Here is a 101,235-nt window from a genome sequence, read left to right on the forward strand (position 1 = left end):
CAGAGACCCGTCCCTGACCTTCGGAAGGGCTGCAAGGTCAGCGCAGGGGCAGCCCTGCCAGTGGAGAGACACCCTGTGTTTCCTGCCCAGGGTTCGGCTTCAGCACCGCAACAGTCTCTGGAACATCTGGAAATGCAGGACAGGTATCAAGACTCCTTCGTTTGTCCCCCAGCCCCCCCTCTTCTCTGCGCGCTTGGAGATCTCGGGAGCATCAGGAGAACGCAGGTAGGCGCCTTCACACGGACACCACTGCGCCGAGAGGGTAAACAGGAGCAGCACAGGCACGTGGAGAGCTGCGGCACGGCTGTGGCTGCGGTGTGGTGGTTGTGGCGTGGCAGTGGCTGTGGCTGCGGTGTGGCCATGGCTGCAGTGTTCTGGTTGTGGCATGGCGATGCCTGCGGTGTTGCGGTGGCTGTGGTGTTGTGGTGGTTCTGGCATGGTTGTGGCCATACCTGCAGTGTTGTGGCTGCAGCGTGGCAGTGGCTGTGGTGTTGTGGTGGCTATGGCTTGGCCATGGCAGTGGCTGTGGCTGCGGAGTGGCCATGGCTGCAGTGTTGTGGTTGTGGCATGGCAATGGCTGTGGCATGGCGGTAGCTGTGGCACGGTGGCTGCAGCGTGGTGGTGGCTGCAGTGTTGCGGTGGCTGTGGCGTGGTACCTGCAGCATGACGGTGGTGGTCGTGGCGCCGGCACAGCCGTGGCAGTGGTGTGGGGGTGGCTGCAGCGTGGCTCTGGCGAGTTGGTCACAGCCTGCCCACCCCAGGCAGGGTCCAGCAGGCAGCAGCAGGGTGGGCGAGCCCAGGGGTCGGGGCAGCTCCCCATCAGCTCTCCTCGCCCCGGGAGGGTCCTCAAAGGGCTTTTGGGCACAAACGTGCGATTTGCTCGTCCTGAGACTCTGCACTTGAACTGTGGAACCCAAACGTATTTCCCTCCCTGGTTTCGGTGCTGTCCGGGCTGTTGGGTGCTGTCCAGGCTGAGAGTCACTCGCAGCGTTTCAAGCAGTGAGTCTGTCTGTGGCTTGTCTGGGTGATGCAGGTCTTGCCTCTGACAGCTCGTATCACACGACTGTCTCCAGCACAGAGCAGGGAACGCATCAGCTGTGCTGCTACCTGTGACTGTTGGATTCCTGCTGTGGGAAGACAAACAGACCCCCTGCATTTGGCATCAGGGAGCCAAAACCAACGACGAGCCAGGGGCAGCAGCACATCCCAACTCCAAAGCATCCGCTGCATAGGGCCGCTCACCTTGGGTGCCTTCCTGCTGCCCGGAGGAGTGGCTGCCCCTGTGCTGCCCTGCACCTCACATCTGGCAGAGAAGCAGGAGTCAGACCTGGAGCCTGGGCAGCAGCAGGCTGGGTGTTCCTGGGGGAGCAGTGGGGCTGCAGGAGCAGGCACAGCCGAGGCCGTGGGAGGGAACAGAACGGTAGCCCTGCCCTGCCATCCTCCCCTGCCCCAATGTCCCCAGGGACAGGCGCGTGCTGGAGGCCCCCTCCCTCCCGTTGTCAGGGCCTTCTGTCTGCAGGTCACTTTTGGGTGCCTTTGCAAAGCCACCAACACTCATGGATGTTCTGCTGTGGTTTTGGTGCTGCACTGAGGGCTGGCAAATGTCCTGAGCTTGATATTTGAGTGAAACAGCTGCTTTTGGGCAGGACAATGAAACTTCATCCAGCACATGTGCCAAAACGTCCCTGTCTATGAGAGAGACGTTCTGGTCTTGGCAGGTAGCACAGGGACAGCAGCATGGGGATCCCTGGCACTGTGTAACTCATTTACTGCCCGTGTTTCTGTCAGGGTGGTGGGTTTTTCACCTGACAGACCCTTGTTGCTTTCTTCTAGTGTCCTCCTGTGCTTGGCCTCTCTGCTTTCCCACCTGCAGTGTGTCGAAGGGTTCCCTGCAGCTCCCTCCTTCAGACTCCCCCAGGCTGTCCTCTGCAGTCCTTGCTCCGTGCCTGGACGGAGGTAAGCCACCCATCCCACAGACCTGTGAGCTGAGGCTTCCCCACATGTTGGGGCCTCCCCAACAGAGCACAGTTTACCCACCTCTGAGCTAACGTTACCCGTTGTCAGAATTCCCACCAAGAAGAGTTCCCACTTCCAACACGGAGCCCTCGTTTTACAGCACCCATCACCTCTGCCACCTTCCATTCCTAAGTGCCAGTGCTGGTGTAAGCAGTGGGTACAGCAATAGGCGACCACAGGTCCTCCAGCTGCCTCCTCCCTGTCCTGGGTAAGGTGTGTGACGCAGGCAGTGCTGGCCTGGGTTGATGGATGCTCCTGATCTTCCACTCCTGCCAGTGTTGCGCCCCGGGACAGCGTGAGCTGCTGATGCCCATGTAGTAGCCCAGGCTCTGAGCTGCCTGCTTGCTCCCACCTTTCTCAGCTGGGCACACAAAGAGCCAGGCACAGGCTGAGGTCTGAGCTGTGATCTGGTAACCGGTCTGTGAAGGCCCCGCGCTGCCGGCATCGTGCCACCAGCCCTGGCACACCCGGGGAAGGGCCTGGCATTAGGAGCGGCTTCTCTGCACAGGGCTTATTGCCTGATGGTTGTAGATAACAACAGTTGTAAGCAAAGTGTGTGAAATCTTTAAATCTTTAACAAATCTCTCATTAAGCCCAGCTAAGTAGATTAAAGCTGACTGCAGCCTTTAAAAGGAAGCAAGCTGATCACTTGCAGGACAGAGAAAACACATGCAATGGAGAGCGGTCAGACAGACTGGCTGCAGCCAGCACTCCCTCTGTTCCTGGTCTAGTTAAGCCAGGATGCAGCCAGACCACTGGACCTGGGTTCAAATGGAGCCAGAGATTCAATGAGATGAGATGGTGCAGCATGATTTTGTACAGCATGACTCAGAAGTATCAGAGATGCTGTGGGCAGACCTTGTCTGTGCGCTGCGGGCTGGGGGGACACAGCAGTTCTGTGTGAATGGCATCTCCAGGAAAACAGGACGGGATGCTGGAGTCACGGGGAGAATCAGGGTCCTTCTCGAGGTTCAGCCTGCTGCCAAGGGCCTGAGCATCCGAGGGGCTGCTCGTGGCCTCTGGGGCTCTCTGCACAGTGGTGCTGGAACTGCTCTGTGCTTGCAGACCTAACTCCAGTTGGCAATGACATGGTTAAATAGTGTGGGAAGTTCAGCTGGATGGTTACATTTTGCTTCAGTAGCTGAGGCAGTTTTTGGAGGATTTTGTAGGACCAGACTCTCAGCTGCAGAGATTGGTGTCTCTGCAGGGATTGGGTGTCTCTGCCTGGGAAGGATGTGTTCCTTCCCAAACTTCTGCTCTCAGGTACAGAGTGTGCAGCCTTTGCTGGCTTCTGTCGCAGGTGCAGGCAGAGCTCCTCAGCACAGCCCAGAGACACCTCTGGAACCCATCCCTGTTGTGATGCAGGCGATGGCTCTCAGCTGGTGCTCTCCCTCTCTGCCCAGGCTGCTCATACAGCCGTCTGTGGCTCCTGCACACCCAGGGCCACGCACTGTCTGTCTTGTGCTTTGCTTGTCCCAGTCCCTGTGTCAGTGGCACCCACTTTCTTTGCCGGTACAGTGATTGACTCATGTCATGGTGCTGTCCCCAGACCGCCAAGGACTGGGACTTTCTGCTCTGCCATCTAAACACACGTGTTTCAAGGGCAGCACCATGTTGACGGGCTAAAAATTGCAGCAGTACCTCCTGCTTCTGTGGCCTGAGTGGAAACACCAATGTTATGTTAGTTCCTGAAGACTGAGGGTGACGATCAAGTTTTGCTCTTTCAAGAGCAGCTTAAATTTGAGGGTGCTCTGTGAGCAGGGCAGGTGATCATGTCCCCCTGCTCTGCCTCATCCTGCACGATGGGCAGAGCAGCAGACCCAGTGCAGGTGATCCAGCCGCATCCTCCACTGTGCACCCAGATCTCTCATGGTAGGAGGACGAAGCTGGCTGGAGGTTTCAGAGCTGCTGCAGCAATTAAGTCTCCTAAAACAGCAGCACTTCTTTCATAAAGTTATGCTGTGACTGATCAGGTGAGGAGCTGGCTGAAAATCCAGGACACGAGGATGCCCTGTGCCTCCCCCATCTCCAACTGCACGGGAGGAATTCCTGTTGTGGTTCTCCTTGCTCTCACCTTGCTTCCCCAACAGCTTCCTCACCCTTCAAACCGCCCAAGGGCGCAGTAAGTAGGTTAATGCTTGCTGTAGGGTTAGCCTGAGGGGGAGAGCTCCCCACAGGAGCAGAGATGTGTTTGCTCTGCGCAGGGAAGCCTTCAAGGTGAAGGAATGCCTGCTGCTCCCCTTCCTTTGTGCCCCCTCCTCGCGCCTGCCCCAGCAGCGGAACCGCCATAGCCTTGCGGCTGGTGACCTGTGGCCCCTCTGCACAGCAGACCTGCTGCCTGCCCCGACTCCCTGAGCCTTGATGCCCTCAGTGCTGCACCCCCCTGCTGTGGGAGCAAGTGCAAAGAGCCCAAGGGTGGAGATGACATCTCCAAGCATGGTTTGCACGCTGCAAACAGGAATGCATTACAGCATGGAGAAACGGCTATTGCTGCGTCTCCTGTTCCCAAGACACAGCCTGCGGGCTGCGTGCCCTTGCGGTCCTCTGCTCGCAGAATCTGGAGCACGTCACAGGCAGCCAGAAGGGCTTTAAAGCCAGGTAGCTCAGGTCAAAGCAGACAGCAGTACTGTAGCTCCCAGAAAATCTGGTTTCAGCTCCTTTGTCATCATCTACCTCCCATCTGGGGAATCCCTCTGCAGTGCTGAGGAACGGCCCCTGTGCCCCGTGTGTGCCACAGCCAGCGCTGGGGCTGGGAAGAGCCGCAGGGAAGGCAGACTGAGCTGCACAGCTCAGAGCCTGCTTGGCCTGGGTGCTTCTTGGAGAGAAGGGCTGCCAGACTAGGCACAGTGAGGCAGGCAGAACTAAGATCTTCCCTGGGACAGGGGACTGGGTGTTTTGAACAGGTTTGGTCAAGAGGGACTTGTGAGTGTCCGGGAGCAGGCGGTTTGCTGAAGATCAGACTGTTCTACTGCAGGGAAGGAGCGGGACCAGGGGCTTATGTCTGTGTAGTGTCACTTGAGTCTTCTGCATAACCCACCTTGCACAGAGCTGACACCTTGCTGCAGTGCCTCTCACACACTTGTCAGCTCGAGTCCCAGCTCAGCCACCAAAGCCACATCTCAGGTTTCCATTGTACTTTTCCAGTAGTGGTTTGGTTTCTATTTTGTTTCAGCCTCACTTTATGAAGGCAAATGATAGAGCAACAAGAACCAAGGTTTCAGGTGGTTTTTAAATAGCAGCTTATTTGTTGGTCACCTGCACAAAGACCCAGCCAAGCACAGCAGACACAACCAGACCAAGGCTTCGGCGTGTTGTCCCACAAAATGATGGGTTACCCAGTGCATTGTCCTGAGTTTCGAGACTTTACAGTAAAGCAAAGCAGGATGCTCAGCATGCTGAGTGAACACCGAAGCACAGGGTGTGAGTGTCCCCTTGGGCACACAAACACCCCAATATCAACACATTCAGCAGGCACAGGGATGTGGGCTGCAAACACAGGGGCTGCCCAGACCCCCTCCCCGCAGAGCAGCAGTCTGACTCTTCAGAAAAGATCCAGAGAAATCCTGTGGATTTCTCAGTGGTTTAGTGAGAGATTTTCTGTTTATATTTGTGTAACTAAAATATTTCTATTTGCTCTTTGGCTTGCTTGTCTGTGATGCTGCTTTGAAGCATCATCCATATTAAAACTTGGATTAGCTTTAAAAATTAATTACTTAACTGGTGTTAAATCCTCTCTAAACATTCTTATCTTCATTTAAAAGAGGAATGCATTGATTAATTACCAAATTAGGCTGCTCTGAACCCAAACTAAGAGTTTGCACCAGATGTTTTGCGTTAAATCTTTTAAAACTGATTTTTAAGTGATACTGTTTTTACCTTAAACAAGGCTTCAATTTCAGTTCTGCCAGGCTTTTATGCTTTTCCTCACATTCTTTTTTCATTTCTCATTCATTCTTCCAGTTCTCTTCCTCATAGCCCTCTGTTCTCACCCCTCAGTGTGGTGGATTTCTCATTCTTCCTTCCTAGCTTCTCCCTTTCTCTGCATCGTCACTGGCAGCTCACTCCTCCTGCTCTCCCCTTTCCCAGCTATCGGTCACATCCCTGTTCCCCAAAACCTGCAGCATCTGTCTCTCTCCCCTGTGGAGTGCACAGAGGTTATCAGAGTTACCAGGCGGGGAGGGTGTAAGGGGCAACAACAAAAATACAAGAGCCAGTGCTGGGCATCTTTCTGCAGCAGCATCTCAGCTCTGCCAGGCATGAGACCCACTGCAGCAGAGCTGCTGGAGCAGAAGCTGGGTGCCCACTGGGCACTGTGAGCAGGGGTGTGGGGCTGAATGGGGCAGGGAGTGGGGGGCCAGGCTGAGTGGGGAGACTTCGGGTCTCCCCCTTCGCTCCCACTGCCAGGCACATTCCAAAAAGGAAAACAAACCAAAATACGTGGATGCTTTTGAATTGCAAATCTGGCTGTTCAAGAGCCATGAAATGAGAAATTTAAGCTGCTTACTGCAACATGAATCCACCCATGTTGGACACGAGCAGCATCTCCTATTTCTGCTCAGAGTCCCAGACACGTATCTCAGCTGGAACAGATGTCCAGGCAGCCCCGGCCAGCAAAACCTGGGCTGGGGGTGGAAGACAGGGAGGGGGTTGCTATGTTTGTCATCCCAGACATTGGCTGTGGCAGGGGGAGGTTAAAAGTGTGCCTAGAACTATTCAGAGCTGATTTGCTACTTATATTTTAATGTTTGAAGTTGCTGTGTTTAATTTCCCTGTGAATACTAACGTGTGTTGTCACACAAAGGTGGTGCTGACGTTTTCCATAGAGCTGTTCTCTTTTGGGTCGCTCGCCACTCCTTTGCCCACTTCAAACCTGACATTTTCCACACTGGTTTTTGCCTTGGCATGATTTTTCCTTAATGTTTCTGGGAAAAGCCCCATTTTGCCAGAACTCGTTTTAAGAGGCGAAGGCGCAGGGCTGGCTCCAGGCCTGGGGGTGGAACTTGCAGGGGTTTCCTTGAGAAATGCGAACGCCTCCTCGCTGCAAAGATGTCGGCGATATGTGACGTGCTGTGCCAGGCCTCATGCTCAGCCCTGACGCTGACATTTCAGACCCTGGGGCCAGGGGACCCTTCCCACCCCATCTCTGTCCCTGTGTGGGTGCCGGGCTGCGCTCCCAGCTGCGCTCCCAGCACACAGGGCCCGGCGTGACGGCGCAGCCGCGGGCCGGCCCTGCCTGCCCCTCACACCTCTGCTCTTCGGCGACGCGACGCGTGCGTGGCTGCGGCTCTGTGAACACAGGGTGTGGGGGTCAGGGGGACGCTGCCACTCGTGGGACCTCTGCGGCAACCCGGAGGTGCTGCAGGAATGGCAATCAGTGGCCTGGGAGGTGTCCAGGGGGGAAACTGCTCAGAGACAGGTACGGCCGCGGGTTTGCCGGGTGGCTGCAGGCAGTGGGCAGGCCGGGCCCCTCACAGGCTCTGACTGTCCTTATCTTCAGCCCTTCAGCGTGGGTGTTTCTCTGTGGAGCTGCCCGGCGCTTGTGGCTTGGCTTGAGACGCTACAAAGTGTGAGGCGCTTCAAATCGGAACCAGACCCCGTGTGTCAAGCGCCTGTCATCAGAGGGCACGTCTAGAGCTTGAATCGCTCTCTGACCCATCCTGCCTTTGTAGAGTGCAGACTGTGAGGCTTTTTGCTCACAGGGGTGCTGAGATTAGGTAATGCTCCTGAAGGATTTAGGGAACAGCAGAAATTCCCGTGGCAGAAATTCCCGGGAGGGAAATGACAATGTTCTGTTCCAGGGTTGGAAACCGGGCAGGAAATGTGAGCTGGAGCCACACAGTAAGCTGAGGGAGGAAAGGAAGCTCTGGCTGATGACCTGTTCTGTGCACGTTACCCACCCGGCGAACAAGTGTGTTCAGGACAGGGTAGCAGCACTTATTTGGGACAGCATCTTATGCTTGTACAGGAGGGTCCTGGGAACCTTCAGTCTGTCATATCCAGTGCTTGAATAGTGCCTTGTAATTGCTGTTTTTCTAACATAGCTCTACTGCAGTCACTTCTTACAGTGAAGAAACGGCATCTGTTCTCCCCACGTCCCCGTACTTAGTCCAGCTAATGAAAACTGCCAGGGCGAGGCGTTCCTTGAAAGCGTTCCTCAGTAGTAAATGTTAACGGAGACACCAGAGCATCGTCCTGGCTATTAATCTGCAGATAATAGAGGGTCCATTTCTTAAGTACACACAGAAAAGGAGAAGAAGAAATACTGGCTATGACACAAAATGAATTGTCTTCCTCCATGCCCTTGTAACCTAGGGCATGTAGTGCAGGCTGCCAGCCATTGCGTTACAGATTTTAAAGTGCTGGGATCTCTCAGTCCTTTAGCAGGTTGCCTGATGGATTGGTGAGTAATGTACTTGAAGAGTGCATTACTAAGCCCCAGACTAATGGCTAGCTCTTGCCCATGGCTTTCGCTATAGATCATTCATCGTGCTATTCATAAGCTCTCTGCCAGTCTGTGTCTGGCACTGGTGCTGCTGCTGAGAACACCATTTGCCTGATGAATTCTGCACGAACATCCCCTGTGCTTTCAGCAGGCAAGTGGTAAGTGAGAAGAACAGAGTGAGCCATGGTTCTCCAGCAGTTCCCCTCACGCTCTTTTGCAGGACATGGAAGGGTGATGGCCGTGGTACTCACTCACCCAGTATGACTAGCACAGGAGCCTGTAAAGAGCACCTGGGCTCCTGCACACCACAGGGCACCTTCCCTGGTGTCCCTTCCCACTCAAACCAGTCAGGGGTTATACAATCCTGTATGAACAGCACCCCAGGATAACTGCTCCCTGGTGTGGTGGGACTAGCTGGACCCCTCTGCTCCTTTCACTCAGACCACTGCACAGTCAGGAGGAGAGAGCAATCCAGTCAGCCATTGATACAAACCGGTGACCCATCCCACCTCCAGCTGTTGTGAGTCCTCCAGGACCCCTTCCGATTCCCAAGTCCAGGCTGGTAGCTTTGCCAAAAGAGAAGATTTAGGCCTTGCCCTGGTATTCTGTGCTCTTTGGCTGTTACAAGGAGTTACTTTAAATTGAACTTCTGCACTTCTTTATTAACGTATTCCTGATGACCTTATGGAAAGGATAAAGCCTTCATCCTAACAAAGCTCTTCTTCAGTAGTCATAGTAAAGTTTGCTGCTAAAACTAGACAGCAGAACCAAAACTGTAACCAAAAAAATGCAGATGAGGAAAGTTGAGTTCCAGTAGCCCTGTGGAATGAGAAATACCCCAGACTGAGCAGCAGACACTTCACATTCTGTAACTTCCTCTGTGGTTAGGAATGCTGCACCTCCTGCAGGGGTAGAGGTAATGACACCAGTGCACTTGGGCTGGGAGATGTTTTGTTCTTTTAGAGAAAGAAATCTTTCTACCATGACTGTTGTTCTCTCTGTGCTTCAGACACACCTTGGACTCGTTTTCACTCCCCAAGCAGGAAGCCAGTTCCAGTTCTTCGCCACCACCTCTACAGCCCAGAGTCTGTGGGTGTTTTGCGTGCAGGAGGATGCTGAGGGCTGCAGACAAAGGCAGAGCTGCTAGAAAGGAGCATGCTGCCCAGCCAGGCATTCCCAGTGAGTGTTGTCAGTCTGTTTATTTACCTTTCTGGTACTAAAGTGTCACCAGTCTATCTGTCTGTCTGACCTGCCTATGCAACACCCTGTAGTGGCCTGTGTTTAACTGGGAATACCCTCTGCTTGTTTCCTATCTTCTAGCTGGAGTTTTCCTTCTTTAACAAGCACAACAGCACGCTGCTCTGTCTTCAAAGAGGAAATTAATTCCATCCGCAGAAGGGTCAAGTGCTGGAAAGTGCATAGCAATGCAGTTTGCATGGCAGGATCCAGGAGATATGATGCTAATAAGATTCTAAGATGAGAACAGCAGACTGGCTCTGGGGACTCAGATGAAGGGTTCTGTAAATTTTAAAAGAAATGGTCTCCAAAAACTAATGATGTCTGCTTTCCAATTCATTAATAATGTGGAGCAGGGAGATGGGGGTGCGAAGCCGGCCAGGCTTTGAAATATCAAAATGTAACCAGGAGAAAGACGGTGCGAGCTCATCTCATCGGGGTCATAAAGCTGGGGAAGCAGCAGGCTGCAGGGGAGCAGCACCGGTGCCTTGAGGGAAGGAAACTGCTCTGCACGTTCTGCCACCTGTAATTTATGCACAGACCCTCTGCCAGCCCTCATGTGGAATTTCTGTGCTGGGAACGATGCTGCTGTATTGACAGAGCTTCGTCAGGGCTCCTGTTTAAGGTGACTGATGGCACGAGAGGCCCACTGGAGTTTAGAAACGTGTCTGAATCCTCTTAGCATATTTACAAATGACTCTTGGTTAAAAACCAAACCCTCCCCTTTCTGCATTGCATGCAGAGTGATGAGAGCTGAGCCTTGTTTGTAGTTAATAGTGGAAGAAAGCCCCCCAGGCAAAGCCTAATGAACCAGCAGCAATTCTGTGCTTCCCTCTCTAACATCTGGGCAGACCGTGCTGGACACACCGCCTGACCTCGCTGCCCTGCACCCTGACAGGCTCCCATCAGGGCAGGGTGTCTGCGGAGGGGCCGTGGTGCAGACACTGCACTCGGGTGTCTGCGGAGGGGCCGTGGTGCAGACACTGCACTCAGGCTCTCCCTCACGCCCGCAGAGTCTGCAGCTCAGAGATGTCTGTGCTTGGGCGCTTCCCTGAGCGGGAAGGTGTGATGGGAGGATCGAGATCTCACTCTTATTTTGACAAAGCTGTTATGATTTGCAGAGTGAGGGTAAGGTTTTTCCTCCTATCTTCTCCTTTTATCTGTGAGATATTTTCTCATCTGGCCTCGAAATCTCCCATCAGCAGTGACTGGAGAGGTTCTGGGGAGCAGCCCGTGCCGCAGAACTCTTCGGGGCCAGCCCCGGGCTGCTGGCTGGGCAGAGTCAGCCGCAGAGAGCCTGGCTCAGGCTGCAGGGTTGGGGCTCCACTGCCAGCCCAGAGCCATGGGGCTGGAACCCGCTGCTGGCCCTTCCCTGGGACTCGGGGCCTGCACACTCCTGGCATGGTGAGGGTCCCCTGCCACGGCCACTGTGCTGGCCCTGGCACTCTGCTTGGCCAGGGGAGACGGCAGCATTTCCTAACCCCAGCACTGGTGTCTTGTCTTTGCTGCATTGTGCTGCCCTGAAGCTCTTCTCTTGTGGTCTGCAGGTCCCATCTGTTTTCTGTAGCCTGAGTCACGTTATCTGAGCAACGTTATGCCTTCCCTTGGGTACAGGAGCAGGGGCTCAGAGGGGTGTTTAGTAAGTGGAAGCATGTGCTGGGGACACCCTGTCCTCTCAGAGAGTTGTTGTCATGAGGGCTTCTGCTCCACTGCAGCATCAGGTAGCTCAGATGAGGGTCTGGGATGTGATTTTGGGGCGATATTTGGGGTCAGCTAGCGCAGGAGTTGTGTTTTTATGCTAAAGCTGCAGTCATAGAGGTGGGTGAAGTGGGGCTCAGCATAGTCTCTGCAACAGGGCTCTCAGTGTTTCTAAATGCTGTGTGTTTCTTCATCGGGTACCGGGGTCCTCAGTGCTGACAGGGCTGCCTCAGGTGTCCCCACAGCAAAGCATGGGGGGACAGCCATCTCTTGGGACAGAGCCACAGCCATCACTTGGGACAGAGCCACAGCCATCACTTGGGATGGTGCCACAGCCATCACTTGTGGTTTCTTCTGCTGTTCCTGGTCTCTGTGCACCAGCCTGACTTCAGGCGGTCCCACGAGCTGCGGGGTGGCACAGCCACATGTGTCAGATCCTCCTCTGCCCTCAGATCTGCGTCTCAAACACTTGTTTCCCTGGAGGAGAGCTGGGGAATTTGTTTCCTCAGGAAATCTCAAGACAGATTGATAAGAATCTGCTTGAAGGTTTTCCAGAGCAGTTCCTGGTTGTTGCTGGGTTTCTCAGCACAAGGCTGCGGAATGACTTGCCTGCTGTCACGTAGTCGGTCCGTGGAGCAGACCGGAGTCCACAGCCACCTCAGTGGAGTCAGTTATGTGCATCAGGCCTCTTACAGCATCGGGAAGAACATGAGACAAGGGCTGCTGTGTGGAGGCCGTTTTCACCGATGTTCCTTCCCTGAGCCACTGGCAAACGAGTCGACTTCTGTGCCGATGATCTTCCAGCAGAAACCATTCGTGCTTGGAGCCTGGCAGTACCACTGCTGTTGCCAGTACAGTTATATTCTTAAGGTCTTTGCTGAAGCTGAAGGGGAAATGAGGCAGCATTCCAGTGTACAATATAGGGATTTCAAAACCCCACATTTCCTGTGCTCTGTGCCCCAGGTACAGCGACTGATGTGTGATGACCACCTGAAAAGCAGTTATGCATTCCTTTCTGATTTGCATCAGTTCACTGCTGACTGCTTTTCCCAAACTTTTATCTACAAGATGACAAAACACCTAGGTTTTGCTGGAGGAGGGGAAAGGAAAAAAAAAGCAAAAAAGAGAAGTTTTCTCTGCTCAAAACCTCAAGCTTCTGCTCTAACTCAGGAGCATACTGCTGGCCACGTTTCCCAGTCTGCCCATGAGACAAACATCATCAAGTGCATGCTTGCCACTTTTGATTTCCCTTGCTGTTGTGGCTTCCTGTTTTTCCCTCTGCTTACTCCTGCTTTCATACTTGTCCCTCGACATCTGACCGCTTCCCATCTCTGGAGCCCCGTGGAGCTCATGCTGCAGCCGAGTTGGTTTCACTCTGCACTGGGAGCGCTTCCTCTGCACAGCTGGTGCAGTTAACAGCATTCTTCTGAGGAACTGTCCCCTGGTGGGTTCATACTGCAGTGACATGAGGCATTATACCGAGTCTTCGTTAATCCCCTTTGATTGTATCTAGTACGAATTAAGAGTTAGAATCAGAAAACCACCCAAAACTAGAGGCTGAAAGGACTTCAGGAGACCTGCAGTCCAACCTCCTGGGGGGGGGAATGTCAGGTTCTGCGACAGAAAACACAGTGTCCTCCAGGAGAGGATCCAGCCATTGTACAAGGCTACACCACGTCCCACTGAGGCTTTCCTCAAGTCACCGACACCTTTCTGGACCTCAGTTCCAGCTCTGCAGCTCCCCATTCCCTGGGTCCTCCACCTCAGCACCGCTGTCTGGGCTGCTGCTGCTCCTAAGGCCTCTGCACCACATGTTGTGCCATGACCCGCTTCAGGCACCCCACAGACATGTACCAGCCACTGGGCACCATGGTGAGACCAGGCGACAGCAGCATCAGAAGCAGCGGGGTGATGCAGCCCCAGAACTGGCTGGGTTACAGATCCCTGGCAGGCCAGGGACTCCACAGCAGGACTGCTCCGTGACAGATACCCAAAGGCAGATTTCCCTTTAATTAAATATGAAAATCTATAATGCAGTCAGCATGATACCTCTTGGTATGTTTATTTTTATACCCCATTTATTTGCTTTTCTTCTCAACATATGCTTTCATTATGAGGGAGATTGTTACACTGACCATCTGTGCATTTCAGATAGAACCGCAGGACCTGGGGAGCAGGAGAGAGGTCGGAGGAGTTTTTAATAGCTGAGCCCCAACGGCCGTCCTCTAAGACTGTGGGATAAACTCACCAACTAGTCTTTGTTGTGGAATAATATTGAAATTGAGAAGCTGACATTTTCAAGCTTTCTTTAGGTCTCAGGGTTACTAGGATTTTTACTTTAGTGGAGCATTTCTTACCTCTCTCACAGTTCTGTTTCACTCACTGTCTTTCTGGACCCCACAGGCTCACTGGCATCACTCTGCCTTGAGGCACTGGAGAAGAAACCCATCCCAGGTGGATCTGAAGCCCCATCTCCCACTCTGCAGCCACATTCCCGAAGTGCCACGGTGAGCTGAAGGACGGAGCTGTCGCGGGCGCTGCTCTGCTGGGCAGCTGTCCTTGGAGCTCAGCGAGGGACACAGGCTGGGGCAGGGATGCATGGTCCTGTTGCAAGAACTGCACTACACTCCCTTTCAACAACGAGGTATCAAAGAGCCTTTCCCTCCCTTTTCCCACCCCGGGCACACAGGCATTACCAGTACCGAGGGACTTCTCCTTCCCACAGCCAGCATGGTGGGTGCCACATCTTCAGGCCGGTGCCAGACCACCTCAGGCTGATGCCCTCTCACCTGGCCGCTGCTGCCCAGCACCCAGAGAGCTCACCCCTTGCAGTGCTCAGGTGTGACCAGGACGTGCTCCGTCCCTGGAGGTGCCTCGAAGGACACGTGCTGCCAGGGGCTGCCGGAGGCCGCTGCACTGCTGGCCCTCAGGCACGGGCCTGCTGCCCCTGGTGCGGGCTGGGGTGTGCAGCGTGGGGCTGCGGCAGCCTGTGCTCGGCTCAGGGCCTCGGTCGTTTGCGTGCAGCAGGCCCAGCAGCGCCTGCGCTCCCCGACATGCCTCTGCTGTGATCATCCACAGTGCCCCACGGCAGGAGCCCTGCCCAGAGCCCTGCTCAGAGCCCTGCTCAGAGCCCTGCTCGGAGCCCTGCCCGGAGCCCTGCTCAGAGCCCTGCTCGGAGCCCTGCCCGGAGCCCTGCCCGGAGCCCTGCTCGGAGCCCTGCTCGGAGCCCTGCTCGGAGCCCTGCCCGGAGCCCTGCCCGGAGCCCTGCTCACAGCCCTGCTCACAGCCCTGCTCGGAGCCCTGCTCGGAGCCCTGCTCAGAGCCCTGCTCGGAGCCCTGCCCGGAGCCCTGCCCGGAGCCCTGCTCGGAGCCCTGCCCGGAGCCCTGCTCACAGCCCTGCTCACAGCCCTGCTCGGAGCCCTGCTCAGAGCCCTGCTCGGAGCCCTGCCCGGAGCCCTGCCCGGAGCCCTGCTCGGAGCCCTGCCCGGAGCCCTGCTCACAGCCCTGCTCACAGCCCTGCTCAGAGCCCTGCTCAGAGCCCTGCTCGGAGCCCTGCCCGGAGCCCTGCTCGGAGCCCGGCCTGCGCTGCTGCAGGGGAGACACAGGGTGAGCTTTGTGCTCCCGCTGCCGCATCGCCGCATCCGTGCCTGGTGCTGGGCCTTTGCCGCTGACACCGAGCGAGGCAGAGACAATGCGCTGCAGCTTTCTGTCTGAGGGGAGTTTGGGGAGGGGGAGAGGGAAAACGGCTGTTAGATCTATCGCCGGCAATTTAGATTCAGAGACATTTCATCTGCAGTTCCCTCAAGTGTTGAATTGAATAAAACCAGCAGCAGCAGTGGAAGCAGAGTGGGGGAAGGGCTCTGAGCACTCTCAGCTAAACAAAAAGAGACAGGCAGCTCATAAAAAAAAAAGAATTGCATCCTTGGGCTGAAAGCACAGATCCAGGGAAGGGAGGCGAGCGCGGCACAGCCCGCCCGGCAGGCACTGCCCAAGGCTCCTGGTGCTCCCGCAGCCGGAGCAGATCACAGGATTTACTTCTGGGTTTCATGACTTTCTGTGGGTTTTTTGAAGCTCCTGTTGTAGAATCAAGCAGGAAGAAGAGAGTCCCAGGCTTTGTTTGCAGTTTAAAACAATTCTCCTTCACTTGCCGGTGCTTCAGGAGAACAGTGCAAAGCAAAACCCTGCAGGGTCAGTAATGCAGAAGAAAAAGTAACTTAGCAGTTGTAATTTTTTTAACATCTGCTGACTCGTGGCTCCCAAATGCAGTGATGGGATGGCAGAACTGTCATTGTTAGGTGTTTCTGTTCATCTGCTTTGGAGGGATCTGCTGCTGGTTTTGTCCTGGCCGTGCTTTGGACGTTTGTTTTGCTGTGGGTGCATCTTTCATTGCCCAGGCATGTGGTGAGAGGAGCTCTCACAGAGAGCCAGCTGGGCCCAAAGGAACGTGGCCACCTCCAGAGTTAGATTAGAGCAGAGAATAAATTCCTGGGATTTATTCCTCATGCGAGTGTGGTGCCACCACTGCCATGGAGCTTGTGGAAGCTTACTGAGACACAGAGACACACGAGGCGCTCTCCCCACCTCTCCGAGAGGAGCCACTGGAAGGAGCATCTGCCAAGTCAGCACCCCACTGCTGCAGTCAGGCATCCCCGAGCCACTCAGCAGTGCCAGTGGTGCAGCTTGGGCTGCTCCCTGAGACTGTGATGGCTGCGGCTTGGGTGAGCTCGATGTGGACGTTAGCCTGTCCCTGACTTTGCTGTACTCATGTGGAAAGCACACGTGAAATGCAAAGGCAAGGAGAGGGTGAGGAGCCAGGACTTCTCGGGGCAGGCACCGATACCTTTCTCTCAAGCTGTTCCAGCTGTAAAACAGGGGTCACAATGCTGGTCTGTGTCACAAGATTTGGGAGCCTGATTAGCTCCTGCCTGCAAAAGACTGAAGAAGCCTTGCTGTGAATCTCAAACCCGAGTAGAGAATGAGAGAGGCTGTCTTATGGGCATGCATTATGCTGCCCTCATTTTCTCCCCGTGCTATCGATCCAGCGGCTTGCTAAGACACAGCCCTGCCTGCTGTAGTGGTTTAATTCATTTTTAAACATCCCTGTTTTTCATGTTGTGGTCTTCCCCTGCTCGGGGTGCTTCTCACTGCCCATCCCCTGAACCCTGCGTTCCCGTCTGTGTTTCCTGGCGTGCACTGCTCCCACATGTGTGTGTGTGTGTGTGTGTGTGTGTGTGCACACCAGGGAGATGGAGAGGCAGCTTCAGCTACACTAAGCAATTAAACTCTGGTAGCTCAGGGATGAGCAGGAGGCCGTGATTTTCTTTTCCTTTGCAGTAATTGCCTCTGCAATCAGCTTTGATCACCCGAGAGCAGAGGAGATGAGTGCTGCAAGTTGACATCAGTGGTTTTAATATATCCATTTACATATACAGGAGCAGTGCAGCATACAGCTTTCCATAGCGCCTCTGACCTGAAACCATCGCCGCTCCATAGACACCTCATTTAATTTAATACTTCACCGCCACTGCGGAAGCCACAGGATGGGGATGGGAGGGGGGATAATCAAGCCCTCACTCTCTTGCTCTCTGTGAATGTCTGTAGAAATGACATGAAAGTAATTGCTTTTGAAAAGCAAAGCAGAAATGGCACAATTGATTCCACTTAAATGAGAAGAGAAGGGTGGGGGTGGGGGATGTTCACCCTAAACATGCCACCTTCTCTCCTGCTGCAAGCAAAGCGCCTCGTGGGTCTGTGTGGGGACGAAGGAAAGATGGGCTTGTCTCCGAACAGCACGCAGGGGAAGGAGGCAAGCTCAGACAGGCAGTGCCGTTCTGAGCAAGGTGCATCCTCCCAGCGCTGCCTCGTGCAGCCGTATGGCATCCCCCACTGCCACGGCCATTTCTGTTGCTGGGGAGCTGATAGGGATCCTCTGCACAGCCTAGAATCCTTCTGCCTCCACAACCCTCTCGCCTGCCTTGCAGCTGGGGGAGGGATGCTTATCCCCCATGCTGAGGAGACATCAGTCTCATCCATCCAGGATTACAGCCATGGGTAGAGCTCTGAGAGCCCGAGGCTTGGGAAGGAGTCCAGCCTGGTGCCTGCAGGCTGATGCCCGTTCTCCTGGCCTGTGCCCCTGTGAGCTGACCAGCTGCACCTCTGGCTAGTGGGAATTGGGACCCGGAGGGTGGGAGGTGCAGCCCCATCACTGCCGTGCCAGCCCCCTGCAGCCCCCTGCAGCCCCACAACTTGTGGTGATGGGGGTGCTGCAGCCCTGTGCTGCTGTGTCACAGGGCTGCAGGAAAGGGAAGGGGAAGAGGGGAAGGGGAAGGGAAGAGCCATCCTGCACCCATCAGCCCTCTCTGCCAGCCCTGTGCTGCTGGCACAGTTTGCCCAGCCGGCTCTCTCGGGGTCTTGCCGTGTCCTTGGCCAGAGCAGGGGCTTCCTGGGACAGCTGTGCAGAGCTAAGTCCTCACATGGATTGCAAGTATGTGGCTGCTCCTTGTCCTCTCAGGGAGAACAAGCACCCCCTGGATGCTTCACTATGTGCTCTTTGTTCCTCATCATCTTTGTGTGGCAGCCAGAGGGTCTGTGGCCCTGACTCCAGCTTTGTGTTTTTTTCAGCTGCCAGGACTTTCCCTGGCTGTTCATCCAGTCTCTGTAGATGGGCAGAGGAGGTGAAGGACTGCTGGGGTTGAGAGGGATGTGGCACCTCAGCCAAGGTGCCACAGCTTGAGGCTCGCAGGCAGTGAATGGTGCAGAGCTCGTTGGACAGCCTGGCTGTGGAGAGTGTTTTGTCTGTCTGCGCCAGGCTGAGTGAGGTGCCATGTGAGAAGTCCTGATGCTTGTTGTGTTCTCTGGAAGAAACCACAACAGAAGAGCCTTGGGGAATCTCCCCAGACTGGGAAGAGTCCAGCATGTTTGTAGCAAGGCAAAGCTGAGTATTTGCACGGTGTCTCACACTCGGGTTGGCCCGTGCTCACATCGTGATAGCAGCTGAGGGTCAGCAGAGCAGCAGCGACCTAGAGCCTGTCCCCTGCCCAGCACTGGAGCACGTCCCTGCTCTCCAGAGCACACAGCATCCAGGCTGGGGCCTGTACTGGGCACAGAGGGGTCTCAGTGAGGGCAGTGAGCAGGGGTGTGAGCACACTGTGCACGCTCAGCTCCACACAGAACACAGACATTCCCTTCCCTCCTTGCCCTGCGTGTCGTGCTGGACAGCAGTGACCTTTCCACTGCGGCCTGAGCGGCTGCAGGCACACACAATGGTGCTGGGAGGCACACCGGCTGCTGGGCCAGCACAATGCCTCACATGTAATGTAGACATTAATGTCACCTTATGTTAATCGCATGCAAATTGATTATTAATGTATTTATTGAATGTTGACAGCTAGGTGACAGTCTCCAGTAAATATGTTTTGCTAATCAGTTAGCATTTAATTAATATCAAAACTCTCTCTAGGTTTAGTAAGACAGTTAGTGAACATTAATTAGGCCCCTCGGTTGCTGTGTGTGTCGCAGGACATCACAGTTCTGCTGACAGGGCTCAGCGGGGCATGGGCAGGCCCCGAGGGGCTGGGGCAGCGGCACAGACCGATGGACACGGGCCCGGAGGGAGAAGTCACTGGGAGATGCTGCTCCTGGGAGACCCACACACCCACGGCAGAGCTCTGCACGAGCGGTGGTGGCCGGGCAGGTCGCACGCTCCCGCATGGCGGAGCTGAGGCCGTGCCCGCTCGGTGCAGTGTCATGGGCCATGCAGTGCTGGCCAAGCTGTCCACGAGCTCCTGGGACACTGCCTGGCTCCCAGTATCCGGCCAGTTGTGTCCTTCTAGAACGATGCACCTTGTCTGCGTCCTGCAGCCAGTCTGTGCTGGCGCTGGGAGGGAACAGTCGTAAGACAGGGCAGGGCAGGCAGAGACCCTGGCAGTTCCCTGGCTGCCAGCCCTCGGGACCTCCCTCCTTCTTTCTAGGAAGAGACACTTGACCTTATGGGCCCTGTTGACAGGGATGATGGTGCCCTGCAGCCCTGCTAGAAACTGTCCCTTGTACGTCCTGCCTCGTCCCTGCGGCTCTGCGCAGCGGCACAGGCACTGCGCTCAGCCAGTCTCACTGGACAGCCGCAGTGTCTGTCCCCGTCACCTCACCTCCTTGGCGTGACCGGGAGGCTCTGGAGAGCCTATCCCCTGGAACATGGCTGCTTCCAGCCACTGAGGGGTCCACACACCCCTACTGCCCGCAGGACCCTTGGCCATGGTGAAGCACTGCACAGCCCTGGCCAGCAGCACAGGGGATTTCTTGATGCTGAATTGAAAGCACCAAACAGACCAGTTCTTGGCCAGCGTTTAACCTTGGCTCCCTGTCATGAGCAGGGTGGGCACCCTTGCCCCTGCCCCTGCGTTTGTACCCACCAGCCGTGGCTCCTCTCGCCCGTTGGAAGCGGCGAGCAGCATCGCTGGGCTGTGCAGTGCAAAGGCACCGGGGTCAGTGCCAGGGGAGCCGCTGCACCGCAGGGCTGCTGCAGCACTCTTAGCTCTACCCAATCGATACTTTAGTCCTATCATGCTAATTGCTTTTTGGTTGACATTCATGATCCTTTCTGCTCCCTCCCTGTGTAAACTCTCCACAGCTGGGATGGCAAGGAGTGAAAATGCCAAGCCCTCAAAGCACGCTGCTGTTCAGGCAGGACGAGAGGGGGGGGTGACCGAGCTGCAGGGCACCAGAGTTCCCCTTCGCTCCATGGACAGTGGGCACAGGGGAGATGCCTGGAGGGGTCCTGAGCGCAGGGTAGATGAGCACAGAGTGCTAACGTCAGCCAGACCAGGAGCTGGTTATTTACCAGTTAAAATGACTTTGGTCTCTTTGCCTCCCTCACCCAGTGCCTGACACCCCCTGTGCGAGGCGGCGGGTGCCCCGGTGCAGCAGACTCCCTGCCCTCCCCGAGCTGGACAGATCTCTGCTGCCGTGGGCGTGCGTGTCAGATCACACCTACCATATTGGCTTCCTGTCCCCAGAACATCAGGTTTTTGCAGCTAATGTGAGCGGGGGGTGTCTCCTCCTGCCAATCCCCACCCCCAGCAGCATCAGGCCTGTGCTGCTCGGGGTTTTGTTAAGCCGTTTAGTATTAATTGATTTTTTTTTTCCATTTTTTCTTTCTTTCCCTGGGCGGGTCAATAGCTGGATGCTCAAGAGCAGAGGATCTATCAACTGCAGACCAAGCGGAGGGAGAGGCAGGCAGAACTGGAGCAGAAATGCAGCCGGATCCCGCAGCTCAGCCAGGACCCGGAGGCCAGCCACCCGCTGCAGGAGGCAGCTCAGATGCAGGTAGGAGGAGATGCTGGTCCAGTCCCACCTGGCAGCCCAGGCTGGGAAGGGAACTTTATTTGATGCATTCACAGCAAGAGAGACAATCTACTGTTCTCACTTACATGGCAGCGTAGGGAAGGGCTACGGAAGCAAAAGTAGAGTCTGTCACCCCCCCAGCCAGGAGGGGAGAGTCCAGGGCACCAGGAGGACAGCACCGGCTCTGCTGACTGGAAATAGGTGCTGGGAATGCCCGTGGTTTGGGGGTGTGACTGCTGTAATGCACAGACATCCTGGATGCTGCTCCTGCTGCTGACCTCTGCAGACAGTGGGACCGGGGTGGTGGGCAGAGACGCCTCCCAGTTCAGCCCTGTCCTCACTGGTGGCTGCAGCGGCGTGTGGGGAGCCAGGAGACAGGTTCAAGTGTGCTCAGCTATGCTGCTGCGGGTGAGCTGCTCAGCGTGCTCCAGGACAGAGCAGGCAGGGTGTGAGTGCCGTCCTCACCCTGCAGAGCTGGCAGGAGGCCTGATGGCAGCACCTCTGCCTGCCCCACCACAGCTCCTCTCTCCCCTCTCTGTGCTTCAGAAGCTGCCAGGACACAGACTGTTCGCTCAGACAGCATCTTCCTCCTGTGTGTGTCTGGCTTGGAGAGCGTGCTGCTCCCCTCTGCCCTGCCTGATACCCGCCTGGGCAGCGCAGCGGTGGGGGGACTGTGACCACAAGCCCTCATTCCGATCTGTGGGGCAAACAGAAACGAAGAGCCCATCCCGAAAAATCTGTGCAGCCACTGCTGCTGCACACAGCAGGATTACTTGTCTAACCTGCATCTGCCCTCCCTGCACTTCTAATCTCTTTCAGCATCCCATAAGCCAGACTCATTCTGTCTATTTTAGCAGATAGTTGAGTATTCTTGGAGCTCTGGAACCTAAAGCAGGTGCTGTCAATGCTGGAGCATCAGGTACCAGCACGCCAGGTCACAGCAATGAGCTGAGCACAGCAGGTTTCTGCAGCTCAGAGCACAGCACTGTAGAGTCGGGGGTGGGAGGGTCCCTTATTATTTAGAGTGGGAACATTGTGTTTCACTTAATTTGGTGATGACCAATATGGGCACATGAATATGGACATGTATGAACAATCCATATATATATATGTCATCATATATGTGTATGATACAATTATAATGTTCATTGTGTTTGAATGAAAATGCTTCCTGCCAAGTCATTCATTGGGGGGTGTCTGTGTGTCTGTCTGTGTCCCTGTGTGTGTCTGTGTGTGAGGCCAGCCTGTGGGCTGCACAGCACGCTGCCACCCTTCAGCCGGGTGTGGGCAGTTCACGCGCCTTTGTCTGTGAGTGTGTCAGCAGCTGCCTGTGTTCTGTTCTGTGTGTGTGTCTGACCACGGGCTGATTTGTGCAAGGACAGCACGGCAGGGTGGGAATCTGCCTGTTCCTGCAGTTACCCTGTCCTACACCCCACCCCTCCATCTGCTGACACTGGCTCCCTGGAGCCTGGGCACCTGGTTTTGGTGAGAAAGTGGCAGATAAAACCACCCAGCTCTAAACTTTCTCTTCAAAACACCCAATTCAAGTGCTGAACATAAAGCCCCATGACATAAAAGTCTAACACTGTTCCTGGCCAGAACACCTCTCCACCCAGCTCTGGGTCCAGCAGCAGCTGATGCCCATGCCTGGAAATGGGCTCCTTTCTCCTGGGAAGCTGGTGATGCTGCCCCAAAATCCTCACCCACCTTCTGCAGTGAAGGGTCTTCCCGAGCCCAAGCAGGAGCCTTTTGTTTAGCAGCCACTGGCAATTTTTATCCATAGTTGTCCAAGCTGTTTTTGTAACTCAGATGTTACCCAGCTTCTGCAACACCCTGTAGCAGCCAGTTCCACCGCTGAACCACCCGTGGGATCCAGAGCCACCCCTTCACTTTGACCCTGTCCCCTGACAATTTCTGGCTTTTTCCTTGGTCACCTTTCCTGTGCCACTTCTGAGTTTAGAGACCTCTGTCATGCTTCCTTTCTTTCAGACAAAAGGACCCCAACCTCTCCTTGCTGGGTTTTTGGGTCAGGCATGGTTTCTGATCAATCTCCTGGCTTGGGGACTTTGGGCACCCACAGCTGGCAGTCCCAGGACACCTGCAGCAGGCTGCACATACCAGAAGCCCTCTGCAAGGAGTGTTGGGTGTAATTTAGCACTGGGAGCCTGAGTTATGGTCCTGCCCTTCAAGGAAAGGCTTGCAGCACCGCCCTGCCTGTCAGCGGAGTCCCCCACTGGATCATGAGCTCTCCTGGTGAATGAATCAGGCTGTGGCACATGGAGGTTTAATGCAGCCCCCATGCTAATGTCTTTGTGAAATGAAACCAAGAAAGCTGTTAACCTCAGTTAGCCAGCTGTCCCCAGCGTGACCCGGATAAATCACCGCAGCTCCCAGGAACTCCGCTCTCCCCCCTTCGGGAGACGGCGCTGGGAGGGGAGGGCAGGGCTGTGCCTCTGGTTCGTGCTGCAGAGCCTCTGCCCCGGGGCTGCACAGGGAAAGGGCCGCGTCTCCTCATGCCCAGGACGGGGCTGGTGCCCGGGCTGGTGTCTGTGGCGCGGCCGGACTGTGCAGCAGGACGCTGCCGCTGCCGGGGCAGCCGGGCCTTGTGCTGCGGGTGGGGTCCCACGAGGAGCCCAAGGGCTGGTCCTGCCACGCAGACTCCAGGCACGTCTCACGCCCAGCCCCGGCCCCTGACAGGCTCCTTCTCGTGTTCCCTCCTGCGGGAGGCTGGGTGTTCCCCTGGGCCATCTCCTTCGCCCGGTCTGCAGGCAGCTAGCTGTGAGCTGCCTGCCTCTGCGGAGGGCAGGATATAAAGAGGACAGGCCGGTGGCTACCACAGGAGATCGGGCTCTGCTGCAGCCAGAGGTTTCTCTCAGCAAAGCTGTTTTGACTCTGGGAGCTGTCAGCTTACGAAGGCCGTGTTACTTCATCTGCTCTCACAGGACACGGAGCTGCTCTCTGTGGCAGTGAGCTCCCCAGACAGGTTTTCTTTTGTTGTTTCCAATCTGGCTGTTTTGTTGGATTTGGGGTTTTTCTCTCCTGCACGGCTGAGAAAAATCACAGCACCAGCTGCATGTAAGGGACTCCTGGAAAAAAGAACAGAGCAACCTGTTCTCTGTGTCCATGAAAACACACACAGGAACTAATGGGCAAATCAAGGAAGATTCAGGTGAGGAAGTTTTCTGGTGGGGAGGAGAACAAGGCACATGAGCAGACTGCTGGGGCCTGAGGATGCTGCATCACAGGACATCTTTAAGGACAGATAGACAAAGGACAGGGCACTTCTACGTTCCCCTGTCTTGGAACTGGAAGATGGGCTGTCAGCCTCTTCAGGTTCATGCCAGCCTTGCTCGTTTCCTAAATCTGTGCTTGCTCACACCCTGAGCCCCAGCTCTGCTGTCCCCAGAGCTCACAGGATCTCCACAGTCCGGTCTTTGTGCTTCAGGTGGTGTCACAGGACTTGTCCTCCTGCTGGGTCACAGTGCTGGTTTGTGGGAGCAGCCCTCCTGTGCTGCAGGCTTGTGCACAGGAGACTTGCTGGGGAGCTCACATGAGCGTTTTCCCACATGAACCCACCCTGATGTGTCTTTCCTACTAGTGATGTCCCTCCACTCCCTTCTCAGGGAACAGGGGTCTCTGTTCCAAGTGCTGGGGGCTGCTCAGACACTCTCCCCATCCAGCCCTCTGAAGACCACACAAGCAGACCTGCCTGATCTCTGATACTGGAGCCTTGGTGCTCACCTGAACATGCTGGGCTGATGGCGTGGTGTCCCTGTCCCAGGAGTGTGCTCTCAGGGACACACACACGCCATCGGCTGAGCAGGGTGCTGGGCTGAGCACTGCTGCAGGGCCTGACTGAAGCAGACAGGGACGGGGCGGCAGCGCTGCAGGGAGGGAGAGGAGCCTTCAGCTGGCAGTAACAGCCAGAAATCGGCGCTGCTGCAGCTGGAACCAGCAGGTGCCTTGTGTGCTGAGCTGCACCCAGGAGCTGCCGTGGAAGGGAAGCTGGAGGTTTCCCTCCTTCGTGCCTCCTCGGCTGGGTACAGGTTCCCCAGTAGCCAGAACGTGCTTCAGCATATGCTGAGAGAGCAAGCAGAGCCTGGAGGACCTCAGAGGGTGATGAAGGCTCTGATAGCACCATCTGCGTGACATGTGCTGCTGCGCCTCAGGCTTTGGCCAGAGCACCGCAGCTCCACCCTTGGTGGGAAGCAGGAGAGTAGATGAGGCAGTGATGGGAGCACAGATCTGCTATCAGAACATCTGGAGTCGATTTCCATTCTCAGCAGAAGAGCTGTGTGCAGTTATCTGCTGCTGGACACGGCCATCAGCAGAGACCACCTGGAGAGCACGGCCAGCTCCAGGCCAGGCAGTCTTGCTGTGCAGGGCCCGGCCCAGGCCACGCAGCGCTCCAGGTCTGGCTGACAGAAAGGTCTCTCCTCTGCTCCTTGAAGATGGAGGAGTCTGCTGCCCTTGGCCAGCCTCCCGCTGCGTGCAGTCCTGGAGCTCCAGCAGCTGGAGAGGCAGAATTGCCTGGGTACCCATGGGTGATCCACCTTTCTTCTCAGTACCCAGCGGGTGGGCAGGGCCTCGCAAGCCGCCCGCTGCCCCCCCGTGCAGCCCAGGAGCTGCCCTGTCATTACAGAGCAGCACCCACTTGGACTTTGGGTCCAGTGGGAGGGGGGACGGTCACAGAGCAGCTCACAGGCATCCCAGCACCACCAGCAGACAGACTGGGCTGGAAGCACACAGGCATGGCCTGTGGGACCTGCCCGTGAAGGGGGGGGTGTTATTTGTGTGGGCACCATCGAGGAACCCACCGGGCACCTGGGGCTGAGGCAGCTCACAACACAAGGGGAATAAAGAAAATAACACAGCACTGACTGAAAGGGGCTGCAAGGCTGGTGCCCCTCCATGCAGCCTCTGAAGGAGCAGGCTGCGGGGCTGTGGGGAGACAGGCAGCCTCCAGGCTGTGAGGCTAATGCAGAGCCACGGCTGTTTGTATAGCTGCAGAGCCTTTAAGAGAGACTTGGGAAAACTATCTTGGATTCCAATGAATATTTACAATTACACTGCTCCAAAGCTGAATCCAATCACGGCACTGCAGTGTGCAGGCTTTGTGCATCAAAAGAAAATGAGAGGAAAGCAGGAAAGATGGAGTTGCCTTTGGAGAGACTTATAAACACAGATCTCTCTGCTTGTGGCAGAACTAAAATGCTTTATTTCTGATAGGAGCAATTTATTCTTCAGGCATTTTGCTTGATATTAGAAAGTGCCTGGCTGGTTTTTGAAGTGAGAGTCTTCAGTAGCTGGGCTTTAATGTGAGGGAAAGGAATGGGCAGTGCTGCAGCCTGTAATTTTGATATTGTGCTAACAAACTCCAGAAATAGGGGAGCATCTCCAAACTGGAGCTGGGGCCCCTTTAGCTCACCAACACAACCCAGCAACATGCACTTGGATCCCAGAAAGGCCCCCGTGTCCTGGGCTGCACCCCCAGCACTGTGATCAGCAGGGTGAGGGATTCTGCCCCTCAGCTCTGCTCTGGGACACAGACCCCCCTGGCAGCGCTGCCTCCAGCTCGGGGGGCCCCCAGGACAAGGGGGATACTGAGCTGTGGGAGCCCCAGGAGCCCTGGAGATGATGGGAGGGCTGGAGCCCCTCTGCTCTGGAGCCAGGCTGGGAGAGCTGGGCTGGCTCAGCCCAGGCTGCTTGTGGGGAGAGCTCTGAGCCCCTTCCTGTCCCTTGAGGGGCTCCAGGAGAGCTGGAGAGGGGCTGGTACCCAGGGCAGGGAGGGCCAGGCCCAGGGGAACGGCCTTCAGCTGCAGGAGGGGAATGGAGAGGGGCTGGGGGGCAGAAATCCTTCCTGGGGAGGGGGGAAGCCCTGGCACAGGGTGCCCAGAGAAGCTGGGGCTGCCCCTGGATCCCTGGCAGGGTTCAGGGGTGGGTTGGATGGGGCTGGGGGCACCCTGGGCTGGTGGGGGTGTCCCTACCCGAGGCAGGGGGGCACTGGGGGGGCTCCACAGTCCCTTCCCACCCAAACCTTTCCATGATTTTATGTGGAAGTGGGCTGGGCAGGGCTACCCGTGTTAAAACCGTGTTTCTAACAGGGTATTTGGCTGATCACCACGCTCTGCCACTCATAGGATGCTCTAACAGAGACAGGAAAGGGAAATCGTGCCTGAATATTCATTGCAGCTCAGCACTGGCCTCTTCTTTATATAAAGATATATTAAAAAGTGGTGTAGAGGAACTGCTGTGTGCTAAAAGGAGGAGGATAATTTGACTGTGGGATCAGCACAGGGAGCTGCATGCAGCAGAATAGGAAGTCAGGGACAAGCAGAGGCACAGCTTGAAGTGACAGAGCAGCACCAAGCAGCTCAGCCCAGGAGCTGTTCTGGTGGTGTCATGGGATGACCTGGCCAGCAGCTAAAAAAAGCCCATGCTCACCCCCCCCACACCCTGGGATGGGGAGAATCAGGGGGAAAAAAAGTAACACGTTTGGGTGGAGGTGAAGACAGTTTAGTGAGACAGGAGAGGAAGATGACAACAACAACGATGATGATGATGGTGATGATGATAATACACAAAACAAGCGACGCACAGCGCAGTTACTCACCCCCCAAAGCCAACCCTCAGGTAGTTCTCAGCTGCCCACCCCTCAGTTACACACAGAGCGCGAGGCCGTGTGGTTCGGAACATCCCTGTGGCCAGGCTGGGCAGCTGCCCTGGCTGGGTCCCCTCACAGCCTCTTGGTCGGTCCCCCCCTTCTCGCCAGCAGCCAGTATGAGAAGCTGAAAGGTCCCTGACTGCCTGGCAGCAACTAAAACTATCGGTGTGTTATCAACATCATTCTCATCCTAAATCCCAAACACAGCACTGCAACAGCTGCTGGGAAGAAAATTAACTCTATTCCAGACAACACCAGGACAGGTCCTGACACTGACGCTGCACACAGCAGGTCAGGCAGCCGTGCTGAACGCTGCCTGCTGCTCCAGCACACAAGGGCTGCACTGAGCTGTGTCCCCAGTGTGGTTCTGCAGCAACAGAACACCACTGCTCTGAATCAGTGAGAAATGTTTGAGGTCCATCCCTGCATCCCACCATGCAGACATCCCCTAGCCCTGTGCCAGCAGATGCTCAGAGAGGTCGGGTTAGGGTTTGTGCTGCAAGAATGTGCAATCCCTCTGACAGATGTTCACTGACAAGCACACCTGACCCAGGAAAGGGCTATCTGAAGGGCCAGTCTCCTCCATCCCCAGGCCCCAGCAGGCAACACGTCGCCACCCTGAACGCAGGGCAGTGTTGCTGTTCTCAGCCTGTGCTAATCCCTGTGTGTGTTGTGAAGCTGCTGCTGTTCCCTAGTGCCTTTCACCCCGTGCTGCACAGATCCCTGCTGCTGGATGGCAATCTTCAAGGCTGCTGAGGGGAATCCCGGGACGCTGGTCTCTGATCTGAGTCACGCTGCTGGTGCGGGGCAGCGCTGCCACAGGCAGGCATGGCACCGGGTGCTCCCTGCAGCTCGGCACAGACTGAAGTCGATAGCCCTCAGCAGGGACTTGCATTCACTATTACACTAAGAGGCTTAAAATCGACTGTGAAGTTTCAGTACAGCTACAGAAAAAACCCCACATGGTTTTAGTTTCTCCACTTGCTCCAGAAGGAGATGGTGCAATTCAGAGACACCTTCCCATCTCAGGATCTGGCTACTGCATTTGGAATCATACTGTGTGACATGGAAAACATTAATTTCATTCCTCTGAAGCTGTACTGCAGGAATGGCAGCTGCTCACACAAATGCCACATGAAGATGAGAACTGTGACCCAGAGCCCAGGACAGCGTGCAGCAGGAATCACAGTGCAGCTCTGCACCCTCCAGGAAGCCACTGTGATCCATCCTCTCTGCAGCTTATTGTAGGTTCTTATGTCAGCTCCTGGCAGATACTGGTTGCTGTGGCCAAAACCAGCGCTCCAGTTGATGACAAGAGGCACAGCATCCTGGCACTGACCTGGCAAACCCACAGCCCGACGGAGAGTGACCAAACAGCTGCTAGTGTTAGAGGCAGGTGAAAGCTCAAAGCAGCGACTGCTGATGGAGCAGGAGAGTCTACTGGAGCCACCAGCCATGGGGTGAGCTCCTTTCACTGGCAGAGTTAGCTGGAATGTGAGAGCTTCCTGAGCCCGAGGGGCTGGAGGGGCTGGAGGGCAGACTCAGAAATGAGCACGATGATAACGACAACTGGAATCACAGCTGAGCCACCCCTCATCCTGCTGACGGCAGGCAAAGCTCTACAGGCACCCCAGGACTCCAAGTGAGCAATCCAGATGTGCAGGGGCATGTATCAGTGTGGCTGTACAGCTCTGCCCAGCTCGTCCAGCACTCCATCTCCTCACCACTAGCCCCACATGCTGTGTGGGATATATGGCTGAGTGCTCTCTAGGACAGGTCTGTGTTTCCTCTTTCGTTTCCACGGCGTGGTGTGACTCACACTGGCTGGGGCTCCTCCCTACTCCCTAGTCAGAGCACACAGCCCTGAGAAGGGGAAAGGGCTGACAGAGATGTCTATTACCTGTGGAGCCCAGAGGGGAGTGCCAGCAGTGCTCCTCTGATGGAGAAAGCCCTGCTCTCATGCCAAGCAGTCTCTGCAGGGCTGGGGGATTCTGTGCTGAGGTGAGTGCCTCTCCTGCACCCACCCTGGCAAGCACTTGTGGTTCTGTTGGACAATCAGAGGTGGCTGCAAGCTGGTTTGAGCACTCTGGGGAAAGAGAAAATGATTTTTAAAAGAAAAGGAAAAGACTTTCACCAAACATTAACAGTCAAACACTTCCCAGAAATCTGCTCACACGCTGTAACTGATCCCAGCACGTGCAGAGCTGTCGTGGGAACAGCCCTGGGAGCTGCTGCAGTTCCTCTGACGGCATCTCCTGCGCTCTGTCCCTCCTCACTCGGCTCGCCTGGCTCCCCAGCCTGCTCCAGAGGTCACCAAACGCCTCGCAGCTCCATTGGCCCTGCCAAACCACGGTGCACAGGGACCCCCCGTTCCCTCTGGGATGCAGCAACACACCAGCCCCGTCTCTCCTGCTCTGTGTCCTCTGGAGACATAGTGAGTGAGACCCCACCAGCACGGTCAAGTCCCTTTTGGAGGTCACTGGGCAGCCCCTAGTGCCCCAGGGAGACCTCACACCCCACCAGCCATGTGCAGCTGGCTCCCTGGGCCTGTGGAGGACACCCGGCTCCCTGGGGCTGTGGAGGACACCCGGCTCCCTGGGCCTGTGGAGGACACCCGGCACCCTGGGGCTCTGGAGGACACCCGGCTCCCTGGGCCTGTGGAGGACACCCGGCTCCCTGGGGCTCTGGAGGACACCCGGCTCCCTGGGGCTCTGGAGGACACCCGGCTCCCTGGGGCTGTGGAGGACACCCGGCTCCCTGGGGCTGTGGAGGACACCCGGCTCCCTGGGGCTCTGGAGGACACCCGGCTCCCGGCCTCGCAGTGCAAGTGCCACCAGCCCAGCTGGAGGGCTCCTCGCGAGGCCCCGCGCGGGTTTTCACCCTGGGCTTGGCCAGCTGGCACCACTGCCAGACACGCTGGCTGCTGGCCACAGAGTGACGGCACAGAGGCGGCTGCTGTCACCGCCCAAGGGGTGTTTCAAGGTGAACCAGTCTGCAGGGCCTCGGCCGTGCCTGACACAGCAGCACAAACACGGGGTCACCACCCCACCACTGCAAGTATTTCAGCTTCTCCACACACCTTCAAGAACAGGCTGAGACGGGGGCAGGGCAGGGTGCATCAGGATCGGTCCTTGCATGGGAGCAGTGAAGGAAAGGGAGGGTCTGCCATCAGCTGAAGTCTGCCTAGCCCACTGCCTCATCTGTGCCACTGCCTCATCTCCAGTGGAACCCAAGGACTGCTCTGGTCAGTGCAAGAGGAGGGCACAGATGCCACAGTACTGCCCACAGTATTCTGCCAGCCCCTGGCAACCAGAGGCTTCAGACACAGCAGTGAGGTTGTGCATTTCATCAATACAAGTGGATTTTTTCTCCCATTAAAACATTTAGTTTCTTTCTGAATGCACATGACCTTTCAGAGCCCACTGTATCCTGCATGGAGCACTCACACAGCAGATGACACTTAAAAAAAGAACTGGTTTTTGTTTTGTAGTTGTTACCTGCTAATTTATGGGGTGCTGCCAGTTCTTACATGGAAGGGACAATGAGAAATGATAGTGCAGACCACCTCTCTATGCCACACTTGATTTTGTAGCCCTCTTCAGACATTTCTTTTCCAGGCTGAAGAGACTATCTGCTTCTTTCCTCATATGGAAAATATTATTTGTATTTGATTACCCTTGTTGCTCTTCCCTGAAACCCTTCCAACTCTACTTCTCTGGAGAGAGGCAGACCAGAGCTGCATATGGTAATCACAACGTGGCTTCCACTACAGATCTGTTCAGTGGCATAACTGTGATCTGCTCTTCATTACTTTCCTAATAATTCTTAACAGTCAGTTTGCCTTTTGGGCTGCTTCTGGGCACTGAGCACACATTTCCATAGAACCATCTCTCCATCTCTATCTGGGTTTATCTAGTGCAGCCCCAGCCCCTCAGTCCCGAGGAGGGAGCAGAGCTCCAGCAGCTGGGACTGCGAGTGAAGTCTTGTGAGAAGGGAAGAGCAAACGCCCCAGAACTTCAGCAGGGTTGAGATCACCTGGCTGTGTCATGTACCTTTGTACAAGACTGGAGACAGCTGCTAAGCACCTCTAAAACATGAAGTGATGAGTTAAGATCAGTATCACAACGCTGCAGCCCTGTCCTCTTCCAGGCACAGCTACCCAAGAGTACCAGCCCCATCCGAGAGGCTGCAGGAGTCGGTGGGAAAAGCTCAGGGACCTGCTCTTTGCTGGAGCAAAATGCAGGGCCAGGTCAGGCAGCATCACCTATGGACAGCCCACATCTGCCCTGCAGCTGGACATGGAGCCTCCTTACACACACCTGCACACCTCTCAAACCCTCTCGCCCTTGTGCAAGTATTCCATCTGAGCTGCCACCCTCACACCCCACACCAAGCAGGGGGGACTGCTGACAGCCCCACACACCAGCCGAGGCAGCCTGCACAGCTCAGCGCCCAAGAGCAGCCGGCTGCACTGCCCAGGAGCTCTGCTGGGTGGCTCCCACCGACCTTCTCCACTCAGCACAAGCACTCCTCAGCAGAGGATGCAGTTGGAGCCCCTGCAGATAAGGCTGAAGTCACTGTCAACACAAATAGCAGCGTGTCCCCCCCATCCTGCAGATCCACAGAGCAAGCAGGAGGGATCACACTCACAGTCTGACCTCCTCTACCTGCAGCCAAGAGCATTTTGCCATGTTAACTGCTGAATTCAGTAAGTTGTTTGGCAAAGGCAGCTTCAGAAGGGTGTTCAGGTGCCTTGAAGACATCCAGAGGTGGCAAATGCAGTACCTCCTGCCTTGGCAGTCAACCCCTTCTCATCTCTCCTACTGATTTCTCTCTGATTATTGCTGTGCCAGTGGGGCTAATGAAACTTTCTGTGCTTGCTGCAGCATGGTCTCAACTTTGTTTCTCCTGGGGTTTATGCTTCACCTTCCCTGGCTCTTAGAACTCTCATTTCTTTTTGGCCAGAGACTCAAGGTTAACCATAAGGAAAGGAAAGGTGTGCGGATCCTCCTTCCTGCCTCTGCTCCAGTCCCGAGCCCAGCCACCCTGTGCAAGTTCTACCCCTGGTCCCCTCAAGTCTTTTTTCCACTTACCCTGTTCCCTCTGGTTTCTGTCTCCCCTCAAGCTCCTTGTTTTCCCCCTTATGTCTTCTCAGCTGCTGTTGCCATTGCTGCTGGGTGGGGAGGAGGCCCCCAGGGCCGACGCCGATGTGGCTGTCCAAGTGCCCCATCCATCTCCTGGCAGTCAGTGGCTGTAACAGTAAGAACCACAGAGGCATCAATGTTCTGTGACCAGACCTGAGCAGCGCTGCTCTTCCTTGGCTCACTGCTCTGCTCTTCCAGCAGGATCTGTGGTTCCTGCTGATTTTTAGTTCACAGCTCCTTACGGAAACACACGGCAGCTCCTATGCAGCTTCTATACAGGCTTAACCCCCAGACTAAGGAACCAGATGCAGCTCGCAGTGGAAATGGTTGCCATGGTGGAGCAAATACCAGACAGCAGCGAGGCACTGTCAGCACACGGGACTGGGCAGGAGGCAGCCCGGCAGACCCTGCAGGGTCACTCCCACAGCTGCTTGTGCCTTTCTCCACGCCGGGTGGAGGTGTACAGACCTGGCTGGACACAGCCCCGGGCAGCCCGCTCCACCTGGCCCTACCTGGGCAGGGGGACTGGATGAGGGGATCTCAAGAGCCCCCTGCTCTGCGCTTGTGACACGAGGCCTGTCCCCCACAAGGAGCTGAAAAGGCACTGGAGGCTGCGACCTCTGCGCCCTAGAGCAGCCCCCAGGCTTCCTCCAGCACCAACATCCACAGAGCATCAGGGATGAGCTGCGATACCCACTGGAGCAACGGGGACACTGAAGGTCTGAGTGACTGAGCTGGGTGGGCCCCCTCCTCCCCACCAGTCGCCTCAGCATCCCTCCTGCCCCCAAGATGTCAGGGGACCAAGGGGAGGGCCGCAGGGACAGCAGAGGCACAGAGCCCTTGGCGAGGGCTCTGCCCTTGCGCAGGAAATGCCGTCGGACAGGTTCCCAGCTGTTTCTGCCGCTGGAGCCGTTTCCTCCTCCTCTGTTTTTACACATCCAGCTCTTCCTTCCTCCCCTCTCTGGAGGGGACCCTCTCCAAGAGCTGCCTCGGATTTTTAACGAGTATTTTCCGGGTATCTGGCCGAGGCCCTGGGCAGGACCGCGAGGTCATGGTCACGGCAGCGTGCAGGCCCCCCCCGCGCGGCTTCCCCCCCGCAGCCTGGCCGTGCCGCCCCCCTCCCCAGCCCGACGCGCAGCGGGTGCCCCAGGCAGCGCCCGGCCGGGATCAGACCCGCGGCACCGGGTTCCCCCCGGCGCAGAGGACGGGGGATGATCACACAACGGCAGAGGAAGACCCCCCGCGGCTCGCTGGGATGTCCCCTGGCCCGGGCAGCGCCGCGGCGCCTCCGGGACAGCGCCCGAGGGGAAACCGGCGCGGCCCCGGAGAGGGACCCCGGGCGGGGGAGCGGCTGCGGCACCCGGGTCCGCGCCGCGCTCCCTCGGAGCGGCCCCGGAGCGGCGGGAGGGGCCGGCCCCGGCCGCTCGGACCCGCCCCAGCCCGGCGCGGCGGCGGCTCCGGGAGAACAAAGGTGCCCGGGGCCGCCCCCGGCTGCGCGGCCGCTGGGAGGAGCCGCCGCCATCGCGCCGGGCGCCGCAGCGCGGACCGAGGGCGACCCCTGCTGGGCGGCGGCTGCGGGGCGGGGCGCGGCCGGGGCCGGCTCCGGGCGGCCCGTCCTGCTGCCCGGGGCCGCGCCCGCCCCTCGCACCGCCGGCCCCGAGCTGCCTCCGGCCACGTCTGCTGCCGGCCCGGGGTGGGAGCCCGCCGGGACAGCCGTGGCGGCTGGGCCCTGGCTGGGGGCCGCTGTGTCGCTGCGCTCCCCGGCTGGGCAGGGGAGATCAATCCTGAGGGGTGAGGGGTGGGCGGGGGCAGGGAGCGGTGGTTCTGCAGTCAGCGCGACGGGCAGAACAGACTCAGCGTGGAATGAAGGGCAGGAACCGCCTGCTGGCCCTGCCCTGCACCCCAGTGACACCAGAGCCGGGGATGAGAAGTGTGACCAGCGCTTAAAGCAGCTCCCCCCCCGCCCCCATCCCTGCGCTCCAGTCAGGGTTTCGCTCCCCTCTGCCCCCCACCGCGGCACAACCAGCCTGAGACACCCTGCTGGGTGGGGCACCGTCTCCTCGTGGACCACCCTCCACCAGCACAGCCCCATGGTCATCTCCATGGCCTCTGGTCCACGCACCCTGGTCCCTTTGGCCCCGGATGCGTCTGCCGGTGGGTGCCCTGGCTGCCCCCCACGCTGGGACAGAACCTGTGTTGGGCTGTGTGTGCAGCGGGCGGCAGGGCAGGCGGCTCCGGGGGTGTCTGGCGGCTCCGGGGGTGTCTGGCGGCTCCTGGGGGTGTCTGGCGGCTCCTGGGGGGTCTGGCGGCTCCTGGGGGTGTCTGGCCGCTCCTGGGGTGTCTGGCGGCTCCCTCAGCTCTCAGGAGCCCGCGGGCACATGAAGCTGAGCAGCAGAAGAGCACAAAGCCCCTGAACCGGGGTGCGGGGCGCTGCCAACACTCACTTTCTCCCTTGCCAGGCCTCACACGTGTGCTTGGTTTCTGTGGTGCATATGGGGGGTGGTTATTTTAAGGTTTCATTTTAACTTCTGCTGTACAAATGCCACCTGCAGATCGCTCCATGGTCAAGCTGAGAGCCACAGTGGGATTAGACTCCTTTTTTCTATACCCCCTTTTCCCCTTCCCCCTCCCCCAGGCTGAGCATGTCCCAGCTGAGCATGTGCAAAAGCATTTTTGCTGTATTTGCAAGGGTTTGTTGCTCAGGAAGGAGTTAGGCCACATGAGGATGAAGTCTGGTTAAGCTGAAAAATGCAGCTTATTTTTCCTGTGGTTAGAATTATTTTTAACACTAGTAGTTTTTTACATGCAAGTATTTTTCCACTCATTCCATCACTCAGAAATGTTTGAAAGGAGGTTAATCAAACATTCTAATTAAATGCATCTCCACACAGAGGCTCAGCGTGGAAAATTTTAGCTGCAAAACAAGAGTTTCAGGAGTTCGGCCTGAGTGTGAGGTGATGGTGCCTGTGGTGCCCTCAGCCTGCAGCACTGACGGGCACAGACCCTCAGCTCACCTGCCACACAAGAATAGCCCCTCTAAGCAGGACTAACAACCCGAATAAAGCTTTCAGGCCAGTAACCTCCTGCTTCTGCAACAACTTCCCCAGAGCTGAGATCGACCCTCTAGGCACAAGTCCAGCAGCGTGTCCCCAGACCAGCCAAGAGGTGAGTGTGTTTGGTTCGGGGCACCAAAGGGGACAGGGAAGGACCATCACGGTATCTCCCACCCTGCCACGGGACCACCAGAATTAATGTGGGCGTTGGGGTTGGGAACTGGTCAGCAGTATGGAAACAAGCTGTCCAGGCTGTGTTTTAAGTGTTCCCTGATGGCACATCTCCTGCAGCATTGTTTACTCTGCCAGGAGCCAACTATTAAAGCACAGGCTTTATTTCCAGTTTAGGTTTGGCTTGTTTCATCTCACAGTCCTCAGATTGAGATGTACTTTCGCCTGCTAGATCTAAGAGCCTTCTGTTATTGACTGTTCTCCACAAAACCACTTCATACCGATGTGTGAGCAAATTACCCCTCACTTTCCTCTCCACTGAACCCGCACACTGCACCACTTGAGTCTCACGGGCTGAGGCAGCGCCTGTTTCCCTTCCCACAGCTCAAACAGCCCCCTGCACCAGGAGCACACGAGCCCCAGCACCTGCCAGAGACCACAGCTCCTCGCTGAGCTGTGCCTGTCGCTAACGCAGCGATCATGTTGACTCGTGAGCCCACAGCTTCCAGCAAGCACACGTCAGGCATTGATTGAGCTCCAACACTGCCACGACTTCCCCCAAGCCCGTGTCCCAGGACAGGTCTCTGCACTGCTGGGGCAGTGGCTGTGCCTGGCTCCTGAAAGCAGGAGGTTACATTTTTATAGAGGGGTGTTACAGAATTGGACCTCAGGGTGTGAGCATCATATAACCTGGGATAGGAGAGCGAAGAACATCAGGAATTAAAGTCTGCCCCGTACAGGGGACTTCCCTGCTTCCCATGTACAAAAATGCATGATCCATCTGGGATGGCTGCTAGGACATGACACCCAGACAAGGAGGAGGCCAGCAGCCATGGAGCCTGAGAGCAGCACATCTGGTGCCACACCACACGCAGCCCCTCAGCCAGCACAGAGCTGCCCACTGGCTCCCTGGGTCCACGTGAGGGGGAAGAGGCAGCATTTGCTCCAGGGCCAATTGCTGGGTCACTCCAGACCTGTCCTGTTGTACAGCTGATCACGGGCAGGACTCCTTGACCCATGTTTCTGTCAGTTGTCTGTGTGGGTGTTCACAAACTGCCCCTTGTGTGCACCAGGGCTGGTCCTGCTGCTGCTGTGGCTGGACATTCGGCTGCACAAAGCCGTTGGTGTGTCCCACACACTGCTGGGGTGTGCACAGCCCGTGCTGCTGGGGTGTGCATGTCCTGTGCTGCTGGGGTGTGCATGTCCTGTGCTGCTGGGGTGTGCATGTCCCACACACTGCTGGGGTGTGCACAGCCCGTGCTGCTGCTGCACAAGCTCTTTGTGCATTCACACAGTTACAAGCAAGACCTTAACTTGTCTCTGCCTCGGCCTCCCTGGCAAGGGGGGGTACTGGCGCTGGTTTGGCAGAAGGGCTCTGCAGGTCGGTTCATGAATATGAAGTGGTTTGAGATGCTGGGAGGGAAGGTGCTAGAGATGGACAAGGGGCCACTAACGGCACAAAGGCGGCTCAGGCCCGAGCACTGGTCACTCCCAGCTGTACTGTGCCTGCTAACCCGAGTGTGCAATCAGAGTACACATCAGTGACATGTTGTTTCGGGCTGTGTAACACGCAGCGACTTCAAAGCTCCCTGTGAGCTCCCGAAAGGGGCCAGCAGCGTCCCTGCCCACAGCCACCAAGGGCTGGCGATGCGCAGATGGGAACGGAGTGAAGGGCACGATGGGTGACACCAGAGACAGACACGGTGCCACTCCTTGAAACAGAAAGCAGCTAAACCTCCCTCCTGCCTCCACGCCGCTGCCTCTCATCTCCTCCAGCTGAAGCCCCAGCTTTGTTTTCCCCATTTCCATTTTGTATCCAAAAATACGCGCTCCCAGTTCCGCCTGACAGACACCCCTAATCTAATCTCCATGTCTGCTTTCTAATTTTCACAGTCAGGATAAAACAAATTGGCTGGCGTTAATTGCCTGCGCAGCGGCCTGGAGCTTCGAGCGTGATTTACGAGCTCAGAGCAGGCGCTCTGCAACACATTTTTCTTAATTTATTTTTAATGAGTCTCTCAATTAATTTTCTTGGAAACATCTTAATGATGTTGGAGGCGGGTGTTAATGAGGTTTGTACCAGCACCTCATTTTGCATATTTTAAAGTACTGAATGGCATCACAAGCAAGCTCCTAGGCCTAAAACAGAGAAGAGCTTCAAGCTGGAGATGCCCACCTCAGCCAGTGTAATGCTGCTGCCTGGGGTTGGGCTCGGGCTGTGTGGCCTGGTTGGTCAGTCTGAAGCCGGCCGAGCCTGCGGGGACGGGATGACCCCGGTGGCACGGGAGGGATGAGGAGCGGCACCGGGGTGTAGCTGCTGGTCGAGCAGTGCTTAACAGAAGGGATCAAAGCCTAGACACAGCATCTGGGCACACTGCAGCTCTCCCCAACACTCCTGTGCCAGCATCCCCTGCCACGTGGGTGTCCTGTCCCCCCAGCCAGACCCTTTGGGCAGGAGCACCCTGGGACATGGGGCCCAGGCTGCGTGGGGTGCTCCGGGGCATCTCCCAACGCCAGCTCACGGGGTGCCCGGTAATTGCTGGTGCACGTGCGGGCAAGAGGCAGCAGCTGGATCGCCTTTGTTTTCCCTCAGCACGTCAGTCTTCATTACAATGGAAGGGAATGAAAAAGGATTCACTTTTGTCCCAGCCAGAACGTGGCAGCTCTTTAATTTCAATTAACGTGGCACTGAAAAGAATAACATTGCGGCAGTAATTAAAGGGAGACAACTCCCACCCCAGCACCACGCAGAGCCCACCAGCCCCAGTTTAGCCCCCTCCGTCCTCCCACCACCAGGAGAGGATGGGTGGGCAGCTGTGGGCCAGGGCTGAGGGGCTACCCACAGGCTCACAGGGAGCTGGAGCAGGGTGGGCCCTGCCTAGGCAGGTGCTGTCCACAGCTCCACAGCCGTCAGCTGGAGGTGAGGACACGTGTGGCAGCACACTGGACGTGTCTGGGCACAGGCAGCCAGCAGGTGCCTGCGGAAACAGCGGCCCAACACCCAGCACAGTCCCAGCACAGCTCCCCTGCCCCAGGGGAGGGAAACTGCCCTTAATTAGGGTGGTGACAAGGCTGTGATGGAGCACCGGGCCCCAGGACAGCAGCCCTGGAGGCCCCGCGCCGTGTGTGGGCTCTGTGCCTGGACAGGAGCGAGATCTGCAGGGACACTGTGTCCCCTGGCCCTGGCAGACAGGGGCTGGGCAGCGTTGTGCACAGCGGGGCTGAGCGGCCCTGCCCGCAGGGCGCAGTGCTGCGCCCGCTCCCAGCGCCTGGGACGCGCTGGTGGAGCACGTCGTCATGGCAACCCATGATTTCTGTTATGGTCCATCTGCGCTCACCTTCTGGGCCCGGCCCGGCCTGGGAAATTTCCAGTTGAAAGACTTACCTGCGGAAGGCACCAGTGTGGGTGTGCAACTGGGTTTACCAGCTGACCAGCGCCGGGAGGAGCTCCCTGGGGGCACCGGGTTCTGGTCCCGGGCCTTGTCCCCGGAACCGGGCAGGGCACAGGCAGGACAGGGAGCCATGGTGTGCCAGGGCCAGCGTGCGGCCGAGGAGGAGCATGGCACATGAAGGCTGCGGTGAGGAGCGCTGCGGGCAGTAGTGGGGGTTGTGCTCTGCAGAGGGGGGGCCATGGCCCTGTGCAGCTCTGCTCCAGGCTCGGCCTCTCCCACGGGCACCAGGCGCTCCTGCGATGGCAGCTGCAGTGCCAGTGCCATGGGATGGTGGGGCTGCCCTGGGCTGGGCTGGGTGACATCCCTGGCTGCCCTGTCACTGAGACAAGGGTTTGTCTGGGGCCAGTGGGAAAGGCCTGTCCCATGTTCTGGTCCCTCCAGCTGCGAGAGAGTGGCCAAAATGCGGCACATCCAGGGAGGATCCTGCACCTCTGGTCCAGCCTGAGGGCCCCTGTGGACAGCTGCCAGGAGTGGAGGTGGCAACATCAGCGCTGAGCAGCTCCATCCAGCAGCTTCAACAGGAGACAGAAATGGAGACGGACACCCAGCAGCCCCTGGTAAGCAGTGCCCCCCCCCATTCCCACCCAAGTGCTGGCCATGTACCCACAGGCTGGTGCCTGGGTGGCATAAAAGACCCTGGCCAGCCCTCACCCAAGCTACCAGACAGCTCATCCCCCAGGGCAAGGGACAGAACAAGGGCTCAGGGGGGCCTCGAGTCCTCCTGCAGCTGCACTGGTCCCACTGCCACTACCTCCCACAGCTCATACTGACATCACTGCCATGCCAAGTGCCAGCAGCGTTGGGGGCTCAGCTCTTCGTGAGCCATGGGGAGATGTCAGAACACACACAGGATGGTGCTGCCTGGGGGGGCAGTGAGGAGCTCTGCACCCACTGCTGCTCTGCCTGGACTGACGGCACTGCTGTCCAGCCCCGGTGCCTGGCAAGTGCTGCAAGACGGGCTGGCTGCAGCAGCAGGCTGGACAGTTACTGCTCATGCCGTGTCCTAGGGCCAAAGGGAAGCGTCAGTGCTGGAGCCAGGGCCAGCGGAGCCCCAAGCATGCCAGGACCCACAGCAGCAGGAGCTGGAGCCTGCGCACGTGCTGACCTCCCTGCAGGCGCTGCAGCTGGACCTGGACCTCTGCAGGGGCACCAACCGCCAGCGGCTGCTCCAGCTGCAGCAGCAGGAGTGTGCGGTGGAGCAGCAGCACCAGGACTTGGTCCTTCTGATGCAGCAGTACCAGGCGGTGATGGGCAAGGTACTGCTGCTGGGCACAGCGGGTGCAGGAGTCCCATGCCCTTGGCCACACACCCCGACAGCCACATCACAGGCTGGGCACTGTGCCTGCCCAACAGCCCTGCCTGTGCACACAGCTTGTGAGCAGCCCTGGCTCGGGGTGGGGGGGCATCTCCTGCCAGCCACACGTGGGACAAGGATTTAGCACCCTGTATGGAGCAGCACAGCCAGCCCAGACACTGGGCTCAGCCCACACAGCTGAGCAGAACTGGAAGACCAGCCCCAATGGCCCCACTGACACCCTGGGCACCCTGCCAGGGCTGGGGGCACTGCTGCAGCCTCACCAGCAAGCCGGGCTCATGCTCTCCTCACGTGCCTGAGCCCTCTCACCAGTCAGGGACCACAGGGATGCCTTTCCAGGGCTGCTGGGTGTCCAGCAGACACGACCACAACAGGGAGCTGCACAGGGATGAGGGCTGGCAGTCACTGCGCCCTGCACCCACCCGGGCAGGCCACAGCCTTCTACCACATACCCTCACCAACCCCCCATTGCCCGTGGGCTGTCCCAGACTAGCTGCTTCTCCAGACCCAGCCCTTCCACAGCAGGGGCACAGGGCAGTCAGGGTTCTGCACCCTACTGGGTACCCACAGGCCAGTGATGCCCCTCTCCACAGGACCAGAAGGACGAGGCACTGCAAGCAGGAGGCACTTGCTATGTGGCCACCCACAGCCATTCTGACACCAGCTACAACACCCTGAAGGAACACACAGAGCTACCCGAGGTCAGTGCTGGCAGCCCAGCAGACACTGCACTGCTGTGTGGGGCCATGAGAATAGACATCCCAAAACCACACTGTAGGGCTGAGCCCTGCTCTGCTTCCCAGAGAAGCCCTGGGACAGTGTGAGGAGGCAATGCCAGCCCAACCCCCTGTCTCAGGCCCTGTCACAGCAGCCACCAGCCCCAGAAGCCCCGCAGCCCACAGAGCAGCAGCCACGGCAGTGCCTGCAGCACGGGGCCAGCGCAGGCGCTGAGGCACCAGCACCGCAGCAGGAAGCGGCCAGCGGCTCAGCAGAGCAGAGCAGGTAGGTGGGCCCTGGGCTGGGCTGTCCCTGGCACAGCCAGAGCCCACCCAGCAAGGGGCTGCTGCAGCTCAGAGGGCGCCCTTGCCCCCAGGGAGCTGGCAGCCAGGCTGCAGGCAGAGCTGAGCCAGTGGCAGTGGAAGCAGCAGGTGACGCTGGAGCAGGCGCTGCAACACATGCACGCTGCAGCCCACGCCAGAGAGCAGCTGCAGAGGAGCCAGGAAGAGCTCCAAACCCTCGGGGCACAGGTAGGCACCAGGCAAGACCCGCTGTGGGGTCCCCTCCATCAACATGGCCCCCCACCCTGGGATCTGCAAGGGGAGCTGTGCCCTCAGCAGGATGGGAAGGAAAAGTCGTAGCAAGAGCTGGAGCAGGCAGGGGGGTGGATGAGACCTTCAAGAGAGAGAGAATAAAGCCCTGCAGCAAGGCCTGTGCTGCAGCAACAGGCAGTGGGCTCAGACTGGCGGCAGGAGAGGGGCACAGACCACACTGGGGGAGGGAGCAGCACCCCTCACTAAGGCTTTGCCTCCTCTGCAGCTGGGGGCCCAGGAGGAGCAGAGCCAGGGGCTGAGGCACAGCCTGGCTGGGCTGCAGGAGGAGCTGGCAGCCACTCGGGACAGGGAGCAGCGAAGTCTGCAGCAGCTCAGCGAGGCCAGGGAGGCCATCCAAAACCTGCAGCAAGAGCTGGCCTCGAGCAGACAGCACCTGACAGCGCTGCTGCAGCAGGTGAGGGCAGCCAGACACCCTTCAGCCCGTTCCTGCTTCTGGGCAGCACCAACCCTGCGGGGAGCCCCAGCCCGGCCTGCAGCTTGGCCAGCCACCCTCCCTGCCCCACGACTCTGTGTGCAGGTGCAGGACACAGCCACCCTGCGGGCAGAGCGAGCCAAGCAGGAGGAGAGGCTCACAGCCTGCGAGGGAGAGAGGCAGCAGCTCTGCTGGGAGCTGGAGAGGCTGCAGCTGTCCCAGCAGCAGAGCACGCAGGAGGTGAGCAGGTCCCGAGCGGCCTCGGGGCACTGGGAACCCTCTCAGCCTGTGTCTCTCTTATGGCCTCTCTGTGCCACTGGCAGGTCTGCTCCCTCCAGGAGAGGCTGCAGGAGCTGAGCAGCCAAGTCCAACACTGGCAGCATCTGCACCACGACAGCGAGAGAATTCTGGCTCTGAGAGAAGAGGAGCTGGTTGTTTGCAAGGTGGAGCTGGCTTTCCTCAGGGAGGAGCTCTGCAGAGCCATGCAACAGGTGGGGGAGAGAAACACGCAGCCCCACAGCCCACAGGCAGGATCACAGGCCAGGCCCCTCACACCAGGGAGTGACAAGTCCTGGCCCAGGGGCAGGGAGGAGGTGGGGGGACAGGAGAGAGGACAGCATCCTGCAGATCCCAGAGTGCCAAGGGATGGGGCCCAGACCACCCTGGGTCTGGCAGCAGCAGGGCTGAACATCTTGTGCTCCTTAAACTAGCCCTCTTTGCTCCCTTGCTAGAAAGAAGCTGCTGGGCACAGAACCACCACATTGTGACACATTCACCGGTGCTCTAGAGCAGCTCTCCCACACGCCAGCACCTCCAGCCCCTTTGCTCAGCCCCAAGGCCACCTCCCCAGCACAGCCTGGTTCCTCCAACTGCCTTCAGTCCTGTGCTCAGAGGCTGGGAAGAGCAGCCACAGGCTCAGTGACACATGGCACAGGGGTGTCATTCTTTACAGGCAGAAACTACATTCCTCCCACCCTCTGGCACGCTCCAACAGCAGCCAGTTAGCGAAGGAACAGGTCAGAGCAGAGAGGGACAGGCAGCTGCCTTCTCCTCGCACCAACACACTCGGCTCACACCCTGTTTTCAGGCAGATGAGAAACTAGGGCACAACATCCAGCAGCAAATCAACCAGACCACACAGCTGAGAGGTGACAAGGAGCAAGTGGTGAACACGGGGAGTGGGGCTGAGCTCCCTGCACACAATAGATACTGCTGCCAGACAGCATGTATGGGACAGACAGACAACTGCTGGCCTGACTGAGCTCCTGCAAGGGCAGGAGATGAGTTTTCTCTGCAGCACTGCATCACCTCATCTCCCCTGCCTTGCCTCCAGGCACCTTCAAGACATACTGGACAGGAGGCAAGAGGAAAACATGCACCTGGCAGTCAGAATCCTGCAGCACCACACGTGTGAGCAGGTGAAGGTGAGCAGAATTCCTGGCACAGCCTGGCCTGGAACAGGACTGTGTGCACAGGGACCAGGTACGTGCCCAGGGCACGGGTTTCAGAACTGCCTTGGCCGTGGTGTGGGCCAGGGCTGGCTCAGTCAGTGTAACTCTGCCTTCCCCCAGGCTCTACAGGGCAACAACCTGGCAGGACCAGCCCTGTGCAATCTGGTAGGGCTGCCTCCCCCCAGCACTCGCCTCCAGGACCAGCAGCAGCGCAAAACAAAGCAAGGATCAGACTGACAACCTTTAAACAAATAAATGTGTTCCTGTTCTGTAGCAAAATCAGTGCCAAGCACCACAGCCTGCCTGGGCCAGGAGCTGCAGCGAGCCTCACAGAGCACAGTGATCAGAGGAGCTGGGCACTCTCCCAAGACTCAGCTGCTCCTGGAAGTGTTTAAGCCTCAAAGCAACGGGCACTGCCACCTCAGAGGCCAAAGCGGGCTGGGGTGCGTCGTGGTGTCAGGGGCTCCCCCTGTTCCTTCCGCCCAGGGGTGTAGATTTTAGTAGATCTGCCAGGAGAGGACGAGGGTGATTAGTGGAATACACACCTTCTCCCTGCACCAGCACAGCCGTGGGGAACCGGGATCCTCCGCACAGCTCACTGCTGTGCTCCTGGGCAGGCTGCGGGGCCAGCGCCCACCTTGCACTGCCCATGGGGTTGCGGCGCTCCTGCTCCTCCCGGCGGGCACGCAGCTGCTCCTCAGCCAAAGCCATCTCTTCCTCCATGGCAGACACTTCCTCCTTGGCACGGCGGCGGTTCTCCTGGGGCAGGGCAGCAGCAGGTCAGGCACAGGCAGAGGGCTGTCCAGCAACAGACTCTGCCGGCCCACAAGCCTGTTCCATCCATGTCAAAACACAGACACTGCAGGAGAGGCATGTGGTGGGCCTGCTGCCTGCCAGCTTGTCTTGGACAGGAGACTCACCTGGCGTGACTTCCCGGCATGTTTGATACTGTAGAACATGGGCCCCAGCTCTGCCAGCCACTCTCCATCCACAGCAGTGACACACTGCATGTACTCCTGCAGGGACAGGAGAGAAACCAGGGTAGCACATGGTGCTCTCAGCTCTGGAGACAGTGCCCAGGCCCTACAGCACCTCCCTCCCCCCACTTGCTGATGCTGTTTCTTCAGGTTAGGTCTGTACTCCTTACAGACAACTCCTCCTGGCCTCAGAACCTGCTACGGGCTGGACTTGGCAAAACCACAAAGAGGTTCAAACACATCCACACAGGCCAGGAACACGTACTGGGCAAAGGAGAACACAGTCATGCCTCGTTGGTATCGATGAGACAGGCTGAGCCCAGCCCTCCTGACAGGTCTCAGTACTGTGGCACAGCCCTCCCACCTCCCCCAGAACACTCCTCGCCGTCCCTGCTAGCCCTCAGCTCCAGCTCACCTTGGTGGTCATGACCAGCTCATGGTACACGATGTAGTCTGGGGTGTAGCCCATGCCAAACAGGGAGCTGGTGGGGTGCAGGTGGCAGGGCATGCCCGTGCGGATGTTCACGTACTCCCCGATGCCCTGCAGAGAGAGGAGCGGTCAGTGTGTCAGTCACACAGCCCCCTCGGCCCCAGATGAGCACAGACACCTCTCACCTTCAGCTTTGCAGCCTGATGGAAATAGGCAGCACAGATGCACTTCCTGACCACGTCCCAGTCGGTGCCGCAGGACGCCAGGCTCATGCGCTGCTGCACCATGATGTCCTTGAGCTGCGCGCGCACCTCCCGCACCTGCGGAGACGGGTGGCAGCTGGGAGCCTGTCCCTCCCAGGGCTCCCTGCCCCAGCCCCGCCGCCACAGCCTCACCTTCCGCATGGCCTTGGCGTGGATGAAGTGCTGGTTGCACCACAGTGTGGAATAGCTGTTGTTCTTCCACTGCAGGTAAACGTTCAGGTAGGTCAGGTGGTCGCTCTCTGGAACAGCGAATTTCTCCCGCACTTGGTCACTCTCCTCCTCCCGGCCCTGGGCGAAGGACACAGGTTATCCCAGGGACAGGGGGGCCCCCAGCCCCCGGCAGCGCAGGCAGGTACCTTAGGCCGGTAAAAGATGGCAGGCACAGACAGCATGGAGACTATGAGCAAGATCTCAGAGCTGCAACCCATGTCGCAGGAGACAATGAGCATTTTGGAAAGTGCTGGATCCAGTGGGAACTCCACCATGAGGCGTCCTGTTGAGGTCAGACCACCTGCAGAAACACCACAGGGGTCAGAAGCTGGGCAGGCGTCAGTCCCACGGGCTGACAGCTTGCCCCAGCAGCCAGTACCTGTGTTATCCAGGGCCCCCAGGATCCACAGCTGGTACATGGAGTTCAGCATGTTGTCCTCAGGGGGCGGATCCATGAAGTGGAACTGCAGCAGGTCCTGCACTCCCAGGGACTTGAGCAAAAGCACGACATTGGCAAGGTTGGTGCGCTGGATCTCGGGCACCGTGGTTGTCAGCAGCTCATTCTTGTAGGCACTCTGGGTGTAGAGCCTGAGGAACAGATGCCAAGAGCATACTCCTCCCATTCGGGCCACTGTGCTCCCTCCTGACACGCCAGCTGGGCATGGCACAGGGCAGCAGCTCTGTGCTCACCCAGCAGCACCGCAGGGCAGCGCCTCTACGCTGGCCGAAGCCTGGCCTCCCCAGCACGTAAGGGGGCCTGGCTGCAGTAGGGCACACACCCCTCTCTAGCACAGCCCTTCCCTGGGTGCAGGCCAGTCTCAAAGCTGCCTTTGGCCTGGCTGTTTTCCTGACAGCATCACAGGCCGACAGCCCCACGCGAAGATGGGCAAAGGAAGAAACTGGAGTATGTCCTTCCCTCTGCCAGGCCACGCGGTCCAGAAGGGAAGGCCTCACAGCCTGCCTCTGCCCTCAGCCCCCCAGGAGCTCAAGAACAGCTCCAGTTAGAACAAACACACACACAACCTGATGCCAAGCTGTGGAAACAAGAACACCACCAGTGACCTGCCTACCTGAAGCAGTGTCCTGGGCCTGTGCGGCCAGCTCGGCCTGCCCTCTGGTTGGCATTGGCCTGGCTGATGGGGTAGATCTGCAGGGCATCCATGCCAATACGAGGGTTGAAAACCTGCAGGGCCCAAGAGGAACGGACCAAAGGAAGAGGAAGGCTGGGTCACTGCCACAGAATGCCCTCAACCCTACCCCAGAGACCAGGTGTAAACAGGAGAGGAAACCTTGGCTTACCTTCAGCTTGCAGTAGCCAGAGTCAATCACAAACATGATGCCGTCCACTGTCAGTGAGGTCTCTGCAATGTTCGTGGCAACGATGCACTTCCTGACGCCGTCCGGAGCCTGCAAGGATGTCACACACCAGTCAGCCCCTGGGCAGGGGCCTCCGCGCCACAGGGAGAGTGCAAAGCCAGATACACAACCCAGAAGGACAAGGGTGATGCCTGGCAAGCTGCTTTCCCTCACCCTCCACAGGCAACACAAAAGGCATGTCTGCACCTCCCACTCACGCTCAGTAGTCTCCCCTGCACTAGTTTTCCCCATCCCCACTCCCATCAGGACACACGTCAGCACCTTCTGGAAGATCTTGGCCTGCAAGTCTGACGGTAGCTGAGAATAGATGGGCAGCACAGCAAGAGCAGGAGCCTTCTCCAGTTCCTCAAGGTGCTCCACAATTTGCTCTGAGGTCACCTAGACACAGAGAGAGGTGTAAATAGAAGATTGAAGCAACAAGGGGGTAGGAGAATCCTAGCCCCTCCAGCTCACCTCGATGTCCTCCTGGCCAGGCATGAAGACGAGGATGTCTCCAGGAGCACCAGACAAATGGACCTGCAGGGCTTGTTTCACTGCAGCCTCCACATAATCCTCCTGTGGGGTCTGAAAGGCACAGCCCAGTTACAGACACCAACCACCTCCTCTGCCCTGTCCGGTGTGCAAGGCTGCATCACAGCTACTCCTGCTCTATCCCTTCTGTCCACCACAGACTACAGCACAGCCACATCACAACCCCCTCCTGGCACAACAGGACTCCCCAACATTGACCCTACCTTGCTGAAGAGAATATCAACAGGGAAAGTACGCCCAGGAATGTGGAAAATAGGAACATTCCCAAAGAAGGAGGCAAACTTGTCGGCATCCATGGTGGCCGAGGTGACAACCAGCTTCAGATCTGAGCGTCGGGCCACCACCTGGAAAGCAGAGGAGAGGGCTGATAACAAAGGGTGTTTGCCCATGGCTGCAGGCTGCTTCCAATACTGCTAAGACAACAGGACAGAGCCTCTGCTCTGCTCCAGAGGCACTGGACACTGGTGCCCAGTCACACAGGTTTCACACGATCCGTGCAGCTAAAAAGACCCGCCAACCTCGGTGCAGGAAGCCTGAAGCCAGCAAAGATCTCAGCGCTCCAGGTTTCTCTCAGTTCACAGCCTCGATCGCAGCTCGGGCACTGGGGGAGATTTAACCCCCAGGACCAGGATGCCAGAGCAGAAGTGGCAGCTCTGCTGCTGTCCCCCCGACGCTGGGCAGCCCGGCACGCACCTCCCGCAGCAGCCCGAAGAGCACGTCGGTGTTGAGCGAGCGCTCGTGCGCCTCGTCCATGATGATGGCGCTGTAGTTGTCCAGGTCGGCCTCGCGCAGGGACTCGCGCAGCAGGATCCCGTCCGTCATGTACTTGATCACCGTGTTCTCGGACGTGCAGTCCTCAAAGCGGATGGCGTAGCCCACCTGGGAGGGAGGGGGGGATACCGTCAGGTCCTGCCCAGCCCCAGGCACGCCCCGCGCCGCGCGGCCCCGCTGCCGCACTCACCTCCTCCCCCAGCCGCACGCCCATCTCCTCGCTGACCCGCTTGGCCACCGACATGGCCGCCACCCTGCGGGGCTGAGTGCAGCCGATCATCCCGTAGTCGGTGTAGCCGTCCTCGTGCAGGTACTGTGTCAGCTGCGTCGTCTTCCCGCTCCCCGTCTCCCCCACCACGATCACAATGCTGTTGTCTCTGAAGGACGGGAAAGAGCCTCTCGGTGTCTCTTCACACACCGCAGAGAAGGGCTGTTGTGCTCCCAGCCCTGTCTGAACAGCCCAGCACCACCCTGCTTGGGCGGGAGAGCTGCTTCCTGAGGGTACGCTGGGGAAGGCAGCAGGGCTGCTGGTGGCCTGGCTCCCTTCACCCAAGATCTGGGTCCTGACAACATCCTCCTGTTCCCATGAGGCGGGAAAAGTTCCTCATGCTGAGAGGATCTTAATAATCACATTCTCAAAACACAGCAGCCCTGCTGACAGGGGTACAGGCTGCCCTCAACCCAGGAGCTGTTAGGGGAAGAACTTGGGAGTAACAGGGCATGTGGAGAACCACCCACAATAAGACGCTCACGGCAGCCGGTGTGCGGATGCTTTTAGGCCTCACAGGTAAGCTAAGGATGTTTAGCTATGAGATATGTTCATCAGAGCTCCTTCTAATCACTGACCAGTCAGCAGGGTGTGAACAGTGTGTGTAACCAGTTAGCATGTTCTAGCGTGCCAGGTCTGCAGTAACAAGTGTCTATAATCTGTGCGACTCCACCCAATAAACAGCTTCACCTACCCCCGTACCGAGTTGCGTGTTGCTCATGGCACCACAGGGCACAGCTGCCCAACAGGCCGCCTGCCTGGACTCCCCTCAGGTTCCCGAGACGCAGCCCAAAGCCCTGAGGATGCTCTGTGACCAGCAGCCATACCTGAGGATGGAGAGCAGCTCCTGCTGCACAGCAAAGATGGGCAGGTATTGTCTCTGCTCCAGGATTGATTTCTTCTTGGCAAACTCACTGCTGGCTTCGCTTTTTTCCTTCATGTGTTCAGCAAACTTCTGCTCAGTCCTGAAGAGACACCAGAAGTTCTGAACTTGCCTCTCCACACACTTTGCTATGCCTACAGCCTGGCTGTCACAGCTAAGCAGGAGTAATGCAAAGCAAGCTCCTACCTGTAATCCACTTTGCCATCTTCTGTCACCATCTCATCCTTCTCCTCCTCCTTCTTGATTCCCATAATGTCTCCCAGTTTGGTGCCTGCCAGCTCCCAGTGTTTATGTTGAGCCTGGAAGGACCGAGAGCAGCATAACTTTGCCACAGCAAGCACTGACAAATCATTCCTCTCCAGCCCTACTCAGGATGCCTGGGAGACCAGGAAAACAGCCCCACAGTTCCCCAATGCTACAGTGCAGAAAGCACATCCCATTGTTCTGTGGAGTTGCCCTCTTCCAAATGAACTGGAGCACAGCTCCTAGACCCTGGTCTGGAGACAGAGGCTGCAGGTGCAGGACGACCAACTGCCTCCAAAGAAAGTGGCTCCAGCTACTGACCCTCCCATTAACTGTGCACTTAAACCTATGCAAATCTGGACCAGATATAATCTTCCTGCTCCTGACAGGTGCTCACAGATCTTCCTGTTTGCTCTCACCTCTGGAATCAGCTTAGCTTCCACCTCCGTTCTGCTCATAGTATAGATAGCTCAAGCCTAGCCCAGTTTCAACACTTCAGGAATATCCCCCTGCTTTCCCCACAGCTATCACACAAGCATTAGAGAAAGCCCCTGGGAAGAACCCCCCAAAACTGTGTTACCTTGCTGCATAATCCCCTCACAATGCTCTGCTGCGACATGGCAAGCTACATCCTGCCACCATACGAGCCCTGACTGTCCCTAACCTACCTTGCATCCTCCTGCCTGCTCTCTTCTCCCACGATCCAAACGCCCTTTGGATTGGACTCCTCTGCACAAGGACAGAGAGATTCAAGTCCCAGGCAGTACCTGAGGAAACCGCATCACAGCTGCTTATGAGGCAGTGCAATGAGCTGGGCTGCCAGGATATGCAGGCCATACAAATACAGATCCCTTATCCTCCCTGACACCAAACCCTGTCCTCTGCAGAGCCTGAGCAAGGGCTCTAGGGCACTAGGTAACACACTGTAGGACGCTGGAAGGTCACAGCATACCCTCTTACGCTCCTTCTGCTCCCGGTGCTTGCGCACCAACTGGCTGCCCTTCCGGGCGATGATGGCCAAATCCGAGGTGGCATCCTTGACAGGGATCACTGGCTCTGGCTGCAGGAAAGAGGCACAGCTTCAGGACAGAGGCCTCGCACTTGGGGGGCTCCCTGCCTTCGGCCACAGTCCCTACCTGCTTGGTGAAGACAATCCTTCCATCCAGGAAAGGAGGCACCAGGTTGTGAACCAGGAGATGCACCTTGGCCGAGTTATCCTCCTCGAAATCTTCGTCCACCTCGATGCGATGCACCACGCCGCTCGTCAGCATGCGGTTTGTCTCCCAGCGCTCGTTATCCTGCGGGACACAGCGCAGCAGGAGAGGCACAGGAACCCCACAGGAAGCACAAAAGATCACATTGGAACCCTGAGCCCAGCTCTGGGCCCTGCACTGACAGCAGGATGAAACCCATGGTTCCAGCCCAGGGGGCCTGACAGCTCCTACAGTGCTACAGGAGAAACAGTCACTGCAAACAGCCGGTCTGGGGAGGACAGACTGGCTGCCTGTAGCACTGTCACAGCCCGTCTGCAAAGGCAGGCAGGACAGATGTCATCCACCACAAGAGTCCCTGCCAGACTCAGAACACACCAGGAAGCCTGGACACAATCCTGCTTGTGTGCTGAAAACTGCAGCCCAGACAGCCCTAATGATGTGACTCACACCCCAGAGCAGCAGGAGCATGGCCCACACGGCCCTCTGGATTCCTGCTGCCCTGGACGTGGTGACCCATCAGTCACTCTGCCCACACCAGAGACACCAGGCTGCTCTTTCCAGGGGAACCTGACATTGGTTTCCCCTGTGATCCCTCTGAACGAGGTCTGGGCCAGGACACCGTGTCCTTCTCTACATGAGAGCAAGGGCTCAGCCTCTGCTGCCAGCGAGCGGGTCTCTCGAGGGGCAGCAAAACAAGCTGAGCCCACAGGCTCAGAGCAGCCGACCCCCACCTGCCCCCTACCTCGTTGATCTGCCGGCGCTGCGCAGAGATGCGCTTCTGCCTCTGCTTGTGCAAGTGCTGCTCCCGCTTCTTCACGTACTCCTCGGAGGAGTAGGCCAAGGGGTTGTGGAACTCGTCGTAGCCCTCATCCATCATGTACCAGTCCCGGTCGGCTTGCTGGGAGGGGAGAGGTGCGGCGCTGAGCCTCACAGGCACCCCCAGCAGCACACACCTGCACAGCCGCCGCCGGGGCCGGGCTCTCCCCGCCGCTCCCCGTCTGGCCGCCGGAGGGAGCCCGTTCCCCGGCCCGCCGCTCCCCCGGGGCCCGCCAGCCCCCCGCCGCCCCCGCCCCGCCCGCTGTGCACCCGCTGCTCAGCCGCTCTCACCCGCTGGTCGTCCTCCCACTGCTGCCGCTCCTCCTCGGTCTCGAAGGCGATGCCCTCCTCCCCATCCGCACGCCGCCCTGGACAGGGGGAGCCGGTCAGCCCGGGCACCGGCCCCAGTGCTGCTCGGCAGGGAGTCCCCAGCACAGCTCAGGGCAGAGCTCTGGAGGGAACCCCTCGGCCCAGGCTCCTCACCTCTCCCTCGGGACAGGCGCGGCGTGGCCCCCAGGTGCCTCCGGTCATCAGCCCACTCGTTGTATTTGTAGGAGGGGGTGGGCAGGGGCGTCTTGTCAGAGTACCTGCTCCTCACAGACCTGGAAGCGCAGCAGGAGGGAGGCACTGCCGCCCACGGCCAGGCGCTCCCCCCACGCCCCTCTCCCTGCCGCAGCCCCAGGTGCCGGTACCTGTCGCGGTCTCTGCGGTCGGTGTCGCGCCGGTGGCTGCGCTCCGCGTCCCGGTGGGAGGGCGTGGGGGAGGGGGACTCCCACTGCGAGCGGCGGGCGCTGCTGAAGCCACTGTCATCCTCCTCCCAGCTGGAGCGAGACGGCGTGGCCGCATCTAGCAGAGATGGGGTCACACGCTGGATACTCAGTGACCCTGGGCACCCGGACCCACCACGCAGCTGCTAGCCAGGAGCACGGAGAGAGGGCACCCAGCTGCTGGCCCCGAGATTCCACGGAGAACCACCTCATTTCTCTCTCACAGACACAGAACAGACCCCACTGTGCAGAGAGCAGCCAGATTTTCACAAACACATCGAGGAGATTGCTCCCAGACCCAGGCTGAACTAGTTTTACGCTTGCCCTAAAGGCAAAGACTCAGGCTTCTCTACCCACACTTGTCCTGACAACAGCAGCAGGAAGTAAACAAAAGAAAACAAACAGAAAAAGAGAACAAGCCCCTTCCTGTGAGATCCACACAAGAACTCTGCTGGGTTGCAATCCCACCTTTGGGTCGATGTCTGGGACTCTCTGGTTCACCCCTCCTGCTGCTCCGCTCTGATGAGCCATCTCTCTCTGATCTGCTGCTGTGACGACCTCTGTCCCGCTCCTCTGCAAGCAGAAAGTGAGATCAGGTGCCTGGTGAGCACAGAAGCTTCCCCAGCCTGCTGCAGAAACACCATTCACATCAGCTCAGGGCTGCAAAGGAGGCTGAGGGACGAGCCCAGCCCCTGAGCAGGAGGAGTCGCACGAGGTCTCTGAGCAGTTACCACGGTCCCGTTTGCGATCGTGGTCCCGGTGCTCCCTCTTCCGCTCCTTCTCCTCCTTGGAGGAGGCAAAGACACCATGTTCCCGCCGGTCCCTCTCCCGCTGCCGGCTGCGCTCCCAGAACTCCTCACTGACGCCCCCAGTGTAGGACGGTGTTTCCACATGGACAGAACGGTAATGCCTGGGAGACAGAGCAGAAAGCAGCAGAGCTGAAAGGTGCTGAGGGGTAGCTGCCCTCTGACGTGTCTCATATGACTCCAGCTCTAACCTCTGCTAGAACAGAAACCTACAGGCAAAAGCGCTCTGTCCATCCTTTGCCAACAGCCCAGCCAGTCTGCTGGTGCGCTCAGACATGCGCTGCTGAGGACGCCGCTGCCTCCGGGCATCTGCAGGCTGGGGACACTGGCGCTTGCGGGCCTGACAGCGCGGGGAACACCCCGCGCCCGCCCGTGCCGCCTGCTCCCTGTGCCCGCCCGTGCCGCCTGCACCCTGTGCCCACCCGTGCCGCCTGCTCCCTGTGCCCACCCGTGCCGCCTGCACCCTGTGCCCACCCGTGCCGCCTGCTCCCTGTGCCCACCCGTGCCGCCTGCTCCCTGTGCCCGCCCGTGCCGCCTGCTCCCCGCCCATGCCGCCTGCTCCCCGTGCCCGCCCGTGCCGCCCGCTCCCCGCCCCGCCCGTGCCGCCCCCAGCAGCACACAGGGCAAAAGGCCTTTCCCAGCCTGCTCAGGCCGGCAGCGGCCGGTGCGCCGCAGCCCCCGCCCAGACTGCCAGCCATGCAACAGAATCACAGAGCTGCAGGGGCTGGAAGGGCCCTCCAGAGCCCATGGGGTCCAACCCCCTGCCCAAGCAGGGTCCCTGGGACAGGTCACACAGGTCGGTGTCCAGCTGGGGCTGGAATGTCTCCAGAGAAGGAGACTCCACACCCCCTGGGCAGCCTGTCCCAGGGCTCCCTCACCCTCACGGGGATAAAGTTCTTCCCCATGTTAGTGCAGAGCTCCCTGTGCTCCGACCTGAGCCCATCACCCCTTGTCCTGTCCCCACAGACACTGAGCAGGGGCTGCCCATGGCCCCTGCATCCCCTGCTTCAGGTAATTATAAACTTTAATGAGGTTCCCCCTTCGTCTTCCCCAGGCTGAGCAGCCCCAGCTCGCTCAGCCTCTCCTCACCGGGGAGATGCTCCAGGCCCTTCAGCATCTTCGCAGCCCTTCGGCCCCGCGCCCGCCCGCGCCCCGAGCGAGCAGCCCCCGGCAGAGCCCACCTGTCCCTGCGGGCGCTCCGGCTCCTCCGACCGGGCTCCTCCTCCTCCTCCTCCTCGTCCTCGTCGTCCTCCTCGGCGCTGCCCGCCTCGTCGCGGCCCTCCTCCCAGTCCCTGTAGGACGAGACCCGGGAGCGCTTCCCGCCGCCCGGCTGCTCGCGGCGCTCGCGGCGCTTGCGGGCCGCCAGCGCGTCCAGGCCCAGCAGCGAGGCGCGCGGCGCGGGCGCCTTGAAGACGTGCAGCTCCTCGGCCGCGCCGCGCTGCCGCGGCACCAGCCCGCCGCCCGCGGCGCCCGGGCTCGTCCCCGCCAGCCGGTGCAGCGACTCCTCGCCCGCCTCGGCCATCGCGGGGCTGCGCGGGCGGCCGCGGGACAACGGGCGGGCGCCGGAGCGCGGCCGGGCGCGGCGCCCGCCGCGGCTGCCTCAGCGGCTGGGACCCAGCGCCCCGAGCGCCGCCATGGCCGCCCCACAGTGCTCCGCGCGAGGAGCCGCTCTAGCCCGCTCCCGCTAGCGGCCGGAGCCCGCGGGCGCGGCGACCACCATAGAATCCAAACGCCGCTGGGCAAGACGGGCCGCCGGCCCCTTGGCGGACTTCCGGCGCGGGGACAGCGTCGAGGGTCACGTGGAGGGCGCGCCGGAAGTGTGGCGACGGCGGGCGGAACCACGGCCGCCTCGAGGGGGGCGGGAGGGGCAGCCCCGCGCGGCGGCGCGAGGACAGGCCGCGGACCCCCCCGGCCGCGGGCGGCGCGGCCGGGACGCGGCGCTTCGGGCCCCACAGCCGCCTCCAGGCGGGGCCGGGCGCCCCGAGGCCTCCCGGGCGCTGCAGAGCGCAGCCCGGGCCGCGTCCCCCCGCGGGCAGCTCGGCCCGCCGGGGGCACAGCCCGCGCACAGGGCTGCGGGAGCGGCCGGGCGGCGGCCCTGCCGCGGGCCCCGCGCCGGGAGCTGGGTCGCCGTTCCTGCTCCTCCGGTAGCCGGGCCCGGGGCCGCGCTCCTGCGAGGAAGGGACTGAGCGGCGCCGCGCAGGGAACGCTGCGGCCGCGCTGGCTGTTTGCTGCTCAGGGCCTGAGACAGCTGCAGCGAGTCCCGGGCGCAGCCGCACTCAGCACTGGAGGCGCCGGAGACAAACCAGCACCCTCCAGGAACACGGACACGCAGGGCCTGTCCCTAGCGGGCCGCGGGGTGCAGCCACAGCTGTCTCCAAACATCCCTCTACTGGCAGGCAAAGGAAGAAGGAGCGCCAGCCCCTCCCGAGGGCCCTGGCTCAGGCAGAGCTCTGCAAGGGCAGTTCTGGGTGAGCTTTGTGTGGACCCATCCCAGAGCTGTTACCCCTGTGGCTGCTACCACCAGGAGCAGCTGGGAACACCATAAAGGGAGCTGATCCCACTCACCAGAGGGCTGCATTCCTCCCACCCCAGGGCAGCGCACAGGACCAGGGGAGCCAAACATTTATTGATGTTCAGGCAGGACACAGGGTTTGTTACAGGACAGTGTGCAGAGAGGGGAGGGGGACAGACACTCCCACAGCAGCTGCAGTGCAGGAGGACCAAGCACCAGCCTCAGCAGGGCTGTGGGCTGCTTCGCAGGAGGGACATCCAGGACACTGCCTGGCACACAGCTCTGCGCACTAACAGCAGGGAGGATGTGTCCTCCACAGCCAAGAGCCCTCGCTGGGGGCAGGGCTGCCTACAGCCTGCCTCCCTCAGCGCCCAGCAGCATTACCCAGCACTGCTTTCTGCCGAGGAGTCCAAGCCACAGGGAAGCCGAAAATACAGCGTGGAGACCCCTCCCCTGCTCCCCACCTTCACCTGCTGCTGACCCTTCCCAGAGGCTGGGACGGGAAACCTCAGCCCGTTCCCAGCACTGGAAGCATCAGGCCTGTCCCTGCTCGGCAGGTTCCTCCAACTAGACTTCAGTTCTGCCACGCCTCAGCTGCGGTGATCCGCTCCAACCGCCTCCATGACGTTCTGGAAGCCCTGCTCCCTGTCCAGGGCAGCAAGTGATGGCTCAGCCCTGCAGCACCACCGCTGCTGCGGCTGCTCAGAGCCCCCCGGGGCTCCCTGGGGAGGTGCCAGGCCCCTCGCTTACCTCAGCAGCTCCTCGAGCTCCCTCTTGACTGCCCCCACCACCGGCGGCCCGTGGTACACGAGCGCCGTGTACATCTGCACCAGCGAGGCTCCAGCTCGGATCTTCTCCAGGGCATCGCGCCCACTGCTCACCCCGCCCACCCCGATGATGGGCACCCGGCCTGGGGGCAGCACAGGGTCAGGACAGCACCGGCCACGCCAGCACGTGCCCCAGGCCCCGCTCCTACCTTGGGTGAGGGAGTACATCTCCCTGACGGCCTGTGTGGAGAGCTCCCGCAGGGGCTTCCCGCTGAGGCCGCCCGGCTCGGCGCGCTGCGGGCTCCGGAGGCTGCCGGGCCGGCTCACCGTGGTGTTGCTGACAATCAGCCCGTCCACACCCAGCTGAGGGGGAAGCAGCGCGAGGACGCAGCTGCCACGAGCAGCCCCCCCGCTCCCCTCTCCGGGCTGCCAGGACAGGACCCCCCACGGCAAAGTGCCAGCGACGCCACCAGGGCCAAAACAGCCGCCCTCACCCCCTGGACCATCCCCAAGGTCCAAGTGATGCTCAGGGACCCGGCCCTCAGCCACAGAGCTGCTCAGGACACTGTCCCTCTGGCAGCCGGAGTGCTGCAGCTCTGCCTGTCCCTTCAGAGAGGGGACTTGCCAGGAGCACTGCAGCCCTGCCGCTGCGCTGCCAGGCCAGGCAGGCAGCCCGCCAGCCCAGCTGCCTGCGCTGCCTCCTCACCTCGCAGACCACGCTAGCGATGTCCTGCTTGTCCTGCGGGGTGAGGTCCGGCGCGATCTTCACCAGCACGGCTGGTCTGCGCTCGCAGGGCAGCGTGTCCCTCTCTGCCAGCACCTGCAGCGGGATGCGGGGGGCACAGGGCAGCGCTGAGGGGAAGCCCTCAGGACCGAGGAGACGCCTGTGCCCAGCAGCACAGGACGGGCCCCGCTCTCCGTGTGTGGCAGGACAGGCGCCCTGCGGTGCAGGGCCTGGGGCTCAGGACCCACACAGGACCGCGGCAACCCCTGACGCCGTGGGGTGGGCGGCTTGTTGCACCCTCGCAGGAGCGGAGCAGAGGGCGATGCCTCGCTGCTCACATGCCCCTTGCTGGGATAGGGTGCTGTGGTGAACTCCCTGCCAGCAGCTGATCAGGGGGCATCTTGGTGGCTCTGCCCGCCAGGCCCCGACTTGCGCTGGGGCTGGAGCGGAGCCGGCGCTGCCAAGGGACTGGACGCACCCAGTGCTGCAGCTGAGGTCCAGACTGGCTTCCAGAGGCACCCACCTTGGTCAGCAGGTCCCGCAGCTCAGCCTTGCCCTGCAGGTCCCGCAGCCCGGGCGTGTTTGGGCTGGACACGTTCACAACCAAGTAGTCAGCCAGAGGGCCCAGCGTGCGGACCCCGGCCACGTAGTCAGCCGCAGCATCGGCAGAGCTCTTGTTCTTGCCCAGGTTGACGCCGAGGGGCATCCCCGCTGGAACACAGACACAGCTGAACAGGACAGCGGGACCAACCGCCACCCGAGGGCCACAGCACCCAACAGGGAGGCCCCAGGACGAGCTAAAATCTGGACAGGGCTATGCAGCCCACGTGCTGCGCAGCAGCGGGCCTGGGGCTGTCCTGCAGCCACAGCAGCACCACCAGCCCTGCCCCAGAAAGCATCTCTTGACACTGCAGCCTCCGGCCTGGCCACCCAGCAGAGGTTGCCATGGGGCCATGTTGGCTTTGACCAGTCCTGGCAGACACGTCCTGCCCAGAGCAGCAAGCGGAGCCAGTCAGAGAGGAGACGGGGGGAGAAAGGCACCTGGTCCCAAGGGGGTTCACGCTGTCCAAACGCGCCCTGCTCTGGTCAGGGCCCTCTTGCACCTGGATGCTGGCATTACACACCTTTTGTGGCCCCCAGGAGACCCCCAAACCCACCCCACGGAGCCCCAGGGCCAGACAGAAGCTTGTCTCACCACCAGTGAGCCTGAGCTGTGTCTCCTGGCGCGCCCGCAGCCTGCGCTCCACCACAGCGTGGCCGTGGCTGTTGAATCCGAACCTGCGCGGGGCAGACGAGGCTCAGGGCTGGGCTGCTGTCCCCAGGCCCCGAGCAGGACACGGGAGAAACAGGAGGGAGACACGAGGTCTCCACAGCACAGACCACGGGGCCGGGACCACCAAAATCGACGTGCACCCCCTGGGCGGGCTGCGGGACCCGCAGAGCCCCGGCCCACCTGTTAACGACCGCCTCGTCCTCCACCAGCCGGAAGACCCTGGGCCTGGGGTTCCCCTCCTGGGGCTTGGGCGTGACAGTCCCCACCTCCACGAAGCCGAAACCCATCTTGTACAGCCCGTCCACAGCCTCGCCCTGCTTGTCGAAACCGGCCGCCAGGCCCACCGGGTTCCGGAACCGCCGTCCCAGGACTCGCACCTCCTGCGGGGCAGGGGCAGGCGCTGGAGGCCACGGTCCAGGAGGGCCGGAGCCCGCCGGCCCCGGGAGCCGCAGCCGGCCCCGCGCCCGCCCCTCTGCCCCGGGGGGTGCCTACGGCTCCCGCGGGGCCGCCCCCCGCGCCCGGGGCCGTCCCGAAGCCCCGCTGGGCCCCTCCGCCGCCCGGCGGAGCCCGTCACCCGCCCTCGGCCGCGGCAGGTCCGGCGTCCCCGCGGGTCCCGGCCGCCCCCGCGCGCCCCGCCCGGCCCCCCGCAGAGTCGCACCAGCGCAGCGCCGTCGGGACGGGAAGGCGGCAGCAGCCCGAAGGCGGCGACGCGCAGGGCCAGGCCGTGGGCGGCCTCGGGGGGGAGGACGCGGAGCGCCGGCATCACCGCCGCCCTGTAGAGCCGCTCGTCGCCCGCCGCCAGCGCCGCGCCCAGCAGCAGCCCGCAGCCTCCCAGCGCCGCCAGCGCCCGCAGCCGGCCCTGCGGAAGATGATCAGCAGCGCGCCCGGCGCGGCCCCTCGAGCCGCCCCGGCCGCCCCCCGCCCGGGACCCCGCGCCCGCCCCGGCCCCGCCGCCCCCGCCCTGGGCCCGGCCCCTCCCGCCGCCCCGGGGCCCGCCGGCCGCTCACGCGCAGCGGCACCGCCATCTGTTGAGCCGCACACGTGGAGCGGCGCTTCCGGGACCCCAGCTCGGCGATTGGCGGAGGCCGCGCCCTCCCAGCCAATGGAGACACAGCGGGACCCGTGGCGGCGGGCGGGGCGCGGCAAAGGCCACGCCCCCACTTTATTAGGAGCCGGCCCGCGCCACAGGCATCACGCGCCACACACGTCACGCCGGCCCGCGCGAGGGCGTGACGCGCCCAGGCGCGCGCCCGGCCCGCGAGAGGCCGGCGGGAGGGGGCGGGGCCCGACTTCCGCCTCCCGCGCCGGGGGCGGGGCGCGGAGCCCCCGCCCGGCTCACGGCCCCGCCCCCCCGGCCCGACTCACGGCCCCGCCCCCCCCGCCCGGCTCACGGGCGCCCCGCGGGTCGCCGCCCGCGGCAGACGAGGGCAGCGGCAGCGCTGGCGGCAGCAGCGCGCGCTCAGAGCCGCGGAGCCCGCGCCGCGCCCCGGCCCCGCCTCTATGTTTTCTTCTTCAGCTCCTCGAACCTCCGGGAAAGGTCGTCAAAGTCAATGTCCTCGGAGGCAGAGGCGCTGCCGGCCGACGCTGCGGGCAGCGTGTCTGGCACGGACGGCAGCTCCGGCAGCACGAAGGTGTCCACGGCAGGGGCGGCGCCAGCTTTGGGTTTGGAAGCTCCTGGCCTGGGCCCGGGCCCTGCGTGGGGGAAAAGAAACCGCTGCAGCCGCCACCACCGCGCGCCCCGGAGCCGCTCCGGGGAGGCTGCTGCTGCCAAAGGGCAGTGCCCGTGCCCGTGCCGCGGCTGCTCCCCCCCGAGGCAGACACGAGGGACGAGGGTTAGGTGGCTGCCAGGCCGGCTGCCGCCCTGTCCCGCGGCTCCCCCTCCGCTGCCCGCAGCCCGCTGGGCAGGTGCTGAAGCTCCCCCGTGCCCGCCCTGGCCGTGCTGCGTGGGGGGCTCAGAGCCCCAGCTTCCTCAGCTCCGACACCTCCCAGAGACACAGGCAGGCACCAGGCACTGTCACCCCAAGTGAAGCACACAGCCAGATCCATCACACCCACAGGCCTGTCTGCAGCACCACCACCAGCACTCCCACTGGGCTCCAGCAGACTGTCAGAACCCCTTGCTGGAGCGGGCAAGGGTTTACTTACCTCAAGAACCCTCCCCACCCTTTCAGGACAGAGCAGAATCACACAGTACAAGGCAAGAGCATCTCCTTATGATCCAGCTACGATGCATGACCTCCCGTAAGCCTTCAGGCAGACGGGCCCAGGGTAACAGCTCTCTCTGCCTGTCCTGCTCTGCTGTATGCAACCTCAACACCGACATCAATTCAACCCTATCTGCCCTCTGAGCACTTACTTCCCTCATTCTGTTGCTGCAGAACAGTATTATTCACACTGTGTAAGAATATATTATCACTTGGAACTGTTGTTTTCTCACCGTACCCTGCAAGGCCCTATACTCAGTCTGAGGAGACAGCTTAAGCTGGAGACTCAGTCAGTCTGGATCCTCCCTGTTTTGACAGGAGACTCTCCATTCCCATCAGTCCTCTCTAAAGTCAAATCCCACTCTCAAGATCTATCAAGCTCTACACATTTTTCCCTGCATGGAAAGCTGCCTCCACTCCCCTTGGGATCACAAGGTAACCACAGCCCCCAACCACCCTACGTGTCCCCACTCACCAGCCGCTGGTGCAGACGTGTCCTTGTCAGCATTAGGCTCATCAATCTGCAAGAGACTCTCAGTTACTACATCCCACCCCTCCTATCAGGCACAGGAGCACAGGGGTGTGTAGGCACTGCTCACGGGCAGCAGCCACACTCATGCAGAGCACTGCACACCCCACCCTTCCTACCCACGAGGGCAGACAACCAGCACACCCAGGACAACGTGCCTCTCCTCAGGAGGAGGCAGCGCTTCAACCTTCCTCTCCCTCCCTGACACTCAGCCAACTCCACTGGGCACATTCTGGAACGGGATCAACAGAGCAGCTCTGCTAGTGGGTCTGAAATACCTATCCAGGACTTCAGTGGGAGAAGACTCCATCCACGAAACCACAGCTACTGCTGCCTTTCCTGATGGACAGGCCCTTGTAACCAGCAGCACCCTACAGAACCACCACACCCCAGGCCCTGGGCAGGGACAGAGGCTCAGGGCACAGTCAGCTGTGCTGGTGTAGCTCCTCCTTCCCTGTTTGTCACCAGTCTAACCATGCAGTAAAACTGAGCTTGTTTTCCCTTGCAGCAGGAACTTTCCACAGGGCATTCCCCACGACAGGCACACAGTGAGTCACCACACCCACAGGCAAAGCCAAACACCACCCCAACTGCTCCAAAGGCTGACAGCAACAGACTTCATCTGCCACTCCTGCAGCTACCACTGCACCCTCTCTGAGCTTCCCTCTGCTGCCTACGATGGCGACTCAGCCCAGGCACTTACAGACTCGTATGCTGGGGGGTTTGATGGAACTGGTGGTGGATGGATGTTAGTGAAAGGCTGGTAGGTGCCCACTGGAAGGCCACTGAAGTTCTCCTGCACAGAGAAATTAAGAGTCAGGCTCCCCTGGGAGAGCAACCATGGCACACCATACACCCACAGCTGCCCCAGGACTCAGAGAAAGCAGCAGTCTAAGGCAAATCCAGCCTGATACAGGTCATACATACCAGAAGATTCTTAACTATTACATCAGATGCAGTCACCTGCAGCAACCAGGCCCAGCCAACAGGGCTGGGAGGTATTCTCAAGAACCAGTGTGACTAAAGCCTCAGTCAAGGCATCAGGAGTACCAGGACTAAAAGGATAATCGCACACCTGAGCCATTTCTCCTGAGTGCAGTGCCACACAGCAGGACAGAGGTCTCTGGTTCACTCAAGGCATTGTACCACCCTTATCTGTAACCCAGCAGTGCCTCAAAGACCTACACTTGGCATAAGTCCTCAGTGTGTTTATGGCTGGGCCTTCAGCCAGCTGACAGTACTGAGCCCAGATTTTCCACAAAACCCCCAGCAGTGCAGCACTGCTGGGACTGCAGGAAGACTCCAAACCACCCCCCTGTTCTGCCACTCTCCAGCCCACATGGATATCCTGTAAGTGCCTGAACTCAGAGAACGGTGCTCTCTTCAGCTGTCACCTCCCATCCTCACCACACATCATCTCAAGAGCCACTGGCTTGGTCCCCTCCCCTTGCAGGTCTGAGGGCAGGGCACTCCCATATTCTTCTGTGCTGTTCCCACCCTACAACAACTCACCTCGTTTCCTTGACTGAGTTTTGGCACACTACCAGCCTACCAACTTCAAAGTGCAGCTCCAACTCCTGCTCAAAAGCCTGACAGTCAGAAGACTGCCCCAGGAGTTAAGTCTGGACTCCTCTGTTCCCTGAAGGCAAAGAGGGCTCCTGGAGAACACGGGTAGGAACCTCCACAGCCAAGAAGCAACACGAAGCTTCAGCTGCTCTGCCAACCATTTCCACCCCACAAAGTCTCACAGCAACACACCAGCCTCCTGACACATCAAGCACAGACGCTGCCAGTCAGCAGGCACAGGACTGAGCACCGCGACCGCAGCCCGGCACAGGGAGAGGCACTGCTGGGAGCAACGGCCCTTACCGGTCCCTTGGGAGGCGGGTAGGAGAAGGGTGGGTTTGGTGCTGGCAGGGGCATGGGCATCATCACCGGCATGGGCACCATTCCGTCGGGACCCGCCAGCGGGGCCGCAAACCCGCCACCTCCCCCCGCTCCAGGGCCGCCCTTCTTCACATCCTCTGTGAAGCCCACGTCGATCAGGTCTGCCTCTCCCCCGGCAGGGGCTTCAGCCTGGGGAGGGAAGAAGAATTCTGCTCACCAACACGTCTCTATTCTGATCACAGCCCTCTGCACAGCATCAGGTGCGGCGTCTGTCACTGCACAAGATGGGACAGTGAAACAGAGACACAACCCAGACAGAACAGACAGCAGCTCCAGAGTGGCATTACTGGGAACCAGAGCATAGCCTGACTAGCTACAGCTACATACCACAGGGCTGTGGGAAGGCACAGGGATCCTGCTAGGCTAGGGCTGTGTAGAAGATGCCAAAGCACCGTTACCACCGAGTTGGCTGCAGCGCCACAGCCCTACACTCCCAAAGCCAGCACAGCCAGCACAAAGGGGAGCGGCAGGCGCCTCACTCACCATCACCACTGAGTCAGGCTCATAGGGCACGTTGTAGTTCTTGGCAATCTCGATGAGGTATCGCTCCACCAGAATCTTGGGCGGTGCCTCCACGCTCAGCTTGTGCATCAGCTGTAACACGAGGAGCAGAGACCCTCAGCGGGACCGGCCCAGCGCAGCGGAGCTCTGCGCAGCCAGGACCACCTGCTGCAGGGGCCCAGCGCAGCCCTGGGGAGGCCTTTCCTCCCAGTGCAGCACTGCTGCCGGGGAGGCTGCTGCCAACCACAGGCCAGGGCTCCACACGCAGCAGCCCTGCCAGGGACCTCGGCACAGGCAGGTCCCCAGCAGCACAGCTGGCCCACCCGGCTCTGCAGGGAGCCACAGGCATCAGCCACTGGCCAGAGAAGAGCGGCAGAAAGCCAGGGCGGGCTCGTTCTGCCAGCTGCAGCAGGTCATTACCCTGTCATTGACTGTCCCAATCTGGTTTGTCCGGCACAGCTTCCCATACTCCTTGCTGTACTTGGCACACAGCTGGTCAGCCACCTGCAGCAGGGAAGAAACTCTGGGAATGTGCCCACCCTTGCTTTCCCCCACCACACACCGCACATCTGCTGCAGCCCCTTCTGCCACCCACCCCCATCCCAGATTGCCCTCACTTCTGCCACTGAGAGCCCCAGCTGAGCAGCCTGAGCCACCCCTGATGCTCCAGGGACACCTATACCGGGTTCTACATCTGCAGAGCCCGTGAAAACCTTAATGACACAGTGTCCCAGACAAAGGCTTCTGGCAGCATCACCCCACGCTGCACGTCTAACACCCCTACTCACGATCTTCAGCTCAGCCACTTCTGACTGGAGTCGTGGTGCAGCCCAAATCAGTGTCGATACTGCCTCTGCCAGCCCAGAGTCCAGCTCCCTGCAGACAACGGAAAGAAGCCCATCTCCACACCAAGAACTGAGTATTTGCTGCCCTCCCATCCATGCTCCAGTCTTCCCTGCCTGGGGACAAAAAGGTCTCTGGAGACCCTAGGACACACACCCAGGCCAGCCCCTAGCCATACCCCAGGGGCCAGGACCCTCTCCCACAGCATTCCCCCCCTGGGCCAGAGCTCACTTCATGGACTGGATCAGGCCGAAGCGGGCGAGCAGCAGGTCGCAGTACAGCTCCAGGATCTCCATGGCCTCCACCAGGTAGTCCTCACGGATGATGTGCTCCACGCGAATCCTGGCACGCTCATCTTTGCCAGCTGCCAGGTAATCTGCAATCTCCTTCCTTGCCTTCTGGGCCAACTCAGCTGTGGCACACATCCCCCGGGCCGGTCACTGTGCTGGCAGGGCTGCTGCCTCCACACCCACCCACAGTCCCCCATGCACAAAGCCATCACCAGCACTCCCTGCAACTTCATCGAGCCTCTGCAGCACCAGACACTCAGCCATAGCTCGGTGCAGCCTTTGTGTCTAGGGCCTAGCACACTAACTCAGAGGAGAAAGGAGAGTGGGCTCTTAGTGTGGAGTGCATCAGAACCACATCTGTGCTTGGACAGGGCTGGGCAGGTGGGAAGAGCCTCCCACAGCACCCAGGAAATTCCCTGCTACGCTGTGGTCACAGAAGGCCCAGGAAAGCAGCTCGCCCCACCCTCCCCCAGGGCAAACCGGCTTGTTCCTTCACACCCAGCCCACAGCTACCACCCCATGCAGCCCGTAGGTCGCACTCCAACACCTGCCAGGAAGGTGCTCAGCAGCCTCGTGGTACCAGCATGCTCCTCTGGGTACTCACACACCGGGGCAGACCACAAGGCTCCAGCGAGGCAGAGCAAAGGGCTGCTCCACACTTGGCCCATAGAAGTACCCTGACTCCAGAAAAATCATCTCCTCAAGCCTCCCGAGCTTCAGAAGCACCTGACCTGCCCCCACAAATACTCACTTTTCTTCTTCTCCAGCAGTTTGAGGCGGTTGATGACAAGGCGCAAGTTCACTCGCAAGCGCTCAGCCTTGAACCCAGAGCCCAGCATGATAAACACTCTCTGTGGGAGAAGAGGGGGAGGTAATTGGAACCAGGAGCTCCTGGTCACGCCAGAAGGACACCAGTTGTTGTTTCACTTGGGGAAAAAACCGAAACAATTCCTCCAAACAATCAGGCCTGCTGTTTCTCAGTCTGGTTATTTACAAGTGCCTGGAGCCAGAGCCCTCAGCACCCCCCTTCCCACAACTCTGCACCTAACTAAGGCCAACAGGGAACAGAAGCTTCCTGGATATTCCCATTCCACCAGACTGAATCTGGACCCCAGAAGACAACGATCAAAACCAGGACTACTCCAAAAATAGCAAGAGGGTCAGAAAACACACCCTACACCAAGGAGTGAAAGGCCTGGGTCTAGTTTAGATAGATAAGTGACACCAGCCACCGACGTGAACGCCAGAGTACAGTCAAGTTTTGAGAGTGTTAGACAAACATTAACCAGCAAAGGTCTAGGAAGGAATTATCGTGCCCGAGTTCAGTAAGCTGGACTTACTGACATGTTATTTCGAGGTTCCATTTGGCCCTAGATTTCTGAGAAGCCCAAGGGGAAGAAGCCCTCAAACCGCACAGCAAGCAGCAACTGCTGGAAGACACGCACCCATGGCCTCGCTTCAAAGGGGAGGGAAGCAAACACGCGTCTGAAGATGCCACCTGCATCAGCTATTGTACAGGCAAATGCTCTCTGCACTGGCAAAGCACTGTTACAGCTTGAAAGTCACCCACACGCACCAAGCCAGCCTCCGGCCTATCCACACGCAAACTGAACCGGCCACATCCTCAACCCACAGGCTTTGCCAACCCAGGTGGCACCAGCCCTGTGCGCAGAGGGAAGGGCTGGCGTCCCGCGCCCCGCACACCCGGGTCTCTCCAGGACAGCTCAGCCCACCAGTCCTGCAGAAAACTAACCGAGAGGGCGCTTTACCACGGCCAAGCCCCTCCTGAAGAGCTACCACAGGGAAGAGCTCGGCTCCTGCCGGGCGGGCACGCGGGACCAGGCTCCCGGCAGCACTTCGTGTGTAACTAGCGGTCTGTGTAAGGTCTGGCGGTGCCCGGCGCACCCGCTTTACCCAGCTGTTCGAGTCGTTCCTGCGATCCGCAGAACCAGCCGAGCGCGCGGAGCCCCGCTGCGGGAACAGACGCGCCCGAGGCCTCCAGAGGCGGGTCCCGCCCTTCCCCCACCCGAACACCCGCAACACGGGGCACTCCGGGGTGCTGCGAGAAGCAGCCTCGGTGCAGCCGCTGCCAAAGCGCCCGTTAAACAGCTGTTCCGGCCGGCAGCCTCCCGGCTGTGTCCCGGGTGAGCGCCCTAACCAGCAGCCAGCCCCCCGGCCGCCCCCAGGACCGCCCCGCTGCCACTGCCCACAGCCGGCTCAGCCCCGCCGCTGCACGAAGCCCGGCCCGGCCCGCGGACGGGCCCCTCCGCGACCCGACCGAAGCTCACCCTGACTCCTACAGCAACGACCGCGCTGCCCGGGCGCTTTCCAGGCGCTGCGGCGAGACGCGGCTGTAGCTGCCCGCAGGGCCGGGCGAGCCCCGGCCGGGCAGGGGGAGAGGTCCCCCCGCCTCCCCGCCGCGTCCCGCAGCGCGGCGAGACAGGCCCGGGCTGGGGCCGGCGGGCGCCTGTGACAAGCCGCCCGGTTCGCTGCCGTGGGACACGCTCCCGGCCGCCGACGCGCGTCCCGCCGCCCCGAGCTCGCGCCCCCCCCCCGGCCGCTCCACTCACCCGCGGCCGCCCCGCGCAGGCTTCCGGCTCGCAAGATGGCGGCCCGCGAGCCGCACCCCCTCACGGCGCGCGGAGGGATCCGGCGCCGGCACCGCACGGCTCCACGCTCCGCGCTCCTTTCCCGGCGCACAGCCGAGCTGGGGCGGCAGCTGCGGCGGCGAGGCCGCGGGGAGCTCCCGCCGCACCGACGCGCCCTGAGACAGAAGCGGCAGCCCCGCGCGAGAGGGGAGCGGCGCTGAGGGACTCAGTGACCCCGCGGAGCGATCCCTCGCGCGAGCGTGGGAGCGATTGTCCCGGCAGGCGCCGCCGGTGCCCGCCCCCCGGCGCGGGGGTTCCGCCTGCCCGGCGTTCCGCCTGCCGCGGGCCCCGCCTCCGCGGGGGGCCGGGAGCCGCTGGCAGGAAGGCAGCGTGCCGGGCCGCGGGCGGGAGGGGCGGCGGTGCTCCCCGCTCTCTGCGAGCCAGAGCCAGGCCGAGCCCGAGCCCAGCGGCGGCCCCAGGCTGGAGCCCCGCACCGCGCGTCGCCGGGGCGGCGCAGCCCCGCGGGTAAGCTGTCCCGGCGGGAGCGCCCGGCGGTGCCCGCGGGCCGCGCGGAGGCGGCCGCTCTGGAACGGACGAGGGGGAGCAGCGCGCAGGCCGCCGCGGCGCCGGGTGGGTCACCTGGGGGGGCTGCGCGCGTCCGTAGCGCCCGCGGCGGCTCCTGCGGTAACGTCACACGGTGATCTGTGGCCTTGCAGGGTGAGCGAGCTGCGGCGAGCGCGGGCAGCACAGCGGCGGCCGCTTCCCGACCCGAGCGGGCTGGAGCCCGGCGCCGCTTCCCGAGCCGCCCGCCGGGCTACGCGAGACCCGCGGCCGGCGCGAATGAGCTGCTGCGGGCGGCCGGGAGCCGCTGACTGGGACGGACCCATGACGAACAGGTGAGCGGCTCCGGGTGGCGGACGGCGGGCGCCGCTCTCCCCAGCCGGCGCGGGTCTCCCCAGCCGGGGGCTTCCCGGGGCCGCGCCCGTGCCCGCGCGGCGCGCTCTGGCGGCGCCGCCATCTTGCCCGTCTGTCTGTCCGGCGGCCCTTTGTCTGTCTGCGGCTCCCCGGCGCCTACGGCGGGACCGGGTAAGGCGGGCCGGGCCGGGCCGCGGGCCGGGGCCGTCCGCCCGCGAGGGGCGGGACGGATCGCGGCGTCCGCCCGAGGGGCGGCAGCGTCGGCCCTTCTGCCTGCGGTGAGCTGGCCTGGCCGGCGGCCCGGGGGCCCGGGCTGGGTCCCTCTGCCGGGGGAGCGGGGCCCGCTTGTCCGTGTGTCCGGCCGCTTGCGGGCCAGCGCCTGCCCTGAGCCTTATCCCGGTGACGGCGGGAGGGTGGCGGGACCCCCGTGTCCGCCCGTCTGGGGGGAGACGTGTTCAGCTTCTCCTTTTGAGTGTCAGGGACCGTTGGGGTTGGTTTCCTGCGCTGTCCGGCTGCGGATAAGGAGTTTGTGGAGTCAGGGGATCGGTGTGCGCCCGCCTGTGACAGACAAGGGGGGGCGTGTCCCTCCCCACGGGCCGTGGGCGCCAGTGGCCCCACTTCATGCGCGGGCGGGCGGCGTGTCCCCACCTGCCAGCCCCAGCCCTGCCTGCCCAGGGAGGCCCTGGCAGACGGGGGGGGCACAGCAGCCCCACTGTTCCCCTGGGCTTGTCTGTGAGGGCGGTGAGGTCAGTCCCTTTGGGGGATGGATTTCTGGGGCGAGACCTGTCCCTGGGCTGGCCATGCAGTCCTGTCAGCTGCTGCCATGCCTGGAGCTGACTGTAGGGCAGCCGGTTCCCTCGTCTGCCCGAGCTGGTTGTCGGAGCCAGACGGCAGCCATCTGCACGTGGTGGGGCCTTCTCCGGGTGGGGGGCCAGAGGCAGGACAGGGTCTGAAGGTTTGATGAGGCTCTTGCTGTATCGGCCATGGGAATGGACAGGAGCAAGAAGGGTGCTAGGACTGAGATTGCAGTCGCTCCGGAAGTGGGGCACTCGTAGCGTTTTGCACTCTGGGGACAGGATTGCATATAACTTTGCTTGAAAAGTGTGTGGCACTGCCCGTACACAGTGGTTTGTGAAAGGCTTGTGGATCGTATTGGATGCTGGCACTGAATGTGGTTGTGGTGATGCAGAATGAGCCCTGTAAGGCAGAAGGACACTGAGGCAGCCAGCTGCATTTGGGCAGAGGCTCAGAAGGTTCCAGTGGTGTGTGTGACAGGCTCTTCTCTTCTCAGGTGAGCCCTCTGCTGAGGGAACGAACACTGTGCTCCCAGGTCAGGGAAACATGTCCCGTCGGAAACAGACCACTCCTAACAAAGTTCACTGTGAGTATTATGTTACACAGCACTGTGGGGTCCTTGCCCTAGCTGGATTGTTGTGGAGTGAGATGGGGAGGAGGGGAAGAGCGGATGGTCAGATTTTGCCTTAGGGACCGTAAGAAAAGAAACGGAGCTGTATGCATCAGGGGAGCTGGCGTGGTAGGACAAGGGTAGGCTTGAACAAACAACTAATGCTGTAAAGGTAGGTGTGTATGTGCAAGGCCTGTAGCTGTGCTTTGCATTCATGCTGTCACATGTGCAAGTTAGTGTACTACACAATGTGACTTCGGGGCTCTGGCCCATCTTGGATAGCAAAGGAGGTTCCAGGCAAGGTGGTTTGAGTGTGTGGCCCAAAGCCAGGAAGTCCTGGGTTCTGATCTTTGCCCTACCACAGACTCAACTGGCTGGCCTTGGACGTGTTACTTAAGCTTACTGTACCCCAGTTTCCCACCAGATCAAGTAAATAAAGCCATGTGCTCTTTGCTTGCAGGGAGTGGGCCATGCCTAAGTAATTTGCTGGACAGATAAATGTTTATCTGTCAGATCATTCTTGAGCTGAGCTGCTAGGAAAGATCTCTCCAGCGTTATCCAGACCCTGGCATTTGTGTGATAGGGAAAGGGCTGAAGATGCTGTACATCAGCACTTCTCCTGGGCAGGCTGCAGCAAGATGTTAGTAGAGCTGGCAGATGCGTATGGATGTTTGTCTGCAATGGGGAGACTGCACACATGCAGCTTCTGTCTGACTGCAGCAGGGGAAAGTTTGGGGTGCTGGAGGTGTGCCCTGGCTCATACCCAGCTTAGTGGCTGGACACACATTTGGAGTTTGGGTTGGAATGAGGAAAACAAATTTCCACAACTGTAGACATGTGAAAGGCTGGAGAGAGGGCCCTGGGTATTGCTAAGTCATAGTAGCTCCCAGGAGTACGGGGCAGAGATGAACGCTGCAGCCCTAACACTGCCTCCCTTTGCTGGAGCTGCTGGCTTGCATGTCTCTGTGTTTCTCTGTGCTGTGTTTCTGTGTGAGTGTGGCGACAGGAGTCTGTGCATGCTGTTCTCTGTCCTAGGGGCAAGTACACTAACACTTTGCAGACTCAGCGAGTGTGCTGGGGAGCATTACCTCTGTCTGAGACCTGAAAGTGCCTTTGGCTGCTAGAGCTAGGTATGGGAGAGCTGACAAAGCTTCCCTTGGTGGCCATCGCAAGAGTCTTCGGGTGTGGCTTTGGCATCTGCGCTGACTTGTGCTCTCCAACTCCTGCTTCTGGGCACTGGGTTCAACAGTGGGCACAGTCTAGCTTTGGGTGGCTGCATAGTACCTCAGGGACCTTGGAATTGTCTTCCTCAGAGAAATTTGTATGTCCTGTGGCTTGACCTACGATGTCAGTAACATCCTGTGTCCACGCACTTTTGCTTCTGAGAGTGCCCAGATGTTACTGCTGCCCTTTAGATCAGACTCACGAGAGGCATGCACTTCGCTCCCCGCCCTGGTCTCTCATGTGCCAAAACCAAGGGGTGCAGCAGCTCTGATGGTGCAGGCAGAGTTGCCATGGTGTTGAGGTGGGCTGTTCTCTGCACTCCACTGCATAAGGGGTTATGTTCTTCAGAAGCTTGTACTATTAAATACAAAACTGTACGTGTTCAGAGCTCAGTTCTGCACTATTTTCAGAGTGAACACTGCTCTTCTATCTGCAATACAAGTGATTGTACCCCCAGTTTTGGTCTTGGGGGAAGCTCTGTGACATACATGCTACCAGTGGGCACAAGGTTGAGGTTATGGCATCTGGTATGCCATGGAGAGCAATTCTGGGACCTGTTCACCTCCTTTACATGCAGTACATTGCTACAGAGCAACTATTCAACAGGAGCCATCAGGAGCAACAAGTAGGACCACCAGGAAATAAAGGGACCGAAAGACACGAGAAACATGTCAGTGGTGATGTCTCCACCTTGGGATGGAAAGTCTTGTCCGTCTAACGATGAACACCACCAAATCGTTGGGACTTCTCTGTCTGCCTAGCCTGCGGTGTGTCTGGAGGGCAGTGCACTGACGAGGATAATCGGAGAGAGCATCGGCTCCAAGAACTGGGTGAGCCAGCAGAATGAGGAGTCAGGCTGAGACATAGCAGACACCTTACTGGGCCTTCTTCACAGGGACTGAAGTGGTTGGGAGGAGAGGAATAAAAGGGACAGCAGGTATGCAGCTTTTCAGCAGTTGTCTGCAGCTGGGGTCTGATGTGGCAGGCTGTGGGGCTGGGGAGGCGCTTTTTGGATTGCTTGAATATCACTGTGAATGTCTAACCAGACCCATTGGTGGGAGGACGGTGCCTACTTCTTCCTTGCATGGCCACTCCCTGTTACCTTCTTTCTTGGATTCGCCGGGGCAAGCAGCAGCTGCAGATCTCCTCTCCTTGGCTTGCTTGGTGCCAGCTCTTTCCAGAGTTACTTTCCAGGCTTGGCATGGCCCTCATTTAACCTCGCTCTCACAACGTGGTTTCGCACAGAATCACTTTGGCATGCAGAGGGACCAGCTGGGAAGTCGTGTGGTTACCAGTTAAATGGAAGTTGATGTGTAAGGAAATCCAAGGTAATGCAGAAACAATGACAGAGATTACTATTTTCACAAAAGTCTCACTGGGTATGATTGCCAGTCCTTCTGCAGTTCTTCTGGCAGGGCTGCAGCACATAATTGGCTTCTAATAATTTAATTTTGTTTTGCCACTCAGTGCATGAAAAGCACACCTGACAAAGGAGTAACAAGTACACTGTGACACTGGAAATGCTTCTTGCGCTGCCCATCCCCTGCTGAACTGAGACACAATGCAGTTACCTTGTTCTGTGGAGTTACCTTAATTGGTTTGATTTGGTCTGTATTTTCTCCCACAGTCTTAAGCATAAAATCTCTCCAAGCAATGAGCCTGATCTTGCATTCGAGCCCTCCCCTCGCTGCACTGTCAGTCAGTTACTGGAGACTCACTGCTCTTGTGCTTGCCAAAAGTCGCTGCAGGTGTTGGTGTGCACTTCTGTTTTCTCTCCCTGCTGTCCCATGAGCTGCTTTTCTTTCTATTGCTTGTTCCCTTTGCAAGTGATGCTGAACTCTTGAGAAGAGCTTGTGTTAGTCAAATTAATCCCCCCTTCCAGCTCTCTTTGTCATGGTCCCAGTATCCCATTAATCCCCATTCCTTCGCTCTTCCTCACACACACACACGTTCTCTGCTCTTCCGTGTTCTTGAATCCTGCTGTCTAAAGTACACCCAGTTTGAAGAGAAAGTATCTTGCAAGAAACAGTACCCAGCATTCAAAACCGAGCAGAAATGTTCCTTGCATCAAAATCCTTGGTTCTTAAAGGGCTCTGTGGGCTGCCATTGTTAACTCTTTGAATTGTGTTGTTTTTCATTTCAGTAACCACTACAGCAGTGTGGACAACCCAGAATAGCGATGGGGCAGGTGGACTAGATCCACAGTGGTGGAAAGACTTTGAAATTTCAGGTCCAGGAAAGGAACACAGAGAAGACCTACATGAACAGGGACTTAAATTGATGTACAAGGAGGGAATAAAGTGGCTCATCTCTGAGAGACCTTTCTGTTTAGGAAGGAGGACAAGGGAACGATGTGCAGTTTCTTTTGATTTTGTTCTGTGGATTTTGGGGAGGGGGTTGTTTGTTTGTGTGTTTGTTTTCCAGAACACCTGAGAGTTATGCTGCATTCATACAGTTCAAGAAGGGAAGGGCTCAGGACAGAAAATAATCCTTTCTAGCCACCAAGTTGAAACGCCACCAGCTCCTAGCAACCCTAACCCCATTGCACAGTGCCACAGGGCTGCCCCCTCCCTCCACAGCTGCTCACCTGGCATCCCACTCATGGCAGGAGAACTGGAGTGCAGAGCAGAGGCATTTGTATGATTCTTCACCATCCTGTGTCTCTAGCTGTTTGTAAAACAAATTCAGTCACTTGGTTTGGCATTGTGGTCAGCCTGCAGCCCTTTCTGTATTTAATAAAGAAAGTTCTGGAGAAGAGTCTGTGAATTCACTGTGGAGCCTAACATCCTTTGCTGATAGCAGTGATCCTGAAGCTGGTGTCTGTCTGACTCCCTTTCCAGATGAATGGAAGTGCATTCAACATGGGGTGCAGGTGGGCGTGTAAGTGTCTGTGTGTGAGCCTGTGTGTGCACAAGTGTCACCCTCTACCCCTCAGAGCTCCAGAGCTTCGTTAGAGTAGGGCTTGGTCCATCAGTAGATGATAACAATGCTCTTCCCCCAGGTCTTTTGGAGACAGTAATAACTTAATACCAAGAAACTCTGTGCAAGCTAAAGATAGTGTTTGTACAAGTGTGTCCTTGCCTGTGCTGCCTTCTGGGTGCAGGCTGCTGGGGAATGCTCAGGATGCCACCTGCTGACAGCACTGGTCTGCTGAAGTTTGTGTTTCTGGCTGTAAGCTGAGTCCTGCGCGGAGTCAGTGCTGGCCTGGTCCTGGGGATGCTGTGCAGAGGGGCTGCTGGCAGGCACAGTCGTGCCTTTAGTTGTGATTGATGCTGGTGGTACAGGCAGGAGTTCCCTCCTCAGGGGGAAGATCACAGCTTTTCAATCCCACAGCCTGTCTGTATTTCTGAGCAGGAACCTGCTTGCCATCAGACTCGAGGCGGCTGCTCAGTGGAAACAGAAGCCCTGTGGAAGGGGAAAGGGGGAAGAAAACAATACAGCTGCTTCCACTGGCAGTTGGGGTGGTGTCTGGGAATCCCATTTCGTACCTCCCATCGCAGGTAGCACGTCTCCTGCTACAGTTGTGCATCTGTCCTGTGCTCTGCAGGGTTCCATGTTTCACCATACTTTGTCTTGCAACTCTCTTGGTCTCCTGGGTTTTTACCCTGCTGGGTTGTGGGTCTCATCTGCTTTCTCAGACTGGCACTGTCATCCTGTAGAGTCTGCTGTCCTACAGCCTGTATCTGGGTCCCCCAGTGTCAGGGTATGCTGCAAACACAAGCAGCATTCTCTTAAGACCATTCAGTGCTGGAATGGCTTCTGATGGGGACATGTGTGTCACAGCAATCGTGAAGGCACCTGCTGCTTGCAGTGACAACTAGATCTGGGTGCTCCTCAGCACCTCCCTTCAGTCCCTGTGGATTACGTTCTCAAGCCTTCTCTCCAGAAACCTTTCTTACACTTCTGAAACAGAATGATAAATGTCTTTAAATACTTTTGAAAGCTCCATGGGAATGTTGGGAACTAAAACTTCTCCCACACTCTCTGTGGAACTTCTGAAGGTCCTTGAAATCTCCCATAAGTTGCTGGTTTTTAAAGCACTGCTGGAAATGGAGAGGTAAGCACCAGAAAGGGTGTGAGTGAGCACTGGGGCAGAGCTGGCTGGAATGGTTCAGCAGATGGGATGTGCCTGTCCTTGGGAGGACTGGTACACTCTCTGAGGGTCAGGAATTCGCATCCCTGGTTGTGCTGATGCCAGCTGGGGCCCTGTGCTGAACAGTAGGATTCTGTTCTGAAAGCTGCACCTTGGCACTTTCAGATTTGCACTTGGAGTGGTTCTGGGGAACTCCCAAGTCAGTGGAAACATTTAACCCGACAGCCCATCAGGAGCCCAGCACCTCAGCCCGAGCGGCCCCAGCTCCTCTGCTGCGAGACAAGTCATGACTGCACTTGGAAGAAAGGAGTTTGATTTAACAGCAACACTAATGGTTGCCTTTTACCTGTATTTTTGGAACCTAAAGTTACCCTCAGCAGGGATTGTTGTAAGGATTTTTTTCCTTCAGAGAAGCACAGATTGCCTTTTCTCAGTGTGTTTGCCATCTCCTCTTGAGTTGAGGTACTAGGAATTGGTGTCTTCCAACAAAGCAGGATGGAAGCTATCCCAATCCAGTACCAGCTTTCTGGGTTAATTCTGTGGTTTTCTGCTTTGAGCACATGAAGAGTCTCAGGTTTGTTTTAGCCAGGGCCACCCCCAGGCCAGGCCAGGCAGTGAAGCAAGTCACCTATCACGTAAGGAGAACACTAGCTCTGAGCACAAACACCTTGAAGGGCAGCCTGTCCTGGGTCCCCCTGGGGCAGAGGGCGGTGACAGAGCATGCCAGGAGCAGCTTAGTGTCACTGGAGAGCAGACAGGCTGCCAGGCGCCCAGGGAGAGGCTGTTTGCCCATTGCAGCAGGGAATGGGACTGAAGGGCTCTGCAGAGTTGTGTAGCACTGTGCCCCTAGGGTTACTGCTACCACCCCAGAGTGGCTCCCCCCACCTAGAGCTCTGTGGGCAGGTAGCTTAGTCCCAGAGAGCAGCCTGGCTACATCTGCCAGATACATGGATTCTCACTTCTTTCTTTGTTGTTTTTTTCCCCTGTGGCTGGAGTAGCACCTAGAGAACATGCAGAGAGCAGCCTGATGCTGGACACGTTCCTTAGCAGTCCTGTTGTAGACACAGGGACTGTGTGCATCAGCAGGCACAGGAGGCTCGTGCTGCAGGGTAGGCAAGCAGAGAGGTTTCTTAGATGCTTTCGGAGCGGTGCCCTCAGAGGTTCTGCCAGCACAGGTGAGCAGCCCCACACACCTGTGGTGTTTTGGGAAAGCCATGGAACGGCCCCAGTCTGACTTTCTGTCCTTGTGGCTGCCAGGGGAGCAAGTCTTTGCAGGGCTGGAGGAGCAAGCCCGCCAAGCCATGATGAAAACCAGCTTTCCTGGAGCTCTTGGGGACCAAAGGCCAGCCATCCACCCGCTGCAAGACCCCGACTCCAGCAGCAGTGAGTTCTGCCCCTTCCAGTAACGGCAAGGTAGTGGACTGGGGAGACACTGACAAGGGGTGAAGCCGGGTGCTGCACAGCTTGTGGGGGTCCTCTGAGGACCATCTTGCCCATCTCCTCCTCTGGGATAGCCCTTGGCTCCTATGCAGGACTTGGTGTCAGCAAACAAGAGCCAGGTGCTCCCTGAGGACAGGCCAGCCCAGAGCCAAGGAACACTTGGGCAGGGTCCCAGTGTCCTCATCACCAGGATGCAGTCCTAGCCTGCCACAGTAACAGCAGAGGGTCCAGACGACAGTCCAACGATTGTCAAGTGCAGGACAACAGGCCAGGCCCAAAGACTCCACAGAGCCCTTCAGGGACTGAGCTGTCCCAGCCTGGGTTTAGATGGAGCCCGTGGTTGGGGGGGCCGAAGGGGGGAGTGGGTAGAGGCCCCAGGCTGGTCAGGGCAGTTACGGGCTGTGAGTGTCTGCCAGGTCCTGATGCTTGGAATAACTGTTCTGCGTGTTCCAGCTGGCAGTGATGACGAGGAAACCACCCAGGATGAAGTCTCTTCCCATACATCTGAGGAGGATGGCTCCATGGTGAAAGTGAAGAAAGAACTGGAGAATGCAGAACAACCCGTGGCTGCTACCCCACTGATGAGAGAAAGTGAGGTAAATGTGTGCCAGCTCTGCACTCATCTGAGCTTCCCAGGGAGAGAGAAGGGTACTTCCTAAACAACTCCTCTCCCCACCATGGTTTCTTACCTGTTTTTCTCCCTCCCACCTCCTCTGAAGGTCTCTTGGCATGAGGACAGGGTATGAAGAGCTCTTGAGCTGCCAGGAATAGGAGACAGCGAACTGCTGTTACTCTGGCTGGCCAAGTTGACTGTGTGCCCCCTTTCCTTCACTTCTGGTGCCTTTCTCTGACTTCCCCTTCCCTTCTGACCTTGGCTACCAGAGCCGCTCTGCTGGCAAGGGCATGGGTGCAAGTGGAGGCCAAGAGGCCTCTGCCTATTCTGAAGAGGGCAGGAGTTCTGCTCAGGTGCTTTGGACTGCAAGAGCACAAGCCAGTTCCAGAGGGACTGGGCATGGGGCACTGATCTGGTGGAGGCTGTGTATGGGAGTGTGGGGGTGTGAGATCTCTGTGTGTGATCTGTGTGTCTTACACCAAGGTGGCGTTTTTCCCCCGTAGGTGCCGGAGAGTTTGAATGCTGACCCTATGTTGGGACTGTCCCAGTGCCCCCTCTGCCAGCTGGAGTGTGGAAGCAGAGAGCAGCTCATTGCTCATGTATACCAGGTAGGGGATGGGTCCAAACTGTGAAATATGTTTGGCCTTAAGTCCCTCCAGAGACAACCCCAAGCACAGGGTGGCTTTGCTCTGGTCTCTGACTGCAGAGAACTGAACTTCTAGGTGGGATGGGATTGAAGTTCTGTCACCTGCTCCGACTTGGCGGGCCCTGTGTGGAGCCAGGAGTTGGACTCCATGGTCCTGGTGGGTCTCTTCCAGCTCAGGAGATTCTGTGAAGTTCATAGGAGTAAACTGTGTTCAGAGGATGTCCTGGGGAAGGAATCAGCAAGGCACCAGTCCACAGGCCTGGAAGGACCAGGCAGTCCCTGCAAGCAGTGGCAGGCTACAACCAGGCAGTTCCTTCAGATTAAACCTGGAATCAGTGAGATCAGAAACCTTCCCCCTAATCACTCAGTTCTTTATTTTGTGCCTTGATCACAGTTCCTATCAATGAATGCATTTCTGAGAACCAGGGTGGGGTCTCCAGACCCCAGTGTTTTGGCATTCCTGTTTCTTTTGCGTTGGCCTGGGAGCTGTAGAGAGGTTTCCTTCCTGCTGTTTGACCTGCAGCACCCCAAATGTCCAGAGCTTGCTTTGAGAGCTGCCAGGCAGGGTTTAGGGGGAAAGTGTTCCTGTTCCACGGGGCTGGACTGAAGGTTTGCCCTGGTTGTCGAGCAGGGCTCAGGCAGCGGGTAACTAACAGCCCGGTGTTGTTTTGCAGCACACTGCAGCGGTGGTGAGTGCCAAGAGCTACGTGTGTCCTGTGTGCGGCAGAGCGCTCAGCTCGCCCGGGTCCCTCGGGCGCCACCTCCTGATCCACTCCGAGGACCAGCTGTCCAACTGCGCGGTGTGCGGAGCGCGCTTCACCAGCCACGCCACCTTCAGCAGGTCAGGCTGCCCGGCCTGGGGACGGGGATGGGCTGCCCGAGCCGACACGGGGGCCACGGCTCTCCAGAGCTGGGAACACCCGCAGCGAGGGGGATTCCTCCAGTCCCTTCCAGCCCGCAGCTCTGCATCACCTGCTGAGCCCTCATGGGCTGTGCTGCTGCTAAAAGGGCGTTCCTGAGCTCTGTGAAGAACTAGAGCTGTGCAGAAAGCACTGGGCTCTCCAGTCGCTGGAGAACAATCAGCTGCTTCCCCTGCCCAGCGGGTCTGTACTGCCCTGATGGGTTCATCGTTTCCAGGGGCAGGAAAACAACACGTTCCTTGTTTGTGTACTGCCTGCTAGGAGATTATCCACTGACCCGTGGAACAGGGCTGAGAGGAGAAATCCAGAGGGGAGGAGGAGGAGGAGGAGGAGCACCTTGCTGACTAATTCCTGCTCTTGTGCTCTTCCAACCCAGACACTGCACGGGGCTAATCTGCTTCCTGCCTCGTGTGGCTTCATTTTAGGTACTCGGAGGTGTCCCTGAGCAGGAGTGGTTCAGCAGAGAGCTCTCCTGGGCTGTAGCAGGGGCAGTCTGAGGCGGGGACGCTTCCCCTCGGCACCAAGCCTCTGACTCTCTGCTCTCTCTGCTTCCCAGTGAGAAGCTGCCAGAGGTGCTCAGCGCAGATCGCCTGCCGGCCCCACAGAGCGAAGGGCCCTCCAGCCTCGAGGGGAAGGACGTTGCCTTTCACAGCCCCGTGTATCCCGCGGGCATCCTCCTGGTGTGCAACAACTGCGCTGCCTACCGCAAGCTGCTGGAGGCGCAGGCGCCCGGCGTGCGGAAGTGGGCGCTGCGGCGGCAGAAGGAGCCGCTGGAGGTGCGGCTGCAGCGCCTGGAGCGGGAGCGCACGGCCAAGAAGAGCCGGCGGGACAACGAGACGCCCGAGGAGCGGGAGGTGAGGCGCATGCGGGACCGGGAGGCCAAGCGCCTGCAGCGCATGCAGGAGACGGACGAGCAGCGGGCGCGGCGGCTGCAGCGGGACCGGGAGGCCATGAGACTGAAGCGCGCCAACGAGACCCCCGAGAAGCGCCAGGCCCGGCTGATCCGGGAGCGCGAGGCCAAGAGGCTCAAGCGGCGCCTGGAGAAGATGGACATGATGCTCCGGGCACAGTTCGGCCAGGACCCCTCTGCCATGGCTGCCCTGGCAGCCGAAATGAACTTCTTCCAGCTGCCAGTGAGCAACGTGGAGCTGGAGAGCCAGCTGCTGGGCAAAGTGACCTTCGAGGAGCAGAGCAGCAGCGCTCTGCACTAGGCTGCAGCCGAGGGCTGGGCTGTGCCGCCTGCCACGGGTGCGCTGGCACGCTCCCACCCCCAGGGGCTGCTCTGGCTTTCTTCTGAACATTGGAGGAGAACAGAGATGAGAGGCGTTTGCCAAAGTAGCCCTGGTGGGAGCAGACTCTGAGGAGACACAGTCTGTTCTGGGGGCCAAGCCACAGCCTGTGAACAGAGGGAAAATAAATTAATGCTCACCTTTGATTAGTCCCCTTCTTCACCTTTTGTGCTTCATCCTGTTCTTGGGCCCTTGCCCCACAGATGGGCTTGGGCTGCCACAGTTCTGCTGTAGGTGGAAGCATACCTCTTGTTTACCATGGCATGAATTACAGAGCTGAGGACTTTGATGGTCCACAGCTCCTCCAGGAGTAAATCCCTCACAGTGTGGCCCATGAAAAGGATGCAAAGGGAGATGTTGTCTCCCTGGAAGTGCCTGTGCCCACCCTTTCTCTTACCACCACCATTATGTGCTTATTTGCAGTAGCTCCCATGGAAAAATTAAGAGGAAACAGTTCCTGCTGTAAGATACCCCACACAAACGTGTAACAGAGAGGCTGGCTGAGGTAAGCAAGTTTGCTGATTTACTCACAGGCTACTTTTCACTTAAAACAGCATTTCAGGTTTACAAATGAGTTGGTTGAATGCTAAACAATAACATTAGGTCAGTTCTCTAGTGCTGTATGAATTTGCTTCCCCCTTTGTTCAGCACTGGTGAGGCCACAGCTGGAGTGCCGTGTCCGGCTCGGGGAGAGGGGTGGACACACTGGAGGGAGCCTAGCAAAGGGCCACTGCCATGGTGAAGGGACTGGAGCATCTCTCCTACAGGGGAAGGCTGGGAGAGCTGGGGCTGCTCAGCCTGCAGAAGAGGGTTTGGGGAACTTACCAGTGTTTACAAATACCTTATGAGAGTGTGAAGAACATTGATCCAGGCTGTTCCCAGTGGTGCCCAGTGACAGGACAAGAGGCAACTGGCACAAACAGAAACTCAGGAGGTTCCCTCTGAACGTCAGGAAACACTTTTTTGTACTGTGCAGGTGACAGAGCACTGGCAGAGGTTGCCCAGAGAGGTTCTGGAGTCTCCTACCCTGGAGATACTCAGAAGCCATCTGGACATGGTCCTGTAAGGTGGCCCTGCTTGAGCAGGTGGTGGTGAGGCAGACCAGGTGAAGTAGGAGAGGACACTTCACACCTCAACCTGTCTGTGGCTGCAGAGTCAGCTGAGCTTGTTCACCCATTTTAATACAGCCACATGCAACACTGCTCATCTAGGATCATCATTCTGACACTCTGGAAATTAAATCTAGGCATGTTTAAACTGGGAAAGCCAAAACAGGACTCGTGAGGGGCAGAGGGGTGGCACAGGCTCCGTTATTTGATTTCTTTAAGAATGAGCATCTAAAAATGCACATGAAAGCTTTGTGCTTTCCAAATGTCAGCCCACCAAACCATGGAGTGCCACACCATGGTGTCTCTGTAGCCTGGAGACTCTTACTGCTCCCACAACATTTCCAGTAGCACAGTCACAGGGTGGTCTAAATGCAGTGGCAGCTGCTGCCTTCTCTCCTGTGGCTCTGTCTCTGCAAGTCTGAGAAACTCTGACTTGAGATCAGGAAGGTTAAAGCAAGAACCAAAACCTTTGGCCAGACAGAATGTGATTTTTACATCTTTTAAGTTTATAAAACTTGCAGTTGGAGTCCCTGGCAGCTGTGGTTAATGCCCTCAGAGAGCACAGGATTGCACTCCTCAGAGTAATAACTAACCCTACAGACTCGTGGACATTTGCTACTAAAAGCATTGAATCTCTTGGGTGTCTTTCAGTTTCTCCCTGTGCCACTGTGCAGTCTTGTTTCCTCACCCTCCAGGAGCTGTTTATCAGATCAGTCATTACGTAGAACTGACCTTCAGGACCAACTTTGCCTCTTCTCATGTTGGGAAAAGGCACCAGATCCATAAAGGATCTACTCAGTTCCACGTTCCCTTGTTCATATCCTCCTTTGACCTCTGATCTCTCACTCTTGCCTCTGACCAATCTCAAGCTGACAGTTTGCTTCTCTCAGTATTTGCTCTTGCTCTGGTGTGTTTTGCTTTGTCAGCAGAGATGCACCTTCACTCTGCAGACTGTAGCTGAAACACCCCTGCAGCGTTACTGGCACCTGATTGTTATTCTGAGGGGTTCAAGAAAGACCCCGTAAGAGCAGAAGTATTTGAAGTCAGATTATGGTTTATAATCCCTCTGCCAGATGCCTTTACCTTGGGCTTGTCACAAGCCTTCAGATCACTCTGTAAGACCAGAGAAGCCACATCCTACTGATCACTGATGCTACAGACGAGCAAAGAGTCTCAAACACCAAAGGAAAAGCTATTGGTTTATATATAGATATATATAGATATAGATATATATACTGTGTTTACAGTCAACAAGTTAAATGCAATATTCATAAGAGCATTAACAATAAAAATACAATCTGTGTGTAGCCAAGTACAGACTTAAAATGGTAAAACAGGAAAAAGGATCTCACCAAAAGTACAAATATACAGTACAAATTGATTTATTTAAAACAGTTACAAAAAAAGCACAACAAAATAGAGATTATCCTTAGAATTATTAATGCTTTGTTAAAGATCAGGTAGGAGGAAAGGGGCAGGAACAAGGTCGGAGGGGAGCACCTGACTAGTTCTAAGGCTTTAGATACAATGCGGTCGGTTACGTGTTAATACAGCCATTACATAACTGGGGCTATAGTTGAGGGATCAGCACTTATCTACAAAGACCTCCTTGCCTCAGGGCAGCCCAACCGGTTCCCCCAGGGCCCAGCCAGTTTCTCCGCATGGGCAGACCCTCCCTCCCCTCCCTCCCCTCCCCTCCCGGGCGCTAAGGTGCCGTGGAAGCGGAAAGCAACTGGGACACGCTGTGCATTGCAGGGCGGGTGGCAGCAGCCCAGGAGGACCTGAGGGGCAAGTCCTGTCCTCCATGGACAGATGTGAAGACCGTGGAAGGGCCTTGACCATCAGCATTTTAAGCCACACACGGACACACCCTGGGCCAAACTCTGTACAGAATGTGCATTCGTAGCCATCTTAGCAGCTTCTGCAAAGTGTCAGGCCCTAGGACAGCCTGAAAGACAAAGAGCAGTGGTGAGTGGCGCTCGGGAAGGCACGTGGACTGCTGTGGGCAGGAACTAGCGTTTGGGCTACTCAAGCTGCTGTAGTTTCCTTACACTATTCTCTGAGTAACAAGGACTGTTAGTTCTCTACAGGGACAGGGACTGGGGCGGGGGGGGGGGGAGGAGGGGGCAGGGACACAATGTGAAAAGTGCATTAAACTTGCGCAGCTGCTGGAAAGAGGAGGGGAGGCAGAGGGGCCTCTGCAGCTCCCCTGCTTTCCAGACAGAGCTTCCTCTGCATAGTCTGGTAGTGATGAGCGCTCATCGCTTGGAGCAAGTCTCGTTCCTGGAGCAGCAGCGTTGCACAGCCTGGAAACAGGCCTGGCCTCTGCTGGGCAGCTGACCCAAGGAAGGTCTCATGAGATGGGACAGATGGCTACAGACACCATTATTGCGTCCTACAGACTCCTGCCACAGAGTGTGAGCTGGATGAGACCAAGGCCAGGTCTCAGTACTCCTCCAGGTACAACAGACCACAGCTCTCCTCCCCTTCACAATAGCAGCAGGGAAACAGTGTATTTCTCCCAGAAGCCCATCACATCTCTGCTGGCAGAACAGCCTGGGTAACTATCTTGTTCCACAATGTCTTCCTGGCTTTATCTCCTCCTTTCCCTGTAAACCTAAGAAATAAAAGCCTCCTCCATGAGCTCATTCACAGCCTTTCTGCCTGCAGTAGTGCCCGTCTCACTCCCTGAACGCTCAGCGCAGCCACCACAGGCGCCGAGCACCACAGCCCACCCTGGTAAGGACAGATTCCAGTGATTACTGCTGAGCCGGGCTGGGGGGCCACCAGCGGCCCCCTCCTGCCCACCACCTCTGGGGCAAGCAGTCAGGTGCCCGAAATCTCCACTCTGATGCCCCACCGCGAGACGGGCCCTGAACTGCTGCTGCCACAGAGGAGCTGCCAGCTGAAGTGTGCACCACTGCAGGACTGACAGGGAACTGGGACAGAAGCACCAAGGTCAAATGTTCCACAGAGCTCAGAACCCACTCAGCAGGTGCAGCACAGCCAACCACAGCCCTGGGCGGGCACTCTGAGTCCTTCAGCTGCCCACAGCACACAGCTGTCTGACACAGTGTCTTGCTGCCCTGTCAGAGCACCGCCCAGTGTGGCTGAGACCTAGGAGCAGTAGTTACAGTAACACAGGGGAGAGGAAGGAGGCTCCCCAGACCCTCTCTAACAGGCAGAGACAGAATCTGTGTTCAAAGACACACGAGGGGCTCTGCACCCTTCAGCTCTCAATCCCTGCAACCAGCCCCTTTACATTCACGTGCCACACACAGGTCCCTTTCCCAGCTGCCTGCCAGAGCCCTGACCCCCCTGCGAGCCAACGAACAGGCAAGACAACCCGGGCTGCTCTGCCCTCTGCCTTTGGACACAGACACCCTGGGTATCCTGAGCGTTAAGGACTCACCAACACTCATCGAGGTCTTTGTGTGGGGGAGTTCAGTGAACAGGAACTTTGAAAGACACAGGGTGGGGAGGGCCTGGGCCCAGGCAGCTGTACTGACAAACGGTGCCATGAAAACAGCATCTGTTCCCACAGCTGCTGCACCCAAAGAGGCAGAAACTTCACATGACAACATCGCCACCAGTTCACACACCTCAAGAGCTGCTGAGATCAGCAGCAGTGTGTTACCTGGGGGAAGCTACACGTGACGCAGGCAGCATCCTCCTCCTGGAGGCACAAGCACTGAAGGCATGAGTAGCCCACACCCCACCTAAGGCCCGAAAAGAGACTGTCCTGGTGCAGGCATTCCAAAGGCAACAGAAAGGGCCAGCAGCGTGCTAGGGAAACAGGACTGAGCCTGGACGGAAGGGACATCCTGGGGACTCTGGGATTCGCCCAACACCCAGGCAGAGCAACACCCAGCCCCCTGCCAGAGTCAACTGAAGCCAACCAGTTACAGGACAGATTCCCGGAGCGCGAGCAGAACAGCCCTGAGACCCAGCACTGGGAACGGGCCGGCGGACGGCTGCGCTGAGGCGCAGTGCTGGCACACCAGCCGCTCAGGAAGAGACAAGAGGCAGTGTTCCACCAGCCAGGCATGCCTGGCAGAAACCTCCAGCAAGAGGAGAGAAGGGAGATGGAAAATCGTGTGGTGAACATCACAAGCAGCATCCGGACTCTGCGAGGACCTGCAGACTGGAAAGCAGCCCCTCAAAAGCCTGGTCCCAGCACAGGGATGTAACACAAGGAATACTTAACCCAAAAGTCACTGAAGACTCTTATCCTCAACACAATAGTGACTATTTTTTATTCTAGCTAAGTAGTTAGAGCTGGTGTCATGACACACCATCAGGGAGGGCAGATTAGTACAGCTACAGGAGCCTTCACTTGAACGGAGTGTTATTACCACGTGGAGGTATCGACACACACTGGAGTTCAGTCTCACCCTAAACAAGACTACTCTGGATTGTGTGTTCTACAGAGGAACTCTGAAGTGAAGCATCAGAACAATGAACACAAAACCACCCCAAAATGCCCTATGACGCTGTGGTACTTTTAGAATCCCTACATTAGCCACAGAACTGTACTCAGCAGAAACTTTGTGCCTCGCCTGCACATGCACAAACACTTGTCTCTGGTCTAGAGCTTTATCAGGAAACTGTCTGCAGGGAAGAATTAGCCATCTGGAAAGTTTTCTTCTGACTTAATTACCAAACAGTCTCCACCTTCTCAGAAAAAAAAGGGTGTGTTTCTATCCTTCCCTAGAGAATGCTGAATATATTTTACTCCAGAAAAAAAAGCCACCAAGACCCAAAATCTGACCAACCAAAAAACCCAACCCCATTCATCCATAGGCTAAACCTCTGCAAAAGCTATTGAGCCCAAAAAGATGTATTTTTTAAGTTACTAACATGGGAAGAAAGATTTGATTTGGTGGCAAATAATTAAATGTATTTTATAGCAGGAAACTGACATCTCCCATCCCACCTTGTGTCCCATCCCAAGTGCTCAAGTTCCCTACTCACCTACACCCAAACCCATCCTTTTCATCCTTCCTCTTGAATTTGTGTGATTCATTCAAATCTGTACATTCTTTGCAAGAAGAAAAAGCAGTTGGATTCAGTGGAAGAGACATTAAACAGAACCACCAGAGAAGCATCTCCATCCTGCCCTCAAGAGCTCCATTGGTGAACGGTCCTTTTAAAGTGCATGTGTGAAGAAAAGGGATACTGGGAGTAGAGCCCCCCCCCCCAAACTCCAGTGGGGACCCATCTTTCCCCATCATGAGAAAGGAGGAGTAAAATCTTCAGCAATTTTATCTACTACCTTAAGCCATGTCTGCCCTCCTCAACTCCCCACCTGTCCTGAATGCTTAGACCCTGCCCTGCAGGGCATCAGTTATTCAAGGAGGTGTGAGAAAGCCCCAGCCTCCAACCTCTGGAATGCTCTCCTTGAAAGCTTACGAGGACATCCCTGTTCTCTACCCCAGCTAGCCTGCTGCTGCTCCCTGAGGCACCGGAGCCCTCCAGATTCCCCAAGAGGAACCACTCAGCCACTGGGCTGGGATGAGCCCAGTCCTGCGGGGCAGAAAGCAGCCTTGCTGGTGAACCTGTCACAAAGTCTGTGCAATTTCTCCACCTGACGGAGAGGCTCACCCACAGGGGAAGATGCCCGAGCTCACAGCCTCAAAGGATCACTTCCCTGCATTAGAACGCCCTTCGATAGACAGCTTGACCTCCTGGGGGATGAAAGAGGGGCGCAGCAGAGAGGGCCGAGGCTCCCCTGCCTGCACCTCGTATCTTTGGAAGCCTGGGGCTGCCCAGCTGTGCTGACTGCCAGCCTCAGGCTGAGAGGGTTCTGCATAAGAGCTCTGGGCTGCACTGTCCCTGTCTGCGTGGCTCTTCCTTTCCTCAGCTCTGTCAGACGGCTCTCTGGACCCCTGAGCTGTTCTTTCAGCCCTCTCCCTGGCAGAGACGAGCTGATCTGTGAGAGGGTGGTTGGCCTGAGACGCGGAGTTGCCATTCATGCTCTGTAAACTGATGGATATGCAGACGTCGCCCACCTGCAGCCTGTGGCAGGGCAAAGCAAAGAGCTGAGCAGTCCGCCCGGGGCTGCAGGAGGACCAGCCCTGGCCATACACAAAGAAGGGATGCTCTGGGGGCACATCAATGCTCACTTTACTTTGCTGCTCCCCAACCACAAAATGCAGCGTGACCAGCCCAGGCCACTGGCTCTCCTGAACATCCACCACGGTGCTGGAGTCGATCTTCAGCCCCCCGCTCACCTCCGCGCTGCGAACAAAGTCTTGAGTCTGCAGGTCCTCCACCCGCTTCAGCTCTCCCGTAGCCAGCTGGATGATGGCTCCTTTCATGAAGTGAGAGGGCAGGTGTGAGGAGCTGGGTGGCTGCAGCTGGGTCGGGTCCTTTTCCAGCACAGTCCCTCGAGCCTGAGTGTCCGGGCTGCGCCTCACCAGGGTTTCTGAAGTGGAAGACCTGATGGGCTCGGATCCAACGGGAACCAGGACTGGCTTGCCGTTGGCTATCACCATTCCTTTGGTTAATTGTCTTTGCCTAACCGGCTCTTCGGGGGACAGGGGACTCCTGGGCTGGCTTTTCTCAGCAGCAGCCCTTCCCACCGTGTTCCTCAGCGCGTCCTTTGACTCCCCCTGCTGATCAGGGACATTATGGCAAAGGTTTAAAGGGCTCGACTCATCTTTCCTCTGGGCTGCCAGAACATGATAATCCTGAGATGCCAACACCCCTACCACCCTCTGAACCTCCAGATCAGCGTCTGGGGTGCTTCTGTGAGCTGGCACAGAGACCTCTGTTCCCAACGTCTGGTAACCTGAAAGGAACTGTCCATCAACCACACATCCCGCCGCAGCCCCTGGCAGACAGTCCTCAGCTTTACTGCTGGCAGAGTCCACAGCCTCGCTGCTCCTCCTCACCGCGTTATGCTCCAGATGCCTCTGTCCACCATTGGCAGCAGCTACCTCTGCACTCAGCTGACTCTCTTGCTGAGCAGACTCTGGGCTTCCAGCAGCTGTAGGGGTCTCATATGCTGAATACCCTGGTGGGAGGCGGGACATCTGATAATACACAGGAATTCTGCCTGGTGCCAGATCTAGTGGCTGGGTCCCAGCATGGTGCTGCATCTGGCCGGAAGGAGAGACTGCAGGAGCAGATTTGCTGAAGGTGTGGGTAGGAGAGGTAGTCTGGGGGGAAGGAGCGGCTTCTTCCGTGAAGAGAGAGGCATATGGCACAAAGTGGGGGACGTGAGAGGCAGTGAGGTTGGCGGAAGGCGACAGGAGAGGACTAGGCAGGAAGCCCGGAGGGACAGCATAGGGCACGGTGTAGTGCGAGCCGACGAGCTGCAGGGACGCTGGAGGGATCTGCGCGTAGTGGATGGGGGGGTAGGGCACCCCCGGGTGCTGGATTATCGGCGAGGTGACGTTGAAGGCTGGGGGCAGGGGGCTCACGTTCACCACGGGGTGCAGACCCGTGGGGGAGAAGGTGGCGGGTGGCACTGCCACTTTGTAGAGCATCCCGTACTGGTCCACCGTCAGCCCCGCCACCGCCTCTGCGGCCTCGCCGGGGCCGTAGCGCAGGGCTGCGGGAGCCGGCCCTGCCGCCCGCGCCCACTCGGGGCCCTCGCCCGCGGGCTGGGCACCCCCTGCCCGTCCCGCCTCGGCGCCGGTACTGGCAGGGGGCAGATCCCGCTTCTTTGGCGGGAGGCACTCCTGGCTCCGCTCCTGGCCCGCTCTCATGGCGCCCCGCGGTGTCCCGGCAGCCCCGGCCGCGACGCTCGCTCATGGGGGCAGCCGCAGGGGCTGCCACACGCCGGCTCCCAGCTCCCCGCCGCCGGCCGCCGCCGCCTCACCTGCGCCAGGAACAGAGGGAGCCGTGAGTCCCGGCCCCGCCGACGAGGCAGCGCCCCCGGGGCTGGGGGGGGCGGGGAGCCCCGAGCCCCGGCCCGGGGAAGGAGCGAGGCGGCGCCGCCCACCCCCGCGCCGGGGCTGCGCGCCCGGGGACGGCGGGCGCCCCAGCCCGGTCGCTGGCCCCACCCCCGGCCCCGGAGCCCCCCGCCGCGCCGCGCCCCGCCCCGCCGCCGCGGCCCACCCGGTGCCCCCCGCGGCCCGCGGCTCACCCGCCATCGCCCGGCTCCTCCTCCGCGACCCCCATCAGCCCCGGCGCCGCCCGCGGCCGCCTCCGGCCCGACCCCTCCCCGCGCCGCGGCGCACGGCGATGACGCGCCGCACCGCGCGGCGGAAGCGCCTCACCCGCCGGCAGCGGTCGGGATGACGCCGCGCCAGCGGCGCTCGAGGATGACGTCACTGGGCGCCCGCAGCCCCCGTTATCGCGGCGACCGGCCACGCCCGGCCGGGCCCGACGGTGTCGCCTCCCGGTTCGTCAGAGCCGCCGCCGGGCCGAGGTTCGCGCCCGGCGCCCTCCTGGGGCAGAGCCGGCCGGGGAAGGCCGTGACGCGCGGGGTGGGGGGGGAGCGGCGAGCTGCGGCCGGGGCTGCGCCTCGCGCCCTGCCAGCCCCCGCCCGTCCCTGCGCGCCCGGAGAGGCGGCGGCCCCGGGGCCCCTCTCGCTGTCGCACCCGAGCCCGAAGCCCGGCGGCCGGCCCGCCGTACGGGGATGTCGCGGGTGCTGCCGTTAGCGCGCGGCCCGGCCCTTGCGGGCCCGGCCTCGGGACGCCGCGTCCTGCTGCGGGCGCGCTGAGGCGGCCCCGGCGCGCCGAGCGCGTGAAGGGAGGGGCGCGAGACGCCGGCGGGCTCCGGGCGGCCCCTCGCGCGCCGCGGAACCCCGGTCGCGGGCGGCGGAACCCGCCCGGCCGCACCACGGGACAGCGCGCAGCGCGGGGGGGGAGGGGCCGCCCCGGCCTGACGTCATCAGTGACTGCCACGGAGCGCACGCAGCGCTCCTCGCCAGATCGGCACCGCGGCTGCCTCCGCCGAGAAAAGTAGTGCGAGCGGCCTTTGCCGCGCCGCCGCCGCCGCGCCTCTCCTCCCCTCCCTCCATTCCCGCCGAGGCCGCCGCCGCCGCGCCTCCTGCCCGCGGTCGGCGGGGGCCGGGAGGCCGCGGGGAGAGCGCCGGCGTACGGATCCCTCCGCCTGCGGTATCGGTGCTGCGGCCGCGCAGCCGCCATTTTGAATGCCTGGCTCCTGCCGCTGCCGCTTCCTCCGCTGCAGGGACCGGCCCGGTGAGTGGGGCCGCAGCCGCCCCAGCCCGGCCCCGCGCCGGGCGTTCCCCCCTCGCTTGTTTCTCTCTCCGTGCCGTCGGCCGGGTCGGGTTTCCTCCGCCGCGGCCCGCGAGGGCCCGACCACCCGGAACAGCTCCCCCCCCCCCCCCCCCCCCGCCCCGCGCGCTGCCGCCGCCTCTGCTCCGCGGCCGGGCTGCGGCCCCGCGACGCTGCCGGGGGCTCTGCTGCCGGCGGAGGCCGCCCGATGCCTCCCGCGGCCTCCCCCGCCGCGGCTCCCCGCGAGCCGCCGGCCGCGGCCCGTGCCCTCCGCCTCCGTCGGGCGGCCTGGGCCCGTCTCGGACTCTGCCCCGCCGCCCCCGGGACGCGGGCAGCGCCTGCTCCGCGCTCCGGCGCGCAGCGCTGGCGTGGCGGGTCCCGGGGCTCGGGCGGGCGGGCAGAGCCTCTCCTGCCGCGGGAGGCGCAGACCTGCTCACGCTGTGTCGGTGGGAAGCTGCCCGCGCCTGGCCCTCGGCGGCCGCGGCCCGGTGCCTGCGCCCGTCCCGGCGCCGGCGCTGCCCGAGTCGCGCTGCGCAGCTGCCGCCTCTCCAGCACTCGCCGCGTCCGGGCGCTGCCCTGGGGCTGCGTGGAGTTTGATGGGGGCCGAAAGCCGGAGACCGGGGGCGGGGGCGTCCGGGCCGCTGCCCGCCGTCCCTCTGGCGAAGCTGTCGGGCGGGTTGTGGAGTTCGCAGGTCGCGCGGCTGTGCGGAGCGCTTGGCGGTGCTCAGAGAGCTGTTGTAGCGCCGGACGCTTGCAGCGTTGGAGGAATGCCTCGGGAAGGGGCCTCCCCCTGCTCGGTACTGCTCGCCGCTCTCCTTTCAAATCCCGGAGGCTCTTGAGTTATTTTCCTCTTTCTCCTCTCCGCGTGGCAGCGCATGGCTGGTTCTCGCACGTCTGTTCCCCACCCCTCCACCTTCTCTAAACGGCAGTTTTATTTTTCCTTCGTTTATTTGCACGTCCTGTTCTCCTGAAAAATTCTTTCTTTTGCCTACTCAGGTACTGGCACAGGATTTGCAAACTTTACCAGGTACCCAAGAGCTCAGTGAAGCAAGAGGTTTTGTGTTGTGGGTTGTGTGGTGTTTTGTTGGGGGCTTTTTGGTTTGGTTTTTTTTGGTTTTGGGGTTTTGATTTGTTGGGGTTTTTTTGTGGCATGTTTTCTTTCCTGAGGTGTTCAACGTGAACCCCTTGATTGATCCATGGCTGGAGAAGGAGGAAAAAGTTTTTTAGTTCCTGTGAGTTCAGAAGGGGGAAGTGAGTCTTAGAAAATTCTGTTGAGAAGTGATCCAGCTTTTCTGTCTCCAGTGTGTAAAATAACTTTCAGATTTTCTTCTGTTTTTTTGATTAAAAAACGAAAGTTTGTTGGGTTTGGGGTTATGTGGGTTTTTCGGTTTGGTTTGTTTAGTTGGTTTTTTGCAGGGGACTGTGGGGGGTGTGTCTAGGTGTCTGGCTTTGTTTCTGTTACTGTTGATCTGAATTTTTGGTGGATTTTTTGGGGGGTGGGGGGTGTCCCCCTAAAGGCAGTATAATGAGAACAGAAGGGTCGTGCAGTAGCTTTGTAGGGTCCTGCTGAGAGAGTAAGGGATACCAAAAAGTTCAGGTTGTTGATAGCCCCTTTGCAAACACAATTTTACATTGGCATTATTGTAAGCTACAATGTAAGTTGGTTGGGCAATAGTGTATAAGGGTTGTGAACAGCAGCAGAGAAATCAAAGTTAGCTGTTGTTAGGCATACAGAGTGGGTAATGTACAGGCGTGTGCTGGGTAATGCAGTTTGGATTTGGAAAGTTGCCTTTCCAGAGTGTAAAGGCTCACGAAAACTTTACCTACTTCAAAAGTTAACAGCACTCACTCAGTAAAGCTTCTTGTGCCTCTCCAGTGTGGTGGTTTGGTTTTGAGTTGGGTATACATACAATTTCAGATGTGGTGTTTGATTTCTTTGTGTTTTTTAATAGCAGGGCAAACTCTGCTAACTGGAAGTGATCTTCGTTTGTTCTAGATAAGACTCAGCTGTTTTCTGAGGAAAAGGATCTGGTCTGCCTTGATAGCAGCAGTACTGCATTCGGTGGGAGTTTGGGGGTTAATAACTGAATGTACAGTGAGGCTGCAACTCAAAAACCAGTTAGGGTAGTGGGAGTAGAAGTGAATCTGCTAATGTCACAAGTAGTAGTAACAGCCTTTATCTCTGTTTGGCAGGGATGCTATAGGTAAAATCTAAGGTTAGAACTTCCTAGGGCTGAAGTTAACTGGTATATTGTAAAGTTCATATTAATGAATGTAAAAGTGTGGCATCTCACCTTTCACCTGGCGTTAAACCAGGTGAGGAAAAGTGTGGGAGTGTTTTGTCACAAAGCTGATTTTCTTAGTTTATCAATTTTATTTTTATCATAACTGTGCAGAAAATTGAACAGGAATTAAACTAACCAGATTACAGATCAAAAGAGCTAGGAAACTGGAAGCAGGTGAGAAATGCAAAGGCCATGTAGGTCAGTGGTGATTGCAGTGTAGAAACCTGGAATTCTTATCCCATCTGTCGTGCTGGTCAGCTATGCAGACGTGCTGACTCTTCTTCCCAGGCTTCATTCAGTAGCTTTTCTCTGACAGGAGTTGTGGGTAATGTTTGTGCTGGTTGAAAGCTCAGTGCGGCTGTTGCAGGCAGCTTGGGAGTTGTGGTGTGTATGTACTGTTGTGCAGGAGCAGGAACTCGCCAGACGTGCTTCCCTGGTCTCCTTGTCCTGGGCTGCAGCCACAGGAAGCAAAGAGGAGGGACTTGTGGCTGCATCCAGCTTGTCTGGCTGCTAGGGTCTGCTCCAACGGAGGGGCTTTGCAAGAACGGAGTAACCTCCCCTGTCGCCGTCCTGTCTCTCCTCCTCCTCGCTGCTTCTGAGCAGCAGGGTGCCTTGCTTCTCCTCTACTCTTGTGCTGGGTTCCTTGGTTTTTTGAGTGGCACCATCGCTACTTCTGAGACTGTTCTCAAACTCCTGTTTTGGAGTGGGTTTTTTTTTTCCTCACTCAACTTTGTTCTGCATGTAGATGTGGTGCTGAGACATGGTTTGGCAATGGACATGGCAGCATTGGGTTAACATTGAACCTGATGATCTTAAAGGTCTTTTCCAACCTAGTCAGTGCTGTGATTCTCTCCCTTCCCCATCCCCTGCAATGCTGCCCTTGTATAATGCAAAACATACGTAACGCTGATGCCTTTTATCATCATACTGTGTTTTGAAGCCCCCTGCTGCCTTGATTTCCTTCTGATTTTCTGATGTTGCCTGCTAGCACTTTCTGCTGCTCTCTTGTATTAAGTAGCTTTTTCTCAAGAGAGGTTATTGTTCCACTGGGAATGTTGCATGGTTGGTTGCTTTTCCTCTCAACTCTTTTAGGCTGCCCTTGCCCTTCTTTGCCCTTCTTGATGTTGATGGTGCTCCTTGCCTAGGTGCTTACCATTTTCTGTGTAAATATTGGTAATGCTAGGTCCTATGCTAATATCTCTGTTTTTATTCACGGTTTCATCTCTGTTTGCAGTGTGTATTTCTGGTTTGACTGCCAATATGTCTTTTTTTTTTTTTTAAAGTATCTGATAGAAGTGTGGAGCCTACTGATAGTAGCATGGAGTTGAGGCTGTTGGTGTTTGGAAGTTGAACCGTTCCTGTCAGGTAGTCCAAACGTATCTCCTGCTTTTCTGTACCAGAGGCTTGATTCAGTTACACTGAAGCAGGCAGGGGAGTTCTGCTGATTTCAGTTGGGAGTTGGGTCAGGCTTTAATTATGTAACTTCCCAAAAGTGTTTTTTGTTTGAGGAATGTGATTACTAATGCATGTGTTGAGGTGGAGCAATTTAAGTTGTTATTAAGTGTATTTTAAATGTGTTTGAAAAGACATGTTCCTTCAGTCTTGGGTTGCTTGCTAAGATGAGCAGAGTTCATAAACAGTATTTACAAGAAAGGTTATAATTGTGCATGTGTCTTAATTGAAAAATCAGTTTCCACAAACAGTAAAGTTGTTCTGTGAATAATTCCTTAAACTTTGATGGGTTTAATGTCTTAATGTTTCCAGAATTCAAGGATAAATAGTAACAGATTTTTAGAATGTGTCTGATAGTCTGTCCTAAACAAGTTGTTAGACAACTTTTTTTTTAATGTTTATTCCAGTACTATACTGGAAGAGTGACTATTTATTTATCTTCATTTTTAGGCATTAGGTAATGTTTCTGAATAGTTTCCAGAGGGAAAGTTCTCAACTCAATTACAGTGTTTAAGGATGCTAAGTCCTATTGTCTTTACTCTGCAGTTCCTCACAGAGGACTACAGCTTGGCTTAAGTGCTGGAGCATTTTGCATTAAAGTTTTGGTAGTACTAGATGCTTCTTATAAATATAAGAGGTTATTTGGTGAACGTATTTGAATGTGATTTTTTTCTGTGACAGGCTTCTAGTAAGGTTTGGTACTTAAATATTTTTGGTGTAATAGCACATAGAATAAAATCTATCTTTAACTTTGAAACACAACAAGCTTAACTTAACTAGTAAAAGGACCATGAAAGGGGGGAAAGTAGTGATTTAGAAGCATGATTTAGATGAGAACAAAATGGTTTTAATGCATGATTGTTTTTGTTCTCTTGATTAATTTGTTTTCACTTTTGGATAGTTTACTAGGAATGAGCTGCCTAAAGAATGTCTCTTTTTATTGGTGCCAGGGAAGAATTAATGAGTAACAGAGGGAGGGCAATCACAGAGCTAACAATTTGCATGCAATCCAGAGATTAGGGAAAAAGCAGTTCTTTTTTTACAGGAATTTAAGGTACCAGTCACCTGCATTGTGTGAAATAATCTGTGTGTAAAGGTGTTCAGCTCTTTCAGAAGCTTTGATGTCGATAGTAGGTATTTCTAATGAGCAAGGCCTTCTAAATGAGAAGGTCAAAACTGACTTGATGAGGTGGAAGAAGTCTGTGCTCAATCCTACCAGATGCTGTAACTATTAACTGGTAGGCTCTTTTCAGGTATTTGGGATTGTCTTGTAGCTAGCAAAGAAATGCCAGAGGGAAGCTGCTGCTGTAAGAAAACATGAGGAAAGAGATAACGACTTTTGAAAATTGCCTTGTCATTTATGTTAACATGCAAAGAATAAAACCACGTCTGTGCTGCTGAAAAACGTTAACTAATCCAGAAGAACAAGACCTACCAGTTAGAAGGAAGTTCTAAGCAGCATTTAGTAAGCTAAAGTTAAACTTCAGGTCTGCTATTACTAAGATGGTATGGTTGTCCTCTCTGGTAGTCATCTGATGCAACAGAATCTGTTTCGAATCACAGAGCATGTCAGGCCTTCAGCAGCCACCCAGTCCAGCCCCCTGCAGCGAGCAGGGACATCTTCACTAGGGCAGGTTGCTCAGAGCCCTGTCAAGCCTGACCTTGACTGTTTCCAGGGATGAGGCCTCCACTGCCTCTCTGGTCAACCTGTGCCAGTCATCTACCACCCCCATCTTGAACAATCCAACCTAAACGTCCCCTTTTCTAGTTTAAAACCATTACCCTTTGTCTTTTGCTACCTGCCCTCATGAACAGTTCTTCCCCAGCTTTCTTACAGGCACCTTTCAGGGACTGGACGGCTGCTCTGAGGTCTCCCCTGGAGCCTTCTCTTCTCCAGGCTGAACCAGCCCAACTCTCTCTATTTCAGTAAAATTTCATTTTCCATGGCAGTTTTCTATTCGATAGCTTTGTGGTCTTCACCTGCAACTGACTCTTTTTTTTTTTTTTGTACGTGGTTTAGTGTGTGAATTTCAAGATGTTGTGTCATTTATTATCAGACAAATTATATAATGGAAATCAGCTGATCACTTGAGTGTTTTAAGTCTTCTTTGCTCTAAATTGTTTAATCCTGTTTGCATTTTGCTTTTGTACTACTTTACCACTCTTTTTGTTTTAACTCTCCTTGTTAATCTGTTCATTGATGTTATAACCCTGATTCCCTCCTTTAGTGGAGTCTGGTCCTGTATCAAGTCTCAGTAAGATTTTGGTACTGTAACCGCCTGACTGCCTCGGCAGAGCCACGCTGTGGTTATGCTGCATGGTGTTCACCATCAGTTTATATGATCAGGAAGATCATAAATGCGTATCAATAAATCATCTTTAGGGCTTGGTGGAGACCTTTTCCATTCTCTGTGCCTTTTGTTATGCTGCAGGATCCTGGAGTGCCAGCTCCGTATCCATGGAGGACATGAGACCTTGTGCCAGGCTTCTTGTCACTGCTTGTCGTTGTGCTCAATGAGTCCAGTCTCCAGTTGTGGATTGCTTGGCAGTGTGCATGTGGAAAAAAGTTTGTTTCCTATTGCTCTGTGATCTGTCAGGGTCCTAGAAAGTTGGTACACAAGTAGTGTGGAGAGTTGATTTGATTAAGGGGAGGGAAGGGCATGGCATGGCACTTATTTCCTCTAGAAAGGAACAAGAACAGTGGAGCCACTGTGGTTGTTTCTCAGTACAGTGTGTGTTTTATTCACCCGTACGTCTGCAAGTGCATGCTGGTTTTGACTGTATCATGTGAACTGGTTGCTATCTTGTGTGAATTAATGTTTTCCATCTTGTAGGAATATCCATATAACCTTGTTGCCTTCCTTGTACCACTTCTACCATTTCCCCCACCAAGTCTGCAGAATGTGTGCTTCTGGCCTGCTTCCTTGAAATACCTGAAGCTTAAAAGTGAGATTTCTGGTGTATTAGGATGCAAAAGAATCTTAAAAGTTGCTGGAAGCAGAAATGAAATAACTGATGTTAGAACTACTTGGTAGTAAGAGAATGCTTTCTCTTGTGGAGGGGAAGAAAAGCCAACCTGATACATTGCATGGAAATTACTGTGCATCAAAATGCTAGAGGTGTGTGTGTACGAGAGGACCTCAAGCCCTGAGGAATAAGCATGTCAAGTGATGTGTGAGGTATGTTATATGCACGGGTACAAAACTCATCTATGGGAAGAGTTGAAAAAAGCTGAATGATGTAATACTGATAAAAAACCCTGAACCACCCAAATGAAACTTGAGTGTGGAGTTGCAGCACAAGGAATAGAAGTTCCAAATCTTGGGAAATAAGTTACAGCTTTGTCTTTTGCCCTTCATCTTGTCCTCCAGTGGAGCAGTTCTGAATTGTTCTGTTCTTATCAGGCAGGAAGTGAGAGATACAAATACTCTTAGAAAGTAGTTCAGATTGGACTGTAGTAACTGCCTGTTAGCATGTTACACAGACTAAAATGGGAGCTAGCCTCATAATTTGGCTGTAATTTGAGTCTTGCTCTTTAATTCTTTGCTTTCTGAAGTGCTGGTTTCTACTTCCTTTCCTGTGGTTGTGGTGTGAGGAGGAAAAATAGTCCTTACAGTCAGGTTTAGATCAGCTGAACTAGCGTGCAGAATCACAGCTTACGTGTGGCTTACTGCTGGAGGGAACATTTCACTTCAGCTGTGGAAGGGCTTGGATGTGAGGCTGCTTTTTTCAGAAAGAGTAGGATGAGGGAGGGATAACAATGGAAGTGGGCCCAATATTTGGCAGCATCAGTGCAAAGAAGCTGTTGGAAATGCAGAACAAAAGTAGTGTCTGGGTGTCCGTGTGTCATACAGTGATGCTGTGGGACTCTCATACCCCACAGAATATTACTGATTCTAGAAGTTTACCTGGGTTTCACATATACTAAAGTGTTACTTATTTATGATTTGTGAAGTTCTTGCCCACAAACCGTTGAAGACAGAAAGAGAATTCTGAAGTGTTGCTGCTACACGCTTGCTCTGTTCTTACGTTCTTCCTTCCCATGGCACCTGCCATTGCAGAGACAGGGTGCTGAACAGGATGGAGCTTTGATCAGACCTGCTGTGGCTGTTCCTGATCTGCTTTCTGCCTGTCCGTTTAGGACTGTGAAGGGTTGGCAGATCATGTTGTTCATGTAAATGAGTAGGTTAAATTGAAGACTAGTATAGAAATGAGAGGCCAACTTGAGTTAATGAAGAATAGTGTTTATAGGAGGTTAAAACCACTCCCAATTTGACAGATGCAGAATAGAAACATGAACTTAAACAGATGTTGTTATAAGGATTCATAGAACTTGGGAGGGGATTGTAGCCTACCTTACTGGCAAATAACTTCCTAGGTAGACAAGCCATGTGCCTTAAGTTTTGTTCAGCTTCAGCTCTGAAGGCTCCAAGGATAGGCTTATGCAAACAAGTTTTTGGGATATGTAGTAGCAGCAAGGTGACAATTCTCCGGTGACAGCACACAGTTAATCTGTGTTTGGCCTTTTTCCCTAAAAGTAAATTACCACAGAGTCAAACAACACAATCAGACAACAGCTAGGAAGCAACTAGTAAGTGCTATATTGAAACTCTGCCTTGCAGTAATTAACTGTTGCCTAGTTACCTTAATTTTACATGCCATTTATATCCAGGGGTTTAGTTGGTTTTCCTTTTTTTAAAATAGATTTCTGAGTTGCTCATTCTGAAATTTCCTAAGCAAGCTGTTCTTCAGAGGCTCTTCGGAGGATTTTTTTTAAAATATTTTTTTTTAATCTGGGGGTTGGAAAATTATTTTATTACATGTAGATGGGGGAGATGCAGCAGTGTCCTGGTGTTGTCTGGAATAGAGTTAATTTTCTTCCCAGCAGCTGTTGCAGTGCTGTGTTTGGGATTTAGGATGAGAATGATGTTGATAACACACCGATAGTTTTAGTTGCTGCCAGGCAGTCAGGGACCTTTCAGCTTCTCATACTGGCTGCTGGCGAGAAGGGGGGGACCGACCAAGAAGCTGTGAGGGGACCCAGCCAGGGCAGCTGCCCAGCCTGGCCACAGGGATGTTCCGAACCACACGGCCTCGCGCTCTGTGTGTAACTGAGGGGTGGGCAGCTGAGAACTACCTGAGGGTTGGCTTTGGGGGGTGAGTAACTGCGCTGTGCATCACTCACCTTGTATATTTTGTTGTAGGTGTAGCTATTATCCTCCTTTTCTGTCCTATTAAACTGTCTTTATCTCAACCCAAAGTTTTACCTTTTCTTTTTCCCCCTCCCTTTTTGATTCTCTCCCCATCCCACTCTGGTGGGGGGGCAGCAGGGAGGAGTGAGCTAACAGCTGGGTGGGTGTTTGAGCTGCTGGGTTAAACCATGACAAGCAGGAAATGGATAGAATTAAATGATCTTTAATGTGAAAAGTTTTTAAACCTTCATGCTTCTGGCTGACTTCTTATATGAGTGCTGGGAAATTGCCCTTTTATTTTGAAGATGTCTATTTTGTTGTGCTGGTGAAAATATCTTGCAGTTTGGTCAGACGATATTTGCAAAACGTTTTGTACATGCTGCTTTGAGACTTGCACTTCAGCATCTGAAATCCCCAGAGACTGTACAATAGATGGGCCTCAATGTTTGCTCCTAATGCTTTGTAGGTTTGTTGTGATCCCACAGTCCTGACTTGCTGCCAAAAGATCACAGTTCTACCCCTGTCGCTTGTACTGTTAGCTGAACAGCAGAGGTCTGCATTAAGTGTTTAAAGACTCCATGTAATGGAAGGTTTCCCCATGCACATGTATATATGATGTTGTGAGAGAGAGCTTTTTGGTGTAGGACCATTAAAAGCTGTGTTAAAAGAACATGACTGCCATATTCAAAGGCCTTGTTTATTGCATGCTCAAATACTGTTCTGGAGATGAGATTCTTTCTTCCCCATGACTATTTCTGTGATGGTTGTTAATGCAGCAGCTGAATGCATAGCAAGCATTAATCTATTCGTATCACAGTAGTGTGAGGAAGTGTTAAAAATCTGTATGGAGGAGCAAGGCAAGACTAAAGATTGATGTATCCAATAATCTTGATCCTACACGTGTCATTTTGGGCACAGTTTCCTTATGTAGAAGGAACATACCTTCCTTTTTCAGAATTGAATGCATTGAGTCTCGTCAATTCAATCTTTCTAGGTATGAATATGGAGAACTGGAATATGAGGGGTCTGTGTAGTTTGACTGAAAAGAGGCTTAGTGTTATGTATGAATTCTGTAAGAGACCATATTTACACTCCAGACCTACCTGCATTCAGCTGTCTTACTGTGAGATCACCTTTACTCACTGTATGTGCATCTCTACCTGCTTTTCTGCAGCAAGTCCCTTGCTAACTCTGCATGCTTCCTAGCCTGTCTGTTGTGTGGTGTCACACAAGCCAGTTAGTGCAGCATCTGAGTGCACTCTTTAATATGCCAGTGCTTAAAGATTTTGAGAGGGTGGAGACCCAGATGAAATCTGTAGCAGCCTGCCAGGGCAACTTCTTAGAAGCAGGTCTGGCATTATCTGTTACCGGAATGGCTTAGTTATATTCAAAGTCTGGCACAGGAGAGAGAAGACTGTAGAGATGCTTGCACAGTCTGATCTCCCAGAAAGTCAAAAGTCTGCTTTGGTGAGCATGAACTAAGAAGTTCAACTTTTGTAAAGTTCAGCTTTTGTTTGGGCAGTTTTGCCCGCGAGGAATACTCAGAAGACTAAATTGCTCTCTAGATCATGGCTCCGTCAGTATTCCGTCTGGTGAAGTGGAACTACTTGCAGTTCATGTAGAATACACTTCTGGTGCATACTCTTTTCATACTAGTGCTGCCAGACAGCAAAGGGACAGGATTGTTTCAGAAAGGATTGTTCTGGGTTTTTCTGGTGTAATAAAGGGATGGCGTCGACTTGATTCTTTTATTTTAAAGAAGAGCCTCTGAAATACCACCTAACTAGGACTGCTCTTCCATCTGCTTTTTTTCTGCTGACTTACATGCCTCTAAGTAGAAAGAGTGCATGGCACAAGATTGCAGCATTTTTGAAGCATGGCTATCTGAAATACTTACTGAAATCTGCTGGTTATGAAACAGCATTCCCTTGTGTAAAGAGATTCTGTCCCAAGGTGGGTTTTTTGGGTTTTTTTTTTTTTTGGTCTTTGGAGCCCGTCTTCTG

The 101,235-nt window shown here is 57.4% G+C and overlaps 5 protein-coding genes and 1 long non-coding RNA gene across 7 annotated transcripts; 2 read left to right on the plus strand and 4 right to left on the minus strand.

Annotated features, from left to right (window-relative positions):
* Window positions 1–43,963: 43,963 nt before the first annotated feature.
* On the minus strand, window positions 43,964–54,802 carry DHX38 (DEAH-box helicase 38; the record flags this gene model as incomplete). Its single annotated transcript, XM_084270325.1, has 26 exons — window positions 43,964–44,230; window positions 44,362–44,483; window positions 44,645–44,740; window positions 45,117–45,242; window positions 45,317–45,451; window positions 45,527–45,682; window positions 45,751–45,905; window positions 45,984–46,192; window positions 46,675–46,787; window positions 46,904–47,011; window positions 47,243–47,359; window positions 47,435–47,545; window positions 47,716–47,856; window positions 48,206–48,391; window positions 48,474–48,660; window positions 49,379–49,516; window positions 49,621–49,733; window positions 50,630–50,737; window positions 50,814–50,975; window positions 51,634–51,789; window positions 51,999–52,075; window positions 52,191–52,309; window positions 52,400–52,553; window positions 52,943–53,047; window positions 53,206–53,384; window positions 54,462–54,802. 26 exons carry the CDS (start codon window positions 54,800–54,802, stop codon window positions 44,146–44,148), a joined length of 3,699 nt encoding a protein of 1,232 aa, XP_084126451.1. The 3' UTR covers window positions 43,964–44,145.
* Window positions 54,803–55,891: 1,089 nt separating this feature from the next.
* Window positions 55,892–59,406, minus strand: DHODH (dihydroorotate dehydrogenase (quinone)). The gene is made up of 7 exons (XM_084270020.1): window positions 59,215–59,406; window positions 58,737–58,936; window positions 58,479–58,561; window positions 57,807–57,994; window positions 57,266–57,379; window positions 56,543–56,922; window positions 55,892–56,437 (listed from the first exon to the last, which is right to left on the minus strand). Exons 1-7 carry the CDS (start codon window positions 59,317–59,319, stop codon window positions 56,383–56,385), a joined length of 1,125 nt encoding a protein of 374 aa, XP_084126146.1. The 5' UTR covers window positions 59,320–59,406; the 3' UTR covers window positions 55,892–56,382.
* Window positions 59,407–59,683: 277 nt separating this feature from the next.
* On the minus strand, window positions 59,684–67,686 carry IST1 (IST1 factor associated with ESCRT-III). The gene is made up of 10 exons (XM_084270083.1): window positions 67,441–67,686; window positions 65,622–65,721; window positions 64,812–64,992; window positions 64,526–64,613; window positions 64,158–64,241; window positions 63,720–63,830; window positions 63,159–63,365; window positions 61,993–62,085; window positions 61,236–61,281; window positions 59,684–60,248 (listed from the first exon to the last, which is right to left on the minus strand). The coding sequence occupies exons 2-10, from the start codon at window positions 65,707–65,709 to the stop codon at window positions 60,055–60,057; spliced, it is 1,092 nt and encodes a 363-aa protein (XP_084126209.1). The 5' UTR covers window positions 65,710–65,721; window positions 67,441–67,686; the 3' UTR covers window positions 59,684–60,054.
* A 156-nt stretch (window positions 67,687–67,842) lies between these two features.
* Window positions 67,843–73,351, plus strand: LOC311196359. 2 transcript variants are annotated; one of them, XR_014617574.1, is made up of 5 exons: window positions 67,843–68,088; window positions 68,175–68,354; window positions 69,665–69,754; window positions 71,609–71,832; window positions 73,146–73,351. It is a non-coding gene; the product is annotated as an uncharacterized lncRNA (long non-coding RNA). The 2 variants fall into 2 exon arrangements; XR_014617575.1 differs by having other exon boundaries at window positions 67,843–67,983.
* A 2,958-nt stretch (window positions 73,352–76,309) lies between these two features.
* ZNF821 (zinc finger protein 821) lies at window positions 76,310–80,137 on the plus strand (the record flags this gene model as incomplete). Its single annotated transcript, XM_084269907.1, has 5 exons — window positions 76,310–76,478; window positions 76,989–77,131; window positions 77,652–77,756; window positions 78,469–78,635; window positions 79,271–80,137. The coding sequence occupies 5 exons, from the start codon at window positions 76,310–76,312 to the stop codon at window positions 79,923–79,925; spliced, it is 1,239 nt and encodes a 412-aa protein (XP_084126033.1). The 3' UTR covers window positions 79,926–80,137.
* A 6,617-nt stretch (window positions 80,138–86,754) lies between these two features.
* ATXN1L (ataxin 1 like) lies at window positions 86,755–88,827 on the minus strand (the record flags this gene model as incomplete). The annotated part of the gene is made up of 1 exon (XM_084270351.1): window positions 86,755–88,827. One exon carries the CDS (start codon window positions 88,825–88,827, stop codon window positions 86,755–86,757), a length of 2,073 nt encoding a protein of 690 aa, XP_084126477.1.
* Window positions 88,828–101,235: the final 12,408 nt, after the last annotated feature.

This window comes from Gallinula chloropus, assembly GCF_964237585.1.
Source record: "Gallinula chloropus genome assembly, chromosome: 13".
Lineage (NCBI taxonomy): Eukaryota > Metazoa > Chordata > Aves > Gruiformes > Rallidae > Gallinula > Gallinula chloropus.

What these genes read in the sequence shown, in the direction of transcription:
- DHODH (XM_084270020.1), bottom strand. Translation starts at nt 59,319, where the DNA reads ATGCCGGCGCTCCGCGTCCTCCCCCCCGAGGCCGCCCACGGCCTGGCC. An exon ending in TGCGGGACCTGCTGACCAAG is followed by an intron (nt 57,380 to 57,806) that starts GTGGGTGCCTCT and finishes ATCCCGCTGCAG; the next exon opens with GTGCTGGCAGAGAGGGACAC. An exon ending in TCGCTAGCGTGGTCTGCGAG is followed by an intron (nt 56,923 to 57,265) that starts GTGAGGAGGCAG and finishes CTTCCCCCTCAG; the next exon opens with CTGGGTGTGGACGGGCTGAT.
- IST1 (XM_084270083.1), bottom strand. Translation starts at nt 65,709, where the DNA reads ATGCTGGGCTCTGGGTTCAAGGCTGAGCGCTTGCGAGTGAACTTGCGC. An exon ending in GGCCTGATCCAGTCCATGAA is followed by an intron (nt 64,614 to 64,811) that starts GTGAGCTCTGGC and finishes CGTTGTCTGCAG; the next exon opens with GGAGCTGGACTCTGGGCTGG. An exon ending in AGCCTGACTCAGTGGTGATG is followed by an intron (nt 63,366 to 63,719) that starts GTGAGTGAGGCG and finishes TTCCCTCCCCAG; the next exon opens with GCTGAAGCCCCTGCCGGGGG.